Here is a 142166-nt window from a genome sequence, read left to right as displayed (position 1 = left end):
TCTGTCCTCTAGGCACTACGCTTGATTTTCCAAGCTCACCTAACAAGCCAAACCACCCTGGAGTGCTTAGGTGTAGACCTGGTCTCTACTCCTTGCTTCTTTCAGGGAAAATAAGGGCCTTTGCAGCAGAGGCCTCTGGGACAGAGCGCCTGATTAGGAGCAAGCGGCCCAGGGCTCTAGCTGATGGGGGCGCAGGGACCGGTCACTTACACTTTCCGGGTGCGCGGGCGGAGCCGGCGGAGCGCCTGGGGCACCTGCTCCGCGTCATAGGACGACTGGTAGAAGAAGATCCGGACGTCCTCATCCATCAGCACCCAGATGGGCAGGCTGAGGAGGTGCTGCGTTTGGGGAGGGTGCAGGACAGGCGGGGTGCTCAGCAGAAAGCTTTCGACATCCCAGCCCAGCTGCCCCATCCCCGCCCCCCATGCTGCGCCCGCCTCTCCCCACTAACGGTTCTCTGCCTGATAACAAGTAAGACGTATTTTAAAATCTCAGTAGGCTGAGGGTAGCACGTCACAAGATTTGCCCCTGGGTTCAAGGTCAGGACGGGGCCAACTTGCTCGAGAACAGTTCATTTGGAAAAGACCCAAAGGCCTTCAGACACGATGGTAATGGTGACGACAGGTCACGTGATGTGGTGGTGACTGTCCTGGCACTGCACTGATGGCCCCACGGTGTGACCTCGCTCCACCTAACAGTAACCTGGGAGCGAGGGTCAGAAAGGTGAAGGGACCTGCCCAGGGCCACGCGGCCTAGCGAGTGACACCCAGAGCCATCTGCCACCAAGTCTCATCCCTTAGATCAAAACGAGACAACGGTGGGGGAAGTATTCCCCAGATAACCCAAATTAACAACAGTTAGTGGAATTACAGCCTAAAAAGATGCTTCCTGATACTTCATCTCATATCACAGTTGGGGAAACTGAGGCTCAGAGTGAGAAAGTGCCCGGGCCGGTGGGCAGAGCTAGGAAGTGGTGGGGTCAGGACTCTCAATCAGATGCTGGTTACACCCACCACAATGCAACGACCCTCAGGCTGTGAGGATGCAGAGCGCCCAGGACCTGCCAGGGTCATCCCCCCAAGCTGCCCACTGCACGGGTCCCCAGGAGCACTGTGATTGGTTTGGAGTGCTACAGCTCCAGAGGCACCCAGACCCCCTCAGAGAATTCCGTGGGGGCAGCGGGTTGGGGAGGGGCCGGGAACTCCACTCCAGAGGAACTGGGAACGCAGAGCCTGGAAAAGACACGGTTGTCCTATAGGGAGGGCAGGGGGCCAGCCCAAAGATGGGTTCAAGGGCACAGAGAGAGAGAGCCAGGCGATGGCCGGGATAGAATTCCAGCTCTGCCACTCATCTGGGTGACCTGGAGCAAGGGTGCCTCTGTATGTTCATTAATACAATGGAGGTGATATTATTTCCCCCGTGGAATTGTGTAAAGATTCAATAAGTGAATACGTGCAGAACACTTAGAACAGCATCGGGCATCTAGCAAGGGCCCTACCCAAGTCGGATATTATTATTGTTGCTGTTACTTTTATTACAATACAGCACAGTGGGTAAGAGCACAACCCTGGAGTCACAGAGATGTGGGTTCAAATCCCATCCTACCTACCTAACTGCTCTGTGACACTGAGTGAGTGACTCTACCTCTCTGTGCCTCCATTTCCTCACTTTAAAATAGGGATAAGAGTATTGAACTCACAGGTTATTGAGGGAATTAAATAAGCCTATTTATTTATCCAATAAATGTATATCAAGAGCCTCCTTGTTGCCAGTCAGAGCACTCCACATAGTTCTAGGCAATTGTCATTACCACGTGAGCCCTATTCTTCATGAGGACAGAGGTGAGACTGGTGGGTAGAAGTCACAGGGAGTCGGGCTTTTCTAACAGCTGTCCAACAATGGAAGAGCAGCCTGGGTCAGGGGAGAGTGGTAGTGAGCTCCCCGTCTCTGAATGTTTCAAGCCCAGGGTGAGGTTACCATAGCACTGATTGACCTCTGAGCTTCGAGGAACCCACTCAGACACAGACAGGCAGAGATGAGATCCTTCAGGCTGCTGGTTGCCAAGACCAGGTGTGGATGGAAGAGCTCCAGCTCCACAGCCCCTCCTCCCTCCTTCCAGCCCCGCTGGAGTAGAGTGGAGCCGCCAGCTGCCCAGAAGGAGCAGCTGTCACAGCGCCCCCTGGAGGGGAGATGCCTCCAGTACTGGAGCCCACGGGCTTTCCCACCCTACCCCTCCTCTGCCCAGAGCCCAGGATTCCTGCAGCCACTGGGGAGGGCAGACCGGCCACCTCCTCCCTCCCCCACCCCCTTTATACTCCTCCTGCCCCCTCATTCCACTAGGAGTCATGCTCTCTCACATTCTGGAAGCAGGTTCACAGTTTACAAAGCACCTTCCCGTCCTTTTCTCAATAGATCCCAACATCACTCCCCTCCTGTGAGACTGGAGAGCTGGGGGCACGGCTCCATTTCATAGGTGAGAAAACCAAGTCCTAGACAGAATGAGCAAATAGCCCTAAATCACCTGCTCAGTGTCAGAGCAAAGACCAGAGCACTTAGCTTGGTGCTCTTTTCCCATAAGAGTAGAACAGGGAGGCCTCACTGTCTGTGAGGATGCCTCTGGGCTATGAAGAGGGCTTCTCTCCCCAGTTTCCTAAGGTTGCCATCAAGCCAAGGTTTGCATGCCTCTAGTGACAGGGTGCTCACTACCTCATGAGGAAAACTATCCCTCTCTTGCCCAGCTCTAATTGGTGGAAGGCCTTTCCTGACCAGCCTGGCTCTCTGCCTTTAAGATGTTCCTTCCTCTGTGCTCCCGTCTTCTAAGGAGGTAGACAGTTCACGGGTTGGGGAATACACAAGGGCATCCATCCAAGGCCCCTGGATGCAACTAAAATCCAGCCTGTGGCCTGTTCATACAAAGGTGCTACGTGAGAAAGCCGGGGCCTTGGTCCGCCGTGCCCTTGTTATACAGACCGTATCCCTTTATGGTTTCATGACCCACCTGTCTGTATTCCCCCTGGACAGTGGGGACCCTGGGGCAGGCACTGGATCCTATTCTCCTCTGTACCAGGACACCCGGCACAGCCATTAGATTTGTCAGTTCAAAGTGTGGCTCTCTGAACTTTCTCCATTGCTCCTGTCCCATCCCCCAGAACCCTGAGAACACGTCCTGTTTCTCTCCCTAGGCTTGGCCTTTAAGGATTGAAGATGGGGACCATCGGAGCAGGAGAGCCAGCCCTAGTTCCCAAAGCCATGCCCAGGGATGGTACCTGGGCCCCGCCCAGTCCTCAGCATCCTGGGCCCTCCCAGGGGCCACCTGGCCTGGCCCCTCTGTTACCTTCATATAGGCGTTGAGGGCAGGTATCCGCATCTCGGCGATCTCCTGTTTCACACCCATGTAGACTTTGGCTGAGGAAACACAAAGAGCTGTCCTGGGAATCTGACCCAAGAGTGTGGTCTCTGGGCCCAGAGCTGCCCACCCGGGCCAGGAACCCTCCACACTGGCTCAGCGCTTTTCCCCCTCCTCTTCCCACGGCACTGCGGTGGCCACCATCCAACGTGCGTTCTCTGAGTTGTACTATCACCAGCTGATATTTTTCTTGTTTTAATTGTTTATGTATTGGCTGTTCCTACACACACACACACACACACATACAGACACACAATTCTTCGCTCTGAGAGAACAGGATCTTTGCAATGCTCACAGCTGTATTCTCATCACCCTGGCTGCACATTTGTGTCACCTGAGAAGCATTTAAAATCTCCTTGCATAGGACTCACTTCAGAACAATTAAATCAGAATCTCTGGGAGTGGGACTCGGGCATCAGGATTCTTTAAATCTCAAGGTACTTCCACTATGCCACCAAGGTTAAGAACCATGGTGTAGAATCATGCCCAAATCAATAAATATTTGTGCAGTGGATGGGGGAATCATGCCTCACAAGCAAGGCAGAGTGTTTGTGGGAAAAGGGAAAGCGATGACGGCTGACCAAAGACAAATGTCCTCTCCAGGAGCCTCAGGTGGGAGTCCTGGGAGAACTGCCCACCCAGAGAGCCCCCCAGAAAGCGAATGTGAGACGGGTCTGCTTCCTGCTGCCCACTGCCTGTGAGACACACTGGCTGGTGTCTGGCGGTGTAAGGAGGGTAGCGTCTGAGGTCTGGGGTAGAGAGAGACATTGGGGAATTAGTAGCAAGAAAAGGGCAGTTAAAATCACAGGCACGGGTCAGATTGCCTAGGGGGGAGTGAGAAGACAAAACTGAGGATGACGGTACAGAGGATGCCCGCTTTCCAAGGAGCACCAGAGGAGGCAGATTCTCTACGGAGATGGAGGAGCAGCAGTGAGGTAGGAAGGGAGTTGGGAGTTGCTGGCAGCACAGAAGTGTGGAAAGAGCTTCCTGGAGAAAAAGAGGGACAGGGAAGATGAGGCCTGAGCTGTACCCACAGATCAGAGTTAATGGGTCACGGGCCACTGTCCCGAGGGGAATTCAGTGCAGCAGAAAGAGCTGAAACCAGGCTGCTGGGTTGAGCGGAGGATGGAAGATGAGAAGGTGAGACAGCAAGTGAAGATTTATCACCGAAGGAAGGAGAGATCTTTGAGGGCCCTCGGGGCTCAGGGAGGCTTGTGGCCAGAATGCCCAATTAGGGCATGTGTTTGTTTAAAGATGGAAGAGAACCGAGCCCTCCCATGGTGAAGCTTGGCAGAGAATCAGAAGATAAAGGAGAAGGTGAGTCTACAGGGAACGCGTGGGACAAGGTGTCAGGGAGGAGAGGTCAGCCGAGAGCAAGAGAGACCCCTCCTCCCTGCTGCTCAGAGATGGGGGGGGGGGCGGGGCCAGGGAGTGGGCGAACCCCTGGGAGACAGTTTCCTCCCTGGGGCTGGATGCTGGACACTGGATGCAGGGAACCTCGGGCCCTGGCTGAGGCAGAGAGGAAAGCAAGCTGGAGGCAGGGTTTGGAGCTTGAGGAAGGGAAGGTCAGGAAGTAGCATCTTTGCTGTTTAGGGGAAAGGTGCTCGGATGCAGCCTGCAGGGTGTGCAGGGCACAGCCAAGACCACTCCGTGTACCCGAAACCCCACTCTGATGGGGTTTTCTCCTGCTGGGCTCATGCAGGCTGGCCTTGAGAAGCCAGAGGTTTGGGCGTGTCCAAGGTGAGGACCGAGCAGGGGAGGAAGGTCAGGAGACAAGGGGTGAGGGGACTGTCCGAAAGCAGAGGTGCACACCCACAGCGTCCCAGCAGAGCAGGGAAGGAGGGGGAGCCACGGGGAACTGGGGAGTTAGAGGGCAGTTCCCCTGCAGGGGACAGAGGGAGGGCTGGAAGATGAGCCTCTGTTTCACGTGGGAGACACGGGGATTCCTCTCTCGCAGAGGAGAGGCCCGGACTGATGCGCTCCGAAGCTGGTGGTGGATAGCTGAAGCAGGGCGGCCGTAACGGTCATGGGAGAGCAGGAGGTCAAGGGCTATGAGCCCGGAGAGCTACAGGTGGCAGCCCGTGGCTGGCAGGAGGGGGGCCGTGGACTAAGTGAACGGTTTTCACTAAAATAGAACGGTTTGTGCTAAAATAGAAGCACCGAACAGCGCCCACAGAGCTGGGAGGAGAGGCTGGCGGGCGCCGCTCCATCCTGGGGCAGCCCGTTGGTGGCCTACCTGGGAGCGTGGGGAGGACGCAGGTGTAGGGGCTGGCCTTGCTCTCCGGCCCGAAGCGCTCCTCCAGCTTGCTCTGCAAGGCGTAGAACTGGCGGTAGCGGCGGTAGATGAGGTACTTAGACCCCCCTTTCGTCTTCACCTCGATGACGAAAACCTAAGGCGGAAAGAGGCCAGGGAGTGGGGCCTCGCAAGCCAGGGGGTGGGACTTTGCAGACCAGGGGGTGGGGCATCGCAGGCCAGGGGGTGGGGCTTCGAAGACCAGGGGGTGGGGCATCGCAGGCCAGGGGGTGGGCCTTTGTAGACCAGGGGGTGGGGCTTCGAAGACCAGGGGGTGGGGCATCGCAGGCGAGGGCCAGAGCCGGGGAGAGGTCCACAGGTCCTAGGGTTAGAGCAGAATTTCTCGACTTGGTATCACATGCGAGGCCAGATAATTCTTCGTCGTGGGGACTGGCCGGTGCACCGCACTGCGTGAAGCAGCATCCCCGGACTCCAGGCAGTAGACGCTCTGCCCCAAGCTGTGATAATCAAACCTGTCTCAAGATATTTACTGCCAAGCTTCCCTTGGAGGGCAGAATCGCCCTGTTGAGAAGCCCTGGGATAGAAGTGAAGAGAGGAGAGCGCTGGAGGCTCAGAGGTCAGGGGGTGAAGGTCCAGAGGTCTCTCTTACAAAGTGGCTGGTGAAGCCTTTCTTCTCCTCGATGTCGGCGATGTTGGCTGAGGTGGCAATGTCGTCAGGAAGCTGGTCGAAGTCGCTGAGGGAGGCGGGAGGAGGAGAAATCCTGGTTATCACCCTGCTGTGTTGGGTGGCCCCTGGGGGTGAGGCCCTGTGCAAAGTGAACCCGTGTACCCGCATTCCCCCGTTCAACACCCCTCCTGTGCCAGGCAGCGACACAGACCAGACCTTGACAGTGAAGGCATTTGGAATCGGAGCCATATATCAGCAGCCATAGTAGAGTCTAGCAAATCGCTTTGGGGCTGCGTTATTCATCCGGGAACAGGGAATCAAGTACCCCTGCCTATCAGACCCTGTTCTAGGCCCTGGATCACAGGGGTAAACAAAGTCAACACACACCTCCCAGAGAGAATGGCTCATTATACCCAGGTTGGGAAAATCCTCACAGAGGAGGTGACATTGGAGCCAGGTCTAGAAGGCTGAATAAGAGTCCACCAGGTAGGGCCGGGGAGGGGGAAGGGCCTTCCAGGCAGAAGGAACAGCACATGCTAAGGGTCTGAGGCCCGAGGAGTGGTTCCAGGTCTAGTGTGGCTGGAGTCTGGTGTGATCAGAGACTGAATAGGCGGATGAGGCCAGGTTGAGAAGGGTCTCCAGTGCTGAGCTAAGGAGTTTTATAGGCAACAGGGAGCCATGTAAAGCTTCAGAAGAGAGTGAAAACACAATAGGACCCTGGCTTTAGGAGACCAACTGGGGTAGCTGCATGGAGAGGAAAAGGAGGGCCAAGACTGAAGGGACAGAGCACCACTGGGACGCCCTGAAGTGGTCTAGCTGAGAGATGATGTGGCCCTGAGCCAGACAGTGGGGACAGGAGGAGAGGACAGACACAAGGGACACCACCCTTGGCAGACACTGTTCCCTTTTTGTGTCCCCTGCTTCTTCCTGCTAATCAAGCTCCAATTTTTTTCAGGGTGGCAATGCCTAGCCCCAAGGTGATAGATCACTACTGGTCTGAGCCAAACATGCTAATCCCGTTGCTGTTTCCCAGACCCCCTTGCAGCTAGGAGCAGCCATATGAGCAGTTCTGGCCAATGAAACCTAAGAGGAAACCTAGAGCCTGTAGGAGCCTCTAGGAGAGTGTTTGCTTCAAGATCCAGAGGACTGGACAAGGCTAGCATGGTCTCCTCCCCTTTCCCCCTCTGCCTGCCTGGAAAGCAGGTGAGACATCTGGACCTGCAGCAGCTACATTGCATCCCTGAGGCAAAAACATGAGACTGATCACAGGAATCTCTGGAACGCTGCTACTGAAGTCACTGAGCTGCAGAACCAGCTGTGGCCCTCGTCTGGACTTCTCATTATGTGAAAACATAAACCCCTGTTTGTTTCAGCCACTATCAGTTCCTCTGTTCTCTGCAGCCTTTTGCATATCCGACAGACACACTACTACTTTGTGAGTCATTCCAGAGTTACGACCAGCAGAGTTTGGAGACCGTTTGGATGTGGAGGTGAAAGAAAGGGCAGTGTCAGGAGTGACACCCACATGTCACCCATATTCTGACCAGGATGGGTGGGACGGGGGGAGCCTGGTTGATGGGCTCAGTTTGGGGCATGCTAATCTGAGAGGTCCCTTGGGCACACAGGTCGAGGTCTGGCAAAAGGTGGTGTGTGGCTCTGGAGTTCAGCGGGGGTGGGGCTGGGGGCTTCTCCACTGGAGCGGGAGTGGTAAAAACCATCTGCCCTGTGACTGATGGTTAAGACCCCCAGGGAAGAGCAATCACTGAGCAGAGGAGGGGGCTGAGAGGAACAGATGGAGGAAGAGAAAAGGGACCGCCAAGGAGATGGAGAAGGAACAGCTAGGTGTCGCTGAGTCCAGCCGCTTGTGGACAGATGAGGAAATAAGAAGCAATCAGCAATCCTGTTCCTGTTGCGGCGATTGGGAAACAGAGTGGGAGTTGGGGGCAGGGCTGCCCTGTCCAAGCCTCAGAGCTGGCTGGGACCTCAGTCGATATTGGTTTCAAAGTCTACACACCCAGTCCCGGCCCTTGCTGGTCCCCACGTGACCTGGGCTGCTTGGGATCTCAGGCTACCTCAGGACTCTGGAGGCTGGCGGGGAGGTGACTCAGGGTGGCAGAGGGCGGGAAGAGGAAATCCCCAGCACTCCCAGAGCAATTTGGTGGCGGCTGGCAACCTCCCCACTCACTTTCCACACACGGTCCTGTGGTAACACCCATGGGAGAAGCTTCCTCCTCCACTTTCTCCCCTGAGACTGTGCATTTCCTGGGTATTTCACCTGCAATAGGATGGGAGTGGGGCAGGAAGAAACCCGAGAGGTAGAAATGGCCCTTTGCGGGGAATCAGGAGGGTTGGGTAATAGTAACTACAGCTAACGATTTCCTGAGCACACCGACCACCAGGTGCCCTTCTAAGACAGCGTCACCTTTTTCCAGACAAGGAAACTGAGGCACAGAGAGGTTAACGAACTTGCCCAAGTAAGTAAAGAAGCTGGGATTTGGCTCCAGAATTTTGGTCCCAAACACTGCTGCACTGGCCCTGGTCTGAAAGCTCCCAGCAGCTTGTTGTGTGAACTCAGATAAACCCCAGCCCCTCCCAGCCTCAGTCACCCCATCCAAAATAATAATAATAACACTGTTAGAACCTACTGTACCTCAGACCCTGTTCTAAGAACATTAGGACATGGCCTTTGCCTTCCTGGGCCTCATAGTTGAGTGGAGGAGCTGGACAAATAATTACATAATTTCAGTGGTCCTAGAAGCTGTGAAGGAAAAACCCATGATGTTTCGAGCTGCAGCAGGGGCCTGGCCATTATTATATTCCCTCAACGAATTGGTAGTAGTGGGCAAAAAAGCTTGGCAAGCAGACAATTCTAAGATGAGGGTGACGTTTATCAGAGAGAGAGAAGCAGGGGTCCTGTGTATGTAGGAGGGCAAGGTGCGCTCAGATCGAGGATGGTCAGGGAGGGCTTCCCAGAAGAAGTGGCACCAGGTCAGGGGGAGAAGTAAAGAGGACCTGGCCCCAGGATGACAGGCAAGGGAAAGAGCGAGTGCAAAGACCCCAGCCATGCAAGAGGAGGCAAGTTATGAGGGACGAAGCTAGTGAGACAGGCAGGGCCTGCTCACGAAGGGCCCTTGAGCCTCACCCTTTGGTGGTGGGGCAAGGAAGGGGTTACACTGGGAGACCTGTGTGTCATGGGGCGGGAGAGCACAGGTGAAAGATGAAGACCTGAATTCCCGCTCTGCCGTCACCAAGGTCAGCAGGCTTGGGGAGACTCCTCTCCGCACTCTGGCCTCTCCCCGACTCCAAAATGGGGACTATGGAAGTATTTACATCCCTGGAGGGTTCAGAGGTCACATCTGTAACAAGCACAGCTGGAGAATCCCCATGACAGCAGGGACCCTGCTCACTGCTGCATCCCCAGGGCCCAGAACAGCCCCGGCACATAGTAGGTGCTCAGGGAGACGCAAGGCCACTCCCTGTGTCTGTCTTTCAGCAAGTCCGCTTTGGGCCACATGGAAATAGCCTGGCTGCCAGGGGGTTCGGTGCGGGGAGCTGAGCCTGGAAGTTGCTGCATCAGGGCGACACCAGGGGTGCAACAAACCCGGCTGCAAGTCCCACTAGAATAGCTGCCCCCTAGACACCTCAGCCAGGACCCCTCTGAGCTGAAGTCAACTCAGGGCCCCTAGATTCGTATCGTTCACGAGAAGTCCATTTTGGGGGCCTGCACGGGGAGGGCTGAGTAAGGGGTGGAAAGACCCTGAGGCAGCAACTAGTTCAGGTTTTGTGCTGCCTGCACACAGCAGGTGCTCAAAACATGTCTGTGGGAAGCAAACTCCCTCCCCCCATGGCAGTCCTTTCCATCTTTAGACGTCTTGGGTCTTAGAAAGTCCTGCTGCCAGAAATCTACTGCCCTCCCATCACATCCTCCGCTTCGGCCTCAAGCATCAGGGGCTTACTTTCAAACAGGCATCCAGGTGCAGGGAGGCTGAGAGACCCCGGGGCCTGGCTCTACAGCCCCATGAAGGAGGGGAGCAGAGAGCCTTTCCTCCGTGGAGGGCCAAGGACATCTGCAAAGGGACGGGGAGTGGGAGGGAGGGGACACACTGTCCGGCTGGCCAGCTCTGGGCATCCTCTCTCTGACCCACGTGCTCTGAGAAATAGGAAGTGCCACCAGCCTCAAACAGCAGCTGTTTTCCGAAGGTTTGGGTTTGCATGCCAGGCCCAGTCTCCAGTGAGGACTCGTGGGCTGGAAGGGCTGGGATCTGGCGGGAGAACCTCACCCCAGCCCCGAGCACCAACCTCTGTGGCTCTCAAAGGCCATTCTTGAACCACCCTCCAAGCATTTGCTTCTGCTTCCCCTCCCGCCATACACACAAGCCTTCCTTCTGACATTCTCGACCTTCGGGAATTCCATCCTGGGTTCCACTTCTAGCCACAGACACCACCACAGGCCCTCTGCTGCCCACTTCTGCTGCCCAGACCAGCCTGACCCATCTCCAGTGACCCTCGGAGCCACCTCTACACTGTTACCACACTCTTTTTCTGATGTCACCTGCTGTTCCAATCCAGGAGGGCAGGAGCCAAGCCCTGTGTCCTGAGGTCCCCCCAGAGCTTGGAGCACAGGCCTGGCTACTGAGGAAACATTCAGAAAGTGCCTCCTGAGAAACGAGGCGAGGCCCTGACAAGGCTGTGCTCTGAGCCCCAGCCTTGCCATTCATTCCATGTGACCCCGAGTAAGTACTTTATTCTCCTTGGGGCTCAGTTTTCTCACCCATACAGTGACAGGATTGGACCAGAAGGCTCTAAGAACATTTTCCAGCTCAGTGGTCCATTCATTCCTTTATTCCTTCATTCATTCACTCACCAGCATTTACTGAGCACTTAGTCTGTGCTGGCATTGTTCAAATCCTGGGGCTATAGCAGTGATCAAAAGAGATAAATACCCTATGGAACTTGCTTCTAATTGGGGAGCCAGTGATAAAGAAAACCAACGAGTGAGTATAGACTATTATGCCTGTAATGTAAGGACTACACAGGAAAAGGAAACAGGGCAAGTGTTCAGAGGGGGCTATCAAGGAAAGCTTCTCGGAGGAGGTGATATTTGAGATAAGCCCTGGAAAAGAGCCAGATTCTATGCCTCTGTCTGAACAGAAAATGAAAAGCCATTACTGAACAGTGTGGAGCAGCAAGGCCCAGCCTGGACCCCAGGACACCTGAGTTCCCGTCCAGACTCTACCACCCACTCCTGCGTGACCCTGGGAAAGTCACTCCCCCTCTCTGAGCCTCAGTGTCTTCATCCGTGCCTGAGGGAGGTGAGCCATGACTTGGAGTTTCCTTAAAACAGTTCTCAGAGTCTGCATTTCTGAGTATTTGGGTTCTGACTCAACTCCAGCCTCTCAACTTTCGACGTTGATAAGGGGCTGCAGGAGGGCAGGCCTCCATCCCCCAAAGTCTGCCAGGAAGAGTGAGGAGCCCCTGGGAGGGCAGCACCCCTGCACTCACCTCTCAGCCCGCAGCTGCTGGGCCACAGCCATGGCTGTCAGTGGTCCAGGGGCGGGGGTGGCGGAGGTTCTCTCCCAGCCAGGCCCAGGCTGAGTTTGCCCCTCACTTCCCTCCAGCCACCTTGCGTCTCGGCTGTGGTCCCAGGAGTCCTCAGGAGCCGCCTTTAGGGAGGCCCCAGCCTGGCTTCTCTCAACTCTAGAAGAGGCTCCTCCCCCAGGCCCTCTGGGGCTGGCCCGTGGCCCACACTTCCTCTTCCCCACCTCCCAGCTGTACCACAAGTGGGGAAGTGCGCACCCGCTGATGCTGGGTATGCAGGAGTGCACTGATATGGAGGGTGTCGGGGACTTCCTCGATGTCAGTTCTTGGGACCAGGCCTCAGCTGGGCATCAGAGACCCCCTCTCCATCAGAGATCGGGTCCCAGTGCTGGCTCAGCCACCATGGGGACTTATAACCTTGGGGAGTCACTTCACATCCACTGACTCATCAAATCCAACCTGCACCCCTTCACTGTTGAGACTTTACCCAACCTATTCCCTAGGCCTGGAGTGCTGGCCTCCACCTTGCCTGCCTTCCCAAAGGCCCAGCTCAGAAGCCACCTCCTCCAGGAAGCCTCCCTGGTTCCCCCAACGAAGTTAGTGCTCACAGGTGCTTGTGTCATATTAGAGTGTGAAGGTTGGTTTATGCTTCCGTCTTCTCCTTTTCCTGGAGCTCTGGGCTGTACTTTCCTCATCCTTAGCTCCCCGGGCCTACATGGGCCTGCCATAGCCAATCCTCCCTACAGGGCTGCCATCCAGAGTGAGCTTCACAGTACAAACCTGATCACACCATTCCCTGCTTAAACTTTAACTGCTTCACCCTGCACTTAGGAGAAAGTCCAAACTTCTAGTCCTGTCTGCCTCCAAAGTTCTGAACACCCTACTGGCTTCCCCAGCCCCCTCTCCCGGGCTGTTTCCTTCCCACACTGGCCTCTAGTCCATTTCTAGAATGTTCCAAGATGTCTTCTCCTCTGGGCCTTTGTGCATGCTGTTCCCCTGCTAGAATGCTCTTCCCTGTCTCATTTAGGGCTCGACTTGGAAGTCACCTCTTTAGGGAGACCTTTCCTGAACCCTCACCCTAAATATGCAACACTCTCTGATATATTCTCTCCCAGATCCCTGTACTTTTGCTTTAGAGCATTTGGAACTATTGTAACTTCATATTTGTTTGTGTATTTATATGTTTGACCACTGTCTTCCCAGCTAGCGCAGTGCCTAGCACATTGCAAGTGCTTACCCAATATTCAGGAAATGAACACAATGCTTCTAGTTGGTGATTCTGTGGCCCCTCTAACATGTCTGGCTATTGGATTCCGAGGGAGCTCACCCTAGAAGTTCACAGCCACACCCAGGAACCCCCAACTGGTCACATACACACACACACACACACACACAATCATATTTACATTCATATAAACTCATGCATCACAGATGCAAAGTAGAAAGGCAGCAGGAAGAGGATATAGATGATGGGGAAACCGTGCCTTGTGCAATCACAGAATGGGCCCTTCTGACTCCCTCTGCCCCAAACCCATGCTGAATTAAGACCCCCCAGGACTGGGACAGGGTTCTGCGGGTTCAAAGCCGGCTGGGTGGAGCCTGGAACCAGGATTTCCCACTGCAGTTCCTTTGTTATTTCCCAGACACAGGGACTGGTAATACAAGCCATTCTCAGGATCCCAAGGGCTGTCTGGCTCCAAGAATGCAGGGCAGCTGGGAGTCTCAAACCCTTCCTCTGAACCTCATCCCGCTCTACCTAGCCGCCCCAAGGGAACTTCTGCCCCAAATAGAGTTCAGGGTGGAGGCAGAGTCCCCAGGAGGAAATATGCTCTGGGCCCAGTACTACAGTCCTGACCCAGTGAGGATCTCCCTCCCTCTCTTCAGGGCCAAGGGCTCTTCTGAAACCAAGATCCTTTATGGACTCCTTGGGAGGCAGGGACTGCTTTGGAGAAGGACAGAAGAGAAGACAAGAAAGGAGAAAAATGGAGAGAGATACCCAATCAACAACTATTTACCAAGAAAGGCATTTAGAATATAGATATAAACTAACATCGCAGGGTGAACACAAGTTGAAGTTTCCCATCCTACTCCAGGCATATAAAAACTGCTAGATAATATATTTTTAAGTATTTTAAACATAGAGAGTCCAGCTCAAAAGCAAGAAAGTGTAATTTTCAGATTTTAAGAGAGGGGAGACCTATACCAGTGAGAGGCACGCCACACCCAATGGGAAAACCAAGGGTGGAAATGGGTTCATAAGGCTGAGATTTTAATGCCTAATCTGGGACTAGGTCCAGGCTATAGGTCCTTCTCTGTTGGCAGGAAGTCAAATCTGCGCTCCCAGTGTGAAACTGAGTGTCAGAACCGATTAAAGGAATAGAACGTCTCAGCTATCAGCCTGGGGTCACTGCAGGAATTGAGATACTCTCCCAGGCCATGGGTGGAATGAGAGAGACATACACCAGATCAGAGCCTCAAGCCTGAAACGTGCACTGATCTAAGATCTAAGCTGCCCACACGGTATAGAATTCCCAAGCTGAAGCATTACATCAAAATACTTTGGAGGGGCTTCCCTGGTGGCGCAGTGGTTAAGAATCTGCCTGCCAATGCAGGGGACACGGGTTCGAGCCCTGGTCTGGGAAGATCCCACATGCCACGGAGCAACTGGGCCAGTGAGCCACAACTACTGAGCCTGCGCGTCTGGAGCCTGTGCTCCACAACAAGAGAGGCCGCGATAGTGAGAGGCCCGTGCACCGCGATGAAGAGTGGCCCCCGCTCGCCGCAACTGGAGAAAGCTCTCGCACAGAAACGAAGACCCAACACAGCCATAAATAAATAAATTTATTTTTTAAAAAAAACAAAAACTTTGGAGTCCGTGAGCCTGCAGAGCAATAACAAAACTGCCCTGTGGGCTCACAGACCAAAATTACAAATTGTGGAAAGAACCTCTCCACTATGAAAGATAGCTTATAGACCGAACGTACAGAAGAATTCACACCCAAAGAGCTAGAAATAATACAAACAATGACTCCGACCCAGTCACTGGTGTCTCAGCGTTCTGCTCATCTGGAGGATGAAACAACTAAATGAGCAGTAACAGGACAGGGTTACTTGTGAAGGATGTGGCCATTGTCTGTGAGTTCCAAGAGGTGCAAGCGCTGAGCCGTGGCTGGGGACCAGGAGGACATTGGCCTAGAGTTGGTCAGGAAAGACAGGAAGTGACAACAATTTTAGTCAGAAAGTTTGATCCAGCACTGGCATGTGATTGTGTGTATCATCATATGTGTATACTTAAAAACACATATTGTATATAAACGTGTTTATAAACACACACGAGTCTGTGTAGACAACTGTGTGTTTGTGCTGTGTCTATCCAAGCATGCGATGTGTGGAGTAGTGACATTGTGAGTCTGAGGATATATTTATTTATTTACTAAAAAAATTTTTATTGCGGTTGATTTACAATGTTGTGTTAGTTTCTGGTATACAGCAAAGTGATTCCATTTTATATATATACATATATATTCTTTTTCAGATTCTTTTCCATTATAGGCTATTACAAGGTATTGAATATAGTTCCCTGTGCTATACAGTAGGACCTTGTTGTTTATCTATTTTATATATAGTAGTGTATATATGTTAATCCCAAGCTCCTAATTTACCCTCCCCTTCCCCTTTGGTAACCATAAGTTTGTCTTTGTGTCTGTGAGTCTATTTCTGTTTTGGAAATAAGTTCATTTGTACCATTTTTTTAGAGTCCACATATAAGTGATATCATATGATATTTGTCTTTCTTTGCCTGACTTACTTCACTTAGCATGATAATCTCTAGGTCCATCCATATTGCTGCAAATGGCATTATTTCATGCTTTTTATGGCTTAGTAATATTCCATTGTGTATATATCCCACATCTTCATTATCCGTTCATCTGTCGATGGACATTTAGGTTGCTGCCATGTCTTGGCTATTGTAAATAGTGCTGCTATGAACACTGGGGTGCATGTATCTTTTCAAGTTAGAGTTTCCATCTTTTCCGGATATATGCCCAGGAGTGGGATTGCTGGATCATATGGTAACTCTATTTTCAGTCATTTAGGGAACCTCCATACTGTCCTCCATAGTGGCTGCAGAGAGGATATATTTAAATGCTGGAATCTAAGTGGGCACAAAATGACCATAAACATGAATACATTTACAGCATGTGAACCTGGGTGAGCTAATATGTCCTTTTTCATCCTTTCTTTACTCATCTGTAAAATAGGCTTACCGAATGGGGTTGTAGTAATAATTAACAAGAAAAAATGTGTGAAAAGTACCTAGATGTGGGAATTTCTCAATCTTATTCAAAGTTTTCAATGTGTACGTGTGTGTGTGTGTGTATGTGTACGTGTGTGTGTGTGTATGTGTGTGTAGGGTAGAACAAGCCCTGAAATTCACCTTCCCAGGTTTCTCAAGGTCTTCCCTCCCCATCCCCGGCCCCCTCCACCCCCAGAAGCCTCCCGTGGCCCTGACTCAGCCACTGGGCAGCTGCCTCTGCCTCGGCGGGTGGGGGGCGGGGACAAGGATGTCCGGGGAAGGGCCAGGGGCCTGCGGTGGGCCAGCTCTTTCCCTCCCCGACTCCTTCTCTCCCTTTCTTCTGTCCCTGCCCGTGGGTCTGCTGAATATGGGTATTTTCCCTGGCTCCTCACATACAGAACACTGCTGCTAATTTTTTTTTTTTTTTTTTTAATTTATGGCTGTGTTGGGTCTTCATTTCTGTGCGAGGGCTTTCTCTAGTTGTGGCAAGTGGGGGCCACTCTTCATCGCGGTGCGCGGGCCTCTCACTATCGCAGCCTCTCTTGTTGTGGAGCACAGGCTCCAGACGTGCAGGCTCAGCAATTGTGGCTCACGGGCCTAGTCGCTCCGCGGCATGTGGGATCTTCCCAGACCAGGGCTCGAACCCATGTCCCCTGCATTGGCAGGCAGATTCTCAACCACTGCGCCACCAGGGAAGCCCACACTGCTGCTAATTTTATGCCCGAGCTCTGACACTGTGTAATTTGAGGCCAGACATCGTCAGCAGCGGGCTCTGGCCCTGCTGCTGCTGCGGTTCCCGTGTCCCTCCACCCCTACCGTTAGTCTTCTGCTGCTCCTACTGCTGTAGGGGGAGAACGAGGCAGAGGAATAGCCAGGAAGGGGAGCCAAACCCTTCACACATTCCAGCAAGCACATCTGTATCCAGCCTTTCTGGGTAGATACAAAGAAATGCCTGAAGTGACCTCCTGCATCTCGAGAACTGACTTGTGATAACCTCCCCCTCCCCCTCCCCTCGCCACAGCCTGTGAGTAAAACTCACACACAAGTCATCTAGCTGTCCAAATTGGTACCTCCCGGTCCAGGCAGCAAAGCTCACATATTTTATTCACAGAAGCATGCACGCCGGCCCTCCCTTCCCGCCAGGTTACTTTGAAGGTACACCCAAACCTAACAGCTCAGAGGTTTGAAGCAGAGAATCAGGAGGAAGAAGACTGCTAGGGGCAGTCGGAAGCAAATGACAGTAAAGTGACATTTTGACAGTGGCAGAGAGGATGGAATATGAAAAATAAATAGGCTCAAGGACCAAATGCCGGGGGCCACCCAGAGAAGGGGCATCGCTGCATTATGAAGGTTTACTAATGTCCATTCATAACCACGTCTCCAAGGAAAGTTTCAATACACTCAGAACATACCTGAGGGATTGCCAGAGCCTGAATGAGGGCTGGATCTAAATGTCACAAAATGCACAGCCTTTTTCAAACCTTACTCATTCGGGTGCTGTGGGTATGCAAGATAAAATGAGGAAACCTACCTCTGAGTAGCCATTTGTCAGGGCTAAGAGCTCCAGCTGCAGGAAAGGGAGCATGGTAATGGTCAGGGGCTGGGGAGGAGGTAAGCAGCTTCTGCAGGACCAGGAGATGCTCCCAGAAGCTCATCATGGGAACTCAGTAACTGCCTGCTGCCTGAATCAGTGACTCTCCTGGGGAAGAGAAGAAAAATCTCAGATCAGACTGAACAAGATTCCTGGGGATCCCTCATGCCCTGAATTCCCCAACCCTGACCCACATGTGTCTCTTTATAGTTTATGAGGGGAGCTTCACTGGACCTCCTCCCTGAGCTATAAAGAGCCACCCTGGCAGGCCCTCAAGAGCAGTATTTGAAGACAGAGAGTGTGTGGGTGAGGCCAATTAAACAGCAAGCTCCCTGAAGGCAGGGTGCCCTGCCCTCCTCTGTGACGCACCAGCAGCAGAGCTGGGTCTGGAACTCAGGTGCCCTGGCTCTGGCACACACGAGCTCTGTGACCTCTCTGACCATCAGTTTCCTTGTTCATTTTTCTAAATGGAGATAATATTTGCTTCATAGGATTATTGCCTTATTCATTTGTTCAAAATGTAGTGAGCACCTTCTACATCCCAGACACCTACTGTGTGCTAGGTTCCATTGTTCTTGTGATAAATACCTTCTGGAAGTGTGTTAGATAAGGTGGTGAACGCCAAGTACTCAGTACAATGCCTGGCCCGTGGAAGGTGGGCAGTAAATCATTGATGTTGATGTTATTATTGATGATCATTTCCTTAGTATGTCTTGGTCCCTTCTTGGTCTATCTCTCCCTGCACACCTTACCCTCCTCTGACTTAAAACTTATCACATCAAATTCTATTTTTTCCCCATATATGTCATCCACTATCACTGCACTTGAGTTGTGGAAACGGCTCTGCACCTCATCAAAATATTTACGGAAATAGACCACCAGGGGGCGCTGCGACCGAGAAGCCCAGTTCCCACTCTGCAGCGCTACCTAGAGGAAGAATGTTGTAAACCGCAAGAGAAGGACCGGTCCGACCAGAGGGTCAAATGTGTGAGATAGCCTGGCAGAGCGCTGCCTGCTGGATCTCACCGCCCTCTCCAGACGGCCTCATCAGTCAGAATCTGAGCAGGATTCATGAGAAGATGCTCCCTGAGGCTTAAGGATCCTGAATCTCCTCTCCTTTGATCATAAGTATGATAACGGCCAAGAGGCTCTGAGTTTACTGTTTAACCCTCCACCATAAAATTGCAGGAGTGGGGCTTCCCTGGTGGTGCAGTGGTTAAGAATCCGCCTGCCAATGCAGGGCACACCGGTTCGAGCCCTGGTCTGGGAGGATCCCGCGTGCCGCGAAGTGGCTAGGCCCGTGCACCACAGCTACTGAGCCTGCGCTCTAGAGCCTGTGAGCCACAACTACTGAGCCCACATGCCACAGCTACTGAAGCCTGTGCACCTAGAGCACGTGCTCTGCAGCAAGAGAAGCCACGGCGGTAAGAAGCCCGTGCACCCAGTGAAGAGTGGCCCCCCACTCGCCGCCACTAGAGAAAGCCCACGTGCAGCAACGAAGACCCCACACAGCCAAAAAAAAAATTGCAGTACAGGAAAAATTACAGGAGTATATGAGTTAGCACTTGCAAAGCCCTTCCAACAGCGTCTGGCTCATAGCCCAGCTCTGTACATGTTGGCTCTGATTATTGTTACTTAATCCTCACACCAACTCCCATAAAATAGGTCATATTTTTATCCCCACTCTGAAAATGAGGAAACCGAGGCTCTATGGGATTAGGAGACTGAACCAAAGTGACCTAGTGGGTGAGTGGCAAAGTAAGATTTTGACCTTAAATCTGGCTGACTCCAAACCCACACTGTTAATAACTGTGCTCTACTGGCCCATTCATTCATTTATTCATTCCACAATCATTTAGCGTCCACTCTTCACAGGTAGAAAGGATACGGAGATGAATCTGGCACAGGTGCTGCCTTCAGGGAGCTCACACTCCTGTTGAAGTACACATGTAAATATGCATGCATGCATACACACGTGCACATGCACCTGCACACACATGCACATACACAGACGTGTGTGCACACGCACACATGGAGACACACACACACACACACATGCATGCATGCCCACACATTAACACGTGCATACAGAACAAAGCACAATATGGGGAGAAGTCAGGAGATACACGTTAAGAATCCAGTTTCCCTGATTCCATGCCCAATGCTGTCTTCAGCCCCCAGGGGGTTGCAAACACAAATGTCTCCAGGGACCTGGCAGGTATCCTCAGTTTCTGATGGAGCCAGGGTGGAAAGGCAAGGGGGTGGGCAAGCTGTGGCTTAGGGTCTGCCTTCCATGCCATCACCTTCTGGCACAGAACTCCAAAAGACTCCAAGAATTCTAAATTTGAACCTGGGCTTCCAGCTAGCCATGAAGGCTTACTTGTCAAGGTACAAGGGCAGAATTGCTTTATTTGCAGTTTGTTGGCTCGTTCTTCAGCTTTATGTATTTAGACACATGGTACCTGGGCCTCCATTTGTCCTACTGCTCCAGTGCCCGTAGTGTTGGGGTAAGTAGGGCAGAGGGACTTGTAGACCACAGTAATCCTCTGGATTTCATTCAAAGGGGAGAGAGAATCCATGAGAGTGTTTTAAAAAAAAGAGTGATGTAATCTGATTAACTTTTTTAAAAAATTTATTTATTTATGGCTGCCTTGGGTCTTCGTTGCTGCGTGCGGGCTCTCTCCAGCTGTGACGAGCGGGGGCCACTCTTCCTTGAGGTGCAAGGGCCTCTCATTGCAGTGGCCTCATGGGCTCTAGGCACGCGGGCTTCAGTAGTTGTGGCACATGGGCTCAGGAGTTGTGGCTCACAGGCTCAATAGTTGTAGCGCACGGGCTTAGTTGCTCCACGGCATGTGGTATCTTCCCCGGATCAGGGTTCAAACCCGTGTCCCCTGCATTGGCAGGCGACTCCCAACCACTGCTCCACCAGGGAAGCCCTGATTAATGTTTAAAAGATCCCTTTGTCTGCTACTTGGACGGTGGCTCACGGGAGGTGGCCTTGGAAGTAAACAGACTATGTGCCCCCTTCTAACAGCATTGTTTTTAAGAATTGGCTTTATCGAGGTATAATTTACATACAATAAAACTCACCAACTTAAAGTGTAATTCAATGGGTTTTGACAATTATGTAACCACCACGTCACAATATAGGAGATTTCCATTATACCTAAAAGGTCCCCTAAAAGATCGTGCCCCTTTGCCATCAATCTCCTCCTTTCCCCACCCCAGGCCCTGGCAACCACTGATCTGTTTTCTATCATTCTATTTTGCCATTTCTCAAATTTCATACAAATGGAATTAATTATAGAGTATGTAGTCTTTTGTGTCTGGCTTTTTTCACATGGTATAATTCATCAGAGTTGGTGTGTACATCAGTAATTTATTCTTTTTATCGCCAAGTAGCAGTCTATTGTACGAAGATACCACAATATGGTATCCATTCACAAGTTGATGGACATCAGTGCTGTTTCCAAGTTTGGGGTTATTTAAACAAAGCCGCTACAAACATTCACGTACAAAGGCTTGTGTGGACATGAGTTTTCATCTCTCTTGGGTAAATATCTAAGAGGGAGATGCTGGGTCATATGGTAGGTGCATATTTAACCTTCTAAGAAAACCATTTTAGAAAGTGGTTGCAGCATTTTGCATTCCCGGCAGCCAGCCAACAGGAGGCATATATGTTCAACGTTCCAGATCCACCGTGGCTCAGAGACAGGGGCACAGGGTCTGTAAAGACTAGGGGTCTAAATGCATCCATAGCCTGTGGGCTAGTTATTATCTCCTCTTAGCTCCAAACTTACCCTTCTATGCTCAGCTTTCTTGAGCTGAGGTTGGGTCTCCAAACCACATTTCTGCTTTGCCAACTGATTCCCAGTAGTCTCTGCCACTAGGGGGCACTAGAGGGAGGCCGGAAAGATGGAGAGTAGGAAGGTATTTACTCCTTTATATTCGTTCACTGTACCCAGCGGTGCTGCCCTGGAAGCCGTAGGTGGTCCCAGTAACAATCGATTCTAGTTTCTAGTTTTTTCCACATTCCCAGTATGAGGCTCACCTCACCCCTTCCTCAGCGATCTGAAGTTCTGAGTCCCAGCTCCCTGAGGTCTCTCCTCCAAGTTTCTAAGGCACCAGCACCAGCTGGGCAAAAACACCCCCTCCACCATCTCCCTCCTCCAAGCTTCTAGGTTGTGACAACCCTACTCTCTTTCTCCTGTTCCCACGGTCGTAGGAAGCAGTTACTGTCTGGTCACCTCAGTGTCCCCTTTTGCCTTTTCAGTCTTCTGAGATCTGTTCAACCAATCCCCTATATTAAATCCTCACCGCTAAAATAATTTGTCTGCTGTTTCCCCAACACCCAGCCAGCCTCGCAGGCCACAAGTCTAGCTCCCAGCTAGAATGTCCCCAGGGAAGCAGGATGGTCAGGCAGGAGGAGCCTTGTGCAGGGAACAGAAGGACGGGCCCTTGGACAACTCACCTAACCACTCTGACCATCAGTTTCTTTATCTGTAAAAAGCACCAAGCTAGAGCCTGATCTAATTGAGGGCTCAGTAAATATTTGAAGAAGGAAGTGGGGGAAGGAGGCATTTTATATTAGTTACAGACGCCTGCTCAGTTTGGGCATGTTACAAATTTTATTCCAATATCTTACAGGGAATGCAAATTCCTCTCCCTCCTCACTCTGTGCTTTTGTTCTTGACTAGAGAATGCTCTAGAATCCATGTTCCCCTTCTTCCTTTGGTAATACAGTCCAAAGGAAGTTGGGCTGGACTCATGTCCCCCTGGTAAAGGTACCATTTCCCAATCTACCTTGTAGCTACATGTGACCACGTGACCAAGGGCTGGTCAGTGGGATAGGAGGGGAAGCTATGGGCACAACTTCTGGGCTGTGCCCTCACAGGAAGAAGGCGTATCCTCCACTTCCCTCCTCCCCTTCCTGCTGGCTGGAGAGGCCCACGGTAGCAAATGGTTGAACAACAAAGGCGAGGGAGCTTGGGTCTTTGACCAATGCTGCACAACTCACATTCAGCCTGTTCATGAGAAAGAAAGAAATCTCTATTGTGTTCAAGCCACTGATATTTTGACCTTCGTTTACAGCAGCTGAGCCTGTGTCCTACTTCATGCATTAGAGCAGTGCTGGCAAACGTGATTTGTGAAGGGCCAGGTAGTAAATATTTTAAGCTTTGCAGGGCGCCGTTCTCGGTCAGTCATAACTACTGGATTCTGCTGTCATAAACAATAAATAATTGAATGGGTGTGGCTGGCTTCCAATACAACTTTATTTACAAAAATAGGCCACAGATGCGGCCCTTGGTCCGTACTTTGCAGATCCCTGCACCAGACTTAAGAGCCAAGAGTCTCCCTGATAACAGTTCACAGAGACTCTACTAAGAGCTGAGGAGAGCTCAGGCGGGGATGAGGCCGAGCAGCTGCCCAAGTGCTTGCCCTGCCCCCCACCCAAGGTCGCCTCCTTCCTGGGGATCTACTTCTGCTTCTTGGTGCCACTATGATGCCACTGCCTTTAATTAAAACTCTGCCCCAGGAAAGAAGGGCTCCTCTGACTGTGGTCTGTACAGCCTAGCGATGTTGGTAATTGATGTTTTTTAATGATTCCATTTATTTTTTCACATTTTTTTATTGAGGTAGAGTTGATTTATAATATTATATAAGTTTCAGGTGTACAACATAGTGATCCGTGATTTTTAAAGGTTACCCTCCATTTATAGTTATTATAAATTACTGGCTATATTCCCTGTGCTGTACAATATACTTTTGTAACTTATTTATTTATTTATTTATTTATTTTTTTATTTTTTTTTTTTTAATTATTTATTTATTTATTTATTTTTGGCTGTGTTGGGTCTTCGTTTCTGTGCGAGGGCTTTCTCTAGTTGTGGCGAGCGGCGGCCACTCTTCATCGCGGTGCGCAGGCCTTTCACTGTCGCAGCCTCTCTTGTTGCGGAGCACAGGCTCCAGACGCGCAGGCTCAGTAGTTGTGGCTCACGGGCCTAGCCGCTCCATGGCATGTGGGATCTTCCCGGACCGGGGCACGAACCCGTGTCCCCTGCATTGGCAGGCAGATTCCTAACCACTGCGCCACCAGGGAAACCCCACTTATTTATTTTATACATAGTAATTTGTACCTCTTCATACTCTATCCGTATCTTGCCCCTCCCCCTTCCCTCTAACTTGACTTTCTTGAAGGCACCAAAAGGGGAGACTCCCTCGCCCAGGCTCTCCCTCCAGCCCCAGCACCCAGGGCATGTTTTCCTCCTGTTTCCTGCCTTTTGTGTATCCTACAGATCAACTTGGCTTCTCTCCATGCCTTCTCCCCACTTTCCTCCCACTGCTGTGATTCTAGGGCTTTACCTCATCCTTTTAACTCTCTGTATCACCTAAGCTGGTCAAAGACTTTCCCTGAAGGCTGGGAGGCCTCTCTCTCTAGCTCCTGGGAGTTGGGGGTCTCTATCAGATAGTCTTCTAGACTTTCCACCTCTTCCTGCTGAGGATTATGTACCACGAGCACATTCAGGTCAAGGACTGTGTCATATTCATCTATGAATCTCCAATGTCCAAAGCAGGACCAACAGGAGTTGTTGGGAGAGAGGAGGTGAAGAAGGGTGCACTGCAGGTGAGGGGCTTGCAGCCGGCTGGGACTGAACTTCCGGTCCCAGGAACTCCCCTCTCCCTGGGCCAAGCTGGGACCCTGGTGACCGAGGTAATGCATTTCCTCTGCCTCATGGCTCTGCCTTCTGTGTTAAAGGAAGTGCTTCCTCTCTCCTAGCCCACAACATGCAAGAGCTTCCCAGAGTGCCCCGCTGCCCTGGAAATGTACACACAGGAATCGGACAGCTTTGCAACATGAGGTCCTAGAAATTCTGTAGCCGCCCTTCCATCCTCTCCCCCTTTGGCAATCTGCTCCCACCCCTGAGTCCCCGGGACCTCCTGCCAGGGTGGCCGGAGCTGCTCTCAGTGCATCCACCCCAGGCCTTACATAGGGCCCCTTCTCCAGCCTTGGCCTCTTCTGATGCCCACGAAGCGGGCTTGGTTCCCTGGCACCGCCTTTCCAGCATCTCCTCCTCGTCTGGGGACTCCAGCCCAGACTCCTCACCATCGGCTTCCTCAGCCCCCTTCACACTGTCTCTGGCTGTGGGTTCCATCCACTCCCCGGCCTCATTCCCCTCCTCTCCCAACTCCAGCCCACATTGCAGGTTGGTCCCCGATCATGTATACAGCTTCTCTGCTTGACCAACTCCCACTTCTCCTGAAAGACTCTATGTACCATCTACAGGAAAGGTGTCGCAAGGATTAGAAACGTGGTATCTCCTGGCACACAGTAGGTGCTTGAGATGAGGAGGTTAACATTGTTATGTGTGGGGGACCCCAGAGCCCCGGGGGTGCTGACACCAAGCATGGTTACTGCTTTCATCAGATCCCAGCGTGGGCGTTACCTTCATAATGACATCTGATGCTCTGACCACTCCAACCAGTGTAGTGGTGAGAGAAGGGGTCACCCTTTCCCCATTTCACTTAATAGCAGGATCTAGACCTTCTCCAGCCCCCAACCCTGATTCTTTCCAGGAGTCCACTTCTCCTAGAAAGAGGAGGAAGAGGGGCCTTATCTCTACTACTCTGCAGCCATACCCTTCCACCCCTACCCCAGCCCCCTTGGGCCCTGCAGTGTCCCATGTGGGGCATGGGTCTGCTCCTCATTCCCCCCAAACCGCATTTACAGGTTTCCATGGAAGGGTGGAAGGTGTGGGCTTGACCGAGGGGTGAGAGGCTCCTCGCTGGCTCTCTGTCTTGGGCCAGATGCATGGCCCACTGCAGGAATCTTCTCCCATGTATGATCCTTCCTTTCCGACTCTCCTCCCTACCCAGTGGCTCTGACTGCACCTGTTACTTCTTTTCACTGATGTGTCACCATTTGAACAAAAGATGCAGACACTTATTTCACAACAAGGAAGAAGATTTTGAAGGATGCATTGGAGGTTAATGCTCTGAGTCCTTGCATACCTGAAAAGGTCTTCATCCCATCCTCATGCTTGATTGGGCTTAGCTGGGTATAGACTTGTTTGTTGAAAATCATTTTCAACAGAATATCAAAGGCAGTTTTCCATTGTTTTCTAGCATCCTGTGTAGGTCTCGGGAAAAACAGAAATACCAACTCCATTCTTATTTTGGTTTCAATGTGTTAAAACTTTTTTTAAATTTTGGAAGCTTTTGGGACCATCTCTTTATCTCTGGTCTTCTGAGGTTACATGGTGATGTTTGTGGTGTGGATTATTTCTTGTTCATTTTACTAGTTCCCAGTAAACCTTCTCAATCTGGAAACTCATGATCTTCAGTTTGTGGAAATTTTGTTTCTTTGATAATTTTCTTTGCTCTCTCTCTCTCTGTCTTTAATTCTTCTAAGTCAAATGTTAGACCTCCTGAGTTGTTTTTCTAAGTCTGTTTTTCCCCCTCATATTTTCCATCTCCATTTCTTCCTGTTATACCCAAAAGATATTTCTGTGACTTATCTTCCAAAGTTGCTACTGAAATATTTATTTTGGCTACCTTATGTTAAATTTCAAGATCTCTCTCTTGTTCTCTGATTGTTCAGTAGTTTCCTATTCTTGTTTTATGAATTGTATCCATCAGCTTTTGCTGTGTAACAAACAACCACAAAAATCTCCGTGGCACATAACAATAAGCAATTTATTTTTGCTTATACATCTGTGGCTTGACTGGAGTCATTCTGATCCAATGAATCATTCTTTTTTTTTTTTTTTTTGGCCACACTTGTGGGATCTTAGTTCCTCAACCAGGGATCAAGCCTGGGCCTCAGCAGTGAAAGTGTGAAGTCCCAACCGCTGGACTTCCAGGGAATTCCCCAATGATTTGTTCTTGAGTCCCATCTAGTGGGACAGTGTTTCTTCCAGTTTCTTTTTCTTTTATCATTTTAGTTTGGTATCTCTGTTTCACATGGGTGGTTTTCCTCATGTGTCTAATGCTCTTTGGTTATTCATTAGTATTTAAGACAAATGCACTAATAAGGCTGCTCAGAAGCTCTGCAAGGGTGGGTGATGGCATGTGGATTGACAGGTGTCTATTTGGGTGCCGGGGCAGGGAGGCAGCTATGTTGTTGGGAACCCTCACAAAGATAGCCTGTATAGGTCTGTTTCTCTAGTAAATTTTCCAGTACTTATCTTGCAGCTGACCTTCTGTGATTGCAATGTAGGAGTGGGCAAGTGTGGACTGGGGGTGAGAGTTTCGCAAGGATGTCCTGACCATTCAGCATGTAAATTTCCAAGTAATACCATTTTCAGCCCTGGGTCTTGTCCCTGTCCTCTGTCATGCTGGTGGCTTTGCTGTCCTGAGAGTCTCCCCTCCACCGTCTCCAGAGAATGAACCTCCTACTGGAGGGTCAAGGGTAAGCCCCTGCCTACTGGCTCTCAACTCGCCCCATCATCCCCTCCTCCTGCGCCCCTAAAGTCCCGGTCCTTGTTGGGGTTCTGGAGGTTCACTCGTTTTCTTCTCACTGGAGTCCCCTTCTGTGCGCTCTGGTTTCTGCTGCCTTCTAAATATGTTACCATCATTCCAAACAAATCCCTCTTCTAAAAGTGTGTTGCGATCTCTCATCTCTTAATGCACCCTTTCTATTCCCTTTGTCCTTGTGGGATTATACTGTTAATATTTTCTTCTCTATAATGACAGCTCGTACTCAGGAGGGAGGAGAATCCAACACTGCTACCTTTTTTCTACAGAGTAGTTTATTGCTTTTTGTGTTTATAAACATCTTTCATCCAGACTTTGCCCAGGGGGCCTCTCTAGTAACAACGCAAAAATTAATCAAGGTATTTTCCTGAACTAAGAAGTCATCATCTGCTACCAACTCCTCCAGGAATGAAGCATAACAGGTATTTTAAAAATTGGCAACGCATATTTTTTTCTTTCATTTGCATTATTCCTCTCATTTCATAGATGAGGAAACTGCAGTTTGGAGAGGGGAATGAATTGCCCAGGTCACAGAGCTGAGCTGGGACTTGAGTTCCATCCTTCTCATTTCAGAGTGCCTGCTGCTTCCCCTACACCACACGGCCTGGGGCCCAGAGCGCTCCTTGATGGAGAACACAGATGCAGGGGCCACACACAGACCAGGTGCTTTACCTGGCTCATTCAGCACTGCTGGCTGCAACGGTCCCCGTTTATACACAAGGAAACTGAGACTCGCCAGAGTGACACACTTCACATCCCCAAAGGGCAGTTCCCCTCCACGAAGGGCAGACTTCAACCATTTTCTGATGCTTCTCTTGCAGACATTTCTAACTTTGTCACAAATTCAAAGATGGTTTCCCGACAGACCTAGCTTAGGCATCCACCAAGCATCGGGTGCCATGGAGACCGTGAAGCAACAGAACCATAGGAGAGGGTTTTCCCTTTGGAGACTGTCATCTGCCCTGGCCCGAGGAGACCCAGAGGCCTGGAGAGGCTGAGTACCTGGTACAAGGTCACTGGCTCCCATCAGTCCAAGAGCTCTCAATTCTCACCATATGAGAGAAAACACCCTTCGTTCTTAAATGTGGTGACTAAACTGTGTCTCAAAAGCTAATCCAATTTGCAGACCTATTTGGATGGAGGTCTCAGGTGGTGAATCATTATTTTGCATGCCCCCCTGCTGTTTGTGTAGCATGTGCTGGAGAAGGGTGAGGGGAGCAGGCTGGGAGCTCCCTGGCGCCCATCCTGAGTGTGTGGCCCCAGGGCCGAGGGACTTTTAGGCTAAAGAACCAGGCCAGATGGGTGTCCACAGTGCCATGTGGGGAGGGAGGATTTCCAAGCCCTGCGGACAAACTCTGGGAAAAAAATGGGTCACCCTAATGCTGTACAGTCTTCAAAATAGAAGTCTCCAAATAGCAATCGGCTGGTGGGGGCCACAGAGCAATTAGGCAAGGAAGCTGGGGAGAGGGGGGGAGACAGGGCCAGGGATGGGGAAGGAGCTCTCCAGAGAAGCAGGCACAGCTGTGCCACTGTCAAAATATTGATATGCTTCTACACCAGTCAGTTAAAAAGCACTGCTCCTTGGTGCCTGTGCACCGCCCCCCCCTCCCAACACTCCCCCCGGACTTCTGGAGCCTCCTCACAATGCAGCAACTAAAGGGTTAATGCCTGGTATATCAGGTGGCCTCCAGGACACTGCTTCGGACCAGACAATTGTGGTGACAGATTTTGAAGAGGACCCCTGAAAAAAGAATGACATTAACTGACACGGATGCCACGCTGGCTTAGGGCATTCACTCTCTGCGTTAGCCCACGGGCACATCCATGGACCAAGGAGCCTCTGCTGTGTGCCAGGCCCTGTGCTGGGCCCTGGGGAATCAGGCAGGATGCAGGTGCAGCTCAAAGTCAAGTGAGGTTCAGAGACCTGGGAGTTGGTTCATTTGGCTGCAAATAGAGCAGAAGCAGAGAGAGAGGAGAGGCGAGGCGGAGAGGTCAGCAGGGGGCAGACCAAGGAGGGCTTTAAAAGCCAAACGAAGGAGACTGAACTTTATCCAGCAGCCCAGGAACAGCTGGGGAGGGATCTGAGCAGGGAAGGGACCGGATGGGATTTGCGTTTTACCTAGAACATCAAGGAAGCCAAGGGAAAGATGTGTGGGAGCAGGGCAAGACGAGAAGCTGGAAGACTGGGCAGTAGACTGAGTCTGTATCTAGGGGAGGGTCTGAGGAGAAGGACAGACAGAAGGCAGGATCACAAGATCCTTGGCTGATTCCATACAGCCACACTGTGTATGGAGCAACGTTCAATATCATCCCCATTTGAAAGGTTGGGAATGTTGAGGCTGCAGAACAATAAAAGTAGCCCACCTATATTGAGTGCTTACTGTGTGTTCTAGCACTGCTCTAGGGGCTTTACATGTAAAGTACCAATAAGTTATCTATTCCTATGATACCCATTTTACAGATGAGGAAACCAAGGCAAAGAGTCAGTAACTGGTTCAAGGTCATGCTGCTAGGAGGCAATGTGAGAAGAGGAGAAAACTCAGAAAGAGACTCATGCTGGCTTTGAAGAGACGTAAATTCATTCTGTGTGTCGTTAAAAGGAAATTCCAGGTAGGATAGAAGGAAATGCCAGCTCCATATAAAGCATTTTCTAACAGGCCAGACTGCCTTGTGAAGCAGTAAGCTTTTGGTCAATGGCAGTCTGCTAGTGCAGTGGGGGGTCCCTGTAGGGAGAAACACCTGGAGCAGAGGGACATCCTAAGAGGGGGCTCTGGATCCAGATGAACTGGGTTCAAATCCTAGCATGCTACCTTCCAGCTGAGTGACTTTAGAAAGTTCCTTAGCCTCATTGTGACTCAGTTTCATCATCTATAAAATGGGGCTAAGAGTAGTGTCTGTCTCCTAGGGTGGTTAAATGAGTTAATACATGAATTAACTCACCATTATCAGCACCCTCATCACCTGAAAACGAGCCCCTCTAAAACCAACTTCCCTTCCCGAGTTTATGATTGCTGTCTCTATCCAAACCCTTTCTTGCTCCCTCTGACCTCAATCGTATGCGAACTGAACACTAATCAACCAGAGTCAGATGACTAAAATTGCTGTTGTTAAGATCATTAATGACTAAAACTGTTGTTGTTGATAACATCGTCGATGTACTAAAATTGCTGTTGTAGACATCATCATTAACATACAAGCTCAGGTTGTTTGTCCAGGGAAAGATGGGTTAACAGGCCCTGAGCCATGGACCACCTGGCCAGAGAATCGTAAACTGGAGACATCCTGACTCCCGAGACTATAATTAAGAACTGTCAGAAGATGACGATTCATCCCCAGCTTCTTTGTTCTTCTCCTTTAAAAATACCCCCAAATCAAAGACCAAGTTGGAGGGGATCTGAGACTTGTCTCCTACTCCTTTGCTTGGCGCCCTGCAATAAACCCTTACTTTGCTGCAAACACCCACTGTCAGTGTTTGGCTTTCTGCATCTCAGGCACAAGAGCCCTTGCTTGGTATCCACACCCCAGGGTTGCAGGGTGGCAAATGGCACTGAGCCCAGGGAAGTAGGCCAAGAGCTAGTTAGTGAGGGACCCAAGAAAAGCAAGCTTTCTCTGGATTCTCTTGAGTGACAGGCTGCAAGCAGGTTCCAAACACCAGATAATGAGCTGAGCAAGACGTGCCTAAATTCATGTCCTCTTTGTGTTTACTTCTCAACTGCTCTCCCTTAGGGTTCAGGGAAGTCTTTTGACAGTTTCAGGATGATTCTGTCTGAATTCCAAGGATAAATGTAGGAAGGAGTTTGTGTCCCTGGTTGTGTTGGAACATTAAGGGATCACAGCATCCCCTTCCCAGCCCTTGAGGCCAGAGTGAAGGTGATGACAGATCCAGACTCCAGGGAAGACCCTGTCCAATGCCTGTGAGGAAATTGGACTTTCTGTGCTCCACCTTCATCTCCTTATGTTCACACTCTTCCTGTCAGGGATGTAAAAGTAGAAAACCAAAACCAGGAGGAAGGAGACAGCTCAGTAAGTCCTATGAGAAGATCCGTCTCATGTCTTCACTGTGAAGAATTCTTTCTCATGCAAAATGGACAAAAATGCAAAAAAGACAGCTTGATTCTCTTGCTCCTCCTCCTTCTTCTCCTTCCTCTTCTTCTTCTTCTTCTTTTTTCCCAAGACGGGGGTCTAAAGAATGGCTACTGCCCCAAATCAAATCTACCTGGTGCATCACCCAGGGTCCAGCCAAACAGGAGAAATCACACCAGTTATTTTAATAGAGAGAATTTACTAGAGGGAATCGTTTAGACAGGTCTTACAACCTAGAGGTTCAGAGAAGGGACCCTGGAGAACTGAGATCTGAAGCACTGAGAAGGGACACCAGCCAGCTGGCTCTGGGATCTGAAGGAAATGCAGTAGGGCTAGTTTTGGGTGCTGGGAAAAACCAGAGATGGTAACAAGTGCTGCTGCGGAGAGGAAGGGCCATTGCTAAGCTGCAGATGTGAAGCCAGGTGATGCTCACGAGAACGGCAAGCAGAAGGGAAAACCCAAGGCCCTTCTACCTCCACGAGCCCGCAGCCTCCCTCTAGCGCCCACTAGTGGCAGAGCCCTACACGAGGCAGCTGGCAACACAGAACTGGATTTGCAGAATCCCAGCCCCAGCACCACAGAGTGGGACATAGAAAAGGGTGGGTTTGGGCCTGAGATGATAGCTTAATAACGAGACTACCTTCACCACTGGGGACTTGCAAAGAAATGGGCCACAGGCCTCGGAGCAACTCCCAAAGCACCATTTAGAGGGATAAAAACTCTCTTAGAAATAAATTCTGATTTATCTAACATTTATTGATCACCTACTATGTGCCAAGCACGGTGCTGGGTGCTCTGGGGAGGCTTGGAACCAAAAAGATCTTCAGGGTTGAATGCTCACATGCTGACTCTTTATCAAGAAAAATTACAAGGCAAAAGCTGGCTCTACTAGGAGCTGCTGGACCAGTCACAACATTGACCTCTATTTTCTTGATCATCCAAGGCAGATGGAGTGATCACCTTACGTGTAGACCTTATGGCATAATTAGGAGAATTGCATGAGCTAAGAAAGGTAAAGTGCCCACACTCAGGAGCCTCAGATTAGCCTTCCTTTTTTCCCTCCTTTTCATTCACCTCATCTTGGTCCCTCCTCTGCTCCTGGCCTTCTTTTTTTCCTGTTCCACCACCACGACCACCACCACCACCATCATCATCACCATCATCACCCGCAATTGGCCCCTCTCACTTAGATGCTGCATGCATTATTTTATTTACTCCTCACAACCATCCTATAAAGTGAGTAATATTATTATCCGTATCTTATAGACAAAGAGCCTGAGTCCCCGAGAAGTAAAATCATTTGCCCAAAGTCACAATACAAAATAGGAAGTATCCCTCCCCTTTTACAAATGAAACCAGTGAGGTCCAAAAAAAATGAAACGACTTACCCAGAGTCATCCCATAGCCTAATAAATGACAAAGCCATTCAGATGCAATTTTCAGACTGCATGTCTGGAATCCGGCTTGCTGGAAACGAGTTGCAGGTTTTTCTATTTTGTCTTCTATTATATACATAATAGGGTTTTTTTCAAGTCAGAAAATATAGATGGGTTCATCACCCTGTGATCTAGATTATACCCCGAAACGTTTTTTTAAATAAAAATAAATGATGCGTATGGTAAAAAAACAAAAACAAAACAAACCTCCACCGTATATTTCACTGTATGGCTAATCCATAGGTATCTCCCACTGATGGAAATTTAAATTGTTTATAGTTTATTTTTGCTATCACCAAAACCTTCTGAAACAAACATGCCTTTGAGAGAACCATCATAATAATCCACAGGATAACTACCTCAATTTCTGGATCAAGGGGCTTGTGCATTTTTAATTTGGATAGAAATCACCAAATTTCCCTCCTAAAAGGGAAATTTACATTTCCTCTCCTCATTGCCATTGCTGGATAGGATCATACTTTAAAGTTCTTGCCAATCTGATAAAAAAAAAAAAAGTATTTCATTTTTCATTTGTGTTTCCTTTATGGTTGATGAGACTGAGCAGAATTTAATACATTTATTAGCCATCTGTATTTCTTTCCCTTTTACCCTCCTGTTTGTGCTCAGGACCCTTTTTTCCTATCAGATTGTTCATCATTTTCTCATTGATTATGAGCTCTTTGTAAATCAGCACCAATCAGCTCCTTTTCTCTTGTGCGTGTTGCAAATATTTTTCTGTCCATTTTGTAGTTTGCTTTTTGATTGTATTTTTTTTGTTTGTTTGTTTTTTTTGCCTCGCAGAAGTTCTACATTTTCCTCCAGTCACATTTTTCCGTCCATTTATTTATGGTTTCCGGGCCGCCCGGTGGTTTTAGAGCTGCCCCTCTCCTTGTCAGCAGGTCGCTCTGCGTTGCTCAGTGACTCGGTGACTGGCTCCATCCCTGTGCTCACCCTGCAGCACCCCTACGCAGGGATGCTCCCCTGAGAAGATTCAGCAACTGCGGCCCCTTGGCCTGCTTTGCTCTGGGAGGCCTCCTGCCTCCACTTTCACGGCGAACTTCAGGATGCATCGGCTTTGCTTCTCCCCTGACATCCATCTCCTTTTAAGGAGCTGTGCATCTTATATGTTCCTTAATCCTCCAACTAAATTTACCAGCCTTTGCTTGCAGCCAAGGCATCAGCTAAATTAAACTTTGGAGTCGTGAATACAGTTGTCAGATGCACCCCAGTGAGGAGTGATGAGAGTAGCCACGGCCCATCTGTCCTGAGGGCTGGGGGTCAAGCCCTGCCTCCTGGCATCTCCCTTCACTCAGAAATGCAATTGTGGTCGGGCTCCCGTCCCACCTTGAGCACCCCTGGCCCAACCATGACCATGCCCTGCCCAATTTCAGATACTTAGACTCCACCTTTACTTTCACCTACGTTGGCGGCCCCAAAAGATGGACATGTGTAAAATATCTTGAGGAGGACCTTCAAGATGGCGGAGGAGTAAGATGTGGAAATCACCTTCCTCCCCACAAATACATCAAAAATACATACACATGTGGAACAACTCCTGTAGAACACCTACTGAACACTGGCAGAAGACCTCAGACTTCCCAAAAGCCGTGTGGTTGACAAGGTCTTTGTGCTCCAGCCAGGCATCAGGCCTGAGCCTCTGGGGTGGGAGAACCGAGTTCAGGACTTTGGACCACCAGAGACTTCCTGGCGCTACGTAATATCAATCAGCAAGAGCTCTCCCTGAGATCTCCGTCTCAATGCTAAGACGCAGCTCCACTCAACGACTAACAAGCTCCAGTGCTGGACACCCCATGCCAAACAACTAGCAGGACAGGAACACAATACCACCCATTAGCAGAGAGGCTGCCTAAAATCATAATGAGTTCACAGACACCCCAAAACACACCACCGGATGCGGTTCTGCCCACCAGAAAGACAAGATCCAGCCTAATCCACCAGAACACAGGCACCAGTCCCCTCCACCAGGAAGCCTACACAAGCCATGGAACCAACCTTAGCCACTGGGGACAGGCACCAAAAACAACGGGAACTACAATCCTGCAGCCTGCAAAAAGGAGACCCCAAACACAGTAAGTTAATCAAGATGAGAAGACAAAGAAATACGCAGCAGATGAAGGAGCAAAGTAAAAACCCACCAGACCAAACAAATGAAGAGGAAATAGGCAGTCTACCTGAAAAAGAATTCAGAGTAAATGTAGTAAAGATGATCCAAAATCTTGGAAATAGAATGGAGAAAATACAAGAAACATTTAACAAGGACCTAGAAGAACTAAAGAGCAAACAAACAGCAATGAACAACACAATAAATGAAATTTAAAATTCTCTACAAGGAATCAATAGCAGAATAACTGAGGCAGAAGAACGGATAAGTGACCTGAAGATAAAATAGTGGAAATAACTACTGCAGAGCAGAGTAAAGAAAAAAGAATGAAAAGACTTGAGGACAATCTCTGAGACCTCCGGGACAACATTAAATGCACCAACATTCAAATTATAGGGGTCCCAGAAGAAGAAGAGAAAAAAAGGGACTGAGAAAATATTTGAAGAGATTATAGTTGAAAACTTCCCTAATATGAGAAAGGAAATAGTCAATCAAGTCCAGGAAGCACAGAGAGTACCATACAGGATAAATCCAAGGAGAAACATGCCAAGACACATATTAATCAAACTATCAAAAATTAAATACAAAGAAAAATATTAAGAGCAGCAAGGGAAAAGCAACAAATAACATATAAAGGAATTCCCATAAGGTTAACAGCTGATCCTTCAGCAGAAACTCTGCAAGCCAGAAGGGAGTGGCAGGACATATTTAAAGTGATGAATGGGAAAAAACTACAACCAAGATTACTCTACCCAGCAAGGATCTCATTCAGATTCAACAGAGAAATTAAAACCTTTACAGACAAGCAAAAGCTAAGGGAATTCAGCACCACAAAACCAGCTTTACAACAAATGCTAAATGAAGTTCTCTAGGCACGAAACACAAGAGAAGGAAAAGATCTACAATAACAAACCCAAAACAATTAAGAAAATGGTAATAAGAACATATATATCGATAATTACCTTAAATGTAAATAGATTAAATGCTCCAACCAAAAGACATAGACTGGCTGAATGGATACAAAAACAAGACCCGTACATATGCTGTCTACAAGAGACCCACTTCAGACCTAGGGACACATACACACTGAAAGTGAGGGGATGGAAAAAGATATTCCATGCAAATGGAAATCAAAAGAAAGCTGGAGTAGCAATTCTCATATTGGACAAAATAGACTTCAAAATAAAGACTATTACAAAAGACAAAGAAGGACACTACATAATGATCAAGGGATCAATCCAAGAAGAAGATATAACAATTGTAAATATTTATGCACCCAACATAGGAGCACCTCAATACTAGGGGACTTTAACACCCCACTTTCACCAATGGACAGATCATCCAAAATGAAAATAAATAAGGAAACGCAAGCTTTAAATGATACATTAAACAAGATGGACTTAGTTGATATTTATAGGACATTCCATCCAAAAACAACAGGATACACTTTCGTCTCAAGTGCCCATGGAACATTCTCCAGGATAGATCATATCTTGGGTCACAAATCAAGCCTTGGTAAATTTAAGAAAATTGAAATCATATCAAGTATCTCTTCCAACCACAATGCTATGAGACTAGATATCAATTACAGGAAAAAAAGTGTAAAAAATACAAACACATGGAAGCTAAACAATACACTACTTAATAACCAAGAGATCACTGAAGAAATCAGAGAGGAAATAAAAAATACCTAGAAACAAATGACAATGAAAACACGATGACCCAAAACCTATGGGATGCAGCAAAAGCAGTTCTAAGAGGGAAGTTTATAGCAATACAATCCTACCTCAAGAAACAGGAAACATCTCAAACAACCTAACCTTACACCTAAAGCAATTAGAGAAAGAAGAACAAAAACCCCCCAAAGTTAGCAGAAGGAAAGAAATCATAAAAATCAGATCAGAAATAAATGAGAAAGAAATGAAGGAAATGATAGCAAAGATCAATAAAACTAAAAGCTGGTTCTTTGAGAAGATAAACAAAATTGATAAACCATTAGCCAGACTCATAAAGAATAAAAGGGAGAAGACTCAAATCAACAGAATTAGAAATGAAAAAGGAGAAGTAACAACTGACACTGCAGAAATACAAAGGATCATGAGAGATTACTACAAGCAACTATATGCCAATAAAATGGACAACCTGGAAGAAATGGACAAATTCTGAGAAAAGCACAACCTTCCGAGACTGAACCAGGAAGAAATAGAAAATATAAACAGACCAATCACAAGCACTGAAATTGAAACTGTGATTAAAAGTCTTCCAACAAACAAAAGCCCAGGACCAGATGGCTTCACAGGTGAATTCTATCAAACATTTAGAGAAGAGCTAACATCCATCCTTCTCAAACTCTTCCAAAAAATTGCAGAGGAAGGAACACTCCCAAACTCATTCTATGAGGCCACCATCACCCTGATACCAAAAACAGACAAAGATACTACAAAAAAAAAAAAATTATAGACCAATACCACTGATGAATATAGATGCAAAAATCCTCAACATAATACTAGCAAACAGAATCCAACAACACATTAAAAGGATCATACACCATGATCAAGTGGGATTTATCCTAGGGATGCAAGGATTCTTCAATATACGCAAATCAATCAATGTGATACACCATATTAACAAATTGAAGAATACAAACCATATGATCATCTCAATAGATGCAGAAAAAGCTTTTGACAAAATTCAACACCCATTTATGATAAAAACTCTCCAGAAAGTGGGCATAGAGGGAACCTACCTCAACATAATAATGACCATATACGACAAACCCACAGCAAACAACATTCTCAATGGTGAAAAACTGAAAGCATTTCCTCTAAGATCAGGAACAAGACAAAGATGTCCACTCTCACTGCTATTATTCAACATAGTTTTGGAAGTCCTAGCCATGGCAATCAGAGAAGAAAAAGAAATAAAAGGAATACAAATTGGAAAAGAAGAAGTAAAACTGTCACTGTTTGCAGATGACATGATACTACACAAGAGAATCCTAAAGATGCCGTGAGAAAACTACTAGAGCTAATCATTGAATTTGGTAAAGTTGCAGGATACAAAATTAATGCACAGAAATCTCTTGCATTCCTATACACTAATGATGAAAAATCTGAAAGAGAAATTAAGGAAACACTCCCATTTACCACTGCAACAAAAAGAATAAAATACCTAGGAATAAACCTACCTAGGGAGACAAAAGACGTGTATGCAGAAAACTGTAAGACACTGATGAAAGAAATTAAAGATGATACCAACAGATGGAGAGATACACCATGTTCTTGGATTGGAAGACTCAGCATTGTGAAAATGACTATACTACCCAAAGCAATCTACAGATTCAAGGCAATCCCTATCAAATTACCAATGGCATTTTTTATGGAACTAGAACAAAAAATTTAATTTGTATGGAGACACAAAAGACCCCAAATAGCCAAAGCAGTCTTGAGGGAAAAAAAATGGAGCTGGAGGAATCAGACTATACTACGAAGCTACAGTAATCAAGACACTATGGTACTGGCACAAAAACAGAAACATAGATCTATGGAAAAAGATAGAAAGCCCAGAGGTAAACCCACGCACCTATGGTCAACTAATCTATGACAAAGGAGGCAAGGATATACAATGGAGTAAAGACAGTCTCTTCAATAAGTGGTGCTGGGAAAACTGGACAGCTACATGTAAAAGAATGAAATTAGAATACTCTCTAACACCATACACAAAAATAAACTCAAAATGGATTAAAGACCTAAATGTAAGGCCAGACACTGTAAAACTCTTAGAGGAAAACATAGGCAGAACACTCTATGACATAAATCACAGCAAGATCCTTTTTGACCCACCTCCTAGAGAAATGGAAAAACAAAATAAGTAAACAAATGGGACCTAATGAAACTTAAAAGCTTTTGCACAGCAAAGAAAACCATAAAAAAGATGAAAAGGCAATGGGAGAAAATATTTGCAAATGAAGCAAATGACAAAGGATTAACCTCCAAACTATACAAGCAGCTCATGCAGCTCAATATTTAAAAAACAAACAACCCAGTCCAAAAATGGGCAGAAGACCTAAATAGGCATTTCTCCAAAGAAGATATACAGATTGCCAACAAACACATGAAAGGATGCTCAACATCACTAATCATTAGAGAAATGCAAATCAAAACTACAATGAGGTATCACCTCACACCAGTCAGAATGGCCATCTCAAAAAATCTACAAACAATAAATGCTGGAGAGGGTGTGGAGAAAAGGGAACACTCTTGCACTGTTGGTGGGAATGTAAATTGATACAGCCACTATGGAGAACAGTATGCAGGTTCCTTAAAAAACTAAAAATAGAACTGCCTTATGACCCAGCAATCCCACTACTGGGCATATACCCTGAGAAAACCATAATTCAAAAAGAGTCATGTACCACAATGTTCATTGCAGCACTATTTACAATAGCCAGGACATGGAAGCAACCTAAGTGTCCATCGACAGATGAATGGGTAAAGAAGATGTGGCACATATATACAATGGAATATTACTCAGGCATAAAAAGAAATGAAATTGAGTTATTTGTAGTGAGGTGGATGGACCTAGAGTCTGTCATACAGAGTGAAATAAGTCAGAAAGAGAAAAACAAATACCATATGCTAACACATATATATGGAATCGGAAAAAAAGAAAGGTTCTGAAGAACCTAGGGGCAGGACAGGAATAAAGTCGCAGACATAGAGAATGGACTTGAGGGCATGGACAGGGGGAAGGGTAAGCTGGGACGAAGTGAGAGAGTGGCATGGACATATGTACACTACCAAATGTAAAATAGATAGCTAGTGGGAAGCAGCCGCATAGCACGGAGAGATCAGCTCGGTGCTTTGTGACCACCTAGAGGGGTGGGATAGGGAGGGTGGGAGGGAGAGGCAAGAGGGAAGAGATATGGGGATATATGTATACCTGCAGCTGGTTCACTTTGTTATACAGCAGAAACTAACACAACACTGTAAAGCAATTATACTCCAATAAAGATGTTAAAAAATTTTTTTTCATTAAATTTAAAAAAAAAAAAAAGAAATGCCATTGTCCCGCCACCAGGACATCATTTATATTGAGTTACCACCTCTCTCTCAAGGATCCATCCATTCATCCAATACATAGTTATCGAGTGCTTCATTTTGCCAGGCACCAGTTCTGGGGAAACCTCTGAGGTTTTCTTTCTAGTGGGGGAGACAAATGATGGAAAAATGAATAGGCAATCCCCAGGCAAGCAGCCGAAGAGCCTTGAAGAAACAAAAGCAAGTGAAGACAGAGGGAAGTGGAGGGGAGGGTTGGATGCCACCGTAGACTTGGTGGCCGGGGATGGCCTCTTGCATGAGGCAACATTTGCGCAGAGACCCTGATGAAGCTCTAGAGAGTGCCATGAGGGTAGGATACTGGGGGAAGAAGGTTCCAGGAGGAGGGAGGAGCTAGGGTAAAGGCCCCAAGGTAAGAACACATGTGGCATTGTGTCCCGAGACCAGCAGGGTCACCAGAGTCCCTGGAATACACAGTGAAGAAGGAAGGGCAGGGTGGGGGATGAAGTCCGAGGGAGGGCGGATGGAAGCACCCAGAGCTTGCAGATCATGGGTCCTGGGAAGGAGTTGGGATTTCCTTCCACATGTGATGGGGGTGTCATGGGAGGGGTGAGCATTGGGAGTCAAGGGATCTAATTTCCATCTTTACTGGATTTGGTTTACATTTCCCCTCTATGGCCACCTACATGATGGAAAGGCCAGACATGGATTCCCACTGAGAGAGGCCTACCTGGTAGCTACATGTGAGCTCTAATGGCGGTGTTTCTGGTACCACCACCACTCCTGTTCCATCTTGGGGATGTGCACGAGGCCCTTCCTGCTCTGGGCAGAGTCCCAGGCAGCGAGGTCCACCTGGCCCAAAGCAGCATCCTTCCCACCTGGAGGGAAGAGGCCCCTCCATCACTGGAGACTCAGGCCCAGCAAGTTCTGTACATGGGCCCAGCTGTGATCCTGCGTCCCGGTGCCAGACACCAGCTGCTCAGCCTAGCCTGTGAGGATGGGGCGGGAGTGGCAGGGGGGCGACCGTCCTGCGCAGACACCACAGGCTGGGTCTGGCCCTCGGTGTTGAAGGCTCCAGAGTTGAATTGACCAATGCAGCCAGAGCTGAGTCAGACGTGCAGCCCTGTGCCAGCTTGCTAGGCTCCTAGGAGGAACAGTTATAAAGCACCATAGCGCACCTGGTAGACAGCAAGGCCTGGGTAAATACAGCTCCCTCCCCAGCTCCCTCTCCAATCTTGGCCGGTGAGATGCATGGTCACCTCCAGGGGGGGTGGTTGAGTTAGGAGTGTCAGGACCAGCCCAGGAGGAGCCCAACCACAGGTTCCTGACTTGATATCAACCAAACAAACACACACACACACACATACACACACACTCTCACACTCACATAGTGCCAGCTCCATATGAAAAGGCTCCCTCGTCTATTTTTTTTTTTTTAATCTTGTATTCCAAACCCCTAAATCTGGGTATGTTATCTTCTCAAATGGCTGCTCTTGCTTTTCTTTTTTTTTTTAAACTTTGGGTTTATTTATTTATTTATTTATTTATTTATTTATTTATTTATTTATGGCTGTGTTGGGTCTTCGTTTCTGTGCGAGGGCCTTCTCTAGCTGCGGCAAGTGGGGGCCACTCTTCATCGCGGTGCGCGGGCCTCCCATCATCACAGCCTCTCCTGTTGCGGAGCCCAGGCTCCAGACGCGCAGGCTCAGTAATTGTGGCTCACGGGCCTAGTTGCTCCGCGGCATGTGGGATCCTCCCAGACCAGGGCTCGAACCCGTGTCCCCTGCATCGGCAGGCAGACTCTCAACCACTGTGCCACCAGGGAAGCCCCCTCGTCTATTTTTGCAGAGCGAGGGCTCCCAGGCCCAAGAATCACCCCCATGATTCCATTGTTAAGCCCCAAATTCCACCATTAAATTCCACCTGTACCACCAAACTCTGCACATATGTAGTTATGGCCAAGAAAGACTTACTTAATTTTTAAAAAATTTTTATTGGAGTATAGTTGATTTACAATGTTGTGTTAGTTTCAGGTGTACAGCAAAGTGAATCAGTTATACATATACATATAGCCACTCTTTTTTAGATTCTTTTCCCATATAGGCCGTTACAGAGTATTGACTAGAGTTCCCTGTGCTATACAGCATGCTCTTATTAGTTATCTATTTTATATATAGTAGTGTGTATATGTCAGTCCTAATCTCCCAATTTATCCCTCTCCCTCATCCCCTGGTAAAGCCTCACTTAATTTGACTTCCATTGAACATATAGAGCAGGATATGTCACTCAAAATGCCTCTTGGTTGTTCAGTATTCCAATAAATTGGAGGTAGACATTTTATGCCAATCAAAGAAAAGATTGCCATTTGGGGATAAACGATCAAAGCTTTATGTGTCTAGGTCCTACTACTGGAGCATCTGCAAATGTCATATGTGCAAATGCGGCTGAAAGTAAACACAATTGCAGCTTCTTTTTTAACATATTCTCTAATCTTCCTGCATAAATCTTCCTCCAGACCAAAATTAGCTTTACAAAGAGAAGAGAGCATTCCTCTACAATTTCCACTGCAAGTTAATTCTTTTGGAGTTCCCGGGATGATGGCAAACAGAGAGAAAAGCTCTTAGGAGATGAAATGATGGCTCAGCGTCGTTGGGGCCTTTTGAATGTAATCAAAGGAAGAAGCTGGAAGGTAAAACATCCCTTGACAGAGGAGCCCATCACGTCAGGGGAATGCGCATCAAGCCTGAGCAGATTAATTTCCTCCTGGCACAAAATATTCCTTCTGATCATAAAGAAGTTTGTTCAGAAGTAACTCCAGCAAAATACAGAACTGTTACAGGAGAGGTGCTGGATGATAAATCACAACTTTGATGGCGACAAAAAATAGAAAAAGTGAGCATCTCTGGATTCAAATTTGTCCTTCCCTGTCATCCGTCAAAGGCGGAATCTCCAACCCCACCCTCCCCTCCACTAGAGAACATTAAGTCTCTCATACCCTAGTATGAATTAGACTGTCTCTGATCAAGAAGGGCAGGCAGTCAGATAACCGTAGGGAGGAAAGAGAGTAAAGTGGTTAAGATGAAGACACAGGATCAAGAATTCAGCCTGGCTCCTTGGCACTTTTCTGAACGTCCACCATCTTTTGCATCGGGAAACTGGAGTTCTCAAAGTGTGTCACATGGAACACAAATCCCATAAGATCCTCCAGTGGAAAAGTTTCCAGAATATTTAGAAAAACAGCATAACAACATACTATAGGCCTCTTTTTGCCCCCTTGGAGAGAAGGCTGCAATTAAAGAATCTTATTTCCATTTTGTTTTTTCCACTGCCATCAAATGCTCTATTTGTCAAACACCTGAAACAGTGTGTTGAAATTTAAATATTTCCATCTAATTTTTAGCTGAGAGTCCAAGACAAGAGCTGCCAACTGTTCCCACATACCAAAGGGAGATTCTAGATTGGAAAATTTCTCTTAAAGGGTCAGATATTAAATACTTTAGGCTTTGTGGCTCATACCTCATGAGCCAGTAAACAAATTATAACTCAGTAAAACTGGGAGAGGAGAGGTGGTTGGCTGGATTTGGGCTATACTTCGCCAACCCCTGTACTAGATCCCTTATGCTGGTCTTGCAAAAATGAAAGGGTCAATGTGACCCTTGGCCTCTCCTCCACTGGAAGCTATAAGAGGGTTAAAGCTGGAGAGGCAGAGAAGTTGAAGGTTAAAGATTTTTCTTTAGAGGGGTTTGTTGGAGGATGTGCCCCAACCCCAAGGGGTAATTGCTGGGGTATGTTTCAGTTACCTATCACTGTGGGAAAAACCATCTCAACCTTAATCTTCAATGATAAATTATTTCTAATGATTCTTTGGGTTGGGTGGTTGGATAGTTCTCTTGCTCTGTGTGGTGTCATTTGAGGATTACTCACACGGCTACACTCAGCTGGGATTTAGGTGCAACTGGGAGACCAAGGGGGTGTCACCCACAAGCCTGGGACATCAGGCTGTACCCCTGATGTACGGGGATTGGAGCCTGGCTGGGACTCTCTCTCTCCATGTGGACTCTCATCGTTCAGTGGTTCAGCTCAAGCTCTGCTACAGGGTGGTTGGATCCTAAGAAAGCAAAGGTGGAAACTACAAGGCATCGTGAAGCCTAGGCTCGGAAACTCACACAATGTAACTTCTACCCATGCTGTTGGTCAAAGCAAGTCAGAAGGACATCCCAGAGTCAAGGGTTTGGAGAAACAGATTCCGCATTTTGATGGGAGGAGTGGCATGCCCTCGCATGCCCTCGCAGGGTGAGATAGGGAAAAGATAACTTCAGTAGATGCTTCCATTAAAAAACAAGAGAGAAAGCAGAAGGTGTACAGCCATCAACGGGCCACAGCAATTTGAAATCCAGCGAGGCACATGTCGCCAGTGGATTCAACATTCGTGTGGGTTCAAATCCCACTTCTGGTAATAACTCCTGTATCAGTTTTCTATTGCCGAGTTAGTGTTAAGCCCAACATTTAGTGTCTTAAAATAGCAACAACTGTTTGTTTGCTTATGATTCTGCAACTAGGCAAAGCTTGGTGGGAACGGGCCATCTCTGCTCCATGGGGTGTTGGCTAAGTTGTTTCAGCTAAAGCAAGAGGATTCAAGGTGGTTTTTCTAACACTCCCTGGCACCACAAAGAGTGAGTGGAATGGCAGGGCTTCTCTCTCACCCTTTGTTGTCATTCATTCTCCAGGTCTTCTCTCTCTGACAGGGTGATCAGATGTCTTTATGTGATGGCTGGCTTTCTGCTGCATTGTGTCGGTCAAAGCCAAGTCACAGAGCAGCCCAGATTCAAAGAGGGGAATGTAGACTGCACTTCTTGATGAGATAAGATGCAAAGAACTCGTGACTATCCTTAATCCACTCTAGTCTGCCCTTTGGCCACAGATATCACGCATATAAGATACCCTTCTCCCTCCCCAGATCCCCAAAGTCTCGTTTCATTTTGCAATTAAGCTTAAGGTCCAGGATCTCGTCATCTCCATCAAACAGGCACAGGTGAGGCTCCTCAGAGGCAGCTCCTCAAGGTCAGTTTCCTCTTGATTCAGAGACTCGTGAACAAAAAGACAAGTTTTCTGCCCCCCACACCCAGTATACAAGGGTGAGACAGGGATGAGATCACCGTAATAGATGCGACCATCCCAAAAGAGGAAGAAAGGGAAGCACGTAGCAGTCACTGGTCCATAGAAAATCTGGAAATCCAGCTGAGCACATGTTACCATTTTCCCCTCCTCTAGGACAGTAAAAGCTACTTCACTAGGGAGTAATTCTTTAATCCACAGTTCTTGGCTCTTGGTCTACCCTCTGGGCTCTTGGGTCCACCCTCTGAGTCGTCTTTCCTTTTCCATAAGAAATGGCCCACCATCTGCAGCAGAGTAGCTTTCTTGACTTGCTTCCTAACTATAGAAAGTTGGGATCCCAAAGACCTCTCTTCAATATGAACCATCTCTCTTTCTTTGAGTCCAGGCTGATTATCCTTTCACCAATCACTCTCCTCAAAAACCTTGTAAGTTTCTCATGAATGTTATTGGGATTTACTCTGTGTCCCAAAAGACCCACCCATAATTCTTTCCAAAACAGATTTCTTTTTCCTTTGAGCATGGCAGGGTGTGTGGGGAAACTCCCTTAAGGTTTTTGAAAACTTTGGTCTATCTGAGAGGGTCTATAAAGAAAAACCTTAAATGTTTACAAACTCTTAAAAGAGGTCTTACAGCCTTGATATGATCTTTAGCCTGAGGCCGTATTTTACTGGCAGCATGCCCCTGTGTTTTATCTTTGCCCTGATACTATTTCTGACTTTGAGAATTTTTTGCTGACTGGAGAGGCTGTCCTGGGTCCTCTGTTGCCTCAAAATTCTACCTGAATGGGACTTGCCTGGTGGTGCAGTGGTTAAGAATCTGCCTGCCAGCTCAATATCAAAAAAACAAGCAACCCAATCCAAAAGTGGGCAGAAGACCTAAATAGGCATTTCCCCAAAAAGAAGAGATACAGATTGCCAACAAATACATGAAAAGATGCTCAACATCACTAATCATTAGAGAAATGCAAATCAAAACTACAATGAGGTATCACCTCACACCAGTCAGAATGGCCATCTCAAAAAATCTACAAACAATAAATGCTGGAGAGGGTGTGGAGAAAAGGGAACACTCTTGCACTGTTGGTGGGAATGTAAATTGATACAGCCACTATGGAGAACAGTATGCAGTTTCCTTAAAAAACTAAAAATAGAACTGCCATATGACCCAGCAATCCCACTCCTGGGCATATACCTTGAGAAAACCATAATGCAAAAAGAGTCATGTACCACAATGTTCATTGCAGCACTATTTACAATAGCCAGAACATGGAAGCAACCTAAGTGTCCATCGACAGATGAATGGATAAAGAAGATGTGGCACATATATACAATGGAATATTACTCAGCCATAAAAAGAAATGAAATTGAGTTATTTGTAGTGAGGTGGATGGACCTAGAGTCTGTCATACAGAGTGAAATAAGTCAGAAAGAGAAAAACAAATACCATATGCTAACACATATATATGGAATCTAAAAAAAAATGGTTCTGATGAACCTAGGGGCAGGACAGGAATAAAGACACAGACATAGAGAATGGACTTGAGGACACAGGAAGGGTGAAGGAGGGAAACTGGGACGAAGTGAGAGAGTAGCACTGACATATAGACACTACCAAATGTAAAATAGATAGCTAGTGGGAAGCAGCTGCATGGCACAGGGAGATCAGGTCGGTGCTTTGCGACCACCTAGAGGTGTAGGATAAGGAGGTTGGGAGGGAGACGCAAGAGGGAGGGGATATGGGGATATACGTGTGCATATAGCTGATTCACTTTGTTATACAGCAGAGAGTAACACAACATTGTAAAGCAATTATATTCCAATAAAGATGTAAAAAAAAAAAGAATCTGCCTGCCAATACAGGGGACACGAGTTCAAGGACTGGTCCGGGAAGATCCCACAGGCCGTGGAGCAACTAAGCCCGTGCACTACAACTACTGAGCCTGCGCTCTAGAGCCTGCAAGCCACAAATACTGAGCCCACGTGCCACAACTACTGAAACCTGCACGCCTAGAGCCCGTGCTCTGCAACAGTAGAAGCCAGCGCAATGAGAAGCCTGCGCACTGCAATGAAGAGTAGCCCCCGCTCGCCACAACTAGAGAAAGCCCGCGCGCAGCAACGAAAACCCAACAGGGCCAAAAATAAATAAATAAATAAATAAAGTTAAAAAAATTTTACCTGAAAATTGAACAGTTCCTTCTTTAACTTAATTTTCTTTTGAAATACCTATTATATGTCAGTAAAAGAAGCTAGTTGTCGTTTCAACATTCTGCCTGAAAATCTCCTTAGAAGATCCACAAATTCATGAAGTATGTTTTCTATCATCTGCATTATTGGAGGTAACAGTGTTGCTAAAACTTCTGCTACTACATAAAGGGCTCCACCTTTCTCCAGCCTCTAGGAGAAACTTTCTCAATGCTCTCGTGGCCTCCACTAACAATCTCCTCCCTACCCTTCTCTCCACCTGCCACCAAGTCCCAAGGCCAATGCCATGTGTTTCAGGTCTTGTTCCAGCAGCACCGACTTCTAGGTACCAAATTCTATTTCAGTTTTGTTTTTCTTTTTTCTTTTTTTTTTTTTGGCCACGCTGTGCGGCGTGTGGGATCTTAGTTCCCTGACCGGGGATTGAACCCGTGCCCCCTGTGCTGGGAGAGCAGAGTCTTAACCACTGGACCGCCAGGGAGGTCCCCTGTTTCAGTTTTCTATTGTCATGATTAGTGGATTAAAGCAACAATGCACTATGTCTCATGATTCTGTGGGTCCATTGGGCTTTGCCGGGCAGTTCTCCTGCCACATGGTGTCAGCTGGGGTCACTCGTGTGACTGCATTTGGCTGAAAGCTGGAGTGGTTGGAATGGTGGGGGTGCTGGCCAGGCCTCTCTCTTCTCATGTGGTTTCTCATCACTCAGAAATCTAGCCTGAGCTTCTGTACGTGGCAACCGGATCCCAAAAGAGCAAAGGTGGAAACAACACAGTATGTTGAGGTCCAGGCTCCAAACTTGCACAGATCACTCGTACCTTTTTGGTTGGTCAAGGTCAGTCACAAGGTCATCTCCACCCATCAAAAGAGCAGAGGGATGGACTCCACCTCTTGCTGAGGTCAATGGCATGTACATGGAGACGAGAGGAATTGCTGGTAGCCGTCCCTGCAGATTAATCCATCATGGAGTACTTGAGCAGATCCAAGCAGACCAATGGGAAAGGTTGACCCAAGTGTTCTGGATACCCCCGGCCCCACGGATTGCTGTCTGATGAAGTGGCCAGGGGCAGCAGAGGACAGAACTCTGACTGACAAGTGACAGTACTCCCAGCTACATAAAGTCTAATGCTGTCTGGGGAGCTTATTTTCTGTAGACGTGGTCACACAAGAGAGCAAGTCAGCATAAGATGATCTTAGATCCTGACCTTGACTGCTGCCTGGAGGGGTGAAGAGACCTTGGCAGAAAACTGCTGGAGGGGTAGAGGTGGATACCCAGGGATCAGGAGAGGAGACTTCAGTGTCCTTTCTGAGAAGTGTCACCCACAAAAGAGGGAGAAGTCCCTAGCAGTGAGAGTCTCCAAAGAACCCACATAAGTGGCCTCCTGAAAGACTCAATTCTAAACATCTGACAAACCCAGAAAGAGCCTACACCACTTCCCAAGAGTGCCAGAGAGGTAAGGACTTCCCTGTCCCCTCACCATCAATTCTTAGCAAGCCAGGGGATGAGTCAGAAGAGTGAAATGCAGGGAACCAAGAAAACTGGGCCCCATCGCCCTTTCCCACTGCAGGCTCCCCCTCTGGCAGCTAGAGGAGGGGCGAAGCTTTATCTCCGAATAAAATCTGGAGTTTAAATCATTAAATAAAACTGGACAGGCTAGTTATTGAACTGATATCTACAGTGGCTACCAGCACGAGAGAGCTTTTAACTACCTAAGAGTGAGACAATTTCCTCCAGGACCAGAGTAGGAACAAGCCCCATAGCATTGGTGTGGGACAGGAGAGAGAAAATTGCTTCTGGTTATACCTGCTCAGTCGCTGTGACAGCTGTAAATCTATTTCCATGCCAGAGGACACTGCTTGCGTAAGGCTCAGTGAAAATTAGCCTCCAGGATGCCCTGGAGGCTCATTAACGCTCGAATGGGGCCTGGTTCACACAGCGACGTACCTGTTCTCATTTCTGGCTTGATTTAAAAAATTCTATCCCATGCTGACAGGGATAGAGTAGGATCATTAAATAGTTAGTTTAGAAATCCCACCAGGGGATTAAAGACAGAAAGGGGATTTTTAAGGGAGTTTGGGAGACTGTTGTAAGCTAATGACCACTCAAGAAAAGAATCTAGTAACCTAGCAACAATCTACTCTACCTTGAACGAAGACCAGGCACATTCAAGCACCAGACACTCTCAAGCCACCAATCCTGATAGTTAAAACACAAGACAATAGATATGGGGTCTGAATCTTGTAACATGAAGTCACAGTGTTAACGGTCCTTGAAGAATTGCATTTCTGCATGTAGCTAGTACAGGAATATAGGTGAAAAGTGAAAAAACTCGGGAAAGGGGATATTACACCAAAACCTGAGATGAATTACCATATTTTAGCATATATTATCACCCTTCTGCTACTATACATATGATGTAAATAGCACCATGACAGTCCCAGTTAGACCATATAGGGTCAAAGGAGGAACTAAGGATGTAAGCCTTGATGTCTGCCCAAAAATGAGGAAGAAGGTTGTCTTCTCCCCTCCCCACTTTTTCTTTGATTATAAAAATGTAGCCCTCTTCGTTCTCGGGGCTGTGCTCCCTTGCCTGCCCACTTGTATCTCTCACAGCATCCTGTGCTAATAAACTCACTCTTTGCCTGTCACTTTGCCTCACACTGAATTCTTTCTGCATCGAGACAAAAGAACCTGAGCTTCAGTAAGTCCTGAGACCAGGTGAGAGGTTTCAATTAAAAGACAGTGGGTCCGAGTCCCCTCCTAAGTCAGGGATTGTGGGTTCAAGTCCCAATCTGAGGTGCAGCTGGGTTCGACTCCCATCCAAAGGAGTGTGGTTTCAACGCCATCCCTGTGGACAAAATACCAGAACATCTCCCTGACCCTCCATGCCTGTGCTGCAACGTGGAGGCTCATAGCATGGGTTTTGGGGTCAGAAAACCTAGATTCAGATCCTAATGCTGCCACTTATTATTCATGGGATCTAGAATAATTCACTTAATTTCCTTATAGTTCAGTTTTCTCATCCATGAAATGAGGATATTATGCCTCTCTCACACAGTTGCTATGAGGATTAAAGAGATTATGGGTACCAAGCATTTAGCCGGTGCAGGGGAAATTCTTGATGCATACTTGTGTGTACAGTGGGTTACCTCCTAATAATAATAAAAAGGGAGAAGCCTGCATCTGTTTGGAATTGTGGTTGCCCAGACACAGAATATCTCTTGAAGGAATCATAGGAAGCTGATAACATTGGTTGCCTTTGGGGAGGAAACTGGGTGCTTGGGACAGCAGAGACGGAAGGCTAGACTGTTTAACTTTTGACACCTTCCAAATTTTGAAGCATGTAAATGTATTTACTGTTTTAAAAGTAAATTTAAAAAATTTCCAACATTCTATTATGAAAAATTTCAAATGTACAGAAAAATTGAAGGAATTCTACTGAATACCAGGTACCCACTGCAGAGAATTACTCAACATTTTGCTAGACTAGCCTTATCTCATATATTTTAATTTTTTTAATAAAAATTAATCAATCCCTAAGGCCCAAGAAAGTCACTTTACTTATTAGAGTCTTGATTTTCTCTCTGAAAAATGAGATGCATGGAGTATTATCCCTGTTTTTCACTATACCAGGGCTGATCTGAGTGGTAGAGCTGTTGACCATCTTGCCCATAAAGCACAAGCAACTGTTGGGGTGGCTCCCTGGTTTAAAACAGTTCCCTCTCCTTGAGAACAGCCCCCTGTCACATGTGAAATTAGATGGGGCCATGTGTCTAGCTTTGGCCAATGAAATGTAACAGGAAGTAAGGCGTGTCCTTCTAAGGGAAAGAACTTAAGAGCCAATGTGGTGTACTCCATGCCTGTGTTCACCTGACGTGCCAACCAATCAGAGGCCATGTTCCAGATGGTGCAGCCACAGGATTCTGAAATCTCCCTCAGCCTGGATTGTTGAGTTGCTACAAGGAGATCAGTTGCCCTGGAAGGTTGTCTGGACCCCAGCAGTCCATATATCCTTTGGATTGAATTCCATCTGAAGTATGTTCAGTTCCAAAATACATGCTAAGGACAAACTATGCATAATGCTCTGGGTTTTGCACTCTGCAAACACTTTCCCTTGCTGTTCATTCAGTCATTCATTCATTGAAAGCAATGTTCATAGAAACTCAAACGTATGCCACGTTCTAGGCTGGATCCCAGGGATATAGCAATGCGTATGATACACTTGTTGCCCTCAGTGAGCTCACAATCTAATTTGGGCAGCAAACATGTAATAACAATAACAACAACAATAAGGAAAAGAATAGTTGATACTTAGTGAACATTTTCTATGTGCCAGGTACTGTGCTAAGCAATTTACATGCACTATATTACTTAGTTCTAACAACAACCCTATGGAGAAGTATATTAGTCAGTGCTTCAGTTATCTACTGCTGTGCAACAAGATACACCAAAACATAGTGGCTTAATGCAGCAATCATTTTATCATCACTCCAAATACTGTAATCTGAACAGGGCTAGATTGGGTGATTCATCAGGTCTCGCCTGTGATCACCTATATGGCTGCATTCAGCTGGCAGGTTGACAGGGGGCTGGACTCTGCTAGGACACCAGGAAGCTGAGCTTCTAACTCTCTGTGTGGCATCTTGACCTCTCCCTCTTCATGTGGCATCTCCGAAAGGTCTCTCCTTAACTTACAGGACAGCTCAGGCCTCCCGAGAGCACAGAAGCTGTCAGGCCTTCTTCAGGCTTAGGCCCAAGAACTGGCACAACATCATTTCCATCCCGTTCCATTGATTAAAGCAACTTGAAAGCCCTGCCCATAGTCAAGAGGAATTAACAACACAAGGGCATGAATACTAAAAAGCATGGTTCATCAGGAACCACCAATCATAGTCAGAATTCTCTTTGGTGTAAGGGAAATAAACTTGACACTTGCTAACTTAAGTTTAAAAGGAAAGGTGTGGGGAAGGATTTATTGGCTTTTGTAATTGGAAGCCCAGGAGTTTATCTGTCTTCAGGAATGGCTGGATCAAGGGGCTCATATGATACAATCAGTGTTTCATCTTTCTCTCCATTTCTTAGATAGATTCTTTCTATGTGGTGGGTAAGATAGCTGCCCACCTCTCTAGAACCACATTCTACTTGCTTAGCAATCCCTGAGTGAAGAGACAATCTCTTCCTATTTTCTTATAGAAAGTTCCAGACAGGTCTGGATTAGCTTGTTTGGAGCCACATACCTATCTTTAAGCCAATCACTGTGACCAGGAGATGGAGCCCTCTTTTTGTCCAGGTCTGGAACACCTGCCCACCACTGTAGCCCTATCAAACCACATGGGATGGCTACTTTACCTTAAAATAGAGACAAAGGAAGAGAGAAAGAAAGGCTCTGTTATCAGAAAGTCACGTGATGCTGGGAAGACAGGTGGTATGAGCATCCTCATTTTACAGGGCAAGAATCTGATGCTCAAAAATAGTGAAGGTATTTGCTCAAGTTTGCCCAAGTTCACAAAGCTAGAAGACGGTACAGCCAAGACAGAAAACTGGGTCTTGTGGATGCCAAAGCTCCTGTACTCAATGGCCAAATTATACAATAGTGTTTGCAAACAAACGACGATGAGACAGTGTGATGTGAGCAATGGTAAAGAACCGGCCGTGGTACAGAGATAATGGAGCAGAGCTGGGCAACGGCGGGGTGATGAGATGAGTCAGGGGAGGACTCCTCAGAGGAGGTGGTGCTTAAGCTGGGTCCTTAGGGAGGGTCACTCCAGGACAAGGGACCAGCATGTTCAAATGTGCCTCGGGAACCTGCAAAATTTTGGAAGAGGGGAGGGATAAAGATTCCCAACTGAGGGATAAGGATCTCTGGGTTCAAGGATTCGTATAGTCTGAGAATTTATCTCTGAATCCAGCCTGGTTTATAAACGGAAAAAATAATACATCCATATCACAATTTGTCAGATATATTTTAAAGTATTACTGAAATCATGGCAGCTTTTTTTGGTAGATGTTTTCTCAACTAATAGATACTAAAAGTAGAACTATTACCATGCTTGGTTCAGGAATTATTTTGACATTATTAAGGAGGTTTATACTGAAAAAGAGACATTGATTCTCAAATGCATGTTACAAAAGGGTCACTTCTAAAAATGGGGCAGAGGAGGGCAGCAGGACCTGCTCAAGGGTTTTCAGTGTTATCCCAAAATCAGGGGTGAGGGGTGGGCTGGAGGGTTTTAGGCAGTGGAATGGTCGATTCAGACTGTGTGGAGGGTGGTTGGAGGGGCTGATTTTGCAGACAGAGGCGCATATAGAGGCTGCTGCTGGTGAGTGTCAGGAGATTATAGGATGAAGAGCACAGGCTCTGGAGCCAGACTGCCTGGGTTCAAATCCCAGCTGTGTTACTTATCTGCTGTGTGGCTTTGGGCAAGATACTTAGCCTCTCTGATGCCTTAGTTTTTCCATCAGTAAAATGGGAATGATGATAACTTTAGAGGATAGAGGAGCTGAAAAATGCAAAGTGGCTGGAATTACGCCCAGGGTTAACACCATGTAGGAATATTATCACCTCTTATGTGTGTATATATTTATGTGGATATTTACTACTATGGTCCAAGAAAGTCTTTGCAGTGGCCTGAACTGTAGGGCATAGAGAGCTGGTGAAGAATACTGGAGGCAATGTACATATTTACATGTATCTACAAAGTTACACGTATCCACTTCTATTTCAAATACCATATAGATATATTGATGTATCTATCTGTATTGTAACTGTATACTCTTTGAGGGCAGAAATATTTTCCTAGGTGTTTTGCTCCCCCTGCTAGGGACCCACTGACTGATTTCCCATCATGGAGAGAAAGGTTCTGGGGTCTGTCTTTAATGCAGAGAACGTGGACCTGGAGAAGGACACAGAAGACTCCTTTCTTCAGCCCAGGATGGGCAGTCAGTCTGCGGACCTCTGAGGGAGCTTCACAGGAGACAGGTGAGGATGGAACCAGGCTGGGATCTCTTGTTTCCTCAGAGCTCAAGAGTAAAGGAGAACGGGGAGCAGACCTGGAGGGCAGCCGTGGGACGAGTGACCGTGCTCTGGGGCAGGGTTGGCTCCTGGGACATTTCTGCCCCTCCGCACTCCCGCCTCAGCACTTCCTGGGCTCAGAGGGGACTGGGGAGTCCCATCACTGCCTTTACAGCTCACAGGCTGCCCTCCATGGGAAAAGGGGCGGCACGCTTCCCCCATTAGCCAGAGGAGGAAATGGAGGTCTGGAGAGGCAAGTGGTTGCATTCCATGTGAGAGAGAACTGAGGGAACAACCCTGCTGAGCCTGTGTGAACTGGGGCCTTAACGTAGCATCTTAGGAATCTGCTGAAGTGGGTGGATTGCGCCCATTTGACAGGCGGTGAAACCAAGCTCGGGTGGTTAGAGTATTTCCTTGAGCTCTCAGGTAGCCTAGAATTTGCAATACCTTTCCTTCCATCATAATGAGCAGGGAGGGAAGTGAAAGGAGGGAATTCAGGGATCAGCCCACGTGTTTGATTCATCCTACTGACGTTTCTTTGTCATTTGTGGATCTAAGACTTTAACTGAACTCTTGCCCTGGAGTTTGGAGTCTTTAGGGAGCTGCTTGCTGTAGACTCCTCAGCCTGGAGAGTGGGGCCCCCGCCTCCCCCCTTCTCCAAGGTCACTTAACTATGGGACTTGACTTTCACTTGCCCTGGAGGATAGTCCTGGTGATGATCCTCGCCCCTCCCTCTCACCCTCCAAAAGTGGAGCGGCCTTAGCCCACATCTGTGGTCTGAGGGAATTCAAGCGGGGGCATCACCTCCTGCCTCTGGCCCTTAACTGCTCACCCCTCAGCCTGCAAGACCAGGTACCAGCTGTGCCAACAAATGGACCTCTCCTAAAACTCTAATTTGAAAAGATGCATGCACCCCAATGTTCACAGCAGCACTATGTACAATCACCAAGACGTGGAAGCAACCTAAGTGTCCATCAACAGATGACTGGATAAAGAACATGTGATATGTATATACACACATACATACATACATATATACATACACACACAATGGACTATTACTCAGCCATAAGAAGAATGAAATAATGCCATTTGCAGCAATGTGGATGGACCTAGAGATTATCATACTAAGTGAAGTAAGTCAGACAGAGAAAGACAAATATCATATGATTTCACTTATATGTGGAATCTAAAATATGATACAAATGAACTTACTTACAAAACAGAAACAGACTCCCAGACACAGAAAACAAACTTATGGTTACCAAAAGGGGAAAGGGATGAGGGAGGGATAAATTAGGAGTTTGGGATTAACAGATACAAACTCCTATGCATAAAACAGATAAACAACAAAGTCTCACTGTATTGTATGGGGAACTATATTCAATATCTTGTAATAAACTACAATGGAAAAGATTTGCATTTCTCTAATAATTAGTGATGTTGAGCATCTTTTCATGTGCTTTTTAACCATCTGTATGTCTCCTTTGGAGAAATGTCTATTTAGATCAAAATGTCATTTTTTGATTGAATTGTTTGTTTTTTTTGATATTGAGCCTCATGAGCTGTTTGTATATTTTGGAGATCAATCCCTTGTTGGTTGCTTCATTTGCAAATATCTTCTCCCATTCTGAGGGTTTTCTTTTGTTTCGTTTATGGTTTCCTTTGCTGTGAAAATGAATATGAAAAACAATATATATATATACATATATATGTATATCTGAATCACTTTGGTGTATACCGGAAACATACAACACGACATCGTAAATTAATTGTACTTCAATTTTTTAAAAAAGCAAAAAAAAAAGAAAGGATCTCTCCTCTCTTGCTTTTCTGAAAATCATTTTAAGAATTTGGGTAGGAATTTGGAGTTCCTGAAAGTTCACTGCTGAAGAATCTGTTCAGAACCCAGCAAAGAGTTGAGTATATTTCAATTTCTGGTGCAAGACATCATTCTTCCATCTCCCAGTGGTGCCACACAAGCAAGGCAACCTGGTGGTACATGTGCGCACGTGCAGCTATTGAGTGCATGACCCACTCCTATGGCCACTCTCTGCATTAGGTCTTCCCGTTGGTGTGACACTCCAGGGAAGTCCTCTCATGAGTCCCCATGTACACAACCCGAAGTGGAGGCTCAGAGAGGGTGACTCTCTGGCCACGTCACACAGGAAGAGCTGGCAGCTCAAGCTAATACTATCCTTTCCTGTCCCCGGGCAATGGTAGCAGGCGTTGCTGTCCCCAGACACTCACCCCCGGGACTCACCTCCTCGCTGCCCCAGGTCGACCCTCCTGCACCACCGCAGCCCTCCCTCATGGACACCAGGCTGCCCATTCTACAGTCCGTCTGGTCAGGGAGATAGTTTGACAATATTCGGAAAGAGCTGAAACTAAGGGAAAAGCAAAAGCAATACAATAATAATGGAGAAGGAGAAGGAAAAGATAAAAGTCTCTCAGGGAATGAGATCATGTAATCAAGACACCTTGGCACAGTCCTATAGGGAAAATATCACCTTCATTCTCCAGATGTGAAACTGATGTTCCTAAAGGTTAAGCAATTTGCCCCAAGGTCACACAGCTAATAAGTCGGCCAAGCCAGGCTTTGAACCCAAGTCGATATGGCACCAAGATCTACATAGTTTCCTTTCCACTCTGCCGCTAAAAGCTCCCTGACCTCAACAGGCTCATAGACAGGGTGGGAGCAGACAAGGCAGTGGATAATTGCTCCACAGGAACTCCCCTAGTAAACGCAGGGAACATGAACATGGCGTGTAATCAGGGGGCAGAGGGGAGCAATCAAGGAGGGCTTCTGGAAAGCGGTGACGCCTGAATTAAGTCGTGAGGGATGAGTGGCAGGTGTCATGGGCCTGCAAGAGGGAGAGGGTGAGGAAACATCCAGAGAGGGAGTACGGTGTCAGGTCTGGCCATTCCTACAAGCCGTTGTTATGGTGGCCTAGGAAATCCTTCAAAGCAAACGGAAGGCTGTGTCTCCTATGAGTGTGAACCCACCATGACTACACCTGTGAAACCAGCTGTCGTGTGATATTTTGTCATCTGCAAATTCACTAAAAAGCTTGTGAAAGAAATGTTTTTAATTGAGGTGACAGTCACACAACAGAAAGCTACCCATTTTAAAGTGAATCATTCAGTGGCATTTAATGCCTTCACAGTATTGTGCGACCATTACCTCTATCTAGTTCCCAAACCTCTTCATCAACCATAATAAAATCCTTTATCCATTAAGCAGTTACTCTCTATTCTCACCTCTCCCAGCCCCTGGCCACCACCGACCCACTTTCTGTCCCTATGGATTTTATTCTGATTATCTCATATAAATAGAATTGTGCAGTATGTGGCCTTTTGTAACTGCCTTCTTTCACTGAGCGTGTTCTCAAGGTTTCATTTGATAATTTATGTCTTTTCCAGTTAAGGAGGAGACGACAGAGCCTGGACCGTGGTCTAAATATGACCCAGCATCTCCAGCCCCTGCCTGGGCCCTCTCCCTCCACACCTCTTCTTCCTCTTCCCTTCGGCATGTCCTACCCGCTTTCAGGAGCCAGAAGGCGATCCACAGGCCTGGGTGTGTGTCCTCACTCTGCTGTGTCCCTTGACGTGTCCCATTCCCTCTGAGCCTCAGGCTTCCCATCTGTAAAATGAGATGGTTGACACAACAATGTAATACACTTAACACAACTGAACTTTACACTTTGGAGTGGTTAAGATGGTGGACGTGATGTATTTTTTCTTTTTTTAAATTACATAGCAGCTATGATTGAATACTTACTATGTTGTAAGCACTGTGCTTACAACACATGCTTTTTTAAAAATATTTATTTATTTTTGGCTGTGTTGGGTCTTCGTTTCTGTGTGAGGGCTTTCTCTAGTTGTGGCAAGCGGGGGCCACTCTTCATCGCGGTGCGCGGGCCTCTCACTATCGCGGCCTCTCTTGTTGCGGAGCACAGGCTCCAGACGCGCAGGCTCAGTAGTTGTGGCTCACGGGCCTAGTTGCTCCGCAGCATGTGGGATCTTCCCAGACCAGGGCTCGAGCCCGTGTCCCCTGCATTGGCAGGCAGATTCTCAACCACTGCACCACCAGGGAAGCCCAACGTGATGTATTTTTTAATCACAATTTTTTTTTTTTTTTTTTTATCACAATTTTTAAAAAAGCAATATAAGGAAAGAACTTTAAAAATGAGATGGTTGAATTGATCAATTGATGGCTAAAGGCCACCCAATCCTATAGCACAATAAGACCAAGGACTCATGATTGAGAGTCGTGGAAAAGAAAGGCTGGCCAAGGAGACAAAGGAAGGAAAGGAAAAGTCCAGTCAAGGAAGAGAGAGAGAGGGAGGGAAGGAGGAGGGGATATGGAGAGAGGGGGGATGGGGAGAGAGATGGGGGGAGATAGTAAGAGAGGAGAGACAGGGGAGAGGAGGGAGAGGGGAGAGAAGGAAGGAGAAGGGAAGGAGAGGAAGGGGGAGAGGGAGAGAGGAGATGTACAGGGAGAAGGGGGGAGGGGAGAAGGAGGGCTGTCCTGCAGTCTTTCTCTGCCTTGCTTTGCCCATATGTTTATTTCCAGATTCTCAGTTATTGTCAATCACTGTCACTCTCCAAACTTCAGTCCGATCGCTAATACAATCTGTGGATTAGTCTACAGTACTGGAGCAAGATGGGAACCACTGGGTTTTCAAATAGATTCAGCTTCTGTGATTTACGATATCTTTTCAATAGAATTTGACCCAGAACCAGAATGAAAGCAATACAGAGCAGATAAGAAAAAGCGATGATTCAACCATGTCCTTAAAACACGTTGGTCGTGTCACCAAGGGCTTTCCCACTAGGGGCCAACATCAGGCCTCCCCCCATTGGCTGAAGGGACACCAAGACATGTAGGCACCAAATATTCCAGATTTGCTTAGTCTGGTTTCAAATATCCAGTTCCCTGTTCCCCAAAGCACCCTCTCTTATCAGAATATGAACTGCAATTTTTGGCCTACAAGTGAGAGCCCCATGAATATGAGGCTTGAACCCCAAGGGAAGGCTGCAGTTCCTGAAAGACTAATTCTACACCAGCAGGTGCCCCTGAAGTACAGGTGAATAAGTGGATTTAGATGGCTTTATAAGTAGCAATCCAAGAATGTTTTAGAGAGCAACGACTGTCCACACACAGCCAAAAATAAAAACATCAGTTTGATTTATTCTCCTTGGAGGCCCTCCTGGAGAAGCTGGATGCCGGTGTTTGTGCCTCAAACTCCCAGCTGAAAAGGCAGCTGGAAACATAGAGAGAACAAGTGGAATAATGGGGCCATTACCAAGGTAGAGATAGACGTCAATGCAGGGGCTAGGAGGGGCATATGGTCAGGGGGCAGAAACCAAGGAGGGCTTTCAGTAAGTGGTGGCATCCAAGCTGAGTCACCAACGGTGATTGGCAGGTGGATGGCCTGGCAGGAATGGGAAGGCAAAAAAGCCTCCAGAAATGATAACAGTGGCTGTACTTGGGTAGCAATGGATATTGGTGACTCCCCCACCCTAGCCCCTCTATTTTCTATTGTTTCTGTAAAGAGTATATATCGCTTTTATAATAAAAACATTTTTTAAGAAAGTAAAGGTAATCATTTCAAAAGGCTTGGAGAGTTTTCATGAGAACGTGGTCCATGTCTTGGTGGTGGAAATGGAGACCCCTTCCCTCTTGCACCCCTTCCAGCAGCCTCTCTCTGTTGCTGGCGTAATAGTTTGCTGGGGCTGCCACAACAAAGGACCCCAGGCTGAGGGACTTAGACAACAGACATTCATCTCCTCACAGTCGTGGAGCCTACAAGTTCAAGATCAAGGTGTCAGCAGGGTTGTTCCTCTCGAGGTCTCTCTCTTTGGCTTGCAGACGGCCATCTTCTCCCTGCGTCTTCACATGGTCTTCCCTCTGTGTGTCCGGATCCCAATTTCCTTTTCCTATAAGAACAGCAGTCACAGTGGATTAGGGCCCACCCTAGTGTCCTCATGTTAGTTACCTCTATAAAGACCCTATCTCCAAAAACAGTCACAGCCTGAGGTCCTAGAGGTTAGGACTTCAACAGATGAATTTTCAGAGGACACAATTCAGTCCATAACACTGGGGTACAGATAAATAGTTCAGGATGAGTCTTTTGTTTTCCCCCATTGCTGTGGGAGAGTTCAGAACGTTAGTATTTACTTGATTTTTATGCAAGGATGCTTGATGCTGGAGAGGATGCATGTGGACTGTTAGAGCTCCTGCGCCCACCTGTGGGGAAGTACCAGGCACCACCGTCCATCCCAAGAGCCAGTTAAGAGCACACTGGATGGGAGTCCTGAAAAACACATGGAAATGTATCACCCATCTCCTGCGGGTGCGCCTGCATGCACGCATGAGTGAGAGCGCACGCACACAAACGCACGCACACATCACATACACACAGAAATACACAACCTCTGTCAATGATCATTCTAACTCTTTGTTATGGGATGTGGGTTGTTTTGGTGATGGGAGCCAGGACAGACAGAGGTAGAAATGGATTGAGGCAGAGACGATAATGTGAGAAAGGCTGTTGCCTTTAGAACCTAGGATGGCTTTATCCATCTGAGCTGGGCTCAAGACAGGGTGCTGTCTGCTCCCCTGATGTCAGCAGGTGTCTGGGAGCCAAGAAAGCCCTTAAACACTCTGCAGACCAACCTCTCTCTGCTTGTCCACACACATCCCCCAGCACAATCCGAGAAGGCAGAGTCCCAGGTACTGCCCGTTACCAATTTCTACCAGATTTTCCGACTTTCACAGTCATGACCTTGGGGTGTCCTGCTCCCCTTTATAACTCCAGCTTCACAGGGACCAAACCCTTCCTTGATTTTCTCTGAGCACCACTGAGATGGGACGGAATTTTCAAGGGAGGGACACAAACTCAGGTGGCCAAGAGCCCTAATCACCTGGGCTTACAGACCCCCAACCCTGGCTTACTTGCCAGAGTCCTAGCTCCATCTAGGACCACCCTGGCTCTCAGACCCCTCTCTCAGCCCCTTGCACCTTTCACATCCTCCACCTTTCCTTCTCCTTTGTCGGTAGCTCCTGACTTCCCCAGCAAGGACACTGAGTCCGGCCTCAGAGACCTTCCTGGGAAAGCCAGGGGTGCTCAGGGTCCGGCACTCCCTGGTTCCCCACGTTTCCATTCACAAAGCCACTCTGGGGTCCTCTCAGTGGGAGGACTGGGTCAAGGGTAAATTCCTCACAATGATAACCACCCTGATTATCATTTCTGTATCCTCCAAACCCCTTACTCAGAGAGGGTCTCATTTAGTATTCAACACAGCTTCCTCCTCAGCTCCATTCTACAGTTGAAGAAACTGAGGCCCAGAGAGGCAAAGCGACTGGCTCAAGGTCACACAGTGGGTAAGTGGCAGGGACCCAGGGCTGTCTATCTTCAGTGGTGAAATTGTACTTAAATACAGGCGGGAGGGGAAACAAGGCCACAGGCTCAAGATCTGGCTCTCAGGAATGGGGCCAAGATTCCTTCGAGTTAATACACATCATCTCACAGGGTTGACCTCATAAATATCATTAGATCCTGCAGCCTCCACCCAGCCTGCCAGGGCCCTGGACGTGAGGAACTCTGTATCCTGTTCCCGGCCACAGCATGTGGAAATAGTGTGAACTAATGAAATATCACCAGCGAAGCTAAAAGCTGAATGCTCGTCTCCTGGCAGACAGCAGCTAGGAGACTGCTGACCCACACACACTGGCCTCCTTCCCTCCACCAGCTGGGAGGCCAGAGCGGGCTTTAGAAAGAACACTGGATAGGGGTGGAAGCAGACAGACCAGGCTCTGGTCTCTGCATGCTGTGTGACCTTGGGCAAGTGACTTGATCTCTCTGAACTTAAGCTTTTTCATCTATAAAAAGAGGATAATGGGATCCATTTCAGTAATATATACATGGAAGTGTTCAGCTGAAGGCCAGGCACAGTTTGGGGACCAAGGGGATGGAAGAGGCGAGGTCAGTGTGGGGATGTGACATCCATCTATCTACCCAGCCCACCTCATCACTGTTCAGAGTAAGAAACCTTGAAGCTAGGAGAAAATTCCACTAGGCACTGCTGCTGCCTTTAAGTAGAGGACCAAGGGGGTGGGAGTAGCTGCCTGTTAGGCCACACAAGGATCAGGATGGGGTTGGAGATCTCAAGTTCAGAAAGGCCACTTTGGGCCCCAGAGTGAATCATTCTTGAGAAGTTCGGATGTATTCTGTCATCAAACTCACCAAGGACTTAGGGCATAAACCTCCTTAGTGCCTGGCATGCTTGGGCATCCCCCGACCCCAGAGACTAGCTCAGTGAATAGTTCATGGCTTTGACTGCCCAGAATCCTTTACCTCCTCCCCACACAGTTCCTATGGTGTAGACTTGAAGGCGCCTTGCAGCCCAGGTCTGTGCAACCCTTGTAATTGATAGTGACCAGTTCAGGGGTGGTATATGACCAAACCAAGCTAATCACAGCCAGTGAAACTCAACTCTGGGAATTTTGACCAAGATCTTAGGGCAGTGAACTCCCTTTTCCCCACAGGACTTGGACCTGAAAGTTTACAGCACTGAAGGGGAGGGCAGTGCTGTAATCCTCAGGGGGACAGCCAATCTGAGAAGGTGGCCAGCATTCTCGTGGCAGTTGAGTTCTGGATCAAGCCATACCTGAACCTTCCTGGCCTTATCAGTCACATGAGTCAATAAAGGCCCCTTTTGCCTTTTTTTGGCATAGAATTTTTCTTTCTGCTCTGTGACCTTAGGCAAGTCACCTAACCTCTCTGAGCCTTGTTCCCTCATTAGTAAAATCCTGAAGGCAGTGCCTACCTTGTAAGGAGCGTTACAAGGACAAAAGCATGATGCAGTGTGCACTGCATAGTACTCAACAAATGAGTGTGATTATTTCCCCAGATCCTAGCCAGGGATCTTCCTCTAGGGCTCGTCAAGATGCTGCATTCCCGCCCCCCAGAGCTCAGCTGTGCCTGTGACTTGACCTCCCTGATGACCACCAAAGCTCTGTGTCCAGCTCGACCTCTCTCCAGAGGTCAGAGCTCCTGGGCACGTCCACCAGAATGTCCTCCAGGCGTCCCAAACCCAGCACAAGGTTCTGGCTGGTTCACTGCTCTCTGTGTGATTTGGGTCTGTCACCTTGGTCTTGGTTTCTCCACCTATAACATGAGAAGGTTGTAGTAGATGATTACAGAGGTTCTCCCAGCCCTAACATCCTAGAACTCTCACCTCCCATGTATCATCTCCCCAGCTTGACACCACTTCCTCCCCAGACTTACCACCTTCAAAAGCAGTGCCGCCATTCTCCAATGAACCCCAGGTTGAAAACTTAGAGTCAACTTGGTCTTGTCCATCTTGTTAATCACAGCCCCCAAGTCTGGGAGAGTCTCCTCAGAGATGCTACCCTATCTCTACACCCCTCCCTGATGCCACTACCATCACCCTAGTCCAGATCCTAGACCTACACATCCAGTCCAGCACTGGCTTCCCCATCCAGGCCCCCCTCTGCTCCTTCCATCCTTGGAGCCAATCAGTGGTCAATGAAGGACCAGTGCAGCTTCCCTCCCAATCCACCTCTGCATGGAGGCTGGGCCTCCTAATGTCACTGTCAGGAACTAGACTGCCCTATTGACAACGTCAGTGCCTGGAGATTCTTTTTAAGGCTGGGGACGAGAAGAGGAAGTTTTCATGATGTTCATAGTAGATACTCAGTAAATATGTGCTAAATTCATTCATTCCCTCACGCTTTCCAAAACACACCCCTTGGATGGTCATCTCCAATCCAAGACAGACCACCCCAGAGACCCAGTCTCATGAAAGCTGTGGCCATTCTCTTCACAAACGAGCACTTGCACGTGACTTTGGGAATATAATTTCAGAGGGTTCTTCGTCCCGCAGTCCATCTATAGAGCCAAGTTTACCCCTGTTTGAGCTCATTTTACAGATGGAGAGACTGAGATGCAAAGAGAGGAAGGAATTTGTTAGAGAACATGCAGACCATGTGTTTCTGGGAGGCACTAGGTCATCTTATGAAAATGCTGGGTCCACTCGCAGCTCCGGGTCCATAGCTTTGAGTAGTCAATCACGGAACCCCTAACATCTCTGTTTCCTCACCCATGAAAGAGGGACCAGGCCTTCACTGCAAGGCTGTAGTTAGATGGTGTAGGAATAGGAACCTAGCCCAGCCCCGTGCATGGAAGACAATTCCTGTTCCATCCCTCTGCTTGCTTTTTCTCTTCCTTTCCTTGTAGGCTTTTGGAGGCTGGAGATGTTACTGCCATCTCGAGTGGTCACAGAAGGCTTTGTGGAAGAGGAGAGCCCTGCCTGAGCCTCAATTTTGGGTGCTGGAGGGAGTCAGGGTCCAAGGGTTATTAATAGGCCTGGCTCGAGGGGCCCAGGGAGGGTGAATGTGATACAGACACTCAGCACCATGGCTGGGGAGTACCTGACACCAGAAGGGGAGGGGGCCGGGGGCAGAGGGGAGCGCCACGTCCCAAAATAGCCAGAGCAGAAGCTTACATAGGTGGCCGTCCTACCGCTAGGCTCACTTCCTGACGGGACCTCCTACTGGGCCAGCCCTTCAGTGCAGGTTCCAGCCCTCCACCGCCACCTGAGGTGAGTGGCAGCTACTGGGGTTGGAGGAGGATGGAGGTATGCAGGGGGGAGGAGGCCAGCTGGAAGGGACAGCCACACGTCCCCTTCCCCCAGTAACACAGGCGGGGGTGGGGGCGGGCAGCTGTGGAGTCTAGGGCTGAGAGTACAATTCCTGGGGTCTCCATCCTAACTCCTGGTGTGACCTGAAGCAAATCCTTCCCCCTGGCTAAGTCTCGGGTTCCCCACCTATAGAACAAGAGGGGTGGAGCCAGACATCTGTGGGTTCAGGTGAGGAGGCCCCTGCCTGGGCAGGGGAGGCAGGAGGAAGGGGTACGGAGGGCTGATGGGCTGACCTAATGACATCCTCTGATGTTCTGGCTGGGTGGACTTCAGCCCAGAGAGGGTGTCAAGTTGATAGGAAGCCTCTGCAGCAGGGACAGATGGAGGAAGGAGGGAGAAGGATGGGGCCCCTATTGATGTTCCAGCCTCTGCCACAGTGGTCAGCGTCTGGGGACTCTGCAGGAACCGGTCTCTGGCTCAGACATGTGCGACTTGACTAGGCTGGGTCCTGAGCACTGGAGGAGCTCCATGGAGGGGGTTGCTGAACTTGAAGTTAGCACACCCGGGCCTCTCTGAGCCACTGCCTTGCTGTGTGTTTTTAGGCCATTCATTGACTCTCTCTGGCCTCAGTTTCCCCACTAGCATAGCATAAGGATCCTTCAGCTGGGGAAGCAGATGCTCCAACTAGGTCCCTGGAGTGAGCTGAGCCTGTGGGTTGAAATGATAGCACAGAAGCCCAGCATCTCCAAGTTAACAGCCCAACTGGGGGCAGGGGCAGCAGGGGCAGCTGAGGGGTCCGGGGAAGGCCTCACACTGCAAGAGATCAGGTTGGGAGCCGCAGCCTCGGCGCCTTGGAAGCCAGCTGGTGGGCTGTCACCTGAAGGAGCTGACTCACAGGGAGGGGGCCAGCTGGGGCCAGCAGCATCCTAAGGTTTCCAGGAAGGGCAGCCGTCCAGGGCCGAGCTGAGGGAGACTGTGTTGACAGCAGCGAGTGCGAGGGAACTTGAGCTACATGGCAGCTGGGCTGCTCTCCCCAGCGCCCCCATCAAGGACCACCATCTCAGCCCACCCACACCTGCCCACACCTTAAGTTGGAGTCTCAAGATCCCACCACAAGGGACCTCCCATACCATCAACACAGCAGAGGGAGACTGAGGCCCAGAGATGGGGAAGGTCACAACCCAAGGTCACATGGGGATGTCGTACAGCCCCAGATCTAGAACCCAGGCCTCCTGACTCCCTGTCCAGTGCTCTGCACACTTTCGAGACAGCTGGTTGCAGCCTGAATCCTTTGGAGACCGGGGGAAAGAATGCAACTGGTCTCTGGCTGCATAAAGATTAGGAAGTGTCACATTTCCCAGAAATGAAGTTCAGGCCATAAAACCTGCTTCGTTTGTCTAGAAAGTGTAGTCTGAGGGTGCCACTCTCTCCCCAGGCATAGGCCTTCTGGTCTCCAAGTGGGGGGAGGGTGTACAGAGACTCCAAGTAGCCTCTCCCTCCCCCCCACCCCCAGTGGTTTATGGGGGCAGGAGTCTGGACCTGCACTATACTCCTTGGCTCAGGAGACCAGGAAAGCAAGTAGTTAGTGAGGATCTGAGAAGGGTTCTTTGAAAAGTCAGACTACGGAAAAAAAAAAATTCGGTTTCCGTGTGTGGTCCCCTGGCCAGATGTGGGACGGGGCACCCGCAGAGGGCCCCAGCAGCACCGGCCTACCCGTGCCACCCCCTCAGTGGGTCAGGTATCCAGACCTCAGCGCTCAGATTTTGCAGCATAAATTTGCATCCAGGACAGACAGAGCGGAGGCTGAGGTAGGAGTGGAGAGAGAATGGGAGCAGGGCCAAGGGGCCCACGAGGGTGTAGGCCTGGCCCCTGCCAGTCCGGTATCCTCCCGGAAGCGGCGGGCCATCTCGGAGGTGCGCTCATCCGAGACCCTGCGCCGCACCAGGCCGGCGCCTCCTGCGTGCCCTTGACGGCAGGAGAACCCTCCAGACCCGGCTGGGGACGCGGGCGCCCGGTAAATTCCAGAGGTTGCCCCTTCCCCTGGCGCCCTGGCCGCAGCCCCTGGGATCCCAAGGCCCCCCGGCGGGGCGGGGCGGCAGCGGCAGAGCGACAGCTCGCCAGCCCGCCGGCCCGGCCCGCGCAGCTCGGCGGCGCGGCTGGACTGAGCTGCTCTGGCCGCGCGCGGAGCCCCGCGCCCCCTGGCTCTGCGCCAGGCCGGCGGGCGTGCGCCCGGCGCGCGGCACTGCAGCGCAGGTCATATGAGCAGAAACGATGAGAAAAGCACTTTTTAATCTTTTCGCAGTTGCTCTGCCAGCTCAAACAGTTGCAGGATGTCGATGACAGACTTTCTCAACGCTGAGGACATCACGAAGGCAGTGGGGGCCTTTACCGGTGAGCAGCGCGCTCCCCTCCGCGTCCCTCTCCCCTCATCCACCACCCTGGCCCCTGCACCCCGTGGGTCCCGCGGCCGGCCAGTCTTCCCCAGCGCTTCTCTGCCCACGCATCCCGCGGGGCGCTGGTGGAGCGTGGAGGGGGGTCCACAGCATTTCCCAAACTCTGTCCGGGGCCGAACTTGGCACAGGGAGAGGGCGGGGAGGCCGTGCGCCCTGCCGGACAACCGAAACTCTCGGGCGCCAAAGGCCGGATGGCCACGCTGCGAGGACCCGGGTCCCGGACCAAGGGCGAAGACAGGGGTGGAAAGCTGCACCTCTGGGTCCTTGTGGGCGCTCGGGGCTTCCTTTGCAAGGCACTTGGAGGGGGCTATAGGCGCATGCTTCGCTCCACGAGACCCCTTTCCAGACAGGCCTCTTTCTTGGCTCCCTGAATGTCCAAGCCCCTTCTCCGGGGCTCAGAGCTCAGCGCCCCCCGCAACGGATCTGCGAGGGAGCGAGGTGACCTTCCCGTAGCTGGCGCTCCGCTCTGCTCAGCCCCGCGAGGAGCATTCTCCGCGCTTGCAACTTCCAGCCTCCTCAGGCACCGAGGGAGGGGAGCCGGCAGTCTCATGTCTCCGAGCTGCCCTGGACTTGAGCGCTTAGCTGCTTACCTTCCTTCTCCCTCCTGTCACCCAGATGGGGAAACTGAGGCAGGGAGAGGGCTAGAAACTTGCCCAAGGTCACCTGGCAGGACAGCAGAGGAATTAGCAGGGGGGTCACCTCCGGATCTTGTCCCTGCCCTCTCCACCCCTCCCCCGTCTAGTGTCTGAGGTGGACAGAGCAGCTTTCCTCCCCTCCAGCCCAGGGAGGGAACAGTGAGTCTTCGTGGGATCGCCCCTACCCCGCCACCCCCGTCCCACACACACACATAAGTTCCTTGGTCTAAAGTTTCCTTTCTCAGGTGTCCTTAAAAAGTAGCTCGGGACATAGAAAATTGGAGGAGGGTTCCCATTTCCTTTCTCTTGGCAACCCCTCCCCTGGGCATGAAGAAACTCTGGGAAGCCACCCTCCCAGGGCACTGCGATAGCCCACCCTCTTCTCCTTGACCCATCTTGCTCCCTCTGAGAAGAAACCTAACTGGGAATTCTTGGGGAGCCTTCCAACACCCACCCCCATTCCCACCAGAATGGATTTCTGCAGCAAAGCCGGGACTTCTGGGTCCTCCCCTTCCTCCTCCTACTGTGTGACCTTGAGAGAAACTTGTCCTCTCTGTGTTGATTTTCTGGCGACACAATCTATGACCAAGAAAAAGGTCGACCCTCCCTTCTCCCCTGCAGCATACACACATCATGTCCACAGCACCTCCAATTCCCCTTCCCACCCCGACTCAGCCGCCACCCAAAAGGCTTCATGGAAACCAGGAAGCCCCTCTGCCTTCAAATGCTACCCCCACCATTAGTGAAGGGTACAGTGGAGGGTGGGGTCCGGTTGGAGAGCCAGGGTGATCTGGGTGGAAGGCCACCGCTGCCACTGTGCGACCTTGGGCCAAGCCCCCTCGCCTGGCCTGGGCTCCCTCAGCCCTCCCGCGGAGGTGTGCCTCCTCCATCCCACAGGACTGGCCCTGTGGAGGCGATCAAAATACTGTGACACATTCTCCCACCCTTCCCCAGGCCCCTTGTCTGCCCTTATTTTCACCCCCTCTCTCCACCCCCCAACAGCTGTCGACTCCTTCGACTACAAAAAGTTCTTCCAAATGGTCGGACTGAAGAAAAAGAGCCCGGATGATGTGAAGAAGGTATTCCACATCCTGGATAAAGACAAGAACGGCTTCATCGATGAGAAGGAGCTGGGGTAAACTGAGGCCTGCAGGGGCTGCCCAGCCTGCGGCTCTGGGGGAGGGGCTGGGGGCTGGGGCTCTTGCTTCAGAGTTCCTGTTCATCTGCCCACCTCTCTGCACCCTTCACAGAAAACAACCATCGCTGTTGCTTCCGGAAAATAAAATCCTCAGCACAAAGTGCAACTAATGAGATTAAATGATAGCCACTTAATATTGCTAATGGAATGATGCTACTTAATAATTGAATACCAACCAAGAGGCGGCTTTTCTCGTTGCCTAGCACCATAGGCAAGACAGAGAGCGCTCCCTTGAGTATTTCATTGATTTTCATTCCTCTAAAAGGCAACTTCTACCATCCTGCAGACCCTTACCCTTCTGTACCAGCAGCTAGAACAGTTTCTGGGCAAGTCAGGGATGCAGAACCAGCTTTGGGGGTTCAGGAGTCCTAGGAGCAAGACAGAGAAGGTTATGACTAGGAAAATGCAAGATGACATCAGCAAAAAAACCTCCCACCATCACCCTCTTGGCCACCCGGCCCATATCTGCCAACCCTGCTGTGCTTTCTGTAACACTCTGGCCAAGACTGCCTCGAATTTTGTCAGAAAGAGAAGTGAGAGGGTGCGGAGAGGGGCTTTTCCAGTAGGGACTTCCCCATCCATCCTGTGTCTCCCCTAAACCATCCCACAAGGGTAACCTTTGTCTAGAACCTTCTCCTCCACCCTCCCATGCCCAATGTGCACACACACGCACGCGCACACACAGATGCTGCCTTCTACCTATCCTCCAGACATCACCTTCTCCAGGAAGCCTCTCCTGACTCTTCCCCTCACCCCCAGGTGAATGGATGCATCCTTCAAGCACTGCTCTCCACCTCCCCATCACTGCCTCCATCACACTGTGTGGTCTCTCCCAGAGTACGTGGCCTCCTCCCTGTTTTTTCAGGTGGCTTCCTAAGACCACCTCTGTGCCCCCCGTTTCCAGCATGACCGTGGCACAGAGAAGACACTTCTGTGTTTATTGTGTTGGCTGAATAAATAAACAAATGTAGGTGCCCTGGCTGAAGTGAGGGCAACCCTTCGCAGAGGACAGCCTGTCCTTCCCTGCACACCTACCCGCGAAGCATAGCCATGGTGGGGCTACCTGGCCCAGCACAACTGCACGCATGCTCGCTGCTCGCCCCCTGTCCCAGCCGCCTGCTTCCCCGGTGCAGACGCCAGCCCACCATCCACGCGGTGCTCCTGCAAGGCGACCCTGGCCTGACTCCCTCCCCACTTTCTCCCTTTCCTCCTCCAGAACCATTCTGAAAGCCTTCTCCCCAGATGCCAGAGACCTATCTGCTAAAGAAATCAAGACACTGCTGGCTGCTGGAGACAAGGAGGGGAATGAAAAGATTGGGGTCGATGGTGAGTAGCCATGACCTGGGCACGTGGTGGATCTCAGGATGTTTGGATGCTAAAAGCTCAGAGCTATGTCCCTCCACCATGGGAAGGGGAGAAGGAGGGGGGGTCCCCCACTCCCCAAGATTAGAAGAAAAAAGCCAATCCATTAGGTCTGAGAGCTCTCTCATGTAAGCCAGGCAAAGAAAAAACTGGTATTCGTATATTTTTTTCTAGATTTGAATAACCCAAAAGGAATAGATTCTTTTTTTTCTCCCTGCTGTGTAAGTAATCCAGGAGAATTTGGGATTTTTCCTGAACTTTGTACTTTTGCCTGAGTTCTGGTCCCAGCTTTGCCCAAACTGGCTATGTGACTTTGGGCAGTCTCTCTCCCGCTCTGGGCCTCAGTCTCCCATCTGTAACCCAAGGAAATGAGGCCAACTGATCCCCCAGGACCCTACTGACTCTCACATTCTCAGATTCCAGGAATGGAAATTCATTATCTCCTATCCTCCTCAGCATCTTGTCCTGGGTGTCCTGTAACTTCGCCTCAAAACCTATTTTGGCTTCACCCAAATATACCATTTCAGAATTGCACGAGAGCCAGGAAAAAACAGCCAGCCAGGGATGAGCTGGGAATTAGGAAAAGGAACATCTGGCCTGACCTTGCTTTTCAAGCTTTGCTTTCAGAACAGACGAGGGGCTGGCGGTCCACCGTCCCACATCCTTCTCCATTCAGATCTAACCAGCATTCACATCCCAGCATCATTATCTTTCTTAGCAGCACAACATCCTTGGGAATCATATCCATTTTGCAGATGGGCAAAGTGAGGTTGAAGGTGCTTGGCCTGTTCAAAGATCTAGCACATACGTGGGGGAGCGGGGATTTAGAACCAGTTCTGAATATCTCTGTCCAATATTCTATGCCATATCAGTGCTGGTCCTCGTGATGGTCCTTTCTGCCAATTTAAGAGAAAACTATGTGTAGGTGCTCGGCCTCTGGGCCCGTGCTGTCTGGGTTCAAATCCCAGCCCAGCCACTTGCTAGCTGTGTGATTTGGGGCGATTCAAGTAACTACTCTGGGCCTCAGTTTTCTCGTCTCTGAACTGAGGATAACGATAGTTCTTATCTCATAGGATTGTCAGAGGATTACATTTGTTAATGTGTGACGTGTGTAGAACAGTGGCACAGAAGAATTGCTGTATACATGTTTGTTAACTACTTTTTTAACAGGAGCTAGGTTGTATTCATCCTTGTATCCCCAGTGTCTAGCCCATACCCAACCCAAAGCAGGCACTTAATAAATGTCTGTAGCTTGAGTGTGAAGTCCAGCCCCCTATGCCCTGCTTGCTCTCTGCTCTTCACCAGCTGTGACCTTGACCATCACCTCTCCATACCTAGGTTCCAGTGTCTGACAAACGGGGTGCACAGTTTTATCCTAAGACCTGCTTGGGCTCGTTGTGAAAATTAAGCGGCTGCCGACACGAAATTGCCTTGGGAAATGTACAAGGAGTCTGAACGTGGGCATAGTTTATTAAATTTTTATGCCAGAAATGAGAATGGAGAAACTCTAGAAAGGTTAGATGCAATGAGCCGCCTGACCTCCTGATGCCAGCTGCCCTTCTTGTGGCTGGGAAAGAGGGAGGTGGTTTTAAAGGAGGTGAAGCAGAGGGCGCTGGAGGGAAATGGGTGGCTGGTCTAGGTGATTCCAGCGAGAGGCGTGTCTCTCCCACACCCCCATCCTCACTAAGTCACTTATCGGACAGTTCCACCCTGAGCTCGGTTCCCCCTGTGACCCCAGCTTAGGCCTTTAGACCTCCCTCCCATTTTTATTTGCAGCCAATATGCTACAGCTCAGAAGCAACCTACAGGGTGAAGGAAAACCAGGCCAGATCCTGGCCTGCTTCCCTGCCTCCCTAACTGCCCAACTCACACCTTAAAGCACTAACTCAACTCTTCCATCAGACCCAACAGATATTTACTGAGTAGCAACCCTGTGCTGGGCAGTGGGGGAAGCAAAGTGGAATTAGACCCAACCCTCAGAGGCACCAGTTCTTGGCCGGGTGCCCCTGAGCTCACTGGGATTTTGTGAGGATTCCGTGACACGATGTATGGCAGTGTTAAGTGCAGTGCCCAGCGCACAGTAAGTGCTCAGTAAACAGCAGCTGCAACACTATTTCTATTCTACCTGCACGATGTTTACAGCTCTAGGATTTATACACAAACACACAGTAATACCAGGCAGAGGCCAGGAGGTGCAGACGAGCTCTTCAGAGAGGGAGACAGTGGGCACTTGTGCAGATCTGGAGACCACGGGCAGGGCTGCCACAGGCCAGGAGGGCAAGTGGAGGGAGGTCCAGGCGAGGCCTTGGTATCAATCAACAAAGGCACTAAGGCTGGGAAGTTTAGGGCATGTTTAGAAAGGGGCAAGAAGATTGGTTTGCTGAGGGTGGGAGGGGAGAGAGAATTATTACCAGGGTGAGGAACGTGCGCCCGGCCCGATGCTGGACTCTGCACATGTGTCACCGCATTTGACCTTAGGATGACAAAGGACATAGATGCAGATGCAGAAAGAGCAGCTCCGGTGCCCAAGGTGACATGGATTCAAACCCAGGTCTGCCTGCCAGCACAGTCCAGGCTCAGGCCAACCTGGTGAAAGTCTGGAAATCAGGGCAGAACAAAACAGGGGGGCAAGAGATGAAATGGACAATGAGAACAGATCACCCGAGGCAGGGGGGCCCACACCTCATGCTTTTGAGGTGGGAAGATGCAGACACGCCCCCTCTCCGCTTCCGCCCCCAAACACACTACTTTATCCGGAGGGCGACAGGAAGGATGGGTGTGATGGTGCCTAATAAACAGCGGGATGGGAAGAAGAGCCCTTTGTGGGCCCAGAACTTTCTATTTTAGACTCTCTGCTTTGCTGCCCACTCCCGCTAAAGGCCAAAGAGGCTGAGGCCTGTCCACCAGCCGGAGGATGCCTTCAACTCCCGGTAGGACCTGGGACAAGTCACAGAACTTCTCTGACCTTCAGCTGCTCTTTAAAATCAGGGGTCAGATCGCTGGCTGATTACTGGGGTCCCTTCCAGCCCTGGGACTCTCCAGGTGCCCCAGTGCATACACCTCTAGACAGAGGACCAGGTTGGCACCTAGGCTCAGCTCTGTGACCTTGAATAACGATAGCAATGACATCTAACTTCATGGAGTCCTCTGTGTGCCAGGCACTGTGCTTAGCGTTTTACTCATTTAATCTTCCCAGCTTCTTTGAGGATACTATTACTATCCCCATTTTACAGATGAGGACACTGAGTCTCAGAGAGGCTAAGAGTTTGCCTAGGAAGAAACAAGGTCAAGCTCTGAGTTCAGGTCTGTCCAGATCCAAAGCACATGCCCTGTGCTGCCTGCTTCATTCATTCATCCATTCATTCAAAGTCAAAGAGCATCTACTGTAGATGATTTTATTTATTGACTTATTGCTTGCTTCTCTCTCTCCCACTGGGTTGGATGTCATGTCCACAAGGGCAGGAACTTTGTTTTGTTCAGCTCTGACCCCAGCACCTAGAATAGGGCCTGGCACATAGGAGGGGCACAAGAAAAGTTTGATGAATGAATGTGTCCAGTTCTGGGGGTGCAATGATGAGGAAGTATGGTGTATAGGGAGAGGTCCACAGGCTGAGGGTGGAGACCCACTTGGGCTGGGGCTTGCAGGTGCTAGGGGATTCTAGAACCAGGGATACTGCCTCCGTCTCTAGCTGCTTGCCCTTCTGAAGGTGAGTGATATTTACCAGGTCCTTTAGGATCACAGGTTGTTGGGAGTGGGTAGAAAGACAAAGTTCTAATAATACCCCTTTGCTTTCCCACTTCTGGGCAACTACTTCCAGGAAGCTCAAAGACTTTTATAGATGTGGTAGATTGATTCTCAATGGCCACCCTTGAAAGCCTGGTGTAGAGCTGGTAAAGGGGGGGTTTAAAGCAGAAAAGGAGGGAGAAGGTGATCAAAGTTGGAAGGTGCCCCCAAACCCAGGGATCAGTAACAGGCGAGACTAGTAAGTGGCAGGTTCTCTCTCAAGTACCTGTCCTTTCCCACGGCGGGTCTCCAACAGCACCTGGCATCAGAATCACGGACGGCTTTTCACGACACAGATGGCTGGCTGGGCCCCATCCCCAGAGTTTCTGATTCCTTAAGTCCGGGGTGGGGCCCAAGCATTTGCATTTCTACAAAGTTCCCATGTGGTGCTCATGGTCCGGGGACGACACTTTGAGAACCACTGCCTTATAATCATCCTAGAAAATAGATGCCATCCCTCTTCCGGTTTGTAGTTGAGGAAACTGAGGCACTGAGCGGTCAAGAAACATGCCCAGGGTCACTCAGTAGCAGAGCCAAAATTGAGACTCAGAGGTCCAGGCAGGACCCTCTGCCACCCTATATGTGTCCCCAGCCTGGGTTCTCCATACCCAATACCTGCCCGCATGGACCGTGTAGGCTGCTGGGAATAGCGGGTACCATCCGTGTGGCACTTCCTTCCGTCCTCACAAGAGCATCACAAGACATGCCCTCACTGTACAGACAAGGAAACTGAGGCTCAGGGAAGTGGGGTGACTTGCCCAGGATCACACAGCTACTCAGCATTGGAGCGCTGCTTCAAACCTCAACATTCTCTGCCCCGCCATGCTGTCGACAGGAACTGTATACCCCGCGTATACACATGCACCCACGCAATCCTAGTTAGTTTCCCTGAAACCTGATCCCAGTGGCAGATCCCGTTTCCTGTGCTTCAAGCCTGTTCCAACTCAAGAGCCTGTGGTTTGCTTTTGTTTCCGCGGCTGAAAAATTTAGTCATAATGATTGCCTGACCCTTGCAGTTGTTTCCGCATGCCTGAAGGCATTTGCTTTTTCCGCTTCCTTCTGGCAAAAATCTGTTCTCTTTTATCCTTAAGTAGCATATTTAACATGGGAGGCAGGAGGGAGGGAGTAAGCCCTCGGGCTGAAACTCCTGAAGTCAGGCAGAAAATACAACCTGTAGAGTGCCGCTACCGGCAGTGTGAATGGCCAAGGCTTCTCCTCTCTCTGGACATCCATGTCCTCATCCCAAAGCAGGGTTAAAAATAACCACCTTCAAAGGTTGTTGCAAGAATTGTGAGTGTTCTGGAAATGGTTCCTTTCCTCTTGTTTTGTGTGCTTTCTCTTGTAAGCTACCTCAAAACCCTTTGGAAATAGTGGAATACCCACTCTCAAAGGAAATGAAATGGAGTCTAAGATGGGAAGAAACTGAGAGGGACAAAAGGAGAGTCATGCCTGCCTCCCTGTAATTCCAGCCCTCCAGCCCCTATGGGGTTTGATTTCCAAGCAAGGCAGGATATGCACATCGGGGCCAGCCCGCAGCCCTGATGGCAGAGCCCCAAATCATGCAGTGTTTTGTCCTATTTCATTACATCCTCATCCCAGCCCAGTATGGTCTGGGGGACAGAGTCTGTGGTCCCCAGTGAGAGATGTGGAAAGTGAGGCCCAGCAGACGTGAAGTGCCAAAGTCACACAGCAAGCCCTTGGCCGAATGGAACCTAGGTCTCCTGAGTCTGCCACTCTCTCCACCAGGCTGAGCTGGGACAATCGAGTTATAAATGGTTTCTGTGCTTAGCAAGATGCTCGTTTTTATTCCCGTGTGGACTCTCCCTAACTTCCGACCTTATGCTGCACTAGATAAGATTTAGCCAAAGGAGGGAAAGCAGCACTCCTTATATAACTGCCCTCCTGAGAAAAGGAGCAGTAGTGAGGGCAGAAAGACTTTCCTTCTCCATTTATCCCTCTCCTGCCTCTGGAGGTTACAGCTCGATTCAAGAACCCAGGGCTGTTCAACTCCAAGCTCTGAGAAAGAGACACATCCTGCCACGAGCCAGGCCTGAGTTACAATCTTCCTGGCTGAGTGACTCTCGGCCTCAGTTTCCCTGTAAGTAAAATGGGGATAAGAGAGCTGGCGAGGATGAAATGGGACAGCTTGCAGGGCGGTGCCTGGCACAGAGTGTGCCCCCAGGACTGTTTACCGGCTCTTTGCGGCCATCCAGCTAGACCCCAAATGACCTAGCCTCCCCGTTCTCTGGGGTGGGAAAGCAATCCCTGTTTGCAATACCAGTTTATAAGAAACCCAGCCTGGGAGCTATTTAGAAGTGAGGTGATAAACCGGAGGCCGGTGCCTTCATCTTGGTCATCACGACAGAGGGGAGGAGAGAGTCTTCCAGGCGCTGACTCAAAGTTCATCTCATTTTCACCTCGGGCTGTCAGCGGGCGATGCTCTCACCTGTCAGTAGCTTCTAATTTTGTCCAATCCCCACAGCGCCGGGAACAGGGACAAACCTCATTAGGCTAATTTCAGTTTCTTAAGGGACAGGAGAGGAATGAGTCCGCCCATCCTCTGCCCCTTTCCTGCTGCACCCCATCCCCACCCCCACCCCTTGTCTCTTCCTGATTGGATGACGAAGATACCAGCGAGCTGGCCCCAGGGGCCTCAGGTGAGGCTTCCTTGGCAAAGGTAGAGATGTACCTGCATTTTTATAGGAGGAAGGACTCTGGATCCAGCCCCCCTCTACCCAGGAACACTCTCCCTCACACCTCAACAGTAAGACTTGATTTAACTGTGCTCCCTCTGTGTGCCAGGCACCACTGTACCTCATGTAGTCCTCAATGTTGCTGTATAAGGAGATACTCTCATTGTCCCCATCTTACAGACGCAGAAACTGAGGGGCACAGACTGAGTGTCCGTGGACAGGCGTGTTAGGGATAGAATCCTAACTCGTATGGGATAGACAGTGTCAGAAACTTGCTCTTTGGGCGCCCCGTGTCCTCTGTTTACATCTTCCTGTCTTAGTTTTGGGATTTTTGTGGCTATTGTTGTTATTATTTCAAAGCCCCAGCCTGTGCCAGTTGTGCTGAGGAGATGCAAGGAACTAACATTTATAAGCCATCTCCTACGTGCCAGGCATCCTTCTGTATTTTCTCATCTGGTCTTCCCAATAGCTGTGCACGTCGACGTTATCATACCCATTTTACACATGAGAAAATTGAAGCTCAGAGAGGTCAGGTGGTGACCTAAGGCCACCCAGCCAGAAAGTGATGGAACAAGATTCAGATCCAACTCCAGGATTACTGGAACGTTGTCGGCAGGTGCCAGGCAGGACAGGAAATGGTGGGGGATGGCAACAACCAGGCCAAGAAATAAAGGTTACAGTGCCATTGGTGGCATCCTCCCCCTGTGCCGGGCGGCAGCCAGGCATTTCATGGACTTGGTTTTAAAGTGGCTGGAGCACCAATCCCACTACTGGGCATATACCCTGAGGAAACCATAGTTCAAAAAGAGTCATGCACCGCAATGTTCATTGCAGCACTATCTACAATAGCCAGGACATGGAAGCAACCTAAGTGTCCATCACCAGATGAATGGATAAAGAAGATGTGGCACATATATACAGTGGAATATTACTCAGCCATAAAAAGAAACAAAATTGAGTTATTTGTAGTGAGGTGGATGGACCTAGAGTCTGTCATACAGAGTGAAGTAAGTCAGAAAGAGAAAAACGAATACCATATGCTAACACATATATATGGAATCTAAAAAAAAAAAAAAAAAAATTTCCGAAGAACCTAGGGGCAGGACAGAAATAAAGGCACAGATGTAGAGAATGGGCTTGAGGACATGGGGAGGGGGAGGGTAAGCTGTGACAAAGTGAGACAGGGGCATGGACATATATACACTACCAAATGTAACATAGCTAGCTAGTGGGAAGCAGCCCCATAGCAAAGGGAAATCAGCTCGGTGCTTTGTGACCACCTAGAGGGGTGGGATAGGGAGTGTGGGAGGGAGACACAAGAGGGAGGAGATATGGGGATATATGTGTATGTATAGCTGATTCACTTTGTTATAAAGCAGAAACTAACACACCATTGTAAAGCAATTAAACGTCAGTAAAGTTGTTAAAAATAAATAAATAAAGTGGCTGGAGCCAAAGAAGCATCTTGATAATAACAGCTACCAAATGCTGCATGCTGGCTATGGATCAGGCCGGCGACAAGGGATTTAGTGCTGGTTCCTCTGAACAACCCAAGGAGGCCCACTTTACAGATGAGGAAACAGGCTCAGTGAGGTGAAGTATCTAGTCCCAGGTCACAGAAGCAAGAAATGGGAGTTGAGGGTTGACTCCCAGCTCCCTTGCTCCAAACTCCGGAGGAGAGCTAGAAAGGCATCTTCTAGACCCGAGGCTGCACAGATAAGAAAACAGAGACCTGGAAGTGTGAGGTGTCTTGTCCGAGGACACGAGTGAAAAGCAGGACCACGACCAGAGCCCCATCCTCTGCTGCCCATTCTCCATCCCGGCGTCCTACCGCTAAATCACTTGACCTAGACTTTACAGGGTCTTTGTATGTTTGCTCATTTGTTTTTCTCTCAGGAGAGACCTAGATGTTTTAGAGGAGACTTTTTTTTGATAGGAGGGCATTAGTTAATTGGCTGGTTCCGAGCTCTGCGCCAAGGGGTGTACAAAATGTACAAAAGAGGTGACTCCTGCCTTCAATTTGTCTCCAAAGTGCCCTGCTCCAGGTTCTGGGTGGACAAAATTAGAATCCTGTGTTCTCTTCAAAAAGCCAGGGCATGTGCCACTGTGACACCCGGCTGCTTCATGGTGGATCCCAAGGGTCTGTTTTTAGAGGCTTTTGAAAACCCCACAGGTCCAAAACCTCTCCCATAGTCAGGCTCCAAAATGTCTGACCTTCCGCCGCTGGAGAGTCCCTTGGTTGGTGTCCCTTGGTCCCCTTCATGCTGACTGCCCCAAATGCCATCTGGTGTGAAGGTGATGGTCAGGCTCTTTGCTGAGGGGCAGCCCAGAACCCGTAACTTCTAGGGTGAGGATTGGGGGGAGGGGGCAGGTAGATGGAAGTCAGGAAACGGTAAGGACCAACTTCCCCTCTTGCCAATCACTCCATGAGCCGGTGTTGGTGGACGGATTCATGTCTCCTTTATCCCAGGACAGAGCAACTCAGTGCCCAAGGACAGGCTTTACTGGCTCTGGCCAGTTTTCCAGATCAAATGGCAGGTTAAAGCTGGAGAGAGTTCATGCTTCCAGCCGATCTGGGATGCTAGCGCCATCAGGAACGGCCTCTCCACCTTGATGTAGGGGGTGTTCATGGGACCTCAGGCCAACTCCTGCCCCTGCCCCTTCTTTTCCGCGTGACCCTGCCACTTGACCTCTCCAGGCCTCCACTTCCCCATCTATAGAATGGGAATCGTCCCACTCACCTCCCGGGGCTGAATTATAGGCAGTAAGTCGGTACTTTTTGAACCCTGAGGAGGACTCGTGCGCCATGCCATCCATTCATCCGTCTGTCCATCCATCTGTCCACCCATTTGACGTTTGTTTATGGGCACCTGCTGGGGGCCAGGTGTGTTCTATTGCTAGGAGAGCGGTGAACAAGATGGACAGCGCCCCCTGCCCTCCTGGAGTTTATGTTCTGGTAGGGGGAAACTGACAAAAAGTAAGTACGTACATAAATAAGATCATTCTCAGAGAGTGCTAAGTACCATGAAGTAATAAAAAATGGCTAATATGACAGTCATGGGGGTGGTGATATTTGAGCTGGCTCCTGTGTCATTCTAGACCTAGGTCAAAGTAGGTCGGAAACCTCCAGGGTAAAGAGGGAAGTTTGAATCACGTCCGCTGTGTGATCTTGGTCACGCTACTTGACTCTTGGGCCTCAGTTTCCCAATCTGTAAAACGCAGACAAAAGCGTCTCTCCCATGGAGGAAGTGATTCTTAAAAATAAGAATTTTTTAATTCTATAAAAATCGGCAATACTAATCAAAGTACTAACGATGAAAGACATCTCAAAAGAACCACCTGGCTTAGCGAGGTGCTGTAGGATCAGAGGAGCTCGTGGCTGAGAAAGTGGATGCTTTGACACCTGGCCCGTGAGAGGCATTCTTAATGTTTCGTGTTCGGGCTGCATTCCTGTCACTGTGATCGTTCAGCCAGTGATTCTGAGGGTTTTCAGGGCCAGCAGGAGAACCCTTCCCCTCTCCCACCTTGAGTCGATACCCAGGCCCCTACATCCAGGCCACCTGCCTTTCCTGGCCTCAGGGACTACTTGGGGACAGGAGAGAGTGGTGTCCATTTCCCGGGTCAAACCCCAGAAAGGTGAGGAGCCCTCCACCTGGCTGGGGTCAGTGGCAGGTCATTTCCATGATGATAGCACGTGTTGGTTTGGGTGGTTTTTGTTTTTTCACTTTGTAATTTTTAAATACTTCTAGCTCTATTGACGAGGTCTAACAATAGTACAGCGAGTTCCATATCCCCCTAGCCCGGCATCTCCTAATGCTAACGTTTTACATAACCATGTGCATTGAAGAAATTACACTGGGAGGTTCTTACAATATGTGCTTCATACTAAGCCTGGGGAGGGTGGGACGTACCTCAGGGGAGCCCCAGATACCTCTTGTGGCCTTTCTGAAGCCACTTCACATTCGGCTTTTCGTTTGTCTCTCACTAGGAATTGTTACCGCCCCCTTCCTTCACTGCACAGGCAGATGCCCAGAGGGGGACCTTTCCCAGCAAACAGGGCCAGGCTGGGCCTCGAAGCCTAGCTCTTGATCCCCACCTGCGCTGTCCCCACATCACAACACTGCGTTTCCAGAGGCGATGGTGACTTACCTGACGCCCCCCAGTGTTTGGCAGGCTGGGGACCTGGCATCTCAGAGACACATATTGGAGAGGGTGGCAATCTCCTTCCGTCCTCTCTTGTCCCCTGGAGAGAAAAACAACAGAGAAGACTCTCCTAAAATAAATCTTCCAAATAAAGGTCTCAGAAGACCTGGCTAGTGAGCAGCACCCCTTCTAACCAGCACACGAGGGCCCCACAGGTGAGAGGACATGGAAGGGGGTGCAGCGGGGTTCCCAAGGCGGGCTGAGGCCTGCTGTGCACCAGCACTTCTCTTCTGACTGTCTCTGGATCAAAAAGCAAAGCCGACTTTCCTTCCTTTTACAGACAATGCTAGTGAGGCTCAGAGAGGCTAGGCGCCTTGTCTGAGGTCACACAGCCCGTCAGGGGAAGAGCCAGATTAGGGGGCCCAGGCCTCTTTAGCTGAGCTCGTCCTATCACACAAGAGGCCAGCCCAGCACAGCTATTGGGTCTTTCCTAAATACACCCCATTGCATCCTGCCCTCTGAGCCTTGACCCCTCCAACTGCTTTCTCCTGTGGGAATTCTGCATCTTCTTACAGGCCTGTATCAGAAGCCACCTTTCCTCTGAAAGTTTTGCTGATCCCTTAAATAGAAGGCACCTCTTCTCCTGTGATTGTGAAGTCTCTGTGCCTCTCACGTCTTTTCACAAACACATGTGGTCCCCTCGGTGTCAGCTGTGGAGCCAGGAGGTGGGATGGAGGGAACAAAGCTAGTGGGGGCTGCAGCCTTATGGTCCAATGGGGGAGGCAGACAGCAAGTGAATAAGCAAGAATATACTCAGAAGTATTTCGAGAGTGGTGAGTGCTGGGAATATAATAAATAACGGTGAGAGCAAAGAGGATCGCAGTAGGGGTGGGTCACTGCTTGTGCCCTGAGAGTGGTCAGAGAAGGCCCCTTGAGGGGTGACGTTTAAGTTGAGACCAGGTAAGTGAGAAGGAGCTGGCTGTGAGGCAGCCTGGAAAGTGTACCAGGGAGTGAGAACGGCAGGTGCAAATATCCTGCGGTGCGAATGCCCTCGGCATGATTGAGATTCAGAGAAAAGGCCAGCAGCACAGAGCATTTCCTGATATCATCTTCTTCCAGAAGCTCCTAGGGTGCAGGGACCATCTCCGGCTCCCCTGTGTCCCCCCTCACCTGGTTGGGACATCCCTTTGTTCATTTTTGTGGAGCTGGATTCAACAGAGGGACATCTGATCAACCCCTGGTGCTGACACCAGTCTCTGACCTCCTTAATTAATATTAAGGCTAAGCAGAGCAGCTAGACACTGCTGGGGAGGTGGGGGGGGACCACTGTGGCTTGCAGGCAAGCCCGCACGGAGGGGCCTGGACCCCAGAGCCTGAATCTTCAGCCACTTACAACCTGGACACTCTGAAAAGTCACTTCTCCTCCCTGGGCCTCAGTTTTCCCCTCTGTAAAATGGGGATAATAACTCCCAGATCCCTGAGTGTTTGTGAAGATTAATGAGGATTCAGAGCCCAGCTCGTTCTGAGCACCTGGACGCGCTCACCCCTCTGAGCTGAGGTCACGGGCTCCAGGGTCTGGCTCCGTCCCCCAGATGAGGAGGAGCACACAGTGGTTCCTGGCTGCTCACCAGATCGCTTTCCCCGGACCTTCTAAATCAGAAAGTTCAGGGCAAGGGGACTCTATATCTTCTTAGATCCTGCTGGTGACCCTCATGGGCTAAGACAAGTGGCTATGAAAGAGCTCAGGGTCCGAAGTCAGACACACCTGGGTCTGAAGCCTGGCTCTGCTTCTTACTAGCTGTGTGACGTCATAGACATTGCTGGACTCTGAGCCTCAGTTTCCTCATTTGTGGAAGGGGAATAATGATAAAATGCACAATATGGGATTATTGTCAGAGTCAAATAAGACATTGTATATAAAGCACTTAGAAAAGGGACTGACGTGATTAACATTCAGAAAACTATCATCACCACTATCATTATAGTTATTATTACTAACAATTTGTGGGTGACATGACATCGTGAAGCGAAAGATATGGTAGGCTCATCATTTCGCATCTCACTTCATTCATTCACTCATTCATTCATTCATCCCCACGCTCACTTGCTCCATCACTTCAGCTTTCCCTTCTGCAGCAGATTCAACAATCAAGAGAAAACACCAATGGGGGGTGAGGGGGCCACAGTCAGGTCCTGGCCGGTCTCTGCTGCACGGACCACCTCTGACTCACCTCTGTCATTTTCTTTTGCAGACTTCTTTGCTCTGGTGGCTGAAAGCTAAGAGGCTCTGACTGCCCAGCTCTTGTCCTTCTCTGCCCCAAACACCTGATCTCAACCCCACTTGCTGCCCTCCTGCCTTTCTGTTCAGTTTGTTTATGTTATTTTTACTACCCCCGTCCCTTGTGGCCCTTGAAGGACACCATTCTTCTGGAAAATGATGGAGATGCAATAAAGGCTGTACCAATCAGATTCTGCTGCTTGAGAGAAACCAGGCCTGGTGGGGTGTGTCTCCTGCCTTGGCCTTCCAGGCTCACCTGCACGGGGATGGGGCAGGATACAGACAGAAAAGATGAAATGGAAGGGAAATTTACTGAGCCCCTCCTTGGCCTTTGGCACGTGGGTTGCCCATTCATCCTTGAAACCACCCATAAGGTAGGTGATGAAACTCTGTTTTACAGGTGCAGAAACTGAGTCTTGGAGAAAGTGATGTGTCTAAGCCCACACAGCTAGGACTTGTGGATGGTTGGATGGATGGATGGATGGATGGACAGATGGATACTCATTAATACTCTTTTTGTTGCAAATGATAGAAACCCAACTCAAAGTAACTTAAGAAAAAAAGGAAGAAAAAACAAAGACTTGGTTATGTTCCTGAATAGTCCAGGGGTAGATCTTCAGGAACAGCTGGATCAAGGAACTTAAGTGATTTCATCAGGATTAAGTCCTTCTTTCCCCATCTCTGAGCACTGCTTTCCTTTATGCTGGATTCATTATCAGGCAGGCTCTCCCTCCTGATGGCAAGATTCCTCCAGCCGCTCAAGGTGTATATTCAGAATATCAGTTAAAAAAAAAAAAAAAAAAGAGCTTCTCTTTTGCAATCACTCCATCAGAAGGCCCCAAATTTAGTCCTATTAATACCAGTAGCTCATGTTTACTGAGCACTTACTCTGCACTGAGCCCTTTTACATGATTCCATCTATACAACAATCCTATGAAGTGGGGACTATTATTCTCTCCATTGTATAGATGAGGAAACTGAGGCACAGGAAGTTACACGTTCACCCAAGATCACATTGTGAGTAAGTGGTGGGACCAGGACCCCAACCCCGCAGCCACCTCCAGAGCCTGCATCCCTCCCTGGACCAGTCACGGCGACCTGAAGCATGGGAGCCCTGATTGGCCCATTCTGGAAGGTGCCCATCTATGGACACAGGCAGGGTCAGTGACACAGAAAGCTCAAGTGTGGAGAAGAGTAGGGGAGAGAGGTCCTGGTGGAAATCAGAGGAGGGGAGGGAAGCTGGGTGGGCAAGCATGGCAGCGGCCCTGCAGGATGGCTTCTGCTCTTGCCCACGACAGCCTTGGGGTGGGAAGTGGAGCAGTGTTCTCCCCTCCCGTGTCATGTTTCCAGACCCCGTACCCAGTGGTGTCTCTTGACCCTTCCCCTGGGTCCTGAGGTGTTGCCCTGGGTGGGGCTGTCAGGAAAGGTTCTCACTGAGGATAAGGCCTGGGCAGGCAACCCATCAGCATCCAGGCTGAGAGGCGGGGATGGATGGGCCACCTTCCATGGTAGCAGCCGGACAGATCCAGCACTCCCGGGCCTGGGAGGGGACTTGGGGCCAGAACCGGGAATTGGGCCAAAGCAGTGGCAAGCCCCGGAGGGCCGCCCTGCCGGGGATCAGCCTGGCACTAGGCCTCGGGGGCTGAGAAGGCAGCAGGTGAGCCAGAGGTCAAGCGGCTGGAAGTGGGCCTGGGTGGGCCTGAGCGTGTGAGTACATGTGAGCAAGAGACAGTGTGTATGAGCTGGTGGGTGTGAGGGCACGTGTGTGCACACGCGCTCGTGACAGCAGTCAGGACCAGGGCCGACCTGGGTTTCCATGTGAAGTCTAACAGGGCCCAATTTTGGACACTGAGGACTGGGCAGATGAAGAGGGGCCGCCCTACGCGTGGCCCATGTGGATTACAGGAGAGGGGCCGGGGAGCCGGAGCGTCTCCCACAGAAACCAGTACAGGGCCCCGCGAGAAGGACACGGGTCAGGAAGAGTGACAGCTGCCGCTGCCACTGGTCTGGGGTGGCCTTCAGCGCCCCCCGCCCTGCACCCAAACGACAGCCCGCACGTCACAATGCAGACCCGGGGCAGCACCTGGTGCAATCACCAAGCGCGTTTGTTTGACCTCGTAGGGGACACAGGACATTGGCTCCAGGGCCCTGTTTTGGAAAGGATTTGCCTAGAGCCTGGGCAGGACAAGGTCAGGACAAGGTAGGGGTACCTTGCGGGGGCGGGGGGAGCAGTGGTGCAGTCAGAGGAGGTGTCATGACAAGTGACACCCCGGCCATCAGTTGCCAAGTCCACCTCCTCCCTGGCGGCCACCGCCTGAGTCCAGGCCTGATCATGGGCTTGGTAGGGGCGCTACTCCATGGAGCCATGTGGCCTGGGTCTCACACTTGTGAAGAGCCTCCAATTAGCATTTTTGGCATCTCTTCCAGTGAGGTGATTCTGCCAGTCGCTGTTGGTAACTCAGGTTTGGCATTTTTATAAACGGGGAAGTTTACTGTATGACCTGGCTTCAACCAGGCTCTGAGAGACGCTGGTGGGAGCTGCCCCGGCCACTGGACCATTGCAGTGGTCTCCTACCCAGTCTTCTGGTCTCATCTCCTGCTCCCTAATCCATTCTCCGCACAGAGCCCCCAAGGGCCCTTTCCAAAACAGAGGTCACATCATTCTGCTTAAAACTACCCAGTGACTGCCCCTTCTAGAGGATAAAATAAACCTATTTATAATTCTGTAATATATTTAAAATATATTTACAATAAAGTATTCTATAAATCATTTTATAAGATAAAAAGCCAAGCCCAGCCTTCCCTGCCCCCAGGGACGGCCTGACCTCCCTCTCCCCAACCCCATCCTCCATCTTTGCCTTCTCCCTCCAAGCTGGTCCCTCAGCCTGGACCATTCTACCTTCCCTGCCCTCCTCACCCCTCTTTCCCTGGCTCAGTCCTCTTCATCCTCAGGAAAGCCACCTGGACGATGCCCCCAGCTGGGGTCAGAGCCCCTAAACTCTCCCCATCACAGGTGAAAAGGAGGGAGAGTATGACCAGCTAATTCACAGCCATGTGTCCCAGAGATGGTAAGATGCTGAGGGCATGTCTGTGGGGTTCCCTGCTGGATCCCAGGGCCTGGCACACGAAAAGGTGGCATGACGCAGATGTGGCCACAGAGGCCCAGCGTGGCCAGTGACTCACTCAAGGCCACACAGAAGTGCAGAGCAGAACGGGGACTTGAACTTGTCTCCTGCTTTCCCACCCTGCCATCCACAGGGTGCCTCATCCAAAGGGACCTTCTAACTCAGCAAGGAGGGAGGGGCACAGGGGAAGTCCCGCCTGCCCAGCATCCCCTGCTGTAGGCTGAGTGTCACCAGCCTCCGACCACCCAGCATCCATCGCCCCAACACCTCGTCGTCACCCTCTGGGCCCCCTTCCTCGTTTGCTCATCAGCTGAACGCGACTCCTTTTCTTCATTGTTATGCTCAGAGGAGCCTCGCTCATTATCTCTGTCTCCCTTCTGTCTGGGACAGACCGGGAGCAGGTAGGAGGGAGCTCGGGGCTGGGAGGAGGAGCCGGCAAATGGGTTCCTGGTGCCCTTCGATAAGAGCGGGAGCAGTCTGCACCTGGGCAGAGAGCTGAATGATGCAGTGAATGCCCAAGAGCAGGGAGAGCATGCAGATGGCGGCAGGGTGGGGTGGGGGGAGCGAGGAAGGACCAGAGGGGGAGAGGGATGGGTGGGGAAAGTTGGGGTCGGAGACGCTCTTCTCTTTCAGCCATGGACTTGGAGAATATGACTGTGCCAGGCTCCAGTTTTGGGGCTGGACAGAGCCTCCGTCCACATCTGCCTCTTCCTCCTTTGAGCACTTAATATGTGCCAGACGTTTTGTATATGATATACCACCTCTTAATCCACACCGTGACCCTCTAAGGAAGACAACAGGTGAAAAACACTAAAGTTCAGAGAGGTTAGGTAATTTGTCCAAACCAGACAGCTGATAAAAATGAAAACAGAAAATGAAAATTGAAAACACTTATTCATCCATTCAACAAATGATTTTTGAATGATTACTTCTGCCCTGCACAGCTCAGCACTTTAGAAGCAGTACCTTGTTAAGTCATCATAGCAACTGCGAGAACTCTTCCCAAAATGTTCAGTCTCCTGGCTCTGTCTCCTACAGTAAAGATGCTGGACCCCCAGTGCCCTGGCTGCCACTCTACGGGGACATTAGCCCACTCTCAGGGCTTATATAGGAATCAGGACGTCATTTGTGAGGGGCGGTTCAGAGTGGGACTCTCTGCCCATTTTGCACCTTTCTCCATTGGAGCAGCCAGCCTGGACACCAAACCGCATCACAACGGCCCCTCACCTGTATTACCTCTGTTTCTGCTCTTCCTGCACCTTCTCAGGGAAGTAGTAGAAGATATATCTGCATGTGGGGCTTTATGGGGATCAGCTTTGAGGCTCCCAAGGGCCGAGGGCAGGCTGCCCCATGCGTGGTGGCACCCAAGCCAGATAACCCTCATTATCCCTATTTTGTAGATGAGGAAATGGAGCGTAAGTATCTTGGCTGAGACTCCAGGACCCATTTGCTTGACCCCACTCACTTTTCACCTGATGGGGAACAGAACCAAGATTCAAACCACAAGGAGCCTAGATCCAGAGCTAGAGCCCACGTTTTTCTCCTGCTTCCCCTACATCCAAGCCTGAGGAGGGACTGGGTTCATTCTGTGTGATTCCGCAGGCACGAAACCAGGACCCACCAGGGGGATTTACAAGGCAACAAATCTTGACTGAACCTCAGGAAGCCCTGTCTACCCTTCAAGCTGCTGGGCAGTAAAGCCGGTTGTCCTGTGTGGCAGTGAGCAACCTGTCATGAGAGGCATGCAAGTGGAGAGGAGGGAACTGGCTGAAAGAAGTCATGCATCAGCAGGAGAGTTCCCTAGACACAGCGTTCCTTCCAACTCTGAGATGCTGTGATCTAAGCCGACTTACGGGCCATTAAAAATCCTCTTATCTCCTGCTAGCTGCTTGCTACCTTGTTAAATCAATCATCCACTGGATATTTATTGAGCACAGATGTCAGGCGGGTGGATCCAAAGGGGGTACCATGTCCTAGAGAAGCAGAGAAGTTTCCAGGTTGCTCTTTTTATTTTCTCCCTCCCGACCTGACCCAGTGTTCAGAACGCCACCTCGGGAAGGTGACCTGCCGATGTCACCAGGTCCATTGCAGATTTCTGCTGTCCCTTTGGTGTGCTCACCACCTCCTGGCCCTGGTGCTGACTCCTACTAACAACACTGCTGCCAGATGCAACTGCGCCTGATGCCACTCCACAGGGCTCAACTTGGTCCCTCCCAGAATGCCCACATCCTGGCCCCTCTCTCCCTCGGGCCAGGCCTTGGTGCAGAAAGGAGGCTGCTGCAACACCAGGAGGGACGAGGTTGAGAAAATTATGGGCCATCCACAAACACACTATAGTGTGCCCTTTAAACTAGACATTGTGGATTTTCCATAATAACTTGGGGAGAGATCTGTGATGTGACTTTTAATTGCTTACAGGCAATATAATATAATATAATATAATATAATATAATATAATATAATATAATATAATATAATATAATATAATATAATATTATATTATATTATATTATATTATATTATATTATACAGTAAGTCCCCTATATACAAATGAGTTTCGTTCCAAGAGTGCGTTTGTAAGTGCAATTTGTTCGTAAGTCCAACAAAGTTAGCCTAGGTACCCAGCTCATACAATCGGCTATATAGTACTGTACTGTAATAGGTTTATAATACTTTTCACACAAATAATACATAAAAAACAAACACAAAAAATAAAGAAAACACTTAAAGTCTTACAGTACCTTGAAAAGTATAGTAGTACCAGCTACATCACCTCTGCTTTTACGTTTGCTTCCGGACTTCCTGGGCTTGAAATAAAGATACTGTATACTCTATATAGGACTGTACAGTAAAGTACACAAAAACACAACCACTTGTTGTCAGATGCATGCACCTGACAATGTATGCCAGACACATGAACTAACTTACATGACTGGACATTCGAATGCACATCTTTGAAAGTTCGAAGCATCTTTGAAAGTTCAAAACTTGAAGGTTCATATATAGGGGACTTACTGTATCATATTATATTATATTATATTATATTATATTATATTATATTATATTATATTATATTATACTATACTATAATTTGCCTACTCATCATTATAGTTGCCTACTTTTCACTAATTCTCACCTCTTTCTTTCTATCACAATCCCATTTGGGGGCAGGACAGCAATGTACCCTGAGAAAAATACCTGACCTGGGGACACGGTTTTGGTCTATGACATATAAACAGACATCCCTGGGTGAGGCTTGCAGGGAAGCTTCCAGAGAAGCAGATCCCCTTAATCTTTTGGCCTTTGCCTTCCTCCTTCACCCTGTCTAGGATGCAGCTTTGGTGTCCAAAGACAGAGCTGCGTTCTTACGACCATGGAGATTAAAGACGCAGCTGGTGACAGTGCCATCAGAAAGCTAGGAGTCTGGTCCCTCATGGCTCCTTGAAGCCATCGTACCAGCCTGGAAGCTGTCAACCTTGAGAGTGCTTGCGACAGGAAGAAAATAAACCCCTATTGGTTAAGTTGCTGTGGTTAGTACATGCAGCAAATGTAACTCAAACCAATGCAATCATAATTAAAGAAAATTTGTAAAATGTAGTGTAGTGGGTTGCATGCCCACTTGGAACCTCTGAATGTGACCTTATTTGGCATAAAGGTCTTTGCAGATGTAATTAAGTTAAGGGTCTCGAGATGAGATCATCCTGGATTAGTGTGGGCCCTAAATCCAATGACAGGCGTCATTATAAGAGACAGAAAAGGAGAAGATACTCAGGGAAGAGGCTGACGTGAAGACAGAGGCAGAGGATGGAGTCCTCTGCAGTCCCTGGTTGCAGCCAAGGATGCCAGCGGCCACCAGAAACTGGAAAAGGCAAGGAAGGATTCTCCCCTAGAGCCTTTGGAGGGAACATGGCCCTGCTGACACCTCGATGTCAGACTTCTGGCCTCCAGAACTATGAGAGAATAAATTCCTGCCATTTGAAGTCACCAAGTTTGTGGTCATTTGTTATGGCAGCCCCAGGACGCTAATACATACAGAAAAGTAGGTGCCATAGAAAATGTGACACCTAAGCTGGGCATTTGAAGGATAAATAGAAGTCCGTTGGTTAACAAAGAGGAGAAGGGCCTTCCAGAAGGACGGGCGGCAAACTATAATGATAACGGCAACAGTAGTGAGCACTTCCTCCGCTGCATGCTTTGCATCTCCTTTCCCTAATGAGTATTGTTATCCGTTTTTAACAGATTGGGAGACGGAGGCAGAGACAGGTTAGAGGACTGTGGGTGGGGGGAGTGGTCACAGCAGTTATTGCAGTGCCCTCACCTCTCACCCTGAAGACCCCAGACTCGCCGTCCAAGGGGTTTTGGTTCCCGGCTGTGGACGTCCAGCCCCCACACAGGGCAAGGTGGATGTGTGGAGAGTAACAGCTGTGCAGCTCCGACCAGTGCCGGATGGTGGGGCGGATAAGAACTCGCCAGCTCCCTCAGCCGAGTTGGGGTGACTCCAGGCTCCACGCAGTGTCCCTGAGTCCCCAGGGGACTGAGCTGCCCACAGCGGCAGTTGGCTTAGTGCCGTGCCCTCCTGGTCCCTCTTCCCTCCCTGTCTCATGTCCCTACCCTCCGAGCGGTACTTCTGGGAATCTGTTCACCATAAAACCCTGTGCTCAAGTCCTTGGTCAGGGTCTGCTTCTGGGCAAACCCCAAACCAAAACAGTGTTGGAGTTGGGCTTCCTTGGTGGCGCAGTGGTTGAGAATCCGCCTGCCAATGCAGGGGACACGGGTTCGAGCCCTGGTCCGGGAAGATCCCACACGCCGCCAAGTAACTAAGCCCATGCGCCACAACTACTGAGCCTACGCTCCAGAGCCCGTGAGCCACAACTACTGAAGCCCGTGAGCCACAACTACTGAAGCCCACGCGCCTAGAGCCCGTGCTCTGCAACAAGAGAAGCCACCGCAATGGGAATCCTGCGCACCGCAAGGAAGAGTAGCCCCCGCTCGCCACAACTAGAGAAAAGCCCGCGTGCAGCAATGAAGACCCAACGCAGCCAAAAAAAAAAAAACACCAAAAACCATCCCTGGTTTATCTGACCCCAGAGCCCCAGCTCAGATCCACTACAGTCCTCTGCTCTATGCGATAGATAAATGATGTGTGTCCCATATTTAGGGACACAAATTAAAAAGTAGCTGGCTATCTGCCACCAAGAGCTGGATGCAGCAGGGAAGCAGCAGCCAAGGGACCAGCGTGGAAGCCGCTCTGATTGTGGAGGCCCTTGAACATTCTAGCATTTTCTGTATTCACTGCGGTACCCGCAGTGCCGACTTGGATGTGCTCCAGCGAGAAGCCGGCCCCTCTCTTACCACTGCAGCTTCTCCAGGTCCCGGGCCACTTGTCACCCTCTCCTCTGAATCTCACACCTGTTACCTCTTGAGAAACGAGCAGAGGGCAGTCAGTTGGGCAGAGCGCTTCAGAGACAATTCTGGGTTGGCTGTGAGACTTGCAGGGTGAGCCAGCGTCAGATGAGAAATTGCTACGCCGCAGTCTTGCAAAATTCAAAGTTTTTTGCTGCAGCGGAGGGTCAGTTATTGGAAGGCTTCCTGCATAATCATCACAAAAGGCCACCTTGTCAGCATCGCTGGAGAGATCATCGCGGATGGTCTGCGCAGCAGGCCAGCCCTTTCTTGGCTTTGGGAAAGATCCTTCAAGAAGGTGAATGACATAGAGGAAATGAGGGCCAATTCTTCTGCCACCATACACGGCTTCAGGGGGCCTTTATTTCCATCTAAAGGAAATTGCCTTCATTTTTGGGGTTTCTTGCAAGGGAAGCTTCCTAGGCCCGGGAGAGGGCAGAAGTACATTTAAGTTATTCATTCATTCAATCATTCATTCATTAATAACAGCGAGTCCTAAAGTAGTAATAACTGCCGGTGTTTGTTGGGTGCTTACTCTGTGGCTGCATCAAGTGGTTTACATTATCCTGTTCAATCCTCACAGCTCTCTGAGGTAGGTCATTTGTCCCATTTCACAGATGATGAAACAGAGGCTCAGCCGAGTTCATGAGCTCTCCCAAGGCCACTAAGCAGTGGAGCTGGATTTGGAGAGAGAAGATATGAATTCTAATTCCACTCTCCCTTCTCACTAGCCACGTGGCGTCAGACACGCCTTTTAAATCATTTATCGAAGCCTCTGTTTCCTCCTCTGGAAAATGGATGCACTGACTGTTGAAGTTTGAGAGAACAGGGCAGAGCTTTGAGCTTTGAAGTGCCAGCCCTTTGAGGGACGACTCCACACGACTTGGTATCTATTCTTCATTTCAAATATCCCCAAACTGTTTTTTTCTTTCCTCATGAGATCTTAAAAATCTTTCCCAGCAAGCAAGACGTCAGAACTATCTTTGGGAAAACTGAGGGTCGTCTCACTGAGAGGCGAGACCAGAGCCATCTTTTTGTTCCGATCAGGCTCTGAATCCAGATCTGTTGCCTTAAAGTCCATCCCCCTGTCACTCTGGCACCATCGGGCACACAGCCCCCGGGCAGGATAAGTCAAGAGGCTCTGGGTGGCTCGTGTCCTGCCAGCTCCCTCTTCTAAAGCGAGGGATGCCTGTGTCTCCAGGTGATCACGCCTGTTTACAGAGACCAGAGGCTTGGCAGGTGGGCCTGGAGGCCACCCCGTAGGGCAACATGCTCACTAACCCGTGTTTAGCCCCGTGGTTCCATCTAGAAAAGGCCCCTCGACTCTGCATTCTGAACGGTTGTCAGGTATCTCCAGTCTGTTCGAAGGCTGCCAGATGCCAACCCACGGATGCCACATTCGGGTGCTGACGACGTGTCCCGAGAATCCTTGGAGCAAGAGATCAGGAATCGACCTCGGAAGGGAGCCGATCACGGTAAGAGTGACAGCCCTTAACTTTGCCCAGCACTTTACAGTTTGCCAAGCACGTCTGAGGCAACAGGCAGAGTCAGTTTTGAGCCGCACAGGAACTCTTTGAGAACGAGGGGTGAGGAATCGCGAGTCCAGGTCCAGCCACGTCACGTGGCCTGCGGTAGGAGTTAAGTCGTGGCCTGAGCACACTTGCCAGGGAGCGCCTGGAGGGCAGGCTGACAGCCCTGGGGGCCACTGTCTCGCTGCAGGGAGCAGAGCCTCCGCCAGTGCTTTGGAGAAAGACACTGGGGAGGCAGGTGGAGGGCTAGGAGAAGAGGTGTCACCAAGCAAGGCGGAGAGAGGGCCAGGAGGGAGGAGAGGCCTGCCAAGCGGCAGAGGTGCCCTATCGCAGACAGCGGCCGTGGCTCTTGGCACAAGCCGGCCTGGATCCGAAGCCGGCCCCACTGTTTCAAGCGTGTGATCCTAGGCACATTGCTCCACCTCCCTGCGCCTCGGTTTTCTCATCCTCACCTCACAGGGTACCATGAGGCTTGAGTGCTTATCGCGGGCCTGGCACGTAGTAAGGGCACAGCGTCCCCCATCCCTGCAGCCTTGGCATTGCAGTGGACCGCTCGGCCATGAGTGACCTTTGACACAGAGGGGGTGTCTGTTTGTAGCAGGTTATGGAATCAGTGGGCGGTGAGGGAATGAAAGAGGGACGGGCAAATCCTCCTTGGAGGAGCCAAACTTTGAAGGGAGGTGTGGGGAACGCAGGACTGAGGGATGGTCTCCTCTGGAGAGCCAGGAACGGCTTGAGCTTGTGTAGGCAGCATGGGGGGAGGCGGGTGGGGCAGAAGTGGGCAGAGGAAATAGAGGGCCCAGGAGCAAGAGGGTACAGCAGGGGGCCCGAACCCAGGTGGAGGGACTGGCCACCTTCTCTCTCCAGGAGTCCAGAGGTAGATCAGGACATGGGCTGCCAGGTTGGAGGAAGGAGGGGGTACTGGAGTTGGGTCTCGAGACCTGCCTAGAATTGAAACAGGCAGTGATGGATGGGAAGGGTACCCCCGGGGAACAGCCGACACTCAGTCACAGAGATGGCCATCTTTGAGAGAAGACAACGTTTTTTAAACGTTTATTGTTTCCTAGAAGGCTTCCTGGGTTTGACTCCTAGCTCTGCTCCTGTGTGACCTCTGGCAAGTTGCTAAACCTCTCTGTGCCTCAGTTTCCTCACCTGGAAAATAGGGCTAATGATGCTACCTACCTGTCAGGATTGCTGTAAAGATGAGAGGAAATAATCTAAGGACGAGCCTGGCACCAGGGCCGACAACCGTTGGCTGTTATTATTAACTAGTAACACAAGAGGCGTGGTTCAAAAACTAGTGGGTTGGGCTTCCCTGGTGGCGCAGTGGTTGAGAATCTGCCTGCCAATGCAGGGGACACTGGTTCGAGCCCTGGTCTGGGAAGATCCCATATGCCGCGGAGCAACTGGGCCCGTGAGCCACAATTACTGAGCCTGCGCATCTGGAGCCTGTGCTCCGCAACAAGAGAGGCCGCGATAGTGAGAGGCCCGCGCACCGCGATGAAGAGTGGCCCCCGCTCGCCGCAACTAGAGAAAGCCCTCGCACAGAAACGAAGACCCAACACAGCCATAAATTAAATAAATAAATAAATAAAATTAATTAAAATTAAAAAAAAAAAAAAAACTAGTGGGTTAAGACAACGATTCCTCCAGAGATTCCTTCTAATATGTAAATACGCCCAGTAGGTTTGGCCCATATTTCTACAATTCTTGCTCTGCACCAGGCACTGGGGTCTGACACCTGCAAAAGAGACACAGCCCTTACTGTCAGGGTTTGCATGCAGCAGGTGAAAGTGAAACAGAGCAGGACCCTTTGGTCGTTGCCCCCCATGTCCTCCGCCTGCCTTTTGTCTGTGGAAAAACTTTAGCTAAAAAATAAGTTTAATCAGAGAAGTGAGAAAATGCAGAAACAAAGGAAAACAGTCAAAGGAGACCAAATAATAGTAGTTTAGTCATTAAGCAAAGTCAAGGACCTTCAGTTTCTTCTCAAGGGCTATAGATAATATTCTGAGCCATATCCTGTGAGCTGTCTTATAGATACTGAAACTCCCACCAGATGGAAGAAGTTAACTACATGATGACCAGACTGTAGCCATGACACAAGCTGCCACAATTCCGAGAATTAGCCTCAAAGAAATGGGAATAAACTGACCCTGGAACTGAAGATTAACTGTACTTAAAACAATCAAAATGACTGTCAGAGCTGACTGTGCTGTTCTGCAGGTAGCCCCCTCCCTCCACCTATAAAAGCTCTTGCCCACTGGTTGTCAGAGGGTGGGTGCGGGGGCGTCGGCCTTTGGACAGGAGTCCGCCCTCCCCCTTCCCCCCAGCCCCTGGTTGGTGGCATCTGAAATAAAGCAGACTTTCCTTTCCACAAACTTTGCCTCTTTATTGGCTTTTGAGCTGCGAGCAGCTGGACCCCCCTTTCAGTTACAAAAGAGATGTGCTGCAATCCCCACAATCCCCATGGAGTCTTGCTCTGTGCTTGCTCATCTAGTCATTGAATCTTCACCACAAAAGCCCGGGACGAAGGATCTACTGCTCTCATTCCACTCGTCAGAAAGGTGTGGTGAGCTGCCCAAGGTCACCCAGGCACAGAGTGGCTGAGCTGGGATTTGAACCTCAGGAGTATGGCCTTAGAGCCCGTGACTTAATCACACTGCTACAGTGCCAATAACTACAGACAATGGTCACCACTGTAATGGAATGTACAGGACACATGGAGCAAGTAATGTTTGAGCTGAGAAAAACACAGTAGGAGTAAAGGCTAGGTTAGGAGGGGACAGCAGGGGCAAAGGTCCTGGGGCAGGAGAAGCAGGTCAAGTTTGAGGATGGAGAAAGCCAGCCTTCCCAGGGCACAGAAAGTGAGATGAAGCTGGAGATGGGCAGTGGCCTGCTCCCCAGGCTTGGCAGCTCTTTGGGGGAAGCAGACTTTACCCCCCAGGGCAGTAGGAAGCCTTTGAGGAGGTTGCAGTGGCAATACGACAAGATTTAGAAAACCACTTTCTGCAATTGAAGAGGACCCTGCGATTAAAAAAAAAAGAGAACAAGGGGCCCTGTGGGTACTGACACAGAACCTCTCTGAAGTATATGGTTAGATGGAAAAAAGCAAAGTGCAGAAGCGTGTGTGGCAGCTTCTATTTGTGGGGCAAAGGAGAAGAGAAAGGATAAGAAAGAATGTTCATGCATAGTTGCTGCAATGTACATAAAATCTCTCTGAAAGGATGTACGAGGAACTGTTAAGAGTGGTAGCCCCTGGGGATGGTGACTGCAGGCCTATGGTCAAGGGTGGGAGGAAATGTTTTCTGTGTACTCTTTTCCATCTTTTAAATTTTAAAGCTAGGGAAGAGACTGTCTGTTCAAAATTTAAAAATTTTAAATATGACCCTGGCTGCTGGGTAGAAAATGCAATGGAGCAGGTCAAGAGTGGACTCAGGGAAATTATGAGAGAATGAGACTCTGGACTGCTGAGTTTCTATGGTGGGGGCAGGATGGGGAACAAGGAAAGATGGTGCCTGAGCATAGGGTGCAGCTGCTTGGGGTGCTTTCTGGGAAGGGCATTGTGTCACTCAGATAAGGGGCAGGATGGGGTGCAGTGAGCAGAGGGGGAAAGGAACATAGAACAACAGGAACCAGTTTAACTTTGTCCCTAGCACAATTTGGCCTAGGTTCAGACTGAGCCATCTGGAAATGGACAGACAGGCTAAATGTAGAATGTTCTCCAAAAGCAACTCTTGGCTCCCGCAGATAAACTACCATGGGCTGCTAAAGGAAACCTCGGGTGGCCCTGGAGGGATGATTTGCTCAACTTGAAATACCTGCAGCAGCGAAGTAAATCTAAACAGCGAGGCAGCCCCTGGCGCCCTCCTGCAGCAGCGGGCATTTTCCCAGCTGCTGCTGCCCCCTGCTGACAGAATTGGGATATCGTAGCCTCTGTGCAATTCCGAGGCCACAGCTCAGGGCTCCACTTTGCATTCTGGGCACACAGAAGGTGAGTCAGTCACATTTCCTCTGCCCTTTACCGAGATGGCCATCGCCAGGTACTGCATCAGCGGAGACATAAACCACCAGGCCCACGTGAACAGTGGAAAACTGAACAGCAAAGGTCATTACCATGAGAAAGCAGTGTACCAGAAGGCAGCTGCGACACAGTGCATTATAGGAAATTGTAAAACAGACGCCACCGCTGCATTATAGATCCCCCTAGGGGGATTCATCAGCATCCCAATGGCTGTTAATAAGAGCGGGTGTTTACTGAATCTCATGACTTGTCAGGTGCCGGTCTAGAACCCTTACTTGTCATGTGTTAACTCAGCTGATGCTCGTGGCACCCAGACATGCAGCAATGAGGAAGCTGAGCTTAAGAGGCAAAGCAGGATTCCAATGCAGAAAGTCTGAGTCCCAATCCTTTCAGATTTCAATTTTAAAATCAATATTCCCTACCCACTGAGTTCATACATCAGTGGTCCTCATCCATGGTTAATTTTGCCCCCCCAGGGGACATTTGGCAATATCTGGAGGCATTTTGGGGTGTCACAACGAGGGACATGATTCTGGCATCTAATGGGTAGAGGCCAGAGATGTTGACAAACACCCTATAATGCACAGGACGGCCCCTACAACCGAGAATTAGCCAATCCAAAATATCAATAGTACCAAGATGAAGAAACCCTGATCCAAATATATAAAATTCCTACAAATCTACTAGCCCTCTCTTTTGCACTGCCCTCTCACATGACGGCATCAGAGCAAGTCTGCTTTAATGCATGAAAGGTATTCTTCCTGAGGATTCATGCCGGATAACTCTCAAGAGGCCTTTCCCCACTAATTTCTCCTAAAGCCTCTATGTCCCCAGTGGGATTGCTTTGCATCCAACAGTCCTGCGAATACACTCTACAAGCTTGGGACTCTGAGGAGCAGCCCAGGCATAGCAGAAACCTCTGGAACCACGGCAGAGGGACTTGCACCCTGAAGTGGGCATGATCGGCCAGGGCGCCGTGCGTGGAATACTGCAGGTGTCCCTGGCACCGAGCCGCAGCTCAGATGCACGCTGCTTGTCAGGGCTGTCAGGAAGCATTCAACCCCAGGATGATTGAACATTCCCTGGGAACGACTTGTCAGGAGCTGCCTCTCCGCCTCCTTCTCACCCAAAGCCCTCGCTTCCCAATCAGCCCAAACAGCCTAATCCTTGGCTTTGGGAAGCAGCGCTGTTAACCCCTCCTCCTCTACGGAGCCCTCAGGTCTGGAAGTTCTGGAAGGTCTGGAGGTTCTACGGGTTGGGAGCTGGCTGTGCAATGCCGGGGAGGTGGGGGTGTGGAAGACCCAGGCATCAGGCTGCCCCCATCCAAATGGCCATGGCACCCCTTCCAACAGTAAGCCTATTACCTGCACAAGAGTTGGTTCTAGAATCGGTGCTTGTTGAATGAATGAAGGAATGACCAGAAGGGTAAACTCTGTGAGATTCATTCATTCATTAAAAAATATTTCCTGAGCATCTCACCATGCTGGGCACTGTCCCAAATGCTGGGAGGACAAAAGAGACCAAGTCCCTTTTCTCATGAAGCTTACCTTCTAGTGGAGGGAGACAGATACTAGATAAATAAACAAATTAATATGGAAAGTAATACCAGGTAGTGGTGAATACTATGAAGAAAGTAAAGTAAGACGAGGAGTTGAGTCTGACAGATTGGGGGCGATTCTTTCAACTGGATGCTTCTGAAGGCCTCTCCAAGGAGATGACATTTGAACAAAGAGCTGAAGGTCGTGAGAAAGTTGTGCAGTCATGGTGAGAACAGTAAGTGCAAAGGCCCTGAGGCAGGAAGGGTCTTGGGGAGTTTAAGAAATAGTAAAGCAACCAGAGAAAGTGGATAAAAGTGAGTCCTGGCAGGGACTTCCCTCGTGGTCCAGTGGTAAGGAATCACCTTCCATGCAGGGTACACGGGTTCAATCCCTCCTTGTCGGGGAACTAAGATCCCACATGCCACGGGGCAGCCCGCGTGCCACAACTATTGAGCTGGTGAGCCTCAACTAGAGAGCCTGCGTGCCGCAAACTACAGAGCCCATGCGCTCTGGAGCCCGCGCACCACAACTAGAGAAGAGAAAATCCACACGACACAACTAGAGAGAAGCCCAAGTGCCGCAACTAGAGAGAAACCCGAGCACCGCAACGAAGAGACCGCATTCCATAATGGAAGGATCCTGCATGCCTCAACAAAGACCCCGTGTGCAGCAACTAAGGCTCGACCCAGCCAAAAAAAAAAAGGAAAATAAATAAATAAAATAAATAAATATTTTTTTGTTAAAAAAGTGGGTCCTGGCATGACCTAAGAGCAGTGGTTCCCAAACATGAGCATGCATCTGAATCACCAGAAAGGCTTATAAAAACACAGATCGTGAGTTCCACCCCCAGAGTTCAGTTGGTCTGGGTGGGACCTGGGAATGTGCATTTCTAATAAGTCACCGTGTGGTCCAGGGACCACAGAATAGAATGTTTTTTCTTAATGCAACTAGTCATTTCCTACTCAACCCTGACCACAAGCAGTCATAGATCATCACTGCTTGATTACCTGCCTCCCCACTGGGTTGGATGCTCCCTGAGAACAGCCACTATGATGGTTCAGTCCCTGGTACTTAGTAAGTAGTACTCAAGAAAATCCTTGTTGAATGAATCCCTCAAAGAAGGTTCTAGGCCTTGCCTCATTTTCTTTTGCCATTCCGCTGTATATTTGGCTTCGAGCAAAGGCCTGGGTCAGACCCATCTCTTACGGTCTCCCATTCACACCTAAGACAAGAGAGTCACCTGCCATTCTCCAAATGCTCAACTCACTCCTACAACTCCATGCCTTTGCACGTGCTGTTCCATCTGCCCAGGAAGTCCCTTCCCCTGTCTCTGCCTCATAAATTCCTACCCACTTTTCAAGGCTCTCCTTCCAGAATATCTTTCCCAACTCCCTCCACCTAACCAGGATTAGGGGTGCTCCTTGGGGTCTTGTATCAATCCTTGTCAGAGGATTTGTTCACACATTTGTCTGTCTTTCTTGACTAAATGTCACAAACAGGCAGCCCCCAGAGTGAACCGGACAACAGAGGTATTCTACGCAGCTGCGGTGTTTTAAATTGAAGTTCGTTGCCAAAATTTGAGAGTCAGGGGAATTCACACAAAAAATCCAGATTCCTGGCTCCTCTAGAAAACACAGGGTCCTGCAGCACTGGGCCGGTATTCCCACGTGTCCATGATCCGCCAGAGCTGCCTGGGTCTCTGTCACCTTCACTTCGTGGCTCCAGCAACTAGCTCAAGACCTGGCCTAGGGTAGGCGCTCAAGGAAAGCTTATTAATGAAACAGGAAAGACTACATCAAGCAATGGAAAAAAAACATCGGTTCCAAGATCAGGAGACCTGCGGTTGGTTCTGATTCTAGCTGGCTTGTTGCAGGAGCCTGGGCTCTCTGTGGGCCTCAGTTTCCTTACCTGTGAAATGAAAGGAATGACAATTTCTACTTCCCAGAGTCATTGCATCCAACAAGAGAAAGGATGTGAAGGGTTTAGTACATGCCTGGCATATCTAATGCTCAATCAGCAGGAGCTATTAGTGCAGTGAACTCAATAAATATTTACTCTCTAGGATGGGAAGAAGTGTGAGAGGATTAGAGGCAGGAGAGGTCCCTGTCAGGGGCAGGAGGTTGATAGTCTACCTGCGTTCAATTCCCAGTTCTGCCCTTCACTAGCCATGTGACCTTGGGCATTGGATTTCACCTCATTTGGGCCTCAGTCTCCCTGTTTATCAAACAGGGATGATGCAAGCCTCACAGGGGTTACTGTGACTATCAAATAAGCACATGAATATTAAATTAATGAATTCTTTAAAGCAATCAGAATGAGGCCAGCACTCAGTGTGTGCTCAGCAAACGCCAGCTCTGTTATAGCTGCTCAGGGAAGGGTGAGACTAGAATTTCTCAAGGGCCCTCACGGCTCCCAAACTCTCTGATCACCTAAAACCCAGTGACAGTCATGCTGCTGTCGTTTCGTCATCAATGGTGTATAGAAGGCCCTTGGGATGGTGGAGTTAGGTGGTAGAATTCATCGTATGGGGTTTACCACCTCTCTGGGAAGATCCAAAATGCTCTTACAATGGTGCTGAACAAAATCGCACACAGGAGCAGCAAGGAAAGGGCCAGAGCAGATGTGGTGCCGAAGAGGACAGCCCTAGGAGGGAGGTGCGATTATTACCACCCCCGCCCCTCGCAGATGAGGAAACTGAGGCTCCCAGATCTCAGCATCTGAGCCCCATGGAGCTGCCTCAGGAGGGTGACTCACTCAAGAGGTCCTTTAAGGGATTAACAGGACAGCATGGAGGCGAAGGCAGGCAGGAAGACCAGGCAGAGGCTTCGTGACTCACCGAGGCCTGGGTTGTCTGAGACAGACTTGCCCGATGTCTCCAAAGAAGACAAGTAGGTAAGGGAAATGCAGGAGACAGGTCTTAACCACACCACCAGGAATGACTGCCAAGGAAAGAAAATTCCAGACAACTCGCATTGTTTCACTCCCCATTCAAGGTTGAAGCATTCACAGCGATTTATAGAGCATGTGTGTGTTCATTGCCCTGCACAAGGCCAGTAGCCAAATGAAAGGCATGTGATGGTGAATCCTGGGGGCAGGCGTCTTACCTGAGGGGCTGCTCTTCCCTTTCAGCACCAGCCATCCCAGAGGAACCAGCGGGAGTGAGAAGAGGGGTGCATGCATCTGGCCAACATATGACGGTGATGATAAACCCAATCTGTCCAGATAAATCTCTTCTCATTCATCCATTCGTCACCGCTGAGCACCAGCTATGTCCCAGGCACCTACAGAGGTTCCCTCTTCTAAGCCTCAGGACAACCCCAGAAGGTGGGTTCCACTAGCGCCTTTTAAAAATGAGGAAACAGGCTCAGGAGTGAGGCGACTTGCCCAGGTCAGGAAGACAGCAGTGACTGCAGACTGGGGTTCCTGACCGCCAACAAGAGGGGCCTCCCCGGAAAGTCCACAGATATCTCTGGAGCCTCCCTGTGGGATGGGAAGTGTCCTGGAGGCTCGCTTTCATTCCGTATGTGGTATGTGATACATTGTCCATTTTACAAGAGGGGCTGGACTCAGAGCAAAGTACAGCCTCCAATTCCTGAGTCCAACGGCTCCTCCACATCCCTCACTTGTCCTTGTTCCACAGACATCACTTTTAACACTTTCATATTTTACATTTTACAGCGCATAATATCCCTGGGCTTTAAAAATCAGATTCGCCTGCGAGATTGATGCACCTTACGGCCGCGCTCCCCGGAATCTGGGACTTGGGGGAGCGACAAGAACCTCGGCGAAGTCAAACCAGCTCAAAGCTCCGCCTGGGCAACGGCACCTTGTCCACGGGGCAGGCGCCGCTCCAGCCTCCCGCGCTCCCGACCGGCCCACTTCGTGGGCGAACCCACCTCCAGAAGAGCAGGAGGATACGGCGAGTCCCCATTCCTCCCGAAGATGGGCCAAGCCAGTCTCTGACCAATCAGAAAGCTTCTTTTATCACCGCTTCTGGATACACGATGTTGGAACTGCTTTTCCCTGAACTTTCAGGCTGTGCGGGGGCGGGAGGCGGAGATGATTGACATCTCCTACAACTATTAGTCAAGCGAGATAAGCTTGAAGAGCAGATACTACTACGAATTATCCGGCGAGGAAATGTTGTTAGCCACGCCCCCTCCTCCCACTGGTCTCCGTGAGCCTTCGGGGTGGGAGCTTTTGATGGCAGCCAATCGACGGTCAACGAGGAGGAGGACGACGATGAGGAGGCGGGGCAGGTGGGGTATGGTTTCCTGGAGAGCGCATCTGTCTCCGTGCTTGCGGCCGGAGGGTTGCTGGGTCACTATTCCCGGACCGCACTGCCAGGGGCTGGGCCGAGTACGAGAGCCGCATCGCCTCGCTGGCACCTTCCAGGCTGCCTTCTGAGGCCTTGAACCTGGCCCCATCTGGCGCTCCTGTGCGCCCCGCTGCGACCCTAGCGCCCGATATCCTCCCCGCGGGTCGTCCGGAGGGTCCAGGTCCCATCGTCCTTGTCCCCACCGCGGCCACAGGCCCCTTGAGCGCTAGCCCTCCCCACTCCCCTTCCCAGGCAGGGCCACCAACGCCTCCAGCAGCTGCTCTTCTCCTGTCTGGTCCGTGGAGGTGGTTGGTTACCATGGTGAAGCTGGCAGCCAAATGCATCCTGGCAGGTGAGTCTGAAAACTTGCGGGTGAATACAGTCTCCGGAGTCCAGAGACTTCATAAATTGTCGAGAGCTTTTGTTCACGTAAATTGTCTACTCTCTTTCCCTTTCTCTCTCGCAAAGGCGAGTTAATGCAATTACTGATAGAGTAAATTTCATTAGGCGTGGAAGAATTATCTTCCAGAGCACATTTGTAGCTCCAGGTGGTTTCCTTCGCTCCCTGTCATACTCTGAGACCACCGTCACCAATTAGAGCTGTACTCGGGAGCAGTAGACTCGTTAAAAAAATCAGGCTAAGCACACCATAAGTGCTTCAGCTAAACCAGGTGCTGCACCCCAAAGTTAGGCATCAGTGACTTTGGTGGTCTTTACTTATGGGATTTTTTCCTGACCCCAATCTTATGCAAACAGGGATAGGAGACAGTAACGTACAGTTGACCAGAGTTTGCAAAAAGCTATGTGTGTTGACTTTAAGACCCAGAGTTACAGTGCTGCCTCATGGTCAGGAGGGCATAAATGTTGAATCCCCCAAAAGTGGGAATCTTTGTTTTGCTGACTGATACAGCCCAAGCACCCAGAACATATATGTAGAACATAGTAAGTGCTCAATAAATATTTGCAGAATGAATGCCTATGTGGCATGCACATTTGCGGTGTTCCTGCTCATTTAGAAAAACATTTGCCTGGATTATGAACCTGGGACCACAGAGCACAGATGTACTTTCCTGAGTCCTTACTGCGTGTCAGGCACGTGCATTTCATTTAATCCTGTCACAGTAGGTAGCACCCTGGGGTAAGTGCCGGATTGTTCTGACTTTACCGAGGCACTGAGGTGAAGTCTCTTGCCCAAGGTCACCCCCTAGCGAAGGAAGGTCATAGGCAGGATTTCAACCCCGAGATCAGCCTAAAATTCCTAACTTCCTACCTCCAAAATTCTTAACTTGTGTTACTGTTGAAACCTGTGATCTTTCCGGGTTTATCTGACCAGTTCAGGAAAGAAGCAGTGAGAAATTATGCAGAGGAAAAAGAGATCCCTTTTTTTGATTCCTCTCTTCCAGACCGAAAAGGATGGTATTTTTAATGACTTTTCCAATTTGGAAATAAAAGGGTCACGCAGAAAGATGACTGACCATAGTCAATCAGATCATACTGAGCAAAAGAAATTAATGGTTCTCCAGAGCAGTCTCTAGTTTCCAGAGCACCAGTGGGGGCAGTATTGTGTCACAAAATTAATTCTGCTGTTCCTCAGATTGGCTGTGTCCTCTTGGACAAAGCACTTCTCTGAGCCTCAGTTTCCTCATGGATAAGGTGGGATCGTTTTTTTCTGAAGTTTTTTTTTTTTTTTTTTCTAAATGGGCCTCTCTCTCTGACTGTTCTTTCTCCTATTTCTTTTTTAAATCAACTCCCACCACGAGGCTAACTTACTGAGCACCGTCTGTGTGTCAGCACTGTGCTAGACCCTCACCACGGGTCATCTCAACAACCCTATGTGGTCAGGATTATTGTCATTCTCCTCTACAGATGGAGCAGCTGAGACCCAGAGAGGTTAGGACACTTGCCCTGGGTCACACAGCTGGATTTGGCTGAGCTGGGATCTAGATTCAGGTGATCTGATTTCCAGGGCTTTGTTCTTAGCCCCACACTCTACCATCCTCAGGCCTCAACTCGAGACTCCTTGCCCTTCTTTATACTCACACCCTCAGGTACTAGTTTTACCTGATTTCATCCACTGCCTGGGAAGTCATTCCTGAGCTCCAACCTAGCCCTCAATCTGAAGCCTCCTTTTGAGGCCTCAAGGGTATCTGTTTTCTCTTGGAAGTTTTCAGGGGCCAAAAGACCTCAGCAGAGTGAATCACTGCACACAGCCCTACCTCCACCACCCATCAAAACCTCGTTCTTCACCCCACCCTCACCACACAGGCCCCCTCACTGGCCAACTCTTTATTTTATCTTATTTTTTAAAACAAACACCACATTTTTAAAAATATTTATTTAATTTATTTATTTGGTTGTGCCAGGTCTTAGTGGCAGCAGGTGTGCTCCTTAGTTGCGGCTTGTGGGCTCCTTAGTGGCGGCACGTGTGCTCCTTAGTTGTGGATCACCGGCTCCTTAGTTGTGGCATGCGAATTCTTGGTTGCGGCATGCATGTGGCTTCTAGTTCCCTGACCAGGGATCAAACCCGGGCCCCCTGCATTGGGAGCGCAAGTCTTAACCGCTGCGCCACCAAGGAAGTCCCCCGACTGTTTAAAATGGAGTCAATCTGCCTTTTTTCTCTCACGTAACTAGTCACCGAGGGACCTGATAATTCAAGTGCTTATTCAGTCCACATATTTACTGAGCACCTACTATGTGTGAGTCACCACGCAAGGTGCACTGGGAGTACAAGGGTGAACCCTGCCAGCCCCCCGCACTCAAGGAAGTGCTGAGTTGTGCATAATAGCTTATAATGCAAGAAACAGGAATCGAATGCCCTTTGATCCCAGAGAAATACCTCAAGGCACAGCTGCTAATTGTTCTGATTCAGATGGAGAGAACACAACACTTAACATTTATCTATATTTTATGTGCTTGCAAATCACGTAAATATTACTTAATATATATCAGGCACTGTACATGTTAACTCATTAAATCCTCATAACAATTCTATGAGATAGAAGCTGTTATCCCCATCTCGTAGATGTGGCAACTGAGGCCCAGAGACATTACTGACCCAAGGTCATAGCTCGTAAGCGATGGAGCTGTAGTCTGTGCCCTGAGTACTTACTGCCTCTTGACTTACATGGGGATGATAAACCTGACTCCCTGGAGGGCCGCTCTGACGTCAAGTCTCATGCAACCAGCAGTGAGCTGCACTAGCCACGCAGGTAAAGACAAAGGAGCGAGAAACGACCTTCAGAGGCTGGGCAGGAAGGACATGTTTGAGCTTTGCCTGGCAGAGACTGAGCAGGATTAGGATTTGGATTAGGGTGACCCGAAAGGAGGTTATCTTCGAGGAATTTTCGGGGATCAAGAGAATAGGACTGTAGAGCCCAGATTTTGTGTAAGGGATAGTCAGAAACAGAGTTGGAAGGTGGGGAGGGGTGTACAGCGGAAAGAATCCTTTGACAGGCTCTGTGTGAGAGCGTCACCGGAGGAAAGCACTGTTTTATGAAGATCTGTCTGTTGATGCCAAGCTCAGGGTGGGTTAGAGCAGGGAGAAAAACAAAAAGGAGGGAGGGCCAGTCGGGAAGTGTTTTCAGTCCAGACCTAGTCAAGAAAACAGAAAATACATTAGGCATTTCAACAGAGAGAGTTTAGTATATGGAATTGGTTCAGCGTGTGTCAGAGAACTGAAAAAGCCGGAAGACAACATTGTGATGACACAGAATTGGTGGGTGGAGGTCAGGGTTGTCAGAAGCTTGAAGAAGAACCTCCCCCAACCCTGAGCTGGGATCCAGACCTCTGAGGAGGGGGCACTGCCTGGCTGGGGTGGTACCCAGTGTGTGACGCCAGCACGTGCCACCCATCACTAGGACCCATTGCCCACTGGCCAGGAGCTCAGCCCCATGTTTAGGGTGAGAAACCGCCAAACCAATTCCAGACCATCCTGAGGGTCTGTGTCTTAAGACCACTCCTGGTACCAAGTGCTACATGAGGCAGGGTCCAGACAAAAAGCTGAAACTACATAGGTATCTCGACAGTGAGGATTTAGTGTGGGGTGTTCATTAAACAGGTACTGGAGGACTGGAAAGACAAAAGGGGACGGTAAGGCAGCACAGAGAGTAACTTCAGGAAGGAGCCTCCTCCCAGGGCTGCGGGGCAAGAGGGAAGAGGGCAGGTTGTCAGAACCTCGAAGCGCAGAAGGGTGCTGGGAGCTGAGCTGCAGATCTCTGAGAAGGGGACGCTGCCCACTGACGCTGGTGTCTCTGAGGGGGCATACTCAGGCTGGTCCAGAAGTGCAAAAACACAAAACAAAACACAGTTGGAGGCAGCGACTAACCTTTGCTGCTGGGTGAAGGCCATCACTAGGATAACACTAAGAGAAACAGCAAGCAAAGTGGAAGGAGCAAGTCCCACCCCCCCGCCCGCCCCCAGCCCTCCCTTCTTGCTCTTGAATTCACATTGGCAAAGCCTGACGGGAAATCCCTGGCAAAAGAGAAACATGTGCAGAGTCCCAGCTCCAGCATCACAAGGCAGAGCATGGATGGGTGGGTTTGGGGCTGAGACAGGAGCCCAGGTTGAAGTTTGAGGTAACTAGGGCAGTGTTGGTCATGACAGCAAAGGAAATGCGGGCTGGAGACACAGAAGATGATGTAAGGAATGAAGAGGAGGCTGACTGGCCTTGGGAGGAAGGAGGAGGAGCCGTCAGAGGTGACCGTGGGTGAAGTCTGGGGACATCGAGAGTGGTGAAGAGAACAAGTAGGATAAATGGGCGGGACTGCTCAGGACCCAGCCTGGCTGTAGGCACTGAGATCGCGTGAAGGCCTGACATTCCAGTGGAAACACCCACAGGGTGTTGGAAACACAAAGCTTGGGAGAGGGATCCTGGCGCGAGAAGTGACAGTCAAGGTAACGAGAGTAAGTGGGACCGAGTAGATGAAACAGAGGACCAAGGACAGGCCCACTGGAGTGTCCACATTTGGGAGGCAGGCAGAGTGGCAGGAGGACCAGGCCGGTGCGGGGTCACCGGGGCCAGAGGGCTGCCGAGGGCGGGGTGCTGCTTCAAGCCGATTCATCCTTCAGAGACATTGAGGAGCGTGAGAACTGAGGAAAAACCACTGGACTTGGCAATTACGAGGTCACAGGTGACCTTGCATCGTGCCTTTGCAGATGGCACCCTCTCCATCAAGCAGTGCACCCACCCCCCGCCGTCACCCCTGGGCTCAGCCTCCTCCAGGGAAGTCCTCCCCGCTGATGAAACCCCTCATCAGCTTCTCTCCTCCCTGCACCCTCAGACGCCTTGATTCTCAGCTTGTGCTATTTGAATTTGCACTTGTCATTCTGTTGCCCTGCAAATGTGTTTATCAGTGGTCTCCCCTTCCTGGGCTCACTCGGATCCCTCCTCAGCCGACACAGGAGGTTTTCCAGAAGTGTGGGTGACTCTGACTGACAGTCGGAAGCAAGAGTTATGAAATTAACCAGAACAAATCTGTGGGGAATTTCACAAGCGGGAAGAGCCAATTTCCAACTGGATTCAGAAGCAAAATTGAAGTCGGGAGGGTGGATGCAGTCATTGCACCAGATGTGCCCTGTTTGCCCTGAGATGGGTGGGTACCCAGTGAAAGTCCAGCCCACGGTCGTCTCCCCCGGTGTCCCGGAAGGCTGCGGGGATGAGGAACTGCAGGGACACTGTTAGAAATGGGTCAGACGGGTCCCTGAGCTCTAGGAGAGGAATGGAATCTGGCGGAGAGAGGGCGATGTTGGAATCCTAGGCAGGTTACCCAGCTTCTCTGAGCCTCAGTATCTTCATCTGTCAAATGAGGTTAATGATAGTCCCCGGCGGGGGGTGGAGGCTGGGACCTGGGAAGGAGCGAATGAGATTGTATGAATGGGTCCATGACAGAGGCTCAACCCATGTTGGTTCCCTTCTAAGAAGTGGTGGCAAATAGAAAAGCAAGACCTGACTAGCTCACTCAGACCTGGAGGAGTTAACGTGAAATGAAATGCCACGAGTAGGCAAATAATTGTCTCACAAGAGAAAATTATAGGTGAGAAAAGTCAAAACTGAAAAGTGAACAGAGCGGCAGGCTATCAAGGAGTCAAGTAAAGAGGCGAGTTGAAGCTGCCTGTAAAACGGGGTGAAGGTGAGACGATTACATCAAGGGATTCAAGGCAGAAGGATGCGAGCATGGTGATTTTGCTGAGGATCAAGGGGGTGAGAAAGCAGCAGACAGGTGTTCTGCCAGGGCGCTGGGTGATAGAGGGAGAATCAGTGTGAGACTTTCAAGGTGGAAAAGGTCTTGCAGATGAACACAGTGTGGTATCAAAGGAAGCCACGCAGAGCCACCGGTGGGGACGTGGGGAGGGTGCAGGAGAATTAAGGATGGGCACAGAGAGCCTCCAGCACCCTTGGGGGCCCAGGAGGAACTCCAGAATAAATTACCCCTGACCACCTTGTGAAAGGTCCAGGTCTCAGACTTGAAACTGTGACATAGATCTTTAGTTTCCAGGTACCAGTTTATGGGGCTCTCCACTAACAAAGGAAAGCCGAGGAGATGGAGCCGGTAGGTATGAGACGGGCTTAGAGGAAACAGTGGCTGTTGCTGATAGACTTAGAGGAGAGGCCCTGGGAAGATGGGCCTGCAGTGGTCACAGATGGGTTACCAGGAGGTGGAGGTGGAAAATGTCACTTGGAAATGGGCTTCAGGATGGCAAATGTAGCCCCTGACTTTTTGTTTCTCATAAGTGTAGAAACCCACCCAACTCTCACCCTCTCCCCCCCACCCCAGAAAAGTATGCAGGAGTCTCAGGATGGACGTTCTAAACTCAAAGTGGTTCCGTTAGAGAGCTGAACCTGTAAGTCTGTACCTGGTCACACTTCCTTACCTTCAAGACTTCAAAGTAATTTCAAGTTTGAAAGGGACAGGTTTTCCCCATCGGGTGTGTTTCAGTGGAAGAGTGTCAGTTCTATTTCCAGTGCTCAGAAGCCCTCCTTCAGCTCTGTTACCTTCTGGGTGGGTTTTCGTAGATGAAAAGATTAGCCCGGAAGAAAAGAGACTGGCCGTCATGGGTTTGGAAGATGGGTCTCACGGACCCGCTGCCCTGCCAGCGACCCCGGAGCAAGTTCCCATGAGAATCAAGCACCTTTTCCCTGAGAACTCATTGAGGTTTTCGGTTTCTAGAACAGCGTTCTGTAGTGGGAGAGCCTCCAGTCAGCTTAGGATGAAAGCGGTGTTTTTCTTCTACTCTGACCTCACAGGAGACCCAACCGTGGGCAAGACCGCCCTGGCCCAGATCTTCCGCAGCGACGGAGCCCATTTCCAGAAGATCTACACCCTGGTGAGATGTGGGCGTGGCAGGCCTGGCGGAGGCTTAAAGACAAGTGATCAGATAACCCTGGGGCAGTGACTTTCCAAATGTCCTTAAGAAGCCCTAAGAGGCCTGACCGTATGGCCACGGGGCACGGGGCACGGGGCACGGGGCACGGGGCAGTGTGTGGAGCAGCCTGGCGGTGGTCGGCTGGTCACCGTGTACAGCTCGCTCGTGGGCAGGGGGTTGGACGAGACTAGGGCCTCTCTGACTTCCACACCAGAAGTGAGTCCAGAGCACAGACACTTGAGCCGGGGACATGCGTCCCCTTGGGACCCCACGTCCCCTTGGGACCCCTGACGTGCGTGTTCTCCCTTTTCCTCCACAGACAACAGGGGTGGATCTGGTGGTGAAGACAGTGCCAGTCCCTGACACAGGGGACAGTGTGGTGAGTGGTGCCCTCGCCCCAAGGGGGCTCAGTGCTGCCCCAGCTGCGCCCGAGGGCTCCGTGGTCACTGTCATCCTCCCTGGGAGAGAGGCAGTGCTGTCACCGGGGGGGACAGCGATTTCCTTAGTTCTTGCCTTCTCAAGGGAAAGATTTCAGTCGAGAGATGTAGAACGGTTTTAAGTACTAAGAGTTTTATTAGGCAGAGCAAGAGTACACTCCCAAGAAAGAATGAGAGTGGGCTGTCTGGAAACCAGAAGCAGCCCGCAGTGGGGTAGGGCTGGGCTTTTTAGAGTGGTGGTCCCTCCCTGTGTCCTGCGTCATTTGACTGACAAGCTGATTGACAGCTTTAGGTTCTGTAACGTTTCTCCTAGTGCACAGGCGCTTGGGCACGAGCACCCAAACCTCAATGCTAATGTATTACAAATACGGCATAATGAACCCCAGGTTACCTTGAGACACCTTTTAGGTCTTGGCGCACCTGCATCGACCTGTGCTGGTGGGTTTATCCTGCTTGGTCCTGGTAAGGCTGGTGGTCCTTGACTAAAAGAGGGAGGGTCTCTGGGTGGGTTCTGATCACTAGTGACCAGGTTGGGGAGGGAAAGATGACCCCGTCCAGGATGGGGCGAGACCCACTCATGTCTGACTAGCTGCCTAAAAGTGCCAGGACTTGGCCTAGACTTGTCTGAGCATTCAGGAACAGGCTGGGGGGAACACGGGAAGCATTGTATGGAAGGGATGAGGAAGAGGAAGTGAGGAAGACAGGGCTCTGAGTCTTACCCTCAGAACTTACCGAATATTGAGGTTCCTAACCTGGGTCCCTCTGTGGGAAGCCTCGACCCTTGAAATTGAATTGCAAGATGCTAGGTTTGCATGTGCTTTTCTGGAGAGAAGGCTTAAGAATTGCTAGATTCTTAAAGAGGTCCATGAGCAAAAAGCAGTTTTAAGTACCCCAGATACAATGAGAAGGGATAAGATGAATGCACCAACAACCAATGTGCAAAGCAAAGAAGGTTGCTGACCTTCAGGCAGCGTGTGCCAGAGGCCAGAGCCAGCGGGAAGTTAACGGGGAAATTAGGGGAGACTTCCTGGAATGGCAGCATTGGGGAGGGGCTCTCACCTGGGCCGGTGAAGGTTCGGACACGGGCAGGAAGGGTCGTCCTGCGCCCTCTGCTAGAATCACACCTCAGCCATCCAGAACCATGACAGACTGTCCTAATTTAAATGCCTTCCCCAGGCCTCCTCGGTGACCTCCTTTAAAAAGGATCATTTCAAGATTTGAAAATCAATTTGGTTAACAAAGTGCAGAATGACCTTTTGGAAAACAGAGCACTTGTCAGCCTGTCTAGCATTCTGTTCTGCCAGGTGGGAAGTCAGCTTGTTCCTGGTATTTTTGCACTCGGGGTTAGGAGAGGTGAGATGCCACCCAGAAAGAGCCAGTTGGGGTGGAAAACCATGGTACTTGAGCTCGTTCCTCCTCCCGCCGTCTTCCTCGTGCCTTGGGCAAAAGACAAATGTGTGGGCACGTGCGCATGCGTGTGTCACCCTGAAGGTGCGCTGGGAGTCCTATCGGGGATTTGCAGCCAGGGGTTTCCCCATGTGTAGGCTTTCCTGGGACCTGTCTTTCTGATTCCAGGAACTCTTCATTCTTGACTCGGCCGGCAAGGAGCTGTTTTCTGAAATGCTGGATAAATTGGCAAGTAGCATTCAGTCTTTTTCCTAACTATCACCACCACCTCCCGCCAAAGGTTTGCCCCTTAGCGATGCCCTCACAGAAATTTCACTTCACTGCAGCCGCCAGGAGAAGCTACCATGGCAACATCCTGTAAGGGGCATTCCTCCCAGCCTTGGGGTTTGTGACCCCTTGGCAGGTAGGAGCAGCTCTTGCATGTGATTCGTGATTGCTTCCCCCCCAGCCCTGGAATGGCTGGCTCCCAATGCGCCAGAGCTGAGCACCTCGGTCCTCGCAGCTCCCCACTCCGGGGCCTCCCTTCTCTGGAGCAACCCCCTCCTGGGGGTGTGCTTTCAGCCCTCCTCCACCTCCTGGGTCTGGAGCAAAGATTTCCTTCCCCACTAGGGGGTGCCCTAGAGGCCCCACAGTGAGGCTTACCTTCCCAGCCCACCCCCTGGTCCCACCTAGGTTTGCTCTGGGACCTGCCCCTGCTGCCGCCCCAGGCTCATTCAGCCTGCCCAGCCTTCCTCTTAGGATCCAGCTTGCTGTACCTTCCAAGGTAACGGTTCCGCTAATGTGGGCCAGTGAGCTACTTAGAAGGTTTGAGATCTCCAGAGCCCTCCCCTGCCTTTCCAAGAACAGCTACATTTTAATAGAAACTGTTTGCTGCCACCCTTTTTTTTCCGCCTAAGAGAAATAGATCTAATGATGGTAATTTCACACAGGGCTGGCCTCACGCATCAGTTCTTGGTGTTTTGCCACGCGGCTCCCATGTACACTGTCCGACGCTGCCCAGTGGAGGAGATGATGTGTCTGGACAAGTCAGGGTCACACGCTGCCCATGCTGGGTCCCCTCACTGGGGCCTGGAGGAAGGAGGTCTCTCCTGCGTGTGCACAGGGGTGGTCAGTGTGACTGTAGCTAGGGCTCTTTAGTCTGTGGAGTGAAGGTGTGAAGGGATCATCAATTTAGTCCAAGCTCCTCCCATCCTGGACACCTCCAGGAGGGCAGCCAGGGTTGCCGTAGGGGCAGGAGGGTGAGGCCTCCAGAGCCAATCCTGGGCTGACCTTCCAAGCACAGCTGGAGGGAGAAGGATTCTCCCTCACACCCTGGGAGGTGACAACACCCCAGAAATGAACCAGGCTCTAATTGTGCAGGATGGGGTTCCCCAGAGACCAGGGCAACGCCAAGAGTCACACGCACCAGGACTAGCCTCACAGCCGAAGCAGGGCTGCCCCACGGCCCCATGCCAGGCAGCAGGATGGCCCAGGACTCAGCAGCCCCTGAAGGTGCCAGCCCCCGAGAGCATAGCCCTGGTTCTTAATTGGGACAGCGAACCCTGTCCAGTTGCTGGTCTGGTTTGGATTAGGGCTGATACACTGCAGGAGAAGCAGAAAGTGCCCTTTGCCTTTTGAAAAGCCGGCCGTTATTAGGAAAATGTAAGCAAACCAGCTTCCAGTGAGTGGCTAATGAAAAAAGGATGCTCTTTCAGGCCTGCAAAGCAGAAAAGCATATCACCTTGCATAATAGTGGGCCCTCTATAAGAATGAATAGAAGAATGAGTTAATGGAACCGGGGCAGGCAAAGCGTTTCTGGGTAGAGAAAAGCCTCAACCCCACCCTGGTGTTTAAAGCCTGTGTGACCTGGGCAAGTCAGTTACCCTCTCTGAACTCAGTTTCTTCAGCTACACAGTAGGGATCTTCAGACCAGCCCTGCAACGTTGGGAGGTTTCACGATGATGCACAGAAAACGCCCAGCAGAGAGCCTGGCACGGATGCGAGCTCTCGCCCTCGCCGTCACCATCCCAGGCCTAGGCCTTCCCCGCCGCTTCACCCAGCCCTCCCATTCATTCCTGTGGGTGAATCGTTTTCTTCTGTGGATGTGGCTCGGTTTTCTGATTCACATCCCCTTTAGAATTTTTCACTTCCCTCTGCCCACGTGTCCCTTCCCTTAGAAGGCCACATTTCCTCCCAGTCTAGAAGTCACTTTCGCTGTCAGTGACATGTCCCCATCCTGTCCCCTTTGCACAGTGGGAGAGTCCCAACCTCTTGTGTCTCGTCTACGATGTGACCAACGAGCAGTCCTTCACCAACTGCAGCAAGTGGCTGGAGAAGGCTCGGTCACAGATTCCAGGCGCCACCCTCCCAGGTACGAGCTGCAGGCATCCGGGGTTTCCAGCAGCACCTCTGACCTTCAAGTTCAGGAGCACAAGGTCACTGCAGAAATGGCTGTGGGTGCAGAAACAGGGTGCCCTGGTCTTTGAGTGTGATGGTCTGGACTGTACCCTGGCTGTGCCTCAGCAACCACGGAAACCTCAGTGAGTGGCCCCACCTCTGTGAGTCTGTAAAATGGGCCTGCTGACGCCCCCCCTGGCAGGGTTATGGGGTGACTCAAGATAATAAGGGGGAAGGTGCTGTGATAGGAATATGAGTTGTTATTTCCGGGAAGCTAACCCCAGGGAAGCAATCCTCATTTTCTCCTGTATGTGGGGCACCAGTAAACATGCAAGGCCCGTTTTCCCTTCTGAATGCTCTCAATCAGTTTATTTTTCATCCCTATGTGAGATCAACAAATTCTCCTCATTAGAGACCAGGGAAAGCGATCTCCAGAGACAGGCTCAAAAATTAGCCGCAGCGGATGCAGCTGGCAACAGAACCAAATTACCTCTGAATCCCTGACTCTGAGCGCAGCCCTCGGATTAGTGTTAATGACCGTTTTGAAAGTTTGCTCCATGTGCTAGGAATAATCGCAAATGCTCACATCAGCTTGGTCCTCGCCTTCACGGTTTGCAGCCTTAGGGAGAGGAGGCGGACAGGTACCCGGGAGGTCTAGCAGAGGGGGCTGAGCGAAAGCTGCAGGTGCAAAGCGCCGGCCTCCCGCTCTGCTGCGGCCCTCGGGGGCCGGTGCAGGGTCTCCGGTCGTGCTCATCACCTCGGATCAGGGAGCCTCTCTCAGATGAGGTTTTACACACCTCAAAATTAGGCTGCTTGCTCTTTTATCTCTCCAGCTGTCCTCCCAGACGGCCACGGTTAAATGCGATGCTCCGATTGTTTCTCTCGAGTAGGTGCGCTGGTGGGGAACAAGACAGACCTGGCCAGCAGGCGAGTGGTGGAGTCGGCCCAGACCCGGGCATGGGCACTGGGCCAAGGCCTGGAATGTTTTGAAACATCCGTGGTAAGTATTTCCGGCTGCACCGTAGCCAAGTCTGGAGCGGACCTCGGCTGGAAGCGGTTTTTCACATGACCTCACATGCATCGAGTTGTTAGTCCACCATATGCAGAGCCTAATTTGGAGCTGATGTTTACATCCTTAGCCCAAGACCTCTTCTCAGCATAGCAAGAGTCACTCGTGTGTTACAAACAAGCAGGCTGGCTGGCTGGCCAGCCCTGGGAAAAGCTGGATCTCAATTAGTAAGAAACAAAAAAGTGTATTGTGTTCAGTTACAGTGATACTTGATGTTGGCATGAGACATCATGGGTTACGGTGTTGTTGGCACATTATTTCATAGACTCTTAAAATCAGCCCCATGATCCAGGAGCTGGCCCCCACTCCCCACTTTGTGTTGGGGTGAAGTGACCGGCCCGTGAGTCACGTTGACTCACGCAGGGTTGAGCGAGTCACGTTGACTCACGAAGGGTTGAACCAGGACTAGGATCCCTGACTTCTGGTTCCCCTCCGTGCTCCCTGCCCCCACCTTGCCGCAGCCCCAGGGTGACGCCAGGCCACGGAGTGTCCTCTGGTATATTCAGCAAGAGCCCTTGGGAAGGGGGACGGTCAGAAGAATTTGTTCCCGGCCCCTTCAGTACCCGATAATCATGATTTGGGCATGTTCACAGTATTGTGGGAAGCTCCCTCCTATGTGGGGAGTTCTGAGGTCCCAGCCTCCCTGCAGCCAGGGTGCAGGCAGGTGACCCAGGCTGCACCAATCAGACACACTCGTGTGCTACTATGGAAGGGGGTCAAGTGAAGACACCCCCCTGCAGGAGCCGCCCAGAAACACCCACTTCAGAGCCAGCAGGGACCAAGGTGCCAGCTGCAGTGCCCCTTCCTGGGGTTGCTGGGGAGATTTGCCATATCTGGCACAGCCTGAAACATCCATGGTGGTAACTTGGACTTCATTCCTGGCCTTGTGGCCTCTGGCCCCGACTGATTCCTTGGTCCTCCCAGAGAGTCAGTGGGCTAGTTAATAAATAGCCCTGAGGTCGTTTTCTACTCAAACTCTCCTTAAGCTACAGACACTGTTGTTGTTGCATCTATGAAATTTGACAAATGCTGCTATTCAGCTGCTGTATGGATGTGAATTTCTTAAACCCCCTCAAAGCGGCATGCTTCCTTAGGGAAAGTAGCAAGTGCGGGCAGGTGCTCTGACCTCCGATGGTGAGGGCTGTGGGCCGCTCGGTGTGTTACGTAACCTGTTGGTGCCTCAGGTTCCTCACCTGTAAAGTGGGGATAGTAAAATATATCCCTCGTTGAGTAATAAATATGAGAATTAAGTCAGATGGTGAATATAAAAACACTTAGCACGAAGTCTGAGGCAAAGTAAACGCTCAGTCAATGTTAGCTTTTTTAAATATATATATTCCCTCTAGTAATCTCATTTATGCTATTATTACTGACTAAATCCTTGTATTCCTAGATTGTGCAGAGATAAATGTCAGTTTTGCCTCTGGTCCAATGATCACAAATGCCAAATTAGTGAAGTTCCGATTAGCAGGCTTTTACTGTATAGAGGGTTGCCCATCTTTTATGCAGGACGCCTTTGAGCAAAGCAGTAAGCTGTACCACCCACAGCAAACAGTATCTTCCTATTCCCTCCTCCTCCATTCACATTTATGAAGTTGCGTCCTTACCCCAATATCCCACGTTCCCTGGAACTCTTGACGGAACTCAGAAATTAACACCCACTCCCAACACTTCCATCACCAAAGGCCACTGGGCTGCATGTTTAAACTCTGGTCAGGAGTTTGCCGCTACACAGTTGAAACGGGAGGGTATAAATGATGTCTGACGAGGCTGCAGTTAAGCACTTGGTATTAACTGTGCAAGTTAACTAGTCCCCCCCCCGAGTTGATGCCAACAAAAGCACCACCGACAGCTCGGTTAAGAAAGCTGTAATTAAAAAGGAGATATAACCAAATGCCATTTGAGACACAGCCAAGTCCTGACACCAAGCCCATTGCCTCCTCTCTTTCTAAATGCAGCCATAATTGTCCTGCAGACCTAAAGGAGATACCTGCATGGCGATTTGACTTTCTTTTGTCTTTATAATTCCATCCCCAGAACATACTCATTTTAAAACTGGAGGTTTTGTACCCTTTGACCACTTTCACCCGTTTCTCCCGCCCCCGTCCCCACCGCCCCTGGCAACCACCAGTCTACTCTCTGTTTCTGAGTTTGTTTTTTGTTAGATTCCACACATAAGTGAGAACATAGCAATATTTGTCTTTCTCGGCTGGCTTATTTCACTTAACATAATACACTCAAGGTTCATCCACGTTGTCACAAGTGGCAGGATTTCCATCTTTTTTATGGCTGAATAGTATTCGTGTGTGTGTGTGTGTGTGTGTGTGTGTACCACATTGTCTTTATCCATTCATTCATCAGTGTACGCTTAGGTTGTTTCCATGTCTTGACTACTGTCATGACTATTCTCTTGGCAGTGAAGATGGGGATGCAGCTATCTCTCCAAGGAAGTGATTTCGTTTCCTTTGGTTACATACTCAGAAGTGGGATTGCTGGATCATATGGCAACTCTATTTTTAATTTTTGAGGAAACTCCGTACTGTTTTCCATAGTGGCTGCACCAATTTTCATACCCACCAACAGTGCACGAGGGTTCCCTTTTCTCCACATCCTCACCAACACTTATCTCTTGTCTTTTTGATGATAGCCATCCTCACAGGTGTGAGGTGATATCTCATTGTGGTTGATTTGCATTTCCCTGATGGTTAATAATTATGAGTACCTTTTCATGTACTTGTTGGCCATTCGAATATCTTCTTTGTAAAAATATCTGTTATTCGTCCTTTGCCCATTTTTTAATCAGAGTGTTTGTGTTTTTGCTGTTGAGTTGCACAAATTCCTTGTATATTTTGGATATTAACCCCTTATCAGATGTGTGGTTTGCAAATATTTTCTCTCATTCTGCACGTTGCCTTTTCATTTTGTTGATGGTTTCCTTTGCTGTGCAGAAGCTTTCTGGTTGGTGTAGTCCCACTTACTGATTTATGCTTTTGTTGTCATATTCATAAAATTATTGCCAAAGCCACTGACAATGATCTTTTTCCCAATGTTTTCTTCTAGGAGTTTTTTTGGTTTCAGGTCTTAAGTTCAAGTCTTTAATCCATTTTGAGTTAATTTCTGGCAGGTGTAAAATAGGGATCCAGTTTCATCCTTTTGCATGTGAATATCCAGTTTTCCCAGCACCATTTATTGAAGAGATTATCTTTTCTCCATTGAGTATTCCTGACTCCACTGTCAAATATTAGATGACCATATATGTGGGGCAGTTATTTCTGGGCTCTCAATTCTGTTCCATTGGTCTTTGTGTCTGTTTTTATGCCAGGTCCGTATTGTTTTGATTATTATAGCTTTGTAATAGGGTTTGAAATCAGGAAACGTGATGCCTCCAACTTTGTTCTTTTTCAGTATTACTTTGGCTATTCGAGGTCTTTGTGGTTTCTCTTTGACTTTCTAACACCCCTCAATATTTGGCATTTTCACACCAAAAAATTTAAGAGCATTTCTTTAAACAGCAGTTAAAAGTTTAAAATGCATTGTTTATTACTGCAAGAAGTTGGACAGTATTAGATAAAAGCGAGTTCAGGAAAGATCCATAGGGATGGCTTCCCTTGCAGGAAGGTGAGGGGAAGGGAACTGATGTTTGTTGAGTACCTACTGTGTGCTAAGTGTCTCGCACACATTATCTATTTAGGCTTCCAACAGTCCTGCTGCTATCCGTATCTTACTGATGACAAACAGACTCAGAAAGACTGTGTTGCTTTCCCTGGTTGCCCAGCTAACGAGCAGTGGAACCAGAACTAGAACACAAGCCGGCCTGTCCAGCTTGATAACCTTCTAGAAGGGGCTCTGGCCTCCCACAGAGCCTACTTTGGGAGTCTCAGGGGCAGAATTCTAGGCCAGATTAAGCACTAGTCTGAGCCTGCTCTGAAGATTCTTCACGCAAAGCAGACCTACTCTACAGCTGTCAAACGATGTCAGCAAGATGATGATTCATCATTTAACAAAAGGATTCCTATCATTGGCAAGCCCTCCTAATGCATTTGGAAAATGGTTCTGTTTACATCTGCTATTTCAGGAGCACTCCATGTGTATAAAGAGACTTGCCTCCATTGAATTCCCTACTTTTTATGTTGCGTTCTCCGAAGATCTGGCTTTCAAGAGCTTTCAGATTCAGTTAGAAATCCTTGTGCATGTGCTTTGCAGGCCTCATTCTCTTCCCATTCAATGCTTAACTATACTTGCAACCGACGTAACGTTTTGCTATTTGACTTTGGTGTAGCCTAGGACGTTATGCTCTGTACAGTCAAAAGTGTCTTGCAAATATAACTGAGTTATTCCTCTTATGTCCTGCTGAAGAGTGACAGCCTTCCGGTCCTTGGCAGTCATGAGTTTAGTATAGACGCTCGTCTGGGCCACCAGCTGTCCTCTCATTTCTCAGCACCCTTTCGGCACTGCCACCTCTGGTTCTGCTCTTGGTGACTTGTCTCCTCCACCTTTGGGACAGGAAGTCCGGTAACTTTCTGCAGGAACTGGTTTCGTTTTGCGCGCTTCTGTCACCCCATCTGGCAGAGTGAAAAGGCTGCTCTTCTCAAATTTGGGGCATCTGAATTCTAGACTGGGCTCTGCGTAAACCAGCTGGGCCACTGCACCCCTGGGCCCCGGACTGCTGTCTATAAAACAAAGGCACTGAGCTTGATGACTTGGTTCCATCCTTTGGTTTGGAAATCCTTCCGTTTTGTTGGGGATATTTCATTACCTCTTATCAAGGCTGCACTTTTGCCACCAGCTACGGATTGTTTGAAAACAGGTTCTTGTGCATTCATAGTTTGAGCTACTGTCTTGAAAGTAGTGGGTGCTTTCTTCTGCCAACTTATTTCTTTAAAAAAATTTAAAATACCCATGGATGCACACATAGAGAGTGAGAGACGATAGCTAAATGGAGAGGGTACCATTTTCTTTCTCCCAGAGCCTGTCAGGCTCACCCTATAGGGCTGGTTCTTCCTACCAGATGAAGAAAATCTAGGGCAAGTTCCAGAACTTTTCTGATCTCTCTCAGATAATAAAAAAATCCTTTGGTCACCTTTAGTCACAAAATTATTCATTATTTCGCTTATTAAAATGCCCAGTCCTGAGTGAGTGACAAAATTCGTAAAGTCAGTGCCGCCTCCTGAGCCTGCTGTGGGAAGGAAGCAGGGCCAGGCTGCTGCATCTGTGTTTCTGGACCTGTGCTTCCCCACCAGCTCACTTCTGTTGGGACCTGCTGTGGCCCCCCTGGACTTGCCAGGTGTCAGAGATGCCCTCCCTGCCCCCATCAGGGGCGCTCTCTCACCTGCGGCTTCCACCTCACAGGTGACACCTCCTCAGGCTAGGACACCTCCTCACCCTTCCTGCGACCTCAATTCCGGGCCGTCCATTCTTGTTGGGACCCATCACCCTCCTGGAGACTGTCCCCGCGGAGTCCCTTTAAGACAGCTCCAGGCTGGGCTTCCGCTGGGCCCGTTGCTGGTCCAGGGAAGTGTTGCTGCAGCCCCAGTTTGACAGAGGCGGCATTGCAGGCCATCCCCAGTCCACCCTCTCCTGCTTGGCCATCCAGACAGCCAACCCCAGCCTCACCTTGATGCTTCCCAGGCTTGGGTCCAGCACTGGCCTAAGTCCCCGGGCTGCAGGCTTCCTCTTGGGACCCTCCCACTGACCTCAGGATGAGGGAGAAGCGCCCACATCCCGGGGGAAATGCCACAGCACTCCCCGACCTCCATCCTGTCTGGTCTTCCCTCCAGAGCGTGGAGGTCCTTGCCATCTGTTGTTTTGCTTTGACCTTTGGGGCCTCAGTCAAAACTAAGCGAGAAAGAGTCTCATTTTAACATCCTGTCACACACAGAGTGCGAGTGGCTAAAAGTACAGGCTCTGCAGGAGCAGGTCTAGGTTCAGACCCAGCTCCATCACAGGCAAGTGTGTGGCTTTTGGCACGTGACCGTAACCTCTCCACGTCTCAGTTTCCTTCTTGTAAAACGGGAGGAACGGTAGTAGCTGCCCTGAGTAGTGGGAGTGCTGGGAAGGAGAAGTTGGGGCAGAGGGCGGAGCCCCTGGCAGGAGGGAAGAGCGGGCGATGCCACCTCTCTGTGACAACCCTAAAACCAACCAACTGACTTCTTCAATTTGTCTCTCCAGAAGGAGATGGAAAACTACGAAGCCCCCTTCCACTACCTGGCCAAGCAGTTTCACCACCTGTACCGGGAGAAGCTGGAGGTTTTCCAGGCGCTGGTGTGAGGGGCTGCCTGGACCATTCCCTGCGATGGAACCTGGTCGCGGGCTCCGTCTCCTCGGAAGATGGGAGAAGATGGAGTTGCCTGGGCACTTCCAATCTATCGTGACAGCTTTAAATAAAATGAGGAGAAAAATGGAGAAGCAGCAGCTCATTCCGTTCTTGGTCGGGGCAGCCCTGGTGCCGTTTTACACTTTGGCTGCTGCTTCCAGAGCAACCTCCAGTGGTGGGAGCTGTTGCTTGTGACGGTGGGTGTCCTGCCCTCCCTGAAGGACCTCCCCGCAAGAGCCCACCCCACAACTTGCCGTAGTTGAGGTGCTCAGCTTGGAATCTGCCACGTGGCCAGGGGGCTGATGGCCCTCTCCTTATTCTAGCACATTCAACTTTGCTGCCTGTCCCGCTGTCCAGCTTGCTCCTCAGCCAGAGCTCCCTGGTGATGCCAGAGCCCCCTGGTGATGACTGCTGTCCCTGGCAAAAGCAGTGCCCTCTGCCGGCTGCCCTGGGTGCCTCTTCTTGATGAAGACGCAGCCCCTCCCAGCTGCCGGGAACCTTGAGCACCCAGGGAGCCAAGAACGAGGCCACTTTCCTTTAATGACCCTCCTTTCAGCAAGCCGGGAAGCAGTCATAATTCTTTGCACTGAGCTTGATTCTTTTCCATCCTGTCTCTGCTGCCAGATTAATCTTCCTAAAACACCACTTTCATCATTTCACTCCCCTGATTAAACACCCATAGAAGTTCCTTATTGCCCCTTACATCAGGGCTGCGGGCCGAGGTCTGGCATTGAGACTTGCCTCTGACTGTCACCCTCACCCGGGGGTCTCAGCTTCTTTCAGCTCCAGGGCCCCAGAGGGTCATCGCCCTCTTTCAGTCCCCCTCTTGGTGGGAGTGGGGGTGCTGTGCAGGGTGCTGGCTTTGGCGGTAGACAGATTCTGGGTCTGTCCCGGTGATAGCAGTCATAATGGAAATTAACTCTGGTTCCTGTTTATGACCTGCCATGTCTCTACATGAGCTGAGCACATTACACATATTAGCTAATTTAATCCTTACGACGTGGAGTCTTGCTGTCCTACTTTTACAAATGAGGAACCAGAGTCAGAATCGTGGACGCCAGATCCCGGCCCACAGCCGCCGCCCTCTCCTGCGTCCGCCTGAGCTTGGCCGGGAGCAGGAGAAGGTGATGGCTGGGTTCCCCCTCCAGATCACTGTGAGAAGTGACATAACATGAAGGGCTTCGGGCACGTATCAACCACCTCAGGCCCCTCCCATCCCCCCTCCGGTCACTTCTCAACACAAACTCACTGTAGCCACAACCATCTTCCCAGTGAGTCGTTTCTTTCGGAAGATAGGGACCTGCAATTCGCCGGGCATTTTCCTAGGCACTGGTCACATCAAGCTGTTGGTCTCTTGGCCCGTGTTCCGGAAGGGAAGATCTACAATAAACAACCAAGGAGACGTGGAGGGGACATTTCCAGTTGCCCCAGAATTGGTTACTGGGACCCATGGCTGTGGCAAAAGAGATGCTAAGAAACCCACTTCCTAAAGAGATCACAAAAGGCTGGGGCCAGACGCCCTCCCCGGGGCATCCTGGAGGCGGCAGAATTGGCCCTGCTACCAGGAGCCACCCCAGCCCCTCCACTCCTTGCTCTTTGCTGTTTATATAAGAAAATCGAGTGGTCAAGAGGAGGAGGGAGTGAGGGTGGACAGTGTTGGTGGATGGGTACCACTCCCTCTCTGGCCCCGCCCCCAGAACCAGGCACTGGAGACCCCAGGAGAATCCTCCTGAGACGAGACAGAGGACACTGCCGAGAAGAGGAGGCTGGCACCTTGCTCCCCAGCTGTGTGCTCGCAGAGCTGCCGGAGCCTGGTGCCAGCTGCAGGGGCAGGGTGGTGAGGGCGCCCTTGGGGGAGCTTGGCACGCATCCCCTAGCCTTGTGCCTGGCTCCCTCCAGGGGGATTGGGGAGGGGGGCAGAAGCCTGCACCACCAGCAGGGGGAGCAGGTGCTCCCACCTCCGCTGTTCATGGCCCCCAGGGGGCTCACGTGGGGACCCACACAGAGGGTGGGACGCTGAGGGCAAAGAGTCGCTCCCTGTTCTAGGAATTGGGGACTTGGAGAGTAAAACAAAAATCCTTACCCTCAGGATGCTTACATTCTAGTGGGGTGAGAAAGAGGTTCACTTAGGGAAATCCAGCAATCTGATGGATGGTAACAGAGCAGGGAGTGCAGAGGGTGTGCCAGGGAGGGGGTAGCGATATGAAATAGGGAGGTTAGAAACGATGCCCCTGAGAAGGGGACATTTCAGCAAGATCTGAGAGGGCGGAGTGTCTGGCCCCTCTCGGTGTGGTTGATTCATAGGCCCCTCAGAAGTGGAAAGCCCCCCTTCCACTTTCTTTACCTGGTGGCTGGCACTCGGTCTGAGCTGTGTGCGTGGACTCTTGGGGGATCTGGAGATGGATGGGACTCAGCCCCTGCCCTAGAATCACCTACAGGCCATAGAAGAGAAAGATGAGCCAACACTTCACTTCTCAACCCCAGTGGAACCCCAAAAGCATAGGCGCCAGGGCCCCCCACTGCCGTGGACGGGCACAGGAGCTGAGCGCTTCTCCTGCCTTCTTTGGGACATTCCCTGTCCTCCACGGTTTCCTTCCTTCTGCGAGGAGTGGTCTGAAGCAGGGGCCTGGCCTCTTTCTGTTCACTCCCTGGCTCTGTGAAGCCGACCCTTCTGCGGTACCTTTTGCTGCCTGCTGGCCTCACTTGGGTTCACCCACCAAGAGGGCAGAGAAGCCTGGGTGAGTGGGAGTGTGGGAACACAGCGAGGCCCATCGTGCTTTGGAGTGGTCGCTTAGAAATACAGACCCCAGTTCCAACATGGGCCCTCAGGCACTTTCCCTGCCGAGTTCTTTGTTGGGGTCCCACCCCGGAAGAGTTCCCCATTCAGGTGTGGATGGCATGGGAGGCAGCCCCAGGGGGATGTCCTGGGCCCAGTGGTTCACCCTGACACTGTTTTTGCCGTGAGCACCAGCCCTTAGTTTTCCATGACTGGGAAAGTTGCCTTGGTTAGATGGTCTTCTGCGAGGAGACTCGGAGAGTAGGAGGCTACCTGCTGTAGCTAAAGTACATGCATTCTGGTGCTAAAATGTGTATTTTAAAATGGTATATTGCAAATTAAAAATTTCCTGTCCCAAACTGGGATGGCAGTCAGAGCAGATTCAGTGGCGCCCAGGCTGGGAGCTGAGAATCATGCTAACCCAGGTCTCTTGGAGGAGTTTTTGGTTTTGAGAGAAGCTTTTGGTTTTGCACCTGCCGGTCCCATCCCTGGGTCCATCTCGGTGCAGGGGCCCCGCTGCATATCGGGATGGCTGAGGCTGTGCCCTCAAGGAGCTCAAGTCTCACAGGCAAGAAGGGTTTCCAGGGACCTCGCAGGGAAACACCCAGTGTCAACCAGGGAAAAGCATTCCAGACAAAGGGAACCACACGTGCAAAGGCCCTGAGGCATGAAGCAGGGTCCCCCTTGTGGAACTGTGCGTGAAGCTCTGGGTGAGGAGTGAGGGGTACCCAGCTGGTGAGAGGTTGGAGAGAAGGCAAAACAAGAGCATGGAGGTTTTGGTACATAGACCAGAGAAGTTGGACTTTTTCCAGAAGGAAATGGGGAGCTTTAAGGCTTTTAACAGAGGTGACTCACCTGGATTTCTGCTTTAGAAAGATCAGCCTGGGGGGAAATCGGTGGAGGCAGTGGGAGAGGAGGTGCTTGGAGATTAAGGAGACCAGTTCAGAGACGTCCCAGTATTCTGGCTGAGAGCTGATGGGGAAGATGTGGAGACAAGGCTTCACCCATCTCCAGCATGAACAAAAACTTTGTATTTTCAGCCCAATTTAGAATTGTCTTCTCCCCCACCCCACCCTTTTCCTCAGAACACCAACTGATTTTTTTTTTAACACATTATCCTTTATTTACTTTAGGGACAGAGAAAACACAGAGAGAGGGACATCTTTGGGTTGCAAATTGTTAGTGATGGAGCCAGGATTAAGAACTTGGGCTTGCCAGCCCAAGTGGATTTTATGATATTTATGTATACAATGTCCGCTCACTCTTCCGCTCTGCCAGTAAACAAAGCTGATCAATATGAAGAGGACAGCAACGAAGAGCTCGTTTCCATCCTAAAAAGGCAAGAGGACTGGGAAGATTCATTAGGAGAAAATATCGAACAGCCAGTGTCTGAGTTTTACCTGTGATGTGACGGGGGAGAAAGTGCATTTTTGTGGAAGCCATTATGTAACTGTCCTAGGGACAGAGGGGGTGACTCCAGAAAGGAGCATGGTGGCAAGCAACCAGGAGAGCAAAGACAGTGTCGGTCCCTAGCAGGCAGGAACCACATCGGATACTCCTTATTGGTCCTCTAGAAGCATCTGGGGTTTAGTGGAAAAAGCAATGGTTTCACGTCAGAAGAATGGAATTAGAATTGCTGCTGTGTGTCTGTAGGCAAGGCACTCACCCTCTCTGATGGCCAGCACCAGCTTCCCTGTTATCAAATGGGAATGTCAGCATCAACCTTACCTATTATTGTGTGTAGATTAAGATGTGTAAAACCTCCTTCTACAAAGCATGGTATATTAAAAAATCCAGGTGATTTCCAAATTTTCTTTACTGGCTTTTTTATGAGCATAAAAGTAATGTATGGTTATTGCCAAAATAAAGTCAGAAACTACTACAAAATATAAAGAAGAAAATGGAAATTACTCAACTCCTTCCATCCAGAAATAGCCACCATTAACATTCTGGTGTGTGTACTTCCGTCCTTTTTCCTCTGCATATAAAAATACATACATATTTTTTTAAACCAGAAATGTGATAATGCCATATATGCTACTTGAAATGTTTCTCCTTTCGCTTAAAATTATCTTGCGGGCATCATTTCAGACCAAAAAATACAGTTTTATGCGATCATTTTATTTCTTTTTAAATCATGAAAATTTTAAAGATACACAAAAATAAAGAGAACAGTGTAACGGATGCTCCTTTACCCATCAGCCAGATTCAGAACTTGTAAGATTTTGCCTCCCTTGCTTCATCTCCTTCCCCCTTCCATTATTATTATTGTTATAACAGTTTAAACCAAATACTAACCCTCTTGCAGTGTGCCTCTAAACCAATCTCAAGGTCATTATCACACCTGACAAAATTAACAGTAATTCCTTAAGAGCACCAAATGCCCAGTCAGGATTCAAATTTCTCCAGTTAGCTCCAAAGGGTTCTCTTCCAGTTGGTTTATCACATGATCCTTTTTAATGACCCCCTGTGGATGGATACCAGCTTTGCAAGTTGTCACTCGTGAAAAGCACGGAGGGCAACATCTTTTTGCACATATTCGTGGACCCCTGTCCAATTATTTCTACGGGACAAATTCCTAGAAGGGGACTTTCCAGGTCAAAGCCTATGCACTTTTTTTTTAAGGCTTTTAATAGCATTTGACAAATTGCCCTCCAGAGAAATTGTACCAATTTACACTCCCACCAGCAGGGACTGGCACCCTGGACGGCTTTGGGTTGTTAATGAAAGGAAATTAAGGGGAGAGAAAGCAGGTAGGGAGGAAAAGGAGAAAGGAAGAGAGGCCTGGAGGGAGAGGATGCAGGGAGCTCTCAGTAGCCCCCAGGGACCAGCCCTCCCGCGCCTGAGAGCAGCTCGGAGAGCCAAGTGTCCCAGCCCATTGGTGACTGCACCAGATTAAGTCCTAAAGCAACGATTCAATCGAGACGGAGAACAAAGCTAGAGCAAAGACTCTTCGATCCATTCTAATTAGGAGCTGCCTTTCCAGAGAAATCAGGAACAGGCTGCCACGGCTGAAGGTGGAAAAAAAAAGCAAAGCTGCAGCCCAGCTGTGCTTGAAGCTTGTCTGTTTTCAGAAAATCCCAAGAAAGAGCTCCATCCATTGTGCACACAATCCAGGGACCCTGTTCTGAAGGTTATAGAATCCGGCTTGGGCCAAGGATCTCCATCCCCAAAGTGTGTGCTGGGCAGGGGGCACTTTCTGTTCTTGCCCTTGCTAAGGGCAGGGGGAGGAGGGCAAGGAAGTAGTAGGCACTTACCTTGTTTCTCCTTCATTTTTGCTGTAGCTTAAAACCTACAATCTATTTCAGGTTTGAGAAGAGGAACTAAAATTAAGATACATTTGAGGGCTGGCTCTACATGCAAATATGGAGACCAGGCTGGTTCTAGTTCTTGCAGCCTGGGTTTACATTGGAGTTTTGCTCGGTAGGTGGAGGTCATGATGCTTTGCTTGCCTTTGACTCTCCACCTCCTGTTTGCACTATGCTCTTCCCATGTCGAGTACAAGCACTCAAAGAAGGACTCGTCCAAGGGTCAGCATTAGCCAAGCTTCAGTGACAAAGCCATTCCAACTGTAAGCATTGAGCATCCTAACATAAGGACTGCAGTGAGTTCATGGTCCAGAACTTCCTCGGGTGCTGTATCATTTGTAAGATGGTATTTAAATTAAGAGCGTGCAGGATCCAGGTCATGGTGGATTCTTGCCGATATCAAAGGATGTTTTCAAGCAAAGATCAAGAAACAGCTTCCCAAACAACATATCGGCAATTCACATACATCTCAATTTTATTTTGTGTGCCCACTCTTTGAAGCGGATGTTTTGCACCCAACTTCACATGAATGTGACATGACCTCCTGGCTGGCAGGAGTCAAGTCTTGAACCTGCCTTCCCTCCCACTCAGGTCTCTTTCCATGACCTTGGGCTGCCTTCTCGGCATCTGTGAGCCTTTTTTGTCCCCTACCTTGTACCTCCCCATGGATCCCAACAAAGCAGCTCCCTTTCCCAAGGGTGCTGGGGCGCTGGAGCCGAGAGGAGAGCCTGGCGGGGAGACAGCCCTGTGAGCCCCGCTTGGTGCCAGGATCACCCCAGTCCCCTTCAAGCCCGTTTCCTCTCACTCAACCTTCACACAACAAACCAGGAGGCTGAGGCAACGTTCCAATTTCACAGCCGAGGGTACCACAGGCCTGTGACTTTGGTTCTGAATGCAGATTTCCAGGAATGCCTACAGCTGCTTTCGGGGATCTGTGAATCTCAGGATACATCCTGGGGAAGCTTGGGTCCCTCCCTTCAGGCTTCCTTCAGCTGTTCTAACAGCTCCCTCTTCTAACAAGCAGAGGTGGTAACAACTCCGAGAAGCAGAGTGTGGAGCCGTGCGTCTGCACACGGCGTTCTAGGCTTGGGAGTCAAACAGCTCTGGGTTCAGGTGTCCACTCAGGCGCTTTGTCACAGAGTGACCCTGGGCAAGTCACTTCACTGCTCCAGGCCCTGGAACATCACCTCCCTTGGATGGTTGCTAAGGATTCACAATACGGCGGTACTTACAAAACTCTCAGCCCATGTTGGAACAGTACCTGTTCAGGCTTTACTATTATTGTTGCTGTGTGGTCCCCACCCTGGGTAATCCCAGGATGAAGAAGTTGAGTCTGCTGCCTCCCAACCCTTCATCCAAAGGAGCTCTGGGGCTGGGAGGCCTGGGTCCCCTATGCGTGAACCCTGGGAAATGGCCGGCCATGGCCCAGAGAAGACTGGAGAGAGACTGGACCAGGGTGGGGGGGGCCAGGAGACCTGGGTTCAAGTCCACCTCTTCCCTGCACTGGACTTTGCCCCTGGGGCATATGTGATGATAAGGTTGGACTAATGATCCCTAAGAGTATTCGCTGTTCTAACTTCTTTGGTTCTCCATGCCCAGCAGGCAGGTGAGAAGGGCTTAACAGCCACTCTGGGCACAGAGCTGATGCATCTCAATCAGCCCTGGCCTTCTGAGTACCACCCATGTGCCAGGCCTTGCTCTCGGTGCAGGGTCTTCAAGGCTGAACAGGAGATGTTAGGCCCCTCTCCTTGCCCCATACAGTCTAGTGGGAGAGAGAGGCAATAGCAAGTTTATAAACACATATATAACCAAGTTGTAAAAGCTGCTTGAAGGAAAAGACCAGAGCCCTCTGAACAAGACTACAAAGGAGGCCTATTTTAGGTTGGGGAGAAGGTTGTCCAGCAAAAGCCTCTCCATTGAAATATGAAGGGATATGAAGGGGTAGGAGCTGGGCGTGAAGCAGGGAAATTGTGTGTCAGCCAGAGGGAGCAGCATGTTCAAAGGTCCTGAGGCAGAGAGGAGCAGCAGCCCCAATCCTCTAGCACATCTCAGCAGAGCTTACTTATCGGCCCTCGCTCTCCCAGGGTTTCCACATGGGGGGACTCTCACCCCCAAGAGAATCGAAGACACCAGATATGGAACAGATCCTCAGATATGGACCTTGAGCTAAGGTGGCGGTACCCACTCTTTCCTTTATGGCATGGGCAGCCCTGGGGCTCCACACAGGACTGACCCAGCACCAGGCCCATGCACAGGCTGCAAAATCAGGCCTGAGGGAGGACTCTGCTGAGCCTCAGAGGTGAGAGACAGAGAGAACCACGTGGAGCAGGGGAGGCTCGGAGACCCCCAGACTATAACCGGGCAGGGTGGGGAGGCACCGTCATCGACCCAAAGCTCCCATTGCATAGATGGGAAGATAAGACAGGCTCAAGTTGCTCCAGGGCACAGCCCAGGCAGCTCACACACCATGTTGCCCTCCCTTCCCTCCCACCCTCCCTGTGAGAGGGCAGGGCATGCGCATTTGAGGGTCAAGGAAATCAAGGCCCAGGGAGGTGAAATGACTTGTCCCAGCCCCACAGCCAGCCGGGGAGGAAGGCAGAGGAGCCCCCAGCCAGCACCTCCTCTGTGCCTGGCATCTCACATCCTTCACCTCTCTTAATCCTCACAACCACCTTTCCAGGTGGGCGTGGTTTGGCTCATTTTACAGGTAAGGAAACTGAGGTTCAGAGAGATAAAGCCAGTGACTCAAGTTCAGCCAGAAAGTGGAACCCACATAGAACCTGTGCTCTTTTTGTCACCAAGAAGCAGCCCCGGTAGGCGAGCAGGTACCCAGAAAGGACACCGTGGGTAGGAATGTTTGAGGACAGGCCAGCAGGGAAGCAGCTGTCCTGGAGAACTTGCGAGAAAAACCCACATAATAAACACTGTGAGCTCTGGGAGCTGGGGAGAGGCCCCCCAGGAAAGGCAGAGGTAGAGGGTATGAAGTGTTGGAGAGGGGCGGGTAAGAGACCAAGGTCACACTTACTGAGGGCCAGGTGCACAGTAAGGCCTCAGCAAACCTGAGTTCCCTTGACCGTCCCAAGGGAGGTCCTGCTGCCACCACAGCCACCCACTGAGGGTCATGTACTCCCTGAGGCATCCGTAGGGTGGCCTTCACCCCGCCCCTCCCCCTGCACTCTCCTGCCACCCTCCCACCCTCCAGTCCTGCGTCGGCTGCCCCAGAGCCCCTGGGATCCACGTCTCGAACACCCGGGACTGCTGGGCATCTGGGCCATGTCACATCACACCTCACCATGCTGCGCGGTACCCCCGGGCAGCCGAGCTTGTCAGCTTCTCCAGGACAGCAGCAAGGGCAGCGGAGCCCAGCGGAGGCAGAGACAGACAAGATGGGACCGGCAGACCCTCCTGACCCCATTCAGACAACGCTCATTTCCAAGACCATCTGCTCAGCCAGACGCAGGCCACGCAGGGCACTGGGGCAGAAAGAGCCGGCACCAGGCTGGCCATGTGCTGGCCTCCGGGGCCTGCCCGGTCAGGAGGCCCGGCTGGCCTTTCTTCTGCAGCTGCCAGCACTGGCCAGCCCGTAGGGGCGCCGGGCTCCAGCCCAGACCCTCCCTGACAGAGGCGCCGGGGGTGGGGGGCAAGGAGGGACTCTGTGACCTAAGAGGGTGGGACAGGGGCCAGGGGAGGGGTGGAGCTGAGGCACCAAGTGTGTGTCCCCCCTTGAGAGATGAACACTGCAGGCTGGGTGCAGGGAAGAGAGCCCCTCTGATGCCCAGATACTCCCTGGCCTTCAGGGTGACCCCAGAGCTCCAGAGACCAATGAGTGCCCCCCAAATGACGGCCAGAGCCCCCACCCCTCCCCTGTCATCTGCTCAAGCCCCTCTAATCCTGGTTTGCCTCGGTCACCATGGTGACACTGTCCCGGCGTCAATCAGAACATGTCACCCCATCTGCATAAAGCCCTTCAAAGGCCTCCTATGTCCCTAAGTTAATGACCCAAATCCTTGTCCTGGCCTGAACAGCCATCTCACCTTGTCCCATCTTGTCCCATCTCAGACACACACACACACACACACACACACCACTGTTGGTGTTTTAGTTTCAAAGACCCTTTTTCAATTCTGTGTTTGCAACTCTTCCGTGCCTCAGTTTCTTCACCTATTAGATGGGGTACTTAATAGTGTCTTAGTTTTGGTTACTCCAAAAACAGCCCTGGAGACAAGTGTTCAGGAGCAAATAGTTATTTTCGAGGTGACCTCAGAAGCACAGTGTGGGGAGGGGGAGTGAGACAGGGTGGGAGAAAATCTGAGGAGGTGCACACTGATGGAGGTACCCCTGCGGCACGGGGCATCCAATCACCTGGGGCTTCTGAGAGGCAGTGTCAAGCTGCCTCAGAATCGCCCACTAATGGGGAGGAAGCCGAGATATTTATCCTCCAATTCCCATCAGTTATTGGTGAGGGCAGTCCTGGGAAGTGTAGACTCTCTGGTACTTCCAGCCAACAGAAGCTGCCAGCAAATATGAGAACTGTCCTTAGAGGACCCCTGGGATGGGCAGAAGGAATACAGGCAGGGCATTCATGGCTTCTGCAATTGGGAATATCTCTCTCATAGCATTGTGCAGATTAACTGACATAATACATAATGCTTAAGTGCTTAATACAGTGTCTGGCACATAGTAGGTACTCAGTCTGAGCTATAATAATATTAATGTCATTATTGTTGTTGTCACGACTGACATAAAACTCTCTCTGACCTCAGGGCCTTTGTCCAGGCTGTTCCCCGTGCCTAGCACACTCTTCTCTGCTCATCCTCCCTCCACTTGGTTAACATCTGCCTTGCTTCAGGTCTCAGCCCAAATGTCACCTCCTCAGCGAAGCCCTCCCTGACCACTGGATTAGATCAGGTTCTCCCTTAGATGTGCTCAGAGCACCTACTCCGCCCCTTTCTTTCAGGGGGTTTGATTACTGTTGTCACTTTAAATTTATTTGCACGACTGTTTGCAATTCTCTGATTCTCTGCTCATTGCTGGTCTCTCCTGTTGGACTGCAAGCTCCCTGAGGACACAGGCTGGGTCTGTTTTGTTCACAGAGACAACCCTAGGGCCTAGCACAGGGTTCCTGCACAGGAGATGCCCCAAAACAGACTGGTGGAGTAGAGAGAGGAATCTGAGTGGGGAAGCAGGCACAGAATTAGTAAAACACAATGATGTCAGTGCCAGATCAGAGGTATTTACGAAGAGCTCTGGGAGCGTGCACGAAAGACAGATTCATTCCTTTCTTCAGTAACTGTCTCTAGAACACTTATTCTGTGCTGAGCACGGGGCAGTGGTGCTAAACAAAACAGGCACTGTCCCGGCCCTCCGGGATCTTCCCATCCCATGGGGGTGGAGGGCATTCGTGCAGGGAGCAAAGCGGAGTAGGAAAGGTGTGGAGGGACAAGGCTGTGTGCCAAGCCAACCCTGCTTCATCTACCTCCTGAGCACCAGAAAGTCTACATTTCCCAGTTTCCTTGCAGCTCGGTGGGGTCATGTGACTAGCTGTCACCAGTGGAATGTGGGAGGAAGTGAGGTGCAGCACTTCCAGGCCTGGCCCGTAGAAACCTCCCCCCAGATCTTCCACACTCCCTTCATAGGCCTACAGAGCCCTAGAGCAAGGGTCAGCAAATGTTTCTGTGAAGGCCAGAGGGCAGACATTTTAAGTTTTGTGGGCCATCCAGTCTCTATGGCAGCTATGTAGCTAATGGGCGTGGCTGTGTCCCAATAAAACTTTATTTACAAAAACAGGTCCTCGTCTGCCAGCCTGTCTTAGAGGATGGTAGAGCCACTGGACAGAGGAACTGAACCCCCCCCTAGCTGTGTGGAACAGAGCTCACCTACCTCACCCCAGCCAACTTTGACTCAACTGTGCTCTGAGCGAAAAATAAACTCTTGTGTGTTAACCACTGTGGTGCTGGGGTGTATTTGTAACAGTTAGCAAATGCTAACGTACATGGAAGGCTTCACAGAGGAGGTGGCACTCATCTTTGGCTTTGACAGGGGAGTAAGGCACTCTCCAGGCTGGCAAGATGAGGAAGGGCATTCTTAGGGAAGATGGGACCCCTGTGAGCCAACTCATTGAAGAGTGGAGTGTGGAGGATATCACAGGGCTTGTGCTGCAAAAGGGACATAAAAAGTGGTCCCAAGGGAATTCCCTGGTGGTCCAGTGGTTAGGACTCTGCACTTTCACTGCTGAGGGCCCGGGTTCAATCCCTGGTCAGGGAACTAAGATCCCACAAGCCACGCAACACAGCCAAAATAAAATAAAATAAAATAAGAAGAACTTTTCTTTAAAAAAAAAAAAAAGAAAGAAAGAAAAGTGGTCCCAGGGGACTGAGAAGGAGGAACTGGATGTTTGGAGATAAAGCTAAGGGGAGAGGGATAGGAAGCAACCACACTCTTGGAGGCTTGCTGTTCCCTCCACACTGTGTGTTTCCCCCATTTCTGTGCCTTTGTTCATGTGGTACCCCTGCCTCACATGCCCTTCCTTCTCCCACCTGCTTTGAGCCCACTCTTCCTTTAGGACTTAATAAAGTCCCTGGGTGCCCCAGTGTTCAAAGCGGCAACAGAGTTTCTCAACAAGAGTGCAGGCTTTTAGAACAGAGAGTCCTGGGTGCAAATCCTGCCTCTGTCAATAAGAGAAGCCAAAGAACAGACTATTCAATATAGAGGAGCCAGGACTTTCTGGGTTTGAAAACTTTTCTCATTCCCAGTCTATCCACATGACAAATAATTCTCAAGAGAAGAAATGACTCCCAGGCAAAGATCAAAGCCACTATCAGGAAAACGGTGTAAACATGAGTCCAAGGTGTGACTATGAAGTCTTTTCTTAAGACCTGAGAAAAATTTCGAGTGCCTCGTAGACCCTCTCAAACCGACAAAGTCCTTCTGAGGATCTTAACAGTACATGCTGTAGACCCTTTCTGTTAAATAATCGAAATTTGAAGAATCTCAAGGGCAGCCTTGCCAGGAGCCCAAAATAAAAAAGAACTTTGTGGGTGTGCCTTTTGTCAAATGGAATGAATTACAAATTGTTTCATAGGAAACCCACAAAACTTTGAAAGGAATATTTTGGGCTATGAATGAGTGGGACAGAGAGAACACCAAATGAAAAGAGAGATCTTTAGACCCTCAAATCTTTATGGGTAGGAGGCAGGCTAAGAAAATTACTCAGCTGCAGACCCTGGTCATTTCTTAAGGAAATACAAGAACGTCTCAGAGAAAAGAAGCAAGAACCTAGAGGGCAGTGTCAAGAGCCACAAGAATCATTCTCAGGTAGGTGGACTGAGCACTAATCAAGGAATTGGCAACATGTTCCCAGATGGATTTCAGAATTGCTATGGTCCAGTGACTGATGTGTGCCTCCTGCATCCCTTCTTTTAGTGGGCGTGTCTATGATGGTTGTCCTATGCCTGTGTCACCTTTGTTTGCTGGCTGTGGGGCAGAAGGCAGAGAACTTGTTTCTTTAGCTCACAGATCTTCCTATTGAGAGGAGTGGTGCTCAAGGATTTGTACCCAAGGAATTCCACCTAAGGAGACATGTCCCTACCTGTACCTGATTTAGATGACAAGGTCTTGGGAGAGGAGAATAAATAGATTTTGCATGTGGAGGTATGTATCAGTTTGCTATAGGGCTGCCATAACAAAGTCACAGACTGAGGGGCTTAAACAACAGAAATTTACTTCCTCACAGTTCTGGAGGCTAGAAGTCCAAGATCAAGATCTTCTGAGGGCCATGAGGGAAGGATCTGTTCCTGGCCTCTCTCCTTGGCTTATGGATAGCAGTCTTGTCACTGTATGTCTTCACATTGTCTTCCTTCTGTATGGGTCTGTGTCCAAATTTGCTGTTCTTATAAGGACACCAGTCAAGTCCTATTGGATTAAGGCCCACCCTAACGACTTCATTTCAACCTAATCATATCTTTAGAGACCCCATCTCCAAATATAGTTACATTCTGATGTACTGGGTGTTAGGATTTCAACATATGAATTTTCCAGGTGGGGTGACACAGCTCAACATAACAGCGAGGAATGTGAGTTGTTATGAATCATTCTGGCCAGAGGGTACATGATGGCACATTGTATTTTCCAAAGATCCTCCCACATGATCTCCCTACAGGTAATCAGCCAACTCCCCTACCAAGAGGTGGGGGTCTGTGTCCCCTCCCCCTAAACCTGGACGGAGTTTTGTGACTGCCTTAGACTATAACACTATTGCCAATAGAGTACAACATGAGTGACACTATGTGACTTCTGAAGATAGGTTATTAAAGGCAAAACAACTTCTTAGAACCCAGTCACCATGCTGTGAGGAAGCCGAAGCCACATGGAGAGACCAAGTACAGGCATGTTGGCTGCCAGCTCCAGGTGATGTCCCAGCCCCCAGCCATACGAGAGAGGAGGGCTTCAGAAGGACTCCAGCCACAACCCAGCCACCATTTGACTGTGACCCCATGAGACCCCAGGCGGGAACTACCAAGCCAAGCCCAGTCACCCCCAGAACCATGACAGATAATAATAATAATTAATTATTGTTTTTGTTTGACACACATCCCCCCACTAGATTTGGGGTGGTTTTTAATGCAGCAAAAATAACTGATGCAACTGGGGGTGAATATAAGAATCAGGGCAAAAAAGAAGGGAGGAGGCAAAGATGGTAGGAAGGAAGAGGGAGAAAGAAGGAACTAGAAGTGCCACAGGGCAGGGATTTTGTAGGTCTCATTCACGGAAGAGGCCCGGCACAAACTAGGTGCTCAGTTAATACTCGGCAACTAAATAAATGAAGGAGAAACTTCCCTGGTGGTCCAGCGGTTAAGACTCCAAGCTCCCAATGCAGGGGGCCCAGGTTCAATCCCTGGTCAGGGAACTAGATCCCACACGCCGCAACTAAAAGATCCTGCATGCCGCAACTAAAGATCCCGCATGCAGCAACGAAGATCCCGTGTGCTGCAACTAAGATCTGGCATAGCCAAATAAATAAATTAAACGAATAAATATTTTTTTAAATAATAATAAATGAAGGAAAGGGAGAGAGAAGAACTATAACTCTGAGTGAGCTGCGTTTTTTTACGCACATTTGGAGACAAACTCCAGGATGGACCCAGGAGAGACTACAAATTCCCAGACAGAGCCCTTGGCTGCACAAGATCCAACGTGTGAAGGTTGAAGAAGAGAGAAATCAAGCCCATAGTTGTGACCTGGGGCTCAGAGGGCAGATTGCGCTTGGGCCACCAGCAGCAGGACTCCCTGGACTGATGACTTCGGGCAGGATGGGGCAGGCATGGGGTCTGGGAAAGACCCCGTGGAGGGGCCAGACTCTGTGGGCTGGACACTCCTGGGCTGGGCTCCAGCCCTGCCCAGCTCTCAGAGGCTGGTCCACAGCCTTGCCCAGATCTTAGAGGCTGGTCTACTCACTCTGCCTAAGGACCCCAACTGCCCCGGACCTGCTCGAACTTGCTTCCTGTCTTGTTGACCAGCCCTTCCTCCCCAGCTCTCTAGCCTTGAGGTTTTGTATACTCTTGTTCTGTTTCATGTTCTCTGTTTCTATTTCCAACAAATAGCCAATCCTGTCTTGCGGGTGGTCTATTTCATCCATTTTTCATTTCTTTGTCCCCTTCATCCTATTCTTCCTCTTCCAACAACTTTCTTCCAGGACTCTGTCTCTTCTCTATTCCGTCTACTTACTGTTCTTTCTAGGACTTCCTTTTGTTCTTTTCAACATTTTAGTCCCTCTAACCCTGTTATCACCCTTGAATCTCTTTTGCTAATTTGTCTTCTCCCGCCTGTTTTGACCCTTTTCTCGCCCATCTCTCTCATCTCGTCCGCCCTCGCCTTTTCAAATGCGTGAGCATCTGCCTCACTCTCTCCCCGTCCCAGCTCCTCCCTGCATTTTCTCCTGTTTCTCCTCTTCCTCAAACTGGGTTGTGAATGCCATCTGCCTCGGAGCAGGACACGCTGTAAAGCCGAGGTTCCCGGAGGGCCAGGTTGTGATCATTTTATTTTTACAACGTCCTTGGATAGATCGAGGTGTTTGTGCAGGGTGGGGTCGCATGCTGGGTGGGAGGGGACCAAGACAGCGAATAGCACTTGAGATTAATATAGGTCACTTGCTGAGCAGTGTCCCAGTGGTCCCGGGGAGAGGAGAACCTCGTCATCTGGGGCCGGCTCTGCAGAGGTGGCCGCAGTGCCGTCTCCAGGAAGATGCAAGGAGGGGACCTGGCCCGGGGGCAGGAGACGGAGATGGGCGGGCTGCTCTTTTGGAACCAGAGGGGCTCCTCCTGCTTCTCCCTGGGGCCTGGGAGTGGAGGAAGACCTCCTCCAATGGCTGGCAGGCGAAGGAGCCAGCCTGATCCCACAGGAAACACAGAGAACCCTTGTGCCCAGCTCTGCTGCTGTGTTCTTGGGCTAACTGCTTAACTTCTCTGGTCCTCAGCATCCTCGTCTGCAAAATAGAGCGATCACCCCCAGAGCCATCAGGGACATTTGTAAAATGGGGAAGAAGCAACATTTTATTTATAACTTCACTGTCCCGGGTACTTCCATACTTTACCACATCTAACCTCCCAGCCTAAGAGGCAGCCCAAGTGACTTTCATTTTATAGATGATGAAATCAAGGTTTAAATGTCCTGAGGGCTGAGCTAAATGAGATTAGAGATCTGAAAAGAGCTCTAGAACTACTCCTGGTTGACAACTGCATGAGTCCGTCTCCTCGGCTCTTTCCAGCACAGGACTGGAGCGGGCAGTTTCTGGCATCTTGGGGAAACGGCAGGAAACGTCTTCATTTGTTTAACTGAAACTGTCGAGTGCCCATTGTGTGCCCGGCACTGAGCAGGGGGACAGGGATATGATGGTGGGCAGAGCAGACAAGATGCCTGTCCTCACGCAGTCTCTGGAGAGAATTCCAGAAAAACCAAACCACATACACAAGTAAAAACACTATGACAGATTATACAGGGTGAAGGAAACATACGGAGTGCTGCAAGAGAGAAAAATCAGGGGACCTAATTTAGAGAGAAGGCAGAAAGAAGCATCCCTGAGAAAGTTTCTGTTGCAGTCTGAAGGAGGAACTGGTGTTGCCCACGTGACGAGCATAAGAAAAGTATGTTCCAGGGTGAGGGGTGAGCATGTGCAAAGGCCCAGGGGCAGGAAAGAGCATAGTATGGTGAATTGAAACATGACCAGGGAGCTGAAGAGAGAGAGAGCTAAAGGCAGGGGCAGTGGCAAGAGGTGGGCCTTGGGGGGACAGGAAGGGCCACGTCACACAGGGTACTGGGGATGTATGTGAGCCTAGCTAAAGGTTTTAAGCAAGGACTTGACATGAACTGACTTCTGTTTCAAAAAAAAAATCCCTCTGGCTGCTGTGCAGAGAAGACGCTGCAGAGGAAGGAATGAGAGCAAAAAAGAGAAGACCCCTAAGAAACATCTAAGCAGGAGATGGCAGCAGCTTAAATAAAGAAAATACTCAGACCTTTACAGTTTGTTAATCTCTTTCACTTGCCCCTGGGAGATCAGCATTATTGTGCCCATTAGACAGATGAGAAAACTGAGTCTTCAAGAGGTTAAAATGGTTCGTACAACATGACTCATCTAGTGAGTGCTGGACTCTGGATTGTAGGCCCAGGTATTCCCATGCCATCCACACCCCTTTCCTTTCTATCGAAGAGTTAAACATGTGTGCCAAGTGAGAGTTCAAAAATCAGCTGCTGGGCCTTTGCAATGTGCAATCTTTGGGCATCCTCCTTGTTATTTTCATATGTTAAGCTTCCTAAGTCTCCTTAAATCTTGGTTTAACCTGTGAGATGGGGATGATGACCTGCCCTTCCTTCCAGGGCTCATTATCATTATCATTGAGAATTATCATTGAGAATTCAATGATAATGGATGTAAAGCACTTAGGAGAAGGTCTGGCACACAGTAGGTGCTCAATCAATGTCAGATTGTCAGATCTCCTTTCCTTTGAAGAAGACGGAGGGTCCAGCCTGCCTGGCTTCGAGAGCCGGTGACACACGCCCGCTGTCATGACACTGACCCTGGGTGATGGATTTGACAATCAGCCGTGCCGCACGCCCAGCACAGGCTCTGAGCACCGGGGGGAAGGCTGAGTCAGTCCTCTGGGTGAGTCCCCACGCTCTGGCCATGAATTTATAGAGGAGGAGCCAGTCCTACAGCTGCCCTCTGGCCAGGATGTCCCTGCGCAGTCCCCAGCAGCAAGCCACCCATGGCTGGTTCCAGATCCCATCTCCTCCTAACCACACGCCCAACTCCTGGGTTCAGCCAACTGCCAGGTCTTTCCCAGGCCCAAGAAATGTGAGCAGCAGATGAGAACAGGAAGCCTGTCCCTGCCCACAGGGGACTTCCTCATCAGGGCACGAGGAGTCCACGCTTCTACAGAGCCTCGCCACAGCGTCCACGGGGACAGTCTGGGTCAGGGGCTCAGAGCCACCTGACTCGCCCTGCGCTCTACCTCACACTCCTCATCCATGACACCCTCCCTCTCTCCCCACCCCCGCCCCTGCCCAGAGGCACATTCTCCCCTCCCCGCCTGGAACACAAAGCCAGGGTTAGTGACAGCCACGTGCAAAGAGCCTGTGTCCCTGGATGACCAGAGGGAGCAGAGCCCCCCTCTCCTCGCTGCTGAATGGACTCTATGCAAGCAAAGCAAGTAAAACACATTCTCTGCGCTAAGCCACTGAGGTTTGGGGGTTTATCTGTTTCTAGAATTACCCCCAGCGAATCCCACTAGCAACTGTAGTCAAAGGAATAGAGAGCTGCTCAGGGAAAGTGGGTAGGTGAGCAGAGAGGGGGTCAGGGAGGGGGTCCTGGGGAGCACAGATGTTTATGGGATGCGCAGAGGATGAGCCATCTGCAAGGGAGGCTGGGATGGAGAAAGCGAGAGGTAGAAGGAAACCTCGAGAGGGTGGTAGCACGTAAGCTGAGAGAAGCAAAGGGTTCTAGAAAAGAAGAGACATCAAAAGGTCCATGGGGCTTCCCTGGTGGCGCAGTAGTTAAGAGTCTGCCTGCCAACGCAGGGGACACGGGTTTGAGCCCTGGTCTGGGAAGATCCCACATGCCGCGGAACAACTAAGCCCGTGAGGCACAACTACTGAGCCTGCGCGTCTAGAGCCTGTGCTCCGCAACAAGAGAAGCCAGGACAATGAGAAGACCGCACACCACGATGAAGAGTGGCCCCTGCTCACTGCAACTAGAGAAAGCCCGCGCACAGAAACGAAAACCCAACACAGCCATAAATGAATAAATAAATAAATAAATTTATAAAAAAAAAAAAACTCCGATGCTTTTAAGAAAAAAAAAAAAAGGTCCAGTGCTACCCAGAGCGCCAGTGATTGAGGTCTGAAAGCCGTCCAGTGGAGTTGGTGACATAGAGGTAGCTGCTGTCCTGGCTGAGAGCAGCTTAGTGGAAGGATGAGGAAGTGAGTCTGAACAGAGACAATCGTTGAAAGCCTGGCTTGAAAGTGGTAGCCGCAGAGGGAGATAGAGCGGCAGGGGGTTTGGGGGTGCTCTTGTTAAGACTGGGGCACGTTTACACACCAGCGAGGAAGAGGCAGTTGTAGGAAAGGGATGTGTCATTCGAGATGCAGGCTTTGTTTTTGCCATATCTGTGCCTTTCATCTCAGGCTGCCTCAAATCCTATTTGAAAGTAGAGTATAAATAAATGATCG

The 142166-nt window shown here is 49.8% G+C and overlaps 3 protein-coding genes, 1 long non-coding RNA gene and 1 other non-coding gene across 6 annotated transcripts in view; 3 read left to right on the top strand and 2 right to left on the bottom strand.

Moving 5' to 3' along the window:
• NCF4 (neutrophil cytosolic factor 4) overlaps positions 1–12042 on the bottom strand; it is a 17817-nt gene extending 5775 nt beyond the window's left edge. The window contains exons 1-5 of one of the 2 annotated variants that reach the window (XM_036866204.1): positions 11830–12042; positions 6310–6394; positions 5643–5796; positions 3335–3405; positions 211–338 (exon numbers count right to left, since the gene is read on the bottom strand). In XM_036866204.1, coding sequence (XP_036722099.1) covers positions 211–338; positions 3335–3405; positions 5643–5796; positions 6310–6394; positions 11830–11861 — 470 coding nt within the window. In that variant the 5' untranslated portion in view covers positions 11862–12042. The remainder of the gene's footprint in view (positions 1–210; positions 339–3334; positions 3406–5642; positions 5797–6309; positions 6395–11829) is intronic. The other variant, XM_036866205.1, reaches the window with a different exon arrangement.
• A 55128-nt stretch (positions 12043–67170) lies between these two features.
• On the top strand, positions 67171–83656 carry PVALB (parvalbumin). Its single transcript, XM_036866240.1, has 4 exons — positions 67171–67310; positions 69010–69142; positions 70422–70531; positions 83440–83656. Exons 1-4 carry the CDS (start codon positions 67250–67252, stop codon positions 83466–83468), a joined length of 333 nt encoding a protein of 110 aa, XP_036722135.1. The 5' UTR covers positions 67171–67249; the 3' UTR covers positions 83469–83656.
• LOC118902177 lies at positions 67346–103098 on the bottom strand. The gene is made up of 4 exons (XR_005021524.1): positions 102186–103098; positions 81194–81287; positions 69500–69573; positions 67346–68035 (listed from the first exon to the last, which is right to left on the bottom strand). It is a non-coding gene; the product is annotated as an uncharacterized LOC118902177 (long non-coding RNA).
• A 205-nt stretch (positions 103099–103303) lies between these two features.
• Positions 103304–122452, top strand: IFT27 (intraflagellar transport 27). Its single transcript, XM_036867364.1, has 7 exons — positions 103304–103751; positions 110643–110722; positions 111081–111140; positions 112774–112833; positions 114838–114955; positions 115872–115981; positions 122219–122452. The coding sequence occupies exons 1-7, from the start codon at positions 103718–103720 to the stop codon at positions 122315–122317; spliced, it is 561 nt and encodes a 186-aa protein (XP_036723259.1). The 5' UTR covers positions 103304–103717; the 3' UTR covers positions 122318–122452.
• Positions 122453–134638: 12186 nt separating this feature from the next.
• Positions 134639–134711, top strand: TRNAE-UUC. Its single transcript has one exon. It is a non-coding gene; the product is annotated as a tRNA-Glu (tRNA).
• Positions 134712–142166: the final 7455 nt, after the last annotated feature.

The sequence above is a fragment of the Balaenoptera musculus genome, chromosome 10 (assembly GCF_009873245.2).
Source record: "Balaenoptera musculus isolate JJ_BM4_2016_0621 chromosome 10, mBalMus1.pri.v3, whole genome shotgun sequence".
Taxonomy (NCBI): Eukaryota; Metazoa; Chordata; class Mammalia; order Artiodactyla; family Balaenopteridae; genus Balaenoptera; species Balaenoptera musculus.
Note: the sequence above shows the minus strand (reverse complement) of the source record. Positions and strands in the feature narration are given on the sequence as shown.

What these genes read in the sequence shown, in the direction of transcription:
- PVALB (XM_036866240.1), top strand. Translation starts at nt 67,250, where the DNA reads ATGTCGATGACAGACTTTCTCAACGCTGAGGACATCACGAAGGCAGTG. An exon ending in ATCGATGAGAAGGAGCTGGG is followed by an intron (nt 69,143 to 70,421) that starts GTAAACTGAGGC and finishes TTCCTCCTCCAG; the next exon opens with AACCATTCTGAAAGCCTTCT. An exon ending in TGAAAAGATTGGGGTCGATG is followed by an intron (nt 70,532 to 83,439) that starts GTGAGTAGCCAT and finishes TTTCTTTTGCAG; the next exon opens with ACTTCTTTGCTCTGGTGGCT.
- IFT27 (XM_036867364.1), top strand. Translation starts at nt 103,718, where the DNA reads ATGGTGAAGCTGGCAGCCAAATGCATCCTGGCAG. An exon ending in TCCAGAAGATCTACACCCTG is followed by an intron (nt 110,723 to 111,080) that starts GTGAGATGTGGG and finishes TTTCCTCCACAG; the next exon opens with ACAACAGGGGTGGATCTGGT. An exon ending in CTGAAATGCTGGATAAATTG is followed by an intron (nt 112,834 to 114,837) that starts GCAAGTAGCATT and finishes CCCTTTGCACAG; the next exon opens with TGGGAGAGTCCCAACCTCTT.